The sequence below is a fragment of the Typopeltis vanoorti genome, chromosome 16 (assembly GCF_054136105.1).
Source record: "Typopeltis vanoorti isolate ZY-2024b chromosome 16, IOZ_Tvanoo_1.0, whole genome shotgun sequence".
NCBI lineage: Eukaryota > Metazoa > Arthropoda > Arachnida > Uropygi > Thelyphonidae > Typopeltis > Typopeltis vanoorti.
In genome coordinates this window covers 102,789,315-102,933,493 of record NC_143564.1, presented here as the reverse complement: position 1 = coordinate 102,933,493, position 144,179 = coordinate 102,789,315, and the positions used below count along the sequence as shown (strand labels likewise).

General features: G+C 35.4%; 1 protein-coding gene across 1 annotated transcript; it reads right to left on the bottom strand.

Moving 5' to 3' along the window:
- Positions 1-74,432: 74,432 nt before the first annotated feature.
- Positions 74,433-139,216, bottom strand: Fs (Follistatin). The gene is made up of 6 exons (XM_090406440.1): positions 139,004-139,216; positions 109,503-109,691; positions 102,479-102,697; positions 99,404-99,625; positions 80,685-80,912; positions 74,433-75,654 (listed from the first exon to the last, which is right to left on the bottom strand). The coding sequence occupies exons 1-6, from the start codon at positions 139,092-139,094 to the stop codon at positions 75,602-75,604; spliced, it is 1,002 nt and encodes a 333-aa protein (XP_090262566.1). The 5' UTR covers positions 139,095-139,216; the 3' UTR covers positions 74,433-75,601.
- Between the last annotated feature and the right edge of the window lie 4,963 nt (positions 139,217-144,179).

Genomic DNA, 144,179 nt, shown 5'->3' with positions numbered 1-144,179 from the left:
TTTGCAAGCCTTCCTCTGTTTATTTTCACTCCTGTATTTTGTATCTTACAAAATACAGGAGTGAAAATAAACAATAGAATAATAACTATGTTATGCAGATGATATAATATTAATTGCAGAAAATGAAACTCAGCTACAAATATTACTACATACATTTACTAAAGCAGCAAAATTATATAATATGAAGATATCAAAAACTAAAACAAAATGTATGACAATATCACAAGAACCACAAAGATGGAAATTAGAATTGGAAGGTACTATTATTGAACAAATAACGAATTACAACTATTTATGTATACAACTGACTGGGAAGAAAGGCCACATCTAGAAGTCAGAAAACAAGTTGCAAAAGCTGCAAAAATATCAGATGCTTGAGCGAAACAATAAACATCTTAGAGTAGAGACAAAAACCAGAATTTATAATGCAGTAATCAGGCCTATTATGACATAATGCAGAAACAAGACCAGACAAAACAAATGTTAAACACAGGTGAAATGAATATATTTAGAAAAATAATAAATAAAACTAGATTAAATAAAATTAAAAAATACAGATGTAAGAAAACAGTGTGAAATACAAGCAATAAACAATTAGGTAGCAACCCGAAGAATAAAATCGATCGAACACGCAGAAAGAAGTGAAGATAGAATAATAAAACAAGTCTACAGTTGGAAACCAAAGAATAAGATAAGAACAGGAAGACCTAGAAAAAGATACTATTAAAAAAGATGAAGTCTTGGTCGCAACAGATACTACATCTAATGCGTGAAGAAGAATATCATCACACACAATATTTCATTATGACCAGTTTTATTTCTAGTGGTTTGATGAAAGCATTTTCAGATGCAGCTGTAAGGCGTGTGTTACGTTGATTAAAAATAAAATTTTGGTTGCAGCTTTTTTTTTTATTTTTTAAGTAAAATAAAACAAATGCAATGGATTTTATTCATTGCATTTTTTTCAAACATCCAATTTTACCTTTTACGTTGTGAAATTTCATAAGTAATTTGCAAGTAAACTTGGCACTCTGGTTGTTGTTGTAACGAAGTTAAACCTCTGGTCTGGCGCCAGTAGGGTTCCCTCATTGTTTTTTATTTTATTTTTTTTTTATTTTGACTGTTTTTTTGGCAGTAGTCCAATTTATATGCAATAGACGGCCAGTCTGCACTGACTTTGCCAGATGGTCTGTTAGTCACGCCGCCGTCTCAAACCTTTCGGTGTAAATAAAAAAAAATAAAAAAAAATTGCATCTTTCACTGTTACCTTGGTTGTTTAATCCAATGTGTGGCAAACTTCTTAATTACAATTTTACGTTCAAGTTTTATATCTTTTACAGTCGTTTAACTTTTCCCATTATGCATGCCGTGCGGCCATACCTTGTGCTGTGTAGGAATGCTCTTGTGAACAGGATTACTCTACATTGTCACGATTGTGTATTCACTTTTTTCTTCCTGTATACTTTTCAAACATTTCTTATATTTCAGTGTTTAATAAATTCACTTTAGAAAATCTCGAATTGTAAACATGAAATAATTGAGCGAAGTAACTTGATTTAGTGAGTTGATGCTGGCCAGACATTTTGAAACAAAAGCTTAACAGTTTTGATAATTTTAGATACATTGTTTAATTTGATCTGCAATGCATTGGTTTACAACAGTTTATTGTAATAATTTGTATTTAAAATTTATTCCAATATTCATTCGCTTTTCCTGTCATTTTGACGATTTTGTTTTGCTCCTTGATTTAATTTTTGCTTTCGTCAAGTGACCTCATTTCATTACCATTGTGAGATCGCTACTTTGTGTGTAGTCTGGTAAACTTTATTATCCCTTTCTTCTATTCCCCCACCCTCTCTCTCTAGTATATTGTTGCAGAAGTCAACGGTCATTTTCAAAAAAAGAAAAAAAAAAGCTAGGTTGATTCATAGATCTCAAATGCAATGTATATATTTATTCCAGAATGAGATTTTTGTTCGGATAGGAATAAAGGACTAGAAAAACAAATTAGACTAAAATGGATGAATTATACCTGGAATATACAATAAAGAACAACATATATAACTATCTAAGCGTTTTAGGCCTAATAATGTAGCTTACGATATTGATAAAACTACGAAAACTTGTGCAGAGAGGAGAAATTAAATGAAAAAAGCATAGTCCATGTGCTACTATGGCCATTGTCCCTAATACTTCGTTTTACAAAAGGATTGTTACCAGAAGAAGATGGAGACAAGTTACATATTGGAAAATGTTGAACGACACTGATACAACAGTTACGGAATACAGCAAATTAAAATTGGCAAATCCTAGGAGTTAATGACATTTCACGAGAGAGTTTCATAGATGGTAACATAACCGTCTTTCAATTTTAGTCATTATTAGATGGTGAATAAGGAAGCGAAGTTTGTAAGAACAGGTCAAAATCCATGTAGCAGACAAGACTTAATTTTAATATCAGTGGTGGAAGCTTCAGAAGTGAAGTTCGAGGCAGTTATTGTGATCCTATTAGGTCTGCTACAGTTGTCCGAGTAGTTAATGTACCTGCTCTCTAACCATCAAGCTTAGACATAGATGTTCGCGATTGTCTTTAGAGATTAATTTCATCGACCACAACTCCACTTATAAGTGGTTTGATCAAGTCCTATGTTTGGGCTCTAGAGCAGGATTTCCGCACTGTGTAAAAAATACACAAATGAAATTATAATCTGATGTCCTATAGGTTGACCACCTTTCTTGGGTAGGAGACGCATAAAAAGGGAACTGCTTCGATGAATTAAAATACTTTTGCAAACGTTTAATATATTTTAATCGGTTATTATTGAAACGGCATGCTTTCAGAATAGAATAAAAAAGCATGTTGGCTAAAGAACAAGGTTAGGTGTAAAAGAGAGAAGGCGAATGTTTAGAAGATACCAAAATAGCATGGAATTCCGTCCAAATGGTAAAATACTGTGATTTAAAAATAGGGACGATTTTATTTTTTCTTTGATGTTTTCTTATGTATTTTGTTTTCCAGTTTTCGTATCAAATGTGTCAAGGAAATCATTTAATGAGATTGAAGATGTTTTGAAAATTAGATTAATTTAAGAAGATATCATTACAACATTACAAAAATAAGCTTTAATATCCCTTATTTTGAACATCTTAATATCGCTTTCCTTAATAATATATTTCATATCGATTATAAATAAGAGCAGATAATGTGCAAAACCCTACCTTATATCAGTTTAACTTCGAGCTTCTTGTTTGCTGCTTTACAACTTACAGATCGAGTGCTTTTCGAAATAAGCGAAACTTAAATTGAGATCCTCATTTGTATTCTCATGATTTTTTGATATTTGACTTGAAGTAAAAATCTGTTTCTAGTAGCTTTTCGCCTACACTGAGATATCGCTCTTCACTAATTTTCCCTTCAGAGATTTTTCTTAGGTTTGTCAAATACTCTTGCATAAATCTTTCCTGGACTACTAGTAGAGGGGAAATTCACATCCAGTTTAATTTCTCTTTTCTATAAATGTTAACTACGGGAACTTTTCACACATCACCTGGGGTTTAAACTTTGGAATATATGGTTTTCCTTATTTCGTCGATACAGGAAGCCAAATGCTTTTCAAAACTTTGTTATTGTCATATCTTCAATTATTAGGGATTTTTTTAAAAATTTTAACCCCTCTTAATCGCCTTCCGAATTAGTTTGAGGCAACTGATTAGATCAACCACTAATCATAATTAGTAAGAGATTTCAAGTTGATCTAACCATAATGGACCAATGGGATACCAACAGTAATGTCCTGTGTAAAAGCTGCACTCAGGTTTTTCTTTTTTTTTGGAAAATTTCAAATTTTAATGTGGCCATGAATCATAAAGTAGGTTTGCTAAACTGTCATAGGTAGTAGAATATTTAAACACCTTAAAGTACTAACTAAAGAGTTGATGGACCTATTCTTTAAAACAGATTGCTACAAGAATACATTCCCTAGTGGTATCATATGCATGATGTAATTAATGCCGTGTATATTGAAGACTGATGAATGCACGCACAAGTTCATTATTGTAATGAATGAAGTAAAATGTTGATATCGCTGAATCTGTTATGTACGATTGCAAAGAAAGGTTGTCTGACTGCGTTAATACTACACGAAGTAGGTGTGACTTGTCTGTGATCGGCGACCTTGAAGGAGCCGAAGACCTTGCAAAGTAGTTGGCCGATAGCTGGATTTGTGAAATGAATTTTAACAATAAATGCGGTCCTTGACCGAAGTTCAAAGGAAAACTTGAAGACGTGGAAAGTTAAGTTTACCCGAGAGGTATGCAGGTCGTTGGAGGGAATGGAATTCGAATGCTTTGAATCATTAAGTGGTCTGGTTGCTATGAGGAAGGGCTACTTTTGTAATAGCAGTGCTCTTAGATGGTACTACAACACTATAGGAGGCGTGGTAAAAGCGTAAAGAATTATGTGTTTTTAAAGTACAGTATCCTAACACAATGTGGAATCCATGAATGGTTATTTAAAGTGCAAACTTAGTAGCCGGTTACAACAGAATGTATTTACTACGGAATTTCTCTAGAATGTGCCGAACTACTACACACTTCATTTTTATGAATTTGCAATAAGTGTTTAGTAGGGTGTGCATACAAATGATAATTTAGAATAAAAAAAAGTCCAATTTTTTATTTTAATAACTTAAATTCAGGTTCAGAATCCATTAATATAGATAAGTGGGAAAATGGAGTGACCCTACTGAGCATTTTACTATCCATTTTTGATCTATTCATTCATGCTATCAGAAATAGATGTTGGAATTGGACAATTTAGCAGTCTGCGTCATAATAACTGTTTCATGTACATTGATTGGATATGTGAATCCCTTCTAAAACCTCGTTGCATTTAAGTAGTATGTATTCCGTGATAATTTGATAAAAAAAAAATTCGTTTATCATGGGATCCCTCCTTAGCAAACGTTTCTCAGTGTATTGCTAAACCCTTATTACGAAAAGTGTTTGCTCAGCGCTGGAAACAGTTCCATTTTACGGACAAGTTCATACGTTGTGATATACGTGTTGTTCTTTATTCATCTACATAATTAAGAAGTTCTTGGAGAGATGATCTTGAGAGTTACATGTGGCGTTGACTAATTCCTAGTTGTACCGCTTACGTAACCAGGAATTGTAAAGTCCAAAAAAAAAAAAAATAATAATAATTATGCAGCCACTTCCCATCAACTCTCAGAGGACCGACTATCAAGCATGTACCGTTCTCGTGACTGTTTCGTCATACCAGATCAGCTCTCGGTAGCGAGTTTTCTAAGCGAAAAACTACCGATTAGATTTGAGCCGACATAGATGAATCAATCAATAAATGTTCTCACACCCATATATTGATTATAGGTTGTGATCGTGTCGATGAACTGAATAAACAACAGCAGAACAAATTAGAATATTTTAAAATGTCCCCACAAGCACGTAAATATTTTTCGTATAACGAGATCAGAAAAAGCAAATAAGCATTGTAAATAAGGCAAGCAATGGATGATGCTTATGTTTTTCAAGTGAAAACTCGACTTAGAGACCAAATCATGAAATGGAATTTAGCGGAATAAACATATACTATGATTACATCATATAATTGAACATAGTTTACTTTGGCCTCATGCATTGCAATACGCTGCAACTTTTTCTGATTTCCCACAAGAAAGAGCTCAGAAAAAGGCCAGCTTTGTTACCATAAACGTTTGCTATTTCCTCTGTCATTATACTGTTGCCGCTAGAGGGATTCGTAGTGTGTAGTGTTCGTGAAAGCTCCCGATAAGATAAGTATTATTTTCAGTTATCGTTGATAAATTTATTTAATATTGCGTAGTTTTGTTTGCCTTGCGTCTCTTAGTGCATCTTTTTGTGTGTTTTTGGTGTGTTATAATTTGATAAAATACTTTGCAAGTAAATATGGCTCCAGTACGAAGGAAAATGGCGGCTAGTAATGATGGTTCGCCATCTTTATCAAAGAACGGTAGTATAAAAGAGATGATTCAGTGTACTAGCTGCGAAATGTACGATCTGCGGAGTGTGGTTAGATGATAATAAAGGAGTGAATGTGTGTAGAAAATGTAGGGAGAATGAGAAATTGAAGAGTATTTCGGATCGTGAGTGTAATATTTTTGTCAAACTTCAGAATGAAGAAAATAGGAATATGACAAGAAACGGCGAGGTTGTACCAGAGAATTGTGAGAGTGTGAATGATAGTATTAATGGTTTTACTGAGAATAAAAAAGATGAGATAGACGCAATGAGTGAGATCGCGTTGTTGAATGGTGCGATACAAAGGGCAAAACAGCAGCTAGAGCGTATGAGCAAAAGTCGACTGAAAGAACCAGCCAATAATAAAAAGTATGACAGGAAAAATAGACGTATGAGTGTGAACATGAACAAAATGGAGGATAGAGTGCTGTATGGAGACTCGTTAGTATGAGGTGTGGTAGTAGAGGATTTGACAAAATCGTACCAACCTGGTGCGACCATAAAGGATGTAACTGAGTCTATTAGAGAGCAAAAGGAAAGGGTTAAAGAAATGATTGTTGTGGCAGGTAGGAATGATTTGAAAGGAGACAAAATGGAAATGATAGAAGACCTGAATGAATTGTTTGAGGTAGCAAAAGAAAAGAGTGAGAGAGTTAGAATGATTAGTCTTTTGTCACGGTATGACAGTGAAATGTTTAAAAGGAGGGCCATACTTGCGAATGACTTTATGCGTGGGTTATGTATGACGAGTGGTGTGGAATTTGTGGACGTGTGGAGTGAGTTCGATGGGCGAAAGGATCTATATAAGATGGATGGCTTGCATTTGAATGGTTACGGTGTAAGAAGACTTGAGAAAGTGTTGCTGAATGTGGTGGATATGCAAATTCAGGGAAACTAGATTTATTAAGGGGGGAGGGAGTAGATATACAGTCCTTAGGGAGGCAGTTGAAGGTAAGAATGAATATAATATGCCCGAGCAAATAAGGACAATAAATCAGAGTGGGATAGTTAATATAAGGCATCAAGGTAGGGTTGGGGGTCTTAAATTCATGTACACTAATACTAGGAGTATTAGGAACAAGAAGGAAGAGTTTTTGGCCATGGTTAACACTTCCAGACCACAGGTTATTGGTATTAGTGAAATATAGCTGACTGTAGATGATATAGCTAGTGGGATTGAATGTGATGGGTATAGTGTGTTCAGGAATGACAGGGAGAATAAAATGGGGGGAGGAGTATTGTTGATGATAGCTGATGAGCTGCAGCTAAGGAGAATTGAAATTGAATTGCAGGATAGAGAAAAGAGCACATTTGAGGCCATTTGGTGTGAGATTGTGGCTAGCAGAACTAAATATACAATTGGGTGCTGCTATAGACCAGGTGATGGAAAAGATGGTGGTGATAGTATGCACAAGCAAATATAAGAAATGAGTGGAAGGAGGGTGATTATTATTGGAGGTTTCAACTATGGTCGCATTGATTGGAGTGAGGAGAGGACACACGGGAGGAAGGATTGGATTTTATGCGGTTATTAAGGGATAACTATCTGCGACAGCATGTAATGGAAAATACTAGGGATCAGAGAGTGCTTGACCTAGTAATTACATCTGAGGATTTGGCTGTAACAAATATGACCACATTCTCACCAATCGGTGAGAGTTATCATAGGGTCTTGACTTGGGAGGTGGCTAAAGGTGCAGAATTTTCAATTAAGACAGGGTACGTGTGGAATTATCGGGCTGGAAAGTATGACAAGCTTAGGAGTTTGATTGGTTCAGTGCCATGGCATTTACAATTGCAAGGACTAGAAGTCGATAGTGCATGGGAGGTAGTTAAGAAGTGTTTGCATGAAGCAATGGCCGACTGTATACCTAGAGTCCGAATAATAAATCAACTAGGGGTTAAATGGATGAATAACACCATTAAGCTTGAGCTGCAAAAAAAGACACAACTATGGAGAGAATTTAAGGAGAAAGGTGACCGGCAGGCACACGAACGGTATAAAGCGCAGGCCAAAAGGGTAACGAGTGTGGTAAGAAAAGCAAAAAAGGATTACGAAAGAACATTGGCCATGCAGGCTAAAGTGAATCCTCAACAGTTTTTTAGATATGTAGCAAGTAAAAGGAAAAATGTACATGGCAGAATGATTTTAAAGAATGCCGATGGTAGGGAAGTAACTGAATCAGTTGATATACTTGAGTTACTGAGTGAGCACTTTGCAAGAATATATCATCCAGGTGGTGACATTGCAGAAACGAATGTACCAGTAGATTATACGGGAATTGTGGTGAATGAAGTAGAGGTGAGTAGTCTATTGCATAACCTCAATGTCAATACATCTGTGGGATTGGATGGTATACCAGCTCGTGTTGTACGAGAAGCAGCTAAAGAATTGTCAGTACCCTTGACCATTTTTGTTTAATTTGATTCTCGGGTCTGGGTTAGTCCCGAGAGGTTGGAAAGAGGGGGAAAATAGTTCCACTGCATAAAGGTGGTTCCAAGACTGCTGTTGTAAATTACCGACCGATTAGCATATCAGGAATCATTGTCAAGGTCTTAGAGAAATTAGTCAAGAAAAGAATACAGGATTGGATAGATGAAAATGGGATATTGTATTGGGGACAACATGGTTTTGTGAAGGGTAGATGATGCCTCAGTAACTTGCTCAGGTTTTATAACACAGTGACGGCTGAACTGGATAGGGGTAATGGGTTTACAGTGATACTACTGGACCTTGCCAAGGCTTTTGATAGGATACCACATGGAATTCTAATCAGTAAACTGGAGCAGATGGGGATAGATATACGGTTGGTGAGATGGATAGGAGGGTGGTTGAAGGAGAGATACCAGAGAGTGGTTTATTCAGGAATGGAGTCTAAAAGACGGCTTGTGACTAGTGTAGTGCCACAAGGCTCTGTTCTTGGACCACTGCTTTTCAATTTGTTCATCAATGATATAGGAAAGGATTTGAGAAGAAGTGTTCACTTGTTTGCTGATGATGCAAAGAGGGATAGAGCAATTATGAGTGCACAGGATGATTTGGGTAGTTTGGAGGACTGGGCTAGGAAAAATGGATGTCAATTTAATGTGCCAAAGTGTAAGGTTATGCACTTTGGGGTGAAACGAATAGCATCAGTATATCACATTGGTGGAACCATACTCCAGGAGATTGATGAGGCCAGGGATTTGGGAGTGTTGGTGGTTAGGGAATTGAAGTTTAGGGGGCACATTGCAAAAGTGACTAAAACAGCTCACCAAATCACTTGGCTTCTGAAAAATACTTTAACATGCAGAGACAAAGAAGTTGTTGTTCCTCTGTATCGAGCCTTGATAAGAACCCATCTGGACTACTGTGCCCAGTTATAGGCACCAGGGTTTCTTCGTGATGGGGAGGAAGTGGAGAGGATCCAGATACGAGTGACCAAGATGATAGCAGGTCTGTGGAATGAACCTTATGAGAACAGGTTGAAGATTTGTGGGTTGCAGAAATTGGTCGATAGGCGAAGGAAGGGTAATATGATTGAGACATTCAAATTACTGAAGGGTTTCTATAAGATTGATCCAGAAGATATTTTTGAAAATATGACTGGTGGTGGGAGGACTAAGGGCCATGAATGGAAGCTGGGCAAGAGCGTGGTTGGCAAGGGTGTTAGAGCTAGGTTTTTTACTTGGAGAGTAGTGAATGAGTGGAATAAGCTGACAGTCTGTTGTGGGTGCTACGACCGTGAATGAGTTCAAGGCAAGGTATGATAGATACTGTGTGAATGTCGAATAGTTGTTCTTGACATGATGTTAGGGCCTCCCTCGATGAGTCTGTCGACTCCTTGGAGTTGCCCGGAACAATAATAATAATAATAATACTCATAATTTTCAGCCCACCAAGTTATCCCCATCTGTTTATTTTTGTATATTACTATTTCGTATCCTACCTCCAACAAGAGTTGGGTCACATCTATCCGATCATTCCAGTATAAAGCGAAAATAAAAGTATGTTGAGCTGTTCTTAAACCACCTTCAACAGGTAATTATTTTTTCTTGATGCTTATAGGCGCAGCCTCCATGAACTAATCGATTTTCAATTGGATCTCTTCGTTTTGGATCTATAGATCTTCTTTAACTGCTTCGTCTGTCTTTGGACCTATGCCACTGAAAGGATTCAAGCCGTTAAATCATTATTTCAACATTTCCTCGGCATTCCATTAGGTCGGTGAAGACGCTTTCTCAGAAAATATTCGTCTTACGGTATCTCTTATCATTTACTACAATGATTGGATGATTCCTTTATTCAGACTTTTGTATTCAGCTATACCCTTGACTGTTCCCCCCCCTCCTTAACCAACTTTTCCTCGTTTACTTCAAATCTTGTTAAACTTTCTCTAGAAAGGAAATCCCCCCCCCCTCATCTATCGTTCTCTCTGTAATACTCACTCAGGAGTGATCGGATAACTTCTTGTGCCAACGTCTGCATTTTTTTTTAATCGTCTTTCTCGAAAATTTGATGGCATCTTCCATTTTAGGCGTTATTTATTTTATCTTCCTTTCTTTTTCTTTGAACAAATACCCAATCAACTCTACCTTTTAGCATATTGTTCTTACATTCATAAATAAGCACCAAAACATAAGAGGCGGCTGGTGTCAACATTCACTTGATTCTCATTTTTCATCCCTCTACCGTCATTAAAGAACGCCTACATTTGTCAGTTTTTTATTATTTTTAAATCTCGCACATATTGAAAAAGAATATTATGTTATTTCCTCTATTGTGTTTCCACACTCAAACCGACATACGACACTTTTGTATTCTGTTCGTTAGAACTATGGATGAGGCAACTAAAGTTATGAGGCCGTATTACGTCTGATAATTGTGTGTTCAGGCTAATGTGTGCGCTCGTATAATGTTTGTTATAAACATATACAGTATAGTTTAATGCGACGCCCACTCACTAAAAGTTAGATGATCTGAGAACCTTGCCCTCGAGACCAAACATAATATTATTTTAGGCCACTTTAAACCTCCAGTAGGTAGGATGATAATCTCATACTGCGCGACAAAAAACGATTACTACATAAAGACACGCAAGCATCTATGCCACAGCGGGATTCGAATTCACAGCCTGTTATAGAGAGAGCTGACACACTATCCACTTTTCAACTCGGAACATAAAATGTTATTTTCTAATCGGTTTCAATCAATACAATGTTATTTAAATCAGACCAAACCTGTCTGCAATAAGACCCCCCCCCCACCATAGCAATATTGTAATTGATTTTAATGAATATATTGCTCCCGGGATTTCTAAACTACGGTCCGAGAGATTTGTAAGTGTGCGTGTTTGGATTTGGAGGTGAGGGGCAATCCCAATTGTAGATTGTACAACAGTATTTTCTTATACGCTTTCATTTTTAATATAAAGTTGAGAGAACAAAGAGTTGGTGCTAGGCAATTTGTGTTCTTACAAATGGAAGTCCTTGTTATTAGCATTTTTCTTACGCGAATCGCAATATTTTTACCAATTAAAACAATAGGCTGTTATGTAAAAGGACGATATATGACTGATTTTGAAGAGAAAGCAGTAATATACAAGGGAATCATTCTAGAATACAAGTCTTCAAATGTTATGCTGGTTAAAACTTCATGAATTGCACATTGATGATGGAAGGCTTTTATTTATTAATGCGAAGAGTTTTTTTTTTTAAAGCGTTGCTTTCCATGAAACTGCTTGATATATTTTACATACAACTTATCTCTACATTCTTTCTGAAATTATAAAAATACGAAGGGATGTTCTATGCATAGACTATCCTATTAAAAATAGTGAGCGACGTGTAAGATAGAAACAAAACATATCTTTATTGATAGAAATTAGTAACTGTTCCATCTTTCTCACTATTATAATGGACCATTCTTTCTCCTATTCATAAATGTCCTTTCACTAACTTGACTAAAATCCCATCCATCATAGTTTTGCCGAAAAAAAATCATTGATTTCGTCAGCTTTGAAGTATTCAAAATCAGCTAGAAGATCTGCAAATGTCTTAAATTTTAAATAGTAGTCTCTATGCCATACATCAGTGGAGTGAGAATAATTTGGTCAACTTCAGTCAGGGCCAAATTTAAAATTGTTGTGGCACCTAAGCTAAAACTTTTAAGAGGCCGCGCTACTAAATAAGTTTTAAATAACCTATACTTGAGGTGAGGTTGTAAGCTGTAGCTTGTCTAGTTTATGCGTAAATCCCTCCCTGGTTTCAATGCTGCCAAACTACAGAGCTGCCTTTATTCACATTAAGAAAGATCGCTCTTCACCTTACATCATCTCATCTTTGATGGTACCCACATTTCTAAAAAATCAGATCTCTTTTAGCCTGTCTTCTTACGCATAAAAAATATCATCTACATGTCTGCAAGCAAAAGACTAAGTGTCTCTCATTCCTCTCAGAACACTACTACTTACTTGTGGATGTAGCACTTATAAACTCTAAATACCTTTAGTAGAAGATTGTTCATACATTTGGAAAGATGTACCAAAACCGCATTAATTAAAATGCTTGATACTGTCCAGAAGAGGGAAGTCCAGTAAACTGTTTACTCTTCTTCTACTTAACTTTCTCATAGGTGTTCTGTTTCGGCCTTATTCTTCTTACATTTTCAAGAGCGCTGTTCCGACCAAAATGGCTACCACATTTCTCCACTTTTTCTCAAGCCTGCAAAAAAAAATTAGCATCTGCTTTTACTGTGCTGTTCCAAATCTACTTAAACAGCCAGTTTCTCTTTCTCCTCTTTCATTCCATCCACCTGTTCTCTTGAAGTCTTTCCTATCGTTCTACAAGATTTTCAAAGATAGGATAGCCAGTCGTATATGGAAGTGGAAGTACCTTACGTTTTGAATAGTAGTAAGATTTAATTCGCGTGCCCAGTTGTGTCAACTTTTTGGAAAGAAACCATAATTTTCATTTTTTTTTGTTTCATTTGCTCATGTTTCATGTTAACTTGTTTTATTCTGTATGCATGACTGAATACTGTCTAGAGCAAGTTGCTGTAGCCTCTCTGCTTTGTGATGATTGCTCAAATGTTTGTGAATTTTGCTTATAATCTTGTCTTTGCAAAAATGATTGCATGGATAGTTTGTCTACCTTAGTTTAAAATAAAACCGGAATCTGTAAGGGGAGAAGTTACATAATACAATTAATATTTTTCACATATATTACGTTATGATTTTTAATAGGCATTTAAGGAAAAACCAGTTGCCTAGTTTATATCTAATACCCGAAAAATTAATTAGCTTTTTTTTTTTCCATTTTATTAATGGGACACAGTTCTTTGTTCATCTTTTCTGAAGCTATAGATATTTACATGTTAGGGAGTGGGGGGAAGGGGAGGAAATTACCATTTTAAAATTTAATTTAAAGAAATTTTAGAAATTTAAAGAAATTTTGTATTAGAAAAAAAGTATCCGATCAAGCTGACAGTTGGAAAAAAGTAAGCGATCGTTGAGGAAAGAAATGTCATTTCTCAATATGCAAATCTACAATCGTCTGTGCACACACACAAAGAAAACGTTTATAAGGAGCAGAATCGGGATAGCAAAATCTGAATTCTATCTACCTTCACAGGAGAGCTCCTGTGAAGGAACCTTCGAGCAAGTTAAAAAATAATGACTGAATATCTGAAAGATGGAATGTCTCAAAGACAAGTAGCTAGATTATTAAAATGTGTTCCAAGTACTGTATGTGATATTTGGAAAAAAATATGGTTCGACTAATAGTGTAAAGAGCATGTCTCGAAGTAGATGTCCACCTGCCACCTCATGCAGCCAGCACAGAAAACTGGCTGAACTTATGAAGTCCATTCGACGTTCAACATCCCAACAATTTAATGTACATGGTCGAACTACAGAGTGAAGGTAAGTGACCGCACAGTACGAAATCGGCTGAATGGTGAAGGATTTCGCTTTTTCAAAGCTAAAACGAAACCGTTTTTTGATAAAGCAACACAAAAAAGCGCGTTTCCAATGGTGTAAAAATCATGTAAATTGGGAATTTGATGACTGGAAAAAAGTGACGAATCTCGAATTTGCCTTGGAACCGGTGATGATAATCGTACCTTTTGTATAGAGAATAGTTGGTGAAAAGTTCTTCGATGAGTGCATTAATACCAAGGCTTAATTTTCACCCTCTACTGTTCGGGATTGCATGACATCACAAGGTGTTGGAAAACTATGCAGCGTGTTACGTACAGTAAAAACTCTGAGAAGAAATTTTAGAGCATTTTTTGGTTCCTAGTACCGAAAAATGGTTCCAGGATTCCAATGACTTCATTTTTCAAGATGATAATGCATCTTGTCACCGCAGCAGACGAATCAAGATCTATCTGCGAAACAATGTTAACACTCCAATTAAAACTATGACTTGGCCTTCGAATAGCCTGCACGATCCGATCGAAAATGTTTGGAATATTTTAAAGCAAAACATCGACACCAAAAGTCCCACAAATGTAAAAATAAATGTCAAGCAGTCACGCTGAAGTGAAATTCTGCCAACTGACTGAAAAGCCTATTGAGCCCATGCCACGAAGGATGAAAGCCGTCATTTGGGAAAAAGGAGAAATAACAAAATACTGAGTTCGGTGATCGGATATATATTTCTCGATCAAAGAAGCATCGCATACTCTTTTTCTTCAATGTTTGATTTCCATTCACCTAATTTCTGGTTTACATAACTATAAAATATTTTTTGTAATAGATTTTATTTCTTTGTTAATCGTATTTATATTCATAATTGTTCAATTCGAACAAAATTTATATATTGAGGAAAAAATAAATCATAATATATATATACAATGTTAGTTGTTGATCGATACTTTTTGCCAGGGGTTGTTTATTCTCTTTTCTTCGCTTTCATAAATGTTGCGCAATGTTAACGCATTTTTCAACCAATCGTTTTTGGCCGGATACACTGAATTGTCTTGCTTTTCTTTAGTTATGAAATAGTCTCAGGGCAGTCCAAAAAATAGTTTTTCACGTTCTTTAATGATTGCTGATAATCACTGTCATTTTCGTTTATTTCGTAATTTAATTTTGCATTTTCTTGCTGAGTTACTTTTTTTGCCATTTGCTCTTGACTTTTGCAGACAGTCGCATTTTCCTGATGTTGTCTTGTGCTCTCAGAATAACTGCCGACTGGTTTGTTTTGTAGCTGGAAGGAATGTTAGCAGTGGGCTGAATGCAATTAGATATTTCAGATCCATCAGATTGACTTATACTGCTTTCTTGAATTCCAGATGAGCCTTTACGGTGGGTTGTTTCCAGTTCTGGAATTGTCAAATAGCGAGAAGTTGATCTGAATTATGAATGAAATCCAGATGCGGGTATTTTGACTGAATCTGTTTTCACCCACGAACGTTTCTTCCTCCAATTACGTTTAGTTTGTTTATTTTCTGTTGTTGAATTATCCTTCCATAAGAAGTCGAATAAGGTAAGTGTTTAGTTGACTTCCCGTAGTTATATTTTCTGATCGATTTCCTATTAACTGGTAAAAGTAAAGAAACAAGTTTTATATTGAAAATACACGAGGGAATCGGAGATTACTCCGAATAACGTTGATTGAATAGAACACTTTTTTTTTAGATTATTTTAGAGATGAACCAAAATTAGCAATGGTTATGTATGCAAAGAAGCCATTCCGTTTCGATTCTGAACCATGGGGAAAACCTACAGTTTTTAGGAAAATAAATTAAAAATAGTTATAAACTATTCAGTTATATTTCCATATTCAGATTTCCGTAACTGTTGTATGCATCCCGAATAATCAATAAAATGATCTTAACAGAGAATACGCTAGCGTATGTGTAAGAAGCTGATTGAGCATCCTCCTTTATGTTTGGTTAATATTAAAACAAGAGCTGTATAGGAATTGAAAAATCTTACTGGGTCAGAAAAGAAAAACGAACTTTGCCAAATTTAATTAATTTCGTTTCTGTACACTTGTGATAAATATAAACATTCAGATTAGTTCAAGTAAACTTGACGATACGTTATAAATTTATAAAGTGAATTGTCTGTCGACAAATTTTTGTTAATCGCGCAACTTATCGAAGTATTGTTTATTCACTATTTGATTGGACAATTCCAGCTAATTAAATTGCTTCTTATCTTCCTCTGTTCCGATTGTAATCAGTATGAAATGAATCTAGATAGGCTTTTACGCAAATATACAAGTAGGGGGGGGGGGTCCTCCGGGTGGCACTTTTAACCCTTTTGAACTTTTGCAGTTAATTCTAAAATACAGTCTCGAGAACTCATTTCCAAATATTGTAAAACTAATGCGAATTTTCCTCACAATTGCTGTAACCGTTGCTAGTTGTGAGAGGAGTTTTTCTAAATAAAATTGATTAAGAATTACCTACATTACTATTTACTTCGAAATAGACTTCGCCAATGTCATCGACGATTTTGCTAACAGAAAAGCAAGAAAAATAACATTTTAGAATGTTTAAGTTAAAGTTTTACTTCAAAAATAAACATAATGTTTTAATTTATTTCCTTATGTCATTTTGACTTTTTGTAGTATTTTTGGTGTGTATTGAGAGGGGCGGCAAATTCAGGGATTGCCCCGGGCCTCAAAATCTCTAGCTACACCACTGACAAGTAGGAAAAACTGATTAACGTTAAGAATGCAGTCGCAAGGTCAGCGAGTTATAAATATTCGTATCATGTATTCAAAAGGGAAAACCGTCCACAAATAATAAATAAATACGTAAATAAATAATCTTCACTTAAATGTAATATTTGTTATTCCCAGTTTAATATTATGACTTGCGATCACAAGTTATTTAATTATATACTATATTTGACATGTAGATACATTTCAAGCATTTTATTCTTTGGCTAACTATGGCGTGAATAGCGTGATAGAACGTCAGGATGCAGGTTCAAATCCGCGCTGCAGGTTCAAATCACATCTATAACTCGAGGAATCTTTATATCGACTGTTTCATCCAAAAGTGAGACTTAATACAGAGATGACTGTAATTTCTTTCCAGAACTCGGGTTTGCACTCCCACAAATGCTTATGTAATTCTAATACGTGATATACTCAAATCAGAATATTAGTTTACCCGCTTCTTTGACCGACGTGATAATGTTTCCGTTTTTCCAGTGTACAGGCTTGCAAGTTCAAATACAACTGCAGTAGATATTTGTATATATCTTTAGGCTGTAGATGATTTCATCTCTTGGTGTGAGACCACAACATTAGTATTGGAGTCGATTGAGTAGACTAGTCTTGGACTTGATGTTTAATAACAATCCAACCTACGAACTGTTGGAAATGTATACTGCAGTATATTAGCACTGTGTAAGTGAGATGACAAAAACCAGGAAGCGTGATCTAGAGGCCGAACATTGTCTTTTTAATGGCAGTGCAGGTCTGGTAAGCAAGGATAGCGATGCTATCACATCGCACCGGTTAATCTAAATCATCTGCCACCACTTAAGCAAATCGGTTTGTTTGACGCAAGCTTTCTCACTGGCAAACAGTACCTTCAATTATATGATGGGTTGGGTTATTTATTTGATACCATTGAATTAACGCGTTATTCGCGTCAGTCCAAACTAGACTGAGGAGAATCTTCTTATTTGGTAAACCTACAATGAGTAGGGAAAACTGTTTGCTTCCTACATTTCCATCCAGTGTTGAGAACAAAGACGCAATGATTTGTCGTGGACTTGTTCGCCGTTCACCCTAACACTAAAGAGAAACAGATTGTAGTAGTTGCATCAAAAAATCGTCAATAATTTAAGATCTTTGCATTTCGATGACGCAGTAAATTACTACAAGGAAATTGAATTATGCGATCCTGTAATTTATAGCAGAGAATCTGCGAACTTCCCAGGATTCTTTTATGACAAGAAAATATATTACTGACTCTTCAACAATCCGTTTTTGTGTAAGACCCCGCACTGTTTTTAATAATTCCTTCATTAATTTTATTAGCATTCCGGAATTGTTAACTTCAGTTGGCATACGCAGCAATTTATCTAGAATGGTGAATATATTGTACTTGGGTAATAAAACGTCTGATTCATTTGATTCCTTCATTATTTATGCATACATTTAATTTCGAATTGCTATTTATGCTTATGCATGAACAGCAAATCGAAACAGTGATTGACTACTTCGTCAGATACTTGGTTTCAGTTTCATCTCCTATTTTACTCTCACCAAATATTTGGTTTTTCTGGTGGCATTAGAACTTGTCTTGTAGTCATAACTCTGCTAATCTTCGCCTCAGGTGGAGGATGACACGAAGAGGGATGACAATTGTCTCTTAAATTAGGATTCACATCTTTGTGTTGTCTAATATCCCGTGTTTTGTTGATTTTCTTTTCTATGGTTACTCAGCGTAGTAAAGTGTAGTTTGATTTGTTATTGATGGGAAATGAATTCAACTCCAAAACACATTTCGCAAATGAATGTAGGGGAAGTAAAAAAAAAATATTTTTGCCCTCTGAATTGTCTGTTCCCTTCTAACTTAACGTTAGAAGACGAACTGTTTTGTAAAAAAAGTTTCAGATTTATATCAGCGACTTAATAAGTTATAAACTCCTATTGCTGTGTATAATGCTGTTTATGTTGAAATAAAAATATATCGCGATCCGAACCAACTTAGAAATGAAGTAAGTGTATAAAATTAACTCCCACTTCAGATGGGAATGATAGTAAGTGTTATCTCCATTTTTTTTGATAAGGATCAATTAGATAAGTTTCCTTAGAAAGTTATTTTTGGATTCTAGTAGTTCCACTTATCGAAATTCTGTATTTCCAATGTACGCAAATATTTCGAAGCATCTTCTCAATTGGATCATTTGCATGGACGCAAAGAGGTAAAACGTGCAAAAGTTAAATATTGCAATAACTATTTACTGGTTGTGTGCGATTTAATGAAATCTAGAGTAAAATTTTATTTCAGCTTTGGTTTTATTCAAATATTTTTTTATAGTAACAGGATAGGTAAATATGTCCGCAGTACTAAGCCAAAAGCAACTGGTATAAGTTATATAAAAACCACGATCTAGTGCAGCGTTTCCCAGATTTTTCCTACGACGGAACACTTTACAAATCCTGAAAATTTCACGGAACACCTTGGTTATTTTGTAATGTATTAATTATTAAATAAATAGTTATTAATACAATACAATATTAATAATTCATTATAGCATAATCATAAAGAGTATTAGTACACTTGTATACGGTGTGACATGTTGCCAAATATAAAATTACATTTAAATTAGTTATCAATCACTGGACTAAGGAAATCTTATAGCATATTGTAGACCAACATCATTAAATTAATTTGTGCTGAATTTCATTGACATATCCCATTCTGATCACCAAAAGTCCTTATAATATTATAAGTACTTACGAGTGCATGCAGACTTTTTCTCCTGTGTGCTGGCACTTTTCCCCTCCTTTTGTACATCCTGGAGATCGCTTTGTAGGCTTGAAGTGGATGAACCACTATCTTTTGCGTCACAAACACCTTCAATAAGATATTTCTTAACACCAAAATTAAACAAAGCCCCATGTCTTATTCATATTAAAATTTAAATCTGTAGGCCTATTACTTTTAAAAAATCACGGCACTACGGTTTCGAAACAAGCACTTTCACCCTACAATACAAAATTGCGAAGAAAGTATTTACTAGATTTGAGAACCAGATACAATTTCAGTGGAAAAATTTTCTTTATACTTAATTGATGATTGGTCACTGAATTTGCAACACAGATGTTATTTCGTTCAGTTTTGAGAACAGAGGATACGCCGCCCATTGTTGTAATTGGCTTGCAGGCAATTTTTATGACGGTCGTAAACAGCGGTATTCTCTTTCCCGAATTACTTCCATATTTAAAAATATACGGCTTGGTCACTGACATCACGGAACACTTATTCACTTCCCGCGGAACACAATTTGGGAAACCCTGATCTAGTGTTTGACATACGCATCCGACTTAAGCAATCACTCCTCGACAGGCCACTTCTATGACAAGCGAATTTATTAGTGTTCAATTTCAAACTGTATTGTATGTAAACAATTATACGAGCCTGCTAACGGGATGTGTGCAGAGGTTTCTGAACGATACCATCTCCCCCATCCCCGTTTTATAATAGGGCTGCTTTTATTCGCTTTCCCCTCATCGAATGATAATGCTTGGATACAATCTTCCTGGATGGAATTGACATTTAGTATTTAGGATCTCTATTAAAATTTATTGAGTTATTTAGGACCATTTTAATAGCAAAATTAGGCAAAAAAATAGTATACAGTATAGTTGAGGCGATAATGAATAGTATCGCTCTACAAGAATATGATTGCAAAACGCGTCATTTTGGGATTGTTTAAAATTTTTTCTTAGTTGTTTTGGAGCGGAGGTGCATGGATGCTGAATTAGTATGAAAGATTATGATGACGGTTCAGAACGAGCGATACTTTTTAAGCACCAGTTTGGGTACAATTCGTGGGATACTTCTAAGATCAGAAAATTTGTTGGTTGGTATTCAATATTCTCCTGATGTATTTATTGTCGAAAATTTAGAGGGTCAATGCTGTGAATTGTTCTTTCTAGTAATGAAAAGTGATTTGTCTTGGTAATCTGTGCAGGAGTCGAAGAAGAGTGATGCTAGGAGGTTTGGTTTACGTTTAAAATGATGTTACAATGATATTATCTTCGTGTGAGAGAAGTGGAAGCACTGAAAGGCAAGAGGTGGGCCTTTGCCAAGAAGGCTAAACTGCTGCATAAGGAGGAGGCAAGTTTCATGTGAAATCAAATTTGAATCAGTTTTGCTTTTACAGCTGTCGTGAGATGAAGTGCATGTTGCGTATGAAGTCGCCGTTTATTGCGAGTCACTTGTGGTGTGCTGAATTTTTTGGTTGGTACTTGCTGAGTTGGCACACTATGGGGAACTTTATTCGAGCAGGAATTCAGTTATTCAAGCCAGAGCAGTTGCTGGTAACCAGAGAGTAGTAAAAATAATCAAAGCAATGAAATGTACATAGAACAAACACATCCGATTTAGCACCGTTACAATGCTTATTGTTATTATCATCTGAGACCTTCAAGGAGCCAAGGACTCATCGAGGGAGGCTATAAAAAATCGCCCAAACCAGCTGTCATACCTTCCCTTAAATTCATTCACACTAGATGCACTCACTACCCACAAAGGCCAACTATTCCACTCGCTCACTGCTATCTGGGAGAAAAACCTAGCTCTTACCCCTCTCTTGACTGTGAACAAACTTAACTTAAATGGATGCCCCCCGTGTTCTCTTCCCACCTTCCATATAACGAAAAATTTCATCAGACAATATCCTATAACACTCCTTCAAACGTTTATAGACCTCTATCATATCATCCCTCTTTCTCCTGTTAATCAGAGTCTGTAATCCACATTCTCGCAATCTGTCCTCATAATCTAAATCTCATAATCTGGATATAATCTTTGTGACTCTTCTTTGCACTCTTTCCATAGCTTCTTTATTCCCTTGTAATTGGGGGAGACCAAATCTTACCACAACTTTTATGGTAAGAGTTGTCAAAAGATGCGCTGACATCTTTAGAATATCGAGAAGGAAAGTGGTTAGGAAACGTTTGGATGTGTGGAGGATCGCGAGACTCACCTGTTGTTCAGGCGGGAAGGAAATTGGTATTATGTGTTAACAGAAAATACCTCAATGTTAGTGCCTTCGTATCACATTCCATTGGAAGGATTTGGTTCGAATCTTGCATAGGCCAGGATGAACTGTAATATATTATGGTACGTCATAGCCTTAGATGATTCGCAGTAATTTCGGCAAACTCAACCCTTCGCATTACTGCAAGATGGAGTATTGAAGTCCTCGAAAGTTTTAATGATTAGCATATTTCGTATATCTAGCCGCTAACATAAGTGATAATGATTAGTTTCCTTTAATCCATACGCATAGTAGGGGCAGCTATGTTACTATACTAGGGAAGTGACTATGAGCAAGGTGGTTTCCCGTTGCCTTCCTTGCCCCTAACATAAGTAAAATGTTAAATTCTGAATGTTAAAAACTAAACTTCTACATTCTCAAATGGAATACAATTCTTGTAGAAAGGCTTACACGTTGGCTGTACATGATTATTGAATTCCTTAAGGAATTCACAACGTAAACTGGTATATAAATTAAAATAAACTTTAATACATACTTCCTGTATTTCGGAAACGTCACGTTGCCATCTTCATGGAAACTTAAGATTAAGACACGTGCACGCAGGCACTAGAACAGCAAATGAGGTCGAAGAAAGGAGACTACTGTTATTCCTAAATTCCTGATGATGCCCCTAGCGGGCTATATTAGGTATTCTTGGCCGTTCGGCTGAAGTTCTCATGATGTACGTTTCCCAAATTTGAAGCATTCTCGTGCATCCAAATTTGTTGAGGTTGGGCACGTTTTTTAGGGCTGAGGCCGATTCTATGAATAGTCTTTCAAATTTATACTTGCTGCAGTGTATTAGTGTGGCTTTCTTCCAACGTATTCTGTGGCGAGTATCCAGAGCATGGTCTGCAAGCCCAGAATGGCTGTAATGGTGAAACCGGATGTAGTCCTTGTGTTCCGAAATTCTGATATTCGTTGTCCTGCCTGTTTGGCCAAAGTAGGACAGTTTACAGCTGCAAGGGACCTGGTAAACACCAGGTAGGTCTAGGAGAAGCGGTTGGTCTTTTGTGGAGAGGATAAGGGATGCCAATTTTCTATATGGTTTGTAACAAGAGGTCAAGTCATATTTTTTTAGGATTATGGTTATTTTTTCATAGGTGCCCCGGATGTAGGGGATAGTGATTGATTTAGAGTAATTTTTATTGTGTAGGGGGTACTGGTTTTAGTATTTTTTGGGGGGTTGTAGCCGTTGGCTGAGAACGTATTAAGGATGTGATTTAGTTCAGTGGTTAGGGCCTTGTCATTCGAACAGATTAGTTTAGCCCTGTTATGTGGTGTCTTAATAAAACCATATTGTTATGAGGGGGGGGTTGTTGGTGAATATATCTGCCTGTATGGGTGGGTTTTTATAAACTGAGAAAACCAAGGTTCCATCAGGCTGGTGGGTGATTAGTGTGTCTAGGATATGGAGACTTTTGAAGAGAAAGCCTTCAACTCTGCCCCACAAAAACCTACCATATGGCTTCGCTATGTTGATGATGTGTTCGCTATTTGGCCACATGGCTCAGATACACTCCTCTCCTTCTTAACCCACTTAAACAACCAACACCCCAGAATCAAGTGCACTCTGGAAAAAGGGGAAAACAACAGCCTCCCTTTCCTAGCGCCACACTAGTCACCTGCCAGCCTGATGGAAAAACAAATGTAGAAAACCAAGGTTTTCTCAGTTTGTAGAAAACCCACCCATACAGGCAGATATATTCTCCAACAATTCCCCCTCCCCTCACAACAATATAGTGTTACTAAGACACCACATAACAGGGCTAAACTAATCTGTTCGAATGACAAGGCCCTAACCACTGAACTAAATCACATCCTTAATGCCTTCTCAACCCCCCAAAAATACTAAAACCAGTAACCCCTCCTACACAATAAAAATTACTCTAAATCAATCATTATTCCCTACATCCGGAGCACCTCTGAAAAAATAACCAAAATTCTAAAAAAAAATATGACCTGACCTCTTGTTACAAACCATATAGAAAATTGGCATCCCTTATCCGCTCCACAAAAGACCAACCACTTCCCCTAGACCTACCTGGTGTTTACCAGGTCCCTTGCAGCTATAAACTGTCATACTTGGGCCAAACAGGGAGGACAAAGAATATCAGAATTTCGGAACACAAGAACTACATCTGTTTTCACCATTACAGCTATTCTGGACTTGCAGACCATGCTCTGGATACTTGCCACAGAATACGTTGGAAGAAAGCCACACTAATACACTGCAAGTATAAATTTGAAAGACTATTCATAGAATCAGCCTCAGCCCTAAAATACGTTCCCAACCTCAACAAATTTGGATGCACGTGACTGTCCCAAATTTGGGAAACGTACATCATGAGAACTTCAGCCGAACGGCCAAGAATACCTAATATAGCCTGCTAGTGGCACTATCAGGACTTTAGGAAAAACATTCTCCTTTCTTTGACCTCATTTGCTGTTCTAGTGCCTGCGTGCACGTGTCTTAATCTTAAGTTCCCATGAAGATGGCAACGTGATGTTGCCGAAATACAGGAAGTATATATTAAAGTTTATTTTAATATATCTCTGAATATAGTCTCTGAATTCTTTATTTTCATAACACCATGTTATTATAATTGAGATTCTTAACCGCAGAATCTCAAATCTGAAATGGATACTTAAAGGTAACTTCAAATTAGCTCCACCATATTAGCTTAGTCTCCATGTGGTGCTTGTCTATTGTCCTTTTTAAAATGATAATCCCACTGATGAAAAGTTGTACATTACCTGTACAACTTTAGTTGACGATATTATTATACTACAGTACATGAATAAGGTGGGTGGAACTTTGTTTTAGAGAACTTTACTAACTAGTTAGTATCTCAACGCCCTCTGGTTGAAAAGACGTGATTCGAATCTCTTTTAGGACTAGTAGAACCTAATTTTTTATTTGAAGGTGAATGAGTGGGTCTCATGCAGAGGTTGAATGGTTTTCTTCTCGGAAACTGTTTTTCATCTCACAAAGCTGGAAAATCGGTCAGAAAAACAAATGTACAAGGATAATGCACTAACCTCATAGCCATTTCTGAAGCTTAAAAACCTACCCAAATAATAAAAAAAAAGTTTCTTCAAGTTACTATTAGCATCCAATAAGCAGGAGGTGGCTTTATAATAGATGGACTACCACCTAATGACATAATTAATACCTAATAAATATGTCTGTGTGCGATTCGAACTCATAGTGATTGCACAAGGGGTGTTATTTCTTCCGCTAATTAGACGGACAAGTATACTCAATTCTGTTTTAAAGTACTTTGTTTATCAGTCAGTCAACTTATTTTCTTCTTCGGTGTAGTCTCAACGGAATACCTATATTTATTACTTATAACTCCTACCCCTATACACCCGCAGACAATACACCGCAGAGGATGCAGCAGAGTGATGGCATGCCGGTTGCATTTAATGCCTATAAATCCCAACGGGTGCCCAACCAGTCCTAGGATGGAAAAGATGAATCCTCACCCCCCGTCTACTTGCTATTGTTATCGAAATTGCAAATATCACGGTGTTTTCTTCTTTATATAATTATAATAATGGAAATAAAGATATCACTTTGCCCAGAAGCTTGGCTGTTGCCAACCATTCATTTCTGTTGCACCTCAAAAGAGTAACGGTTTTAGATAATTAAGAATCGCATAACTTCTATGCCGAGTAATTTAGAATTGCTGTCTTTCGACATGGGCATGTCTCCCGTCTATTTTTAAACAAAATTCGTTGGATCATACATTATTGAAATTCCATCTTTCTTATTTATTTAGGAAAATGACATTCTAGACACTGTTTTGTTCATTATAAAATACAGGTAACCCTCGTATAACGCGTTACTTATACAACGCAGTTTCGCTATAACGTCTAAAATTGTAGTAACCCTTGTTGAACGCGATACCTATACAATACGGTTCCGATAAAAACACGTAACTATTCTATAACTGGTCTACAAATTGTAGTAACCTTTATCTTTTCATATGTTTTTAACCCGCGGCTTAAAAATCAAATTGTATCTTCGTTAAATTTGTGTCTGCGTGTATCGCGCATGTAATTATAAGCAGCGAATTTATATTAGGGGAATTACCCTTTAGCACGCATGTACCTCAATTGTTTACCGTGTAAAACGTTTATTATTGAAAATTGTCCTCGTTTCTGCCAGGAAAGTGCATTAAAAATCATAAGTATGCTCATCTCAAGCTGAGCACTTTATTTTCTGGTGAGTTACATACAATATGTAATGCTTGCTTTTTATGTAAAATATTATTTTTATAGTAATGGCCACAAACTGCAACGAAAGGGAAAACCAACATTGAAAACAAATTAATTTCTCTCGAAGAAAAATATTCAAAATCTTGGATCGGTTGAAAAATGGAGAAAAACTAGGAGTTTTTGCAGGGACTTTGAATTTAAATGAATCAACAATTCGAACAATCAAACAAAATGAACATGAAATCCGAGAAAGTGTTTATTGTTGGGTCAACGATAAGTGCAAAGCGCGTTGCTCGTGTACGCGATATTCTAATAGAAAAATCTATAATGATTTCGATAGAAGATTGCACCTCAAAAGAAAATTCCTATGGATGGAAATCTTATTAAACAAAAAAACTCAAAGTTTATAAACATTCATAGTGCAGACCAGATGTTCAATGCGGATGAATCCGGGTTATATTGGAAAAAAGTGCAAAACGCACCTATATTTCGAAAAATGAAAGATCAGCTCCTGGATTCAAAGTTTCCAAAGATAGAATTACTCTACTGTTTTGTAGTAATGCACCAGGTGATTACATGACAAAACCAGTGTTTATTAGCCAATCCTCAAATCCTCGTGCTATGAAAGATTAAAACCTGCACTAGTTTATTTTGCCTAAAACCTTTATGCATTATGTGCAATGAAGTTTAAGTACAATTTCTAATTTTATACTTTTATACTATGTATTTGTTTCATAGTTTGTTTTCTTGACTTACATGAATTACCTGAAGTGAATAAAAATATATTTTTGTTGGATATGTCATTGTGTTTATATAATTAAAAAAAATAAAAACGATTTCGGAACATAACCCTACTTTTTCTATGTGATCTGAGACTCGCATAACGCAATTTATATAACACGGCATTTCTGCGGAACCTAACATCCGCGTTATACAAGGGTTACCAGTATTTATTTTGACATTTTATTCAAGTTATGTTTCTTTTAAATAAAAATAGTTTAAATGATATTTCGGTGATTACACCACATTTTTTTATTATTCAGTTATATAAAACACTGAAATAATAGTTCCCGACAAGTTTCGTAAATCGTAGGATTTACATCTTCAGGGGGTAAATAGTATAACTTAAAGTTTAAACAAGAGAATTAATAAATAAAAATCATAACCGTCTAGCTATTCATAAAACTCAAATAACGGAATGCAGATATAAAACGTTATTGACGTTGAACAATATTGAACGATGTCACGTGTTCTTATTCTCGTTCATACAGTCCGAGCTCAGATTGAGGTAGATTTTTTTATTAGAGCTGAACCACACTTGATGGAGAATCAGGTGAGGAAAATTAGGCCTTGTTTGTGTGGAATATGCGTTTGATTTTGATGAATTTCGGGATGACTTCGTTATCTCTGCATCGGATGAGGAAAATTAGACGATTAATGAAGTTGAGATGTTTAATGCGTAGTTTAACAACTTCATTAATCGTCTAATTTTCCTCATCCGATGCAGAGATAACGAAGTCATCCCGAAATTCATCAAAATCAAATGCATATTACACACAAACAAGGCCTCCAGAATTTATCATAAAATGGAACTAGCTTTTCTAAGAAAAGAATTACAGTCACTAGAGCTGAATTAGCATTAATTAGTAATAACACTTTTTCTCTTCATAATGAACTGGCCACATCTCTTCCATCCTACCTATGGAACAACATCGATAGTGTTACATTTAATAGCGATCTCAGAACAGAAGAAACATACATTAATTCATAAGTTCAACGTACTCCTTCAGAAGAAGGAAATACATAAAAAAAAAAACAACTAGATCATTCAAAAGTAGTTATTAATCTTTCTTCGAGAGTCTTAACAAAAGAGGAGAATAATCTTTTACTTAAGGGTTTTAACTTCGCCTTAACCCCACGTTTCCTTCCAAATATTGATATCATAGCACAAATAGAAAAAGGAATTAGAAATCTACCGAACAACACGGCAGATCTTATCCGTATAGAAAGTACAGCTTTACTATTAAAAAGCAGATTACCTCGTAGGAATCTATCTTACAATGAATACGTTTGCCTTAAAAAGTTAAAGGATGACAAAAATATTGTCAAAATAAAAGCGGATAAAGGCAACGTAACTGTCGTTTTAAATGCTACAGAATATGATAACAAAATGAAAAGTCTCCTGGAAGATACCAACGCCTACAAACCCATAGACAGAGACCTGACTTGGCCTACACACAAAAAAAAACAAATGATCTAATAAAAAATGCCTCTCTGGACGGAAGAACTTAAAAAATACTTACAATCAAAACATCCTTTGATACCAAGAATATATGGTGTTCCAAAGATCCATAAGGCAGATATACCTTTAAGACCAATAGTAGATGGAAGAGATTCACCGACTTCCAACTTGGCGAAATACCTCACCAACATGATCTCACAACATACAGGAAAAACATCTTCCTTCATAAAAAATAGTAAACATTTCATAGAAAAAGTGAAAGATATTCATATTGGTCCAACAAACATCTTAGCAAGTCTCGACATTATCAGCTTGTTTACAAATGTCCCGAGACAAGAAATTTTGAATCTCCTAGAAGACCTCTTCCCTCCGGTCATCTTGAATCTTTTTAAACATTGTATAAACAATACTTTTTTCACCTATAAAGATAGAATCTGGGAACAAAAAGAAGGGACTGGCCATGGGTTCATCATTATCACCGGTATTAGCAAACCTATTTATGGAAAAAATTTAAAACAATGCTCTTAAGAATTACTATAAAAAACCAAAAATACAGCTACGCTATGTGGACGATATTTTCATCATATTCAGTGGATCAACAGATGAACTTATCAATTTCAAAGATTATCTCAACAATTTGCACAACATCATAAAATTCACTTTAGAACAAGAAAAAAAATAAAAAAAAACTTCCTTTTCTGGATATTCTATTAGAAGTTAATGAAGAAAGTAAACTCTCCTTCTCAGTATATAGGAAGCCGACAAACACTGGAAGATTTCTAAATGCAACCTCACACCACCATCCTTCACAAAAAATAAGCTTAATTAAAACTCTTCGAGACTGAGCATACAATATCTCCAGCACACAAGAAAGATGTAATAAACTAAAATACTTAACACAAATCCTCCAACAGAATGGATATGAAACAAAAACCATCAAGAGAATCCTTAAAATGCCTCCAGCTAACAACACAATAAAACAGGATTACAAAAACGCAATCTCGCTTCCTTATATCAAAAATGTTACAGACAAGCTAGCCAAATTAATGAACAAACACAACATGAAAGTAGCCTTCCTTCCTATGGAAAAAATCTCAAGATTCCTACATCCACCAAAACCACCTCATCATCCTCTTAAAAAACCAGGAGTTTACAAAATCCATTGCTCTTGCGGGATTTTCTAAGTAGGACAGACAGGAAGATCTGGAGAAATACGCATGGCTGAACACCGAAAAGAGAACAAAAAAAAGGGGCTTGCTTTCCATACCACTTCCACTGGACACGATGTACTCTGGCATAAAACGACGATGTCATTTATTTAAAGAAGCTGTTAATATGCTAAAAAAACCCCAACCCAATGCAATAAAAATCAAGGTTTAATTCTCCAAGTGTGGTCAGCTCTAATCAAAAATCTAGCTCAATCTGAGCTCGGACTGTATGAACGAGAACAACAACACGTGACATCGTCCAGTATTGTTCAACGTCAATAACGTTATATATCTTCATTCTGTTATTTGAGTTTTATGAATAGCCAGACGGTTATGATTTTTATTTATTAATTCTCTTGTTTAAACTTTAAGTTATACTATTTACCCCCTGAAGATGTAAATCCTACGATTTACGAAACTTGTCGGGAACTATTATTTCAGTGTTTTATATAATTGAATAATAAAAAAAAATGTGGTGTAATCACCGAAATATATCTTTTGAACCAATTAGCTACAGAAGTCTACGCCTGCAAATAAAAATAGTTTATTTTACGATCCAGTTCATCCCTCAGATGTTTAATAGGATTGAGATCGGAGATCTGTGGAGGCCAGTGAAGTGTGGTGATGTCCACTGCAAAACATGGGTTTTGTACATTGTCTTGCTGAAGGAGACGATGGTCAGTTCCGTAGAAACGCCACAAAGTACAAAGCATTGCATTGTACAGAATATTCAGATAGCTCTCAGAGTTTAATGTTCGTGGGACCACAAGTAGAAGACCGAGGCTAAACCAGGAAAATCAGGACCATACCATCACACCACTACTCCGAATTTCATAGTTTAGGTTACGCACTCTGGTAAGACACGTTCACCTGGCATCCGCCAGACCAGTCCATCTGCTCGGTAGAGAATTTAGAGTGATTGCTCCATAACACAGCTTGTAGTTGCATGTGGTTCGGGTCATGTGGGGCTTGCATGTTGCGGTCCTACATGGAAACCCATGTTGTGAACCTCGGTTCTGAATATTTTTCTGTGGATTCGTGTTCCACTAGATGCCCGGAACTCTGCATTCAATCTGCAACATGACATCCCATCACAACGCCTCTTTCAAACTCCATCAGTTTCCTTCTCGCAACTTTTTCACCCAGACACAGTTGCACCGACCAGTAGCGCACTCAGGATTTAATCTTGGAGGTGGGGGACCGAGTTGAGTCCGTAGACGATTTGAGAATACCCACTACGCATCGCATATATGACTGAGCATTTGCAATGATCGCTAATTCATAAGTAGTATAGAAATAGAAGACACGACACAACATAAATAAAAAAAAAAAATTTTAATAAAGAAAAGATTTTTGGCATTGGAAAATTTTCTGGTGCTTTTTCTTTGGGGAGGACAGGGGCCCCTTGGCCCTGTCCTACCCCCTCTGGGTGCGCCACTGGCACTGACTTGAGAGCAGCATATTCCTCCAATTTATACCGGCTACAATGCGGCTTTACATGGCAACTTGACCCCTGGGGTGGGGGAGGGAGGGTGTCCTAAGCAGTGTATAAGCTGAGTATGTGACCCACCCATCACTTTGGTTATTAGAAACTTTTAAAGAAATATCTCAAAAGAAATGGAACAAAAATGCTGTAAAAAGCTGAATTTTATATTTTATTTTATGCTAATTTTGTTTTTTTTCCTTTTTTTTTCATGTTCAGGTTAAACTATACTAGAAAATGTGAAATAATATCATATTCAACATTGGTTTTGCTTTTACTCTTATTTTTCACAGCAGTTATTCAGCCAATATTTGTTTAATACCTCTGTTTTAATACTTCATGCGTTATTTTTCAAATTAACGAAATTTCGACACAAATATGCATCTGTCATTTCTTGATTATCGTAAGCTACGTTTCAATTGGAAGAACCAACCAACCAGTTATAGAATAGTTACGACTCAAGTAACTAGTAAGGAAATCTTTCCAGAAGCAATATTGAAGAATTTTCTCGAAGTTTTAATTTTTAAAACAAACAAGAGTACTGTTTATTATAATTTTAACGCCAATCAACCAACGAGCATATCAACAAACATTTCACTGGCGAGAATGGTATTTCGTGTGAGGGTAGGATAAAATGTTCTATTTTCCATATCGAAGGGAGTACTTTTGAAAATGACCGCTATTTGGAGGACGCAGCGCACAAAAAATCGCATAACCAAGCATATTTGAATATACGACGTTTCATATAATTAATTGTATATTTTTTCTAGACAATTTGGAAGATTTGTGGCATGAGAAGTATCTTGTAGTTCTGCACGTTGTAAGGTAACGCTTTAATGAGCCATCTGTAAAAGAAAGCGTCGGGATTTGTGCTATTAGTTTTCTTAAGAGGGAAAGTCCGCGAAAGTTGAATTATTTGTTAACCCCTTAACATATAAAGACGTCTGTGACACGTCTTTTGTTTATTGCCCCAAAATTGATTTTGAATTTTGGTTTCACATATAAATACAACCGAATATAGACAATCTTGTGCCTATTTCCTTTCAGCCGAGAAAAGTTGCCAACGGCTTGTATCTTCTATTTCGTTTGCGTTTGCACAAATTCATCATTATTTGAAAAATAATCATTTTTCAAATAATGATGATTTCCAAAAAATCATTTCAAATAATGATGATTTCCAAAAAATCATTTCAAATAATGATGAATTTGATCCAGCAAAACCACCCTCGCCCAAAAAAAAGTGGCAGATAAACGATCGCTTTCTGATTTTTAATTGGTACGTTAAGGGGTTAAGTAAATGCTGAGTTGTTTGGAATTAAAGCCGAAACAGATAAGGCTATGTAGTAATTTGTTCTTCTTGCCGGTTTGTTTATTTTGAACGATGAAATCCCGAATTTCCTGCAGGAGGGGGAGGGGGGTAAGAAACTCATCTCCGTATCAGTGAACTGTGTTAGAATATGATTTTGAATACCTTTTGTATTGCATTCAAAAAATGCAATGGCAACTTTTATGCAGTGAATCATCACATCAGTTGAACATAGAGATGCTTTATAGATTCTGCATTGTAAATAGTTTATTTTCATTGTAATGTAAAGAAAGATTTGCCTTCGCGTTTTCCCTGATAGTACTCAAAGATCACTCCCTTCTTGTACTGACTTACACCTCTAGCCTTTCCTAGCATAAACACATCTATAGCCTTCCTCCAGAAAATGTTCTTTTTCCGCTCAAGATATGACTTGCCACCTCTTAGCTGCTCACTGTATACAAATGCCAAATAGAACACTCTTCTCCCATTTGTAAAGTGCCTAAAAAGCTCTCTGAAATGCTTTCTGCTATCTAGAACACAATCCAGTTAATATAATACCTAATTGTGTTCCCAACAAACTCGTTCCATTGTCTTTCTCATAGACGTTCTGTTTATGCATGATTCCTTTTCCACTGATATTTTCATGAGCGCTGAACTGGCTTTCATAATTCCTTCACTTTCCTCTAAGACTGTAAAACACGTACAAGATCTAGTCAACATCCTTTCAAATCTAACACGCCTCTTATTCTTCCCTTTCATTCCATCATCAAATCATCTCTAAAAGATTTTTTTCCTCACATTGTTTCTTCCTTTAGGATTACAAACTTCACTAGGTTTTCTTTCTTTTGAACCATTACACACCACACACACACACACACACACACACACACACACACACAGCGATAATGCTATAGGTTTTCACTCTCAGAGCGGAGATATTGTTTTCTATCATTTGAATTCTCTTGTCACTTTTACTTTCGATTGAAGCCAGAATTGCGATATTAAAAGAATTCGAGTAATTATCTCAGATAGCAAATTTCGGTAAAATAGTTTGTATAATTTAATAGCGCGTAGCAAAGCGTCGTTGCTGCATATCTCTAAGAGGTATACAAAAGGCAGCTAAAATTACAAGCGAATCGATTCATTTCAGCAATGCTATGAAGTTTCTTACTGGTCGAATTAAAATAAATTATTTGTTCTCACAACGATATGAATAATTTCTGTTGCGAAAATAATTCGAATTTATTTCGTCTGGCAAATATTTAAAAATATAACATTGAAAAAAATCTTTATGGATTTTTTTTATTTTATAAACTGACGATTTTCGTCATAAGTAAGAGATTATCATTCTGCCAATTGGAGGGCGGAAGTGACTCGAAAGAGTTACGTGTTTGTCTCTAGAATAGTTTCTTCTGGGCCGTCAACTTCTCTGCCTACTCACGGTAGTGTATATAACGTAGGCTTACAACAGCGCCTTTTCTTGGATAGGATTCGCGTAATTATTATTATTACATAACACCTCCAGGGAGTCCAAAGACTCATCGAGGGAGGGTACCTACTCTACATCTCTCCGTGCCCACCACTCCAACTACCTTCATCTACCGCAGACCACCACTACCACCCACAGACAAACATCCATGCTCATGGCGGGATTCGAACCCGCAATTTGTCTGGAGAGCGGATACGCCAACCGCTCGGCCAACCAGACCGGCGTAGACTGTAGTAAGGGAACTACAGTAGCGAACAAAACTAATCCGAACAAGCGGAATTTTCGTCAAGAAAATTGATTTTTGAAATTTGACTGTCTCTACGAGGTTTACTAATAGGGTTGTGCGTTTCTAATAGTGCAAACAAGTTGACATTTGTAGTATTTTTATTCATTTTGTGTAGCTGTAAAATGTATACATTTCCAAGAAAGCGATCAAAAATATGTACTCTTTCTCAACACACATCCATTACTCAAAGACAAATTGACAATGAGCATGGTGTTGGCTTTGGTATTGTTAATTCGATTTTAATGGTGCTTAGGGAGACAGGTTTCCTGACAGGAAAGGAAAAACTACACTTACTCAGGATAGTTTACTAGTTAGGAAAGATAGACTTAAATAGACACTTCGCAGCTAGTGGAATTAATGTTTCTGACATTACAATCTGTCGAAGAGTGTTGGAAGCAAGGATTGCCCACAGACAAAAAAAAAAGAAAAAAGAAAACCGTTGACTAAAAGAGACTCCAGTGGGCAAAAGTGTACAAAGATTGGAATGTTAGAAGTGGAAGAAGGTCATATTCTCAGATGAGAGCCATTTCTTCGTCCAAGGAGAGCGAGTATCCTATATTCACAAATCAGCGGCTGAGAAGACTTCTCCTGCCCACCTTCAACAATCTCCTAAATACTCAGCTAAAAAAAGGTTTTCTGGGGTTGTTTTACGCTTGACTGTCCAGGATCACTTGTCTGTACGCTGATAAAAAGTGACCAATGCATAAAAATATTGGAGAAAAGAATGGTCCCACAAAACCAGAAAGACAAAGAACTCATCTTCCATCAGGATCTCGCTCCATGTCACACTTCAAAAAAAAAAAAAAAAGGTGAAAGAATTCCTCAAAAATCACAACATCCAATTGCGTCAGTGGCCAGATAACTCTCCTGACATTAATCTAGTTGAAAATTTGTTGACCATAGTGAAAAAGGCTTGGAAAATTAAATCGTAATACAAAAGAAAACTTAATACAATCGGTTATAAAAGTGCGGTTTCGAGATGCAGAAATAAGAATGTGTTCTACGTTGGTTGAATCCCTGCCTAAGCGAATTAATGACGTTATTAGGAACAGAGGAGCACATATACTTTATTAGATAAAGTTGAAGTTTAATTTTTGTACTTATTTTCTTCCGAAATTAAAATTTTTGTTTAAAATGTTCGGATTAATTTGTTCGCTACTCAATCATTTTCATGCGGCCCAGAAATAAAGGATTCCAGCGGGCAGCAGATGTTGACACTCCAGCAACTCAAAACATCACAAAAATGTTTGGAGTTACTGGAGAGCGTTGCAGTGTGTTTTATGTTATTATGAAATGAAAGTTTTGAAAAAAAAATGAAAGAAATGAACTGCTACTGTGTGGCATGCGAGTGTAATATATTTGTAATCGATACTTGAAGTCGACTTGTCTCTATAATTGCGAATAATTAATGTATACTGAAATGCACGATATAAGTGGTATTATCTTTCGAGAGAGAGAGCTAGTTCATTTCGATAATTAGGTTAATTTCCTTAGTGTTTTGTCCAGTCTATATACAGCTTGGTTGTGAATGGACAGCCGCATGACACAATACGATTCTAAGCAATAGCCACTGGATTGAAGAGCCGAGATGATATCCACTCATCCAGCCTTGATATCATTAATATTCAAGGATATGAAAGAGTTAATCTAAGATGACTTGGCCACAAAACAGAATAAAAATTTTGCAAAAAAAAAAAAAAAAAAATGTTTAAAGCACGAATGCTAGAAAAAAAAATACCAACAGGAAAAATGAAATGGATTTTAAAACATTAAAGTTTTCAGCGCTTTGCAATCCAGGAAAGTAAGTCTTGATCATATTGGCGATCCAGCAAATAATAGAACGAACCTGGAAAAATATTGCTGATAAACTTCTGATGATATATTGTGCTAGACTACTATTGTCTTGTACACCCACGGATGGTAAAAACTCACTCTCTTATATAGTTTGCGCTCTTTTCTGTTGTAATGTAAAAAACAAAATCTTCGAGTCTAATCTAATGGAGCATTTTGCTGGTGTTAGTAAGAAATTCAAGTCTGACCTTTCCATAAGTCACGGTGCTTGTGTAGGGGACTTTTTTCTGTCGGTTCTCGCTTATATCTTCAATTCATCCGCCCCTTAGAACAGATCGAGTCCATTGATTAGGAGTAACTACAAATTAATACACCGGCACATCATTCTTCTGCTACATTCCCAAAGAGCAAGTATTTGTGTCTGTAGATCTGTGTATGTGCGTGTTAACGGGGTTGATTTGCTTGTTTTTGAGGGACGAAAACCCAGAGTTTCCGTAAAACGATCTCCGTATGATATCTTATGGCTGACCATTTGATTGAAAATGCATGATAAAGGTTCCTCACGTCATTGACGAGTTTCGAACCCATGTATTTCCGACCAAAGGGTTCGTCTATACTAAGTTACGGAGGCTTTCTCGCTTGCTTGTTTACCTTAAGTATTAGGGAATGAGATGCCATGATTTTATACCACTTTTCTTTTCTTTTCTTAAACTATAAGAATAAAACGTTAAAAACTCTTTAGCGATACCTATTTAACTATGAAATTTTAAATGAATTTACTTATCTCTCGAGCTTATTAAAAAACAAACCTTGAATACATTTTCTAGTTGCATATAAATGGTGTACATGTGCAAAATGTTCATAGTGTTGTCCATTCCATAGTTCTACAAATATTCCCTATGTTCAATTGACAACTTTTAGGGCTAAATACTTTAGAAAGCGAAGTCGTGTCTTAATAATCTCGCAGAAAAAAAAAACGACGACTCTATATTCTTGACAAAAATTTTAACTGCAATACAAAACTGTGTGACAATTTTAGACAAGTTACGTGCTTCATGTTTTCGTGTATTTTCGCAAAACTTTATACCAAAGCTATTTTGTTTTTCGATCATCTTTATACTTGTATTCATATCAGAGGGATTCCGAACGCTGTCAATAAAAATGTATAAATCGTAACTTTTAAGCTATGAAAGTTTTATTCAGTTCTTGAATAAGAAAGAAATCCAGTGAAAAGCGAAGATATTTTCTGTTCTTAGGAAACTTTATCGCAGTGAGTTTATAAAATTTCTTGGTAAACATCTTTTATTATTTATTCAAAAGAACTTGTTAGCGCGTATTGTTCGGCATTCAATATATTGCCCAACACAAGTTTTAGAGCAATGATCACCGATACGACGTCATAAAGGGAGAAGGAAAAAAACTCTCTTCATAGAATACACGTTATCGTAAGAAATTGGAACCATGATTCAAGGCAGTTATTTCTTAAAAACAGCAACGATAAAAACTCGAAATTAAATGACAAGGTGGGTATGTCACACACATGATATGATGGACATTCCGGGCGTTGAGCCATCTTCAACAAAAAAATAAAAATAGTTACAGCTTTCCCTTCATAAACAAGAGAGAGAGACGACGAAAGATGAATGCCTTGTCTAGGGGAATTAACGAAGTAGAACTGCTGGGTGGGAAAGAGCATCTACTCCTTCGCTGTGTAGCCAAGGTAGCCGAGACGGAGTTGGCGTTCCATAAGCTAAAAATGTCACATCGTCTCGAACAAAACTGTTTTTAAGCCGAAGAAAAAGGCGTGAGAAGAAGCTAAGTGACAACAGTATTGGCGTTTTGCATGTTTTCGAGCGGCTGTTTTCTATCTTGAAAAACGTCATCCACTGGCTGAGGATTGGATCAAAACTGCTCCGGATTGTTGCGTGTTTATTGCCACGTTTGAAATCATGCCATGCAGTTAGGGTGACAATACGTAACTGGAGTTGAAAGACAACTTGTAATGCATTCTTCCAATGCAATAGCTTCAATTTCAAAACACTCCGTGAAAGCAGTGGCTTGTAAGCACTTGATTTATGCTCACCATGACATACTTATGAAAAGAAAAAAGCGAGAGGATTAACAAGTTTATAAATCAATACTAGTCTGATCTATGATTTGTTAAAAGTAATTTTTATAAAAAATAGTTTCAGCAGGTTAGGATTGTGTGTTATTACACTCAATAATGAAACCTTGAAATACTTTGAAGTATTAGGAAATAGAGACTCGGAATAACTTTTCTCGTCTTCTATTAACGTAATGATTCTAATGGTGGGTTACGGGAGAGTAACTTGGGTTTCATAAACTAAATATTTGTTACTATTGAAGGGATAACACACATGCACTCACTTACCCGAATTTAGGTTTCTTATTGTCATATCTCTAGACTTAATTAAAATGTAAAAATGAGAACTGGTACTTTATAATTCGTGTTATTGGAACGCGAATACTAAATATTGCTTCAAAATATTAAATATTACTTTAATTATTTTGTTCATCACTGCTTTGTTACTCTTCATTTCAAATGCTTGCAATGGGTTGAACCCAGTGGCAGATATTTAACTGGAAACTGAAATGCATGCGTGTGTAGTTTCTTTATGGGGGGATGGGGGAACTAGCTGTTAAGGTAGATTATAACGTTTAGAAATAATTATCTAAATTAATATTCATCTTCCACCTAAAGACATTCACACACATCCACGTGAACGGCAGGAATAGAATCAACAGCTTATTGGTTGGATATGCTAACCACTCTTCCAAACAAACCACAGGAATATATATCAGATCTCATCTCTTACAGAAAGAACATTCATTTTCTAGCGATTGTACAAAGTCGAATAGCAAGAGTCTCATTGGCTGAAATTAAAAGTATTACTTATGATGAAAAAGTGAATGTTGTGAAAATTCATGTTTGCAAGTGGAAGATTATATCTTCCACATGAAGAAAACTTGGAGGCATTGGGACTAAATAGTGAAAATTAATTATCCGATGAAGTAATTTCCATTTTAGCAGGACAACGGTTTTCCAGCTATTCTTACTAACACACAGGCTTCCATTGTCATGCCATATATATTCGAAGTCACAAGGTTACCACTTTTTTACTTTTTCCCACTCTTGCAATACACTTGAATACGGAAACACACGAGCGCCCATTTTATAGCCAGTGCGTGGTTGGTATCGCCAGTCATGACCTATTGGATTCTATTCAATGGGGGATGTCTCTAATAATTTAGCTACTGAGTGTATGTCACACAGCGACTACAGTCGAAATGAAGAAAATCTCTGTACTTTAACGTAACGTTTAAATTTTGCTATACTTCATGACATTGACAGACAACAAGAGCTCGAGTGCGAAAAAGTGAGTCATCGTGACTTACAAATGAGAAAGGCATTTAGGTACGCATTTACCTGCACCATATCTTTAGTGACATTCCCCAAAAGTTTAGTCCAAAACGACATTCATTTCATACTTCGAGTGCGTCACTTTCTATTTTGTTACGAAACTTCATGGAATGCCTGAGCAGATTCTCTTCAACATAAAAGGAAAATAATATTTTTTGGCCTCTTTTAGGTTAAACGTTCAATGTAGCATTTTGTATAGTGTTAGTGTTTTGCACAGCGCGCTCAATGAGTTAAGTGGTATTTATAGATAACGACATGGTTATCTATTTATTTGTATTAACTTGTATTTATTTCTCTTGTAATGAATACTAAAAACTGAAGAATGAATTATATATTTAATTCCATGCGGTTTCCTCCATTGCATTAAAATCTACGCATTTTGAAATTAATAATTTTTCAATTTTGATATTTAAGGTTTTAAATTTTTGAAATTTATTTCAGTTGAAGTTCGAATGGATCGAAATGATTTTGCGATCTTTATAAGACTGAAGATTGGGATTAATTATTATGATAACAAAAGAGCTAAATTAACTGTTGAAACATTCCTACAGGCAAACTGGATTATAACTCGGAATTACTAGCATGGTGAAGTTATTTCGATGCGTTGTAAAAATTATTAAAGCAATAAGTATCCGTTGTTTTAATAAATCTGGATAATCTTACAAAACGTGCTTTGAAAAAGCACTACAATATTGCTTAATTAATTTACCATCGCGGGTAGCAGACCAAGGCTCGCTGAACGAATTTCGATGATTATATCGTAATTTTGATTACGATATAATCAAATTTACGATATGATTTCGATTTAATTGAATTAAATCAAAATTATATCGTAATTTTGATTACAATTAAAATTATACTGATGAAATTATATCAACGTTTTATTAATTATAGAATGCTGACGTTTGTGGAGATAATTGGCCAATGAAACAACATTGGCCAATTATCTCCTCAAACTTTGCATAACAAGTTCGGCAACTATCTCAATAGATGGATAGGAAAAAGGCATCTGTAATCGAATAGGAAATAGATCCCATCCACCTCCTAAACATTAATACTCTAAGAATAACGACCTTAAAAAATCTATCTTCGTCTTATATTAAGACAAAAGATTTTTATTCATTCACATTGCTTTGGTTTAATTCCATGTCCTCTTCATGATTTAACTCCATTTTCCCAGCATATTAATGGCACTATGAGGGTTGCGATACTTTGCAAAAATGAGCAACCCAATACTGGTCAAATGATAACAATTTCTAAGGTTAATCCAGAGATAAATGATTTGTACACATTATATTCACTAGACTTCGTCACAATCTTAACAGGACTCATGCTATAATATTTTTTTTGCCCTTATAGGTCACTGTGATCTTAGGAGTGGTTTTCATCTGAGAACCGTAAATTTTTTTTTTTTTTTGTGGGAACTCATTGAGAATAAACTGGAATATTGTACTTATGAGAGTATTAATCATTTAGTTTGGCACAATGTCTAATTTCTGGATTTTATATTGTAAATATTTTTTCCTTAATAATGACAAAAATAATGGCATTTTGTCATTTCATGGTAGCTGTCTTATTAGTCGGAAGAACAAAAATGACCCTTAGTACTACATTATAATTATATCTACGAGTTAGTTGGATGGATGGCAGCGCATATGTGCTTAAGAAAATAGCATGTTTGTTTTAGCTGCGATGAATCATTGATATACTGAACTGGTTGAAGTTTATACGGTCAAGTGTAATCTTGGAAGGAGTAGCTATTGTCATGATAGATGTGTGCTTGAATGCACTGCTACTAGAGTACTCGAAATGTGATCTCTTATTTCAGGCCATCTTACTATTTCAAAGGAAGAAAACATGCGCTAGGAAAGAAAAAAAATTCAGAAAAAAAGTATTTATTTACATTAAAAGTCGACAATAAAATGCACATTGATTAACTAAAAACCGCAAAAAAAGCAAACTATGAAAGAAATAATGGATTTACTTGAGAAAATAAACCTATGCGTTTGATAGGTTTCAAAATGACTCCATATTTGAACGAAGTAATGAATAGCTCATGAGTCGTAGGGATGGTATATGCCTATTTGATAAATGTTTGGAGCTATCATTTTATCAGAATAAATTATGAAATAGCAAATACAGTTATATAAACCCCAACTGAGCATTATGTATACTCAAATGAGTAAAAAGTCTTAAAATTTTCACAGCGGAAATAAAAGATTGCCACATTCTGTTTAAATGAACTCATAGAAATCCAAAATATTTTAATTTGGTGAGTGGCAGCTGTCGACGTTTTTGTGGGTATATCTTTTGCATACCCACAAAAATCAAAGTGAACATCTAATCAATAAGACTTTCAAACACATTCCTGCAACGTGTTTCGAAACTGCGACCTGTTGGTTGGAGAGCAGGTATACTAACTGCTCGGCCAACCAGGCTGGCTTTTTGCCACTTTAGTGGTATTTATCTTTTATATTCTTACAAAAATCTTCCGATAAGTTCTGTTTAATTGCTGTTACTTATCTCTTCGTTTCTTACATTTTTATCCGTATTCTATTAGAACACAGCAGGTTTACTTGCTAGGAAATTTCGATGTGTTTGTTTTTCATGAACTCCTCTTTCTCATGGAGTGCTGATTTTTTTATCTTTTACAGACGACTTCGCCGCATGCCTCTCAAGCGGAACTAGTATTTTCTTCAGAGTTTGCCACTACTCTAAGGTGTGATTCTAATTGTTTTTAAAACTTTCTAACTCACTCTAGCTTAAAAGCCCTTGTACAGATATAGAATCCATTTGAATTCATATCTTACCAGCCGGATGACAAAGCATTTGCTGAGAGATAAGCACCGCGTCCTATTGATTACTGAAATAATGATTTTAAGGTATTCTACACATACTGAAGATGAGCAATATATGACCTCATAGTTGAAAAGAATTTTTTTTTTGTATTGAATTAGTTCATGCATGATTTCAAACTGAACTAAATTCTGATTCACATAAACAAATGAATTTATTTGCATTTGATAATAAGTCGACAACATACAACTTACCGCTCTCGCTTATATTGTTTATTATTTAGCTAAGACCGATCCTTATAAACAGTTCGCATGGTACTGTCTCTCTCATTGAAAACTTGAACTCTGAGTACAAATATCTAAAAATAAAAGAACGAAATAATTTATCAAAAATAATGACTCCAGTTAAAAAGCAGTTCAGTGCCTGAAGTCACCTTGTTAACCCTGAAACTTCCAATCATACGAGTAGCAGTAATTATAAACTTTTCTTTTTTTTTTTTAAGGAACCCTATCACTGACTGCTTTGTATAATGAATTACTGAAGTACTTCTTAAATGAGATCTAAATAAACGAGCAAATGAATGAACTATTCCAGGGAATTTTTTACACGTGATTTAGAGAAACAAATCAAAAACAACGCTCCCCAAATCTGTTGCTTATCTGTCTCCTTTCTGTAAACAAAATCAATCACAACCGAGTTAAACAAGCTAGTTAGCTAAGTGAATTATGAACTGTAATTAAAAAATCATATCATGAACAACATTTTCTTGTCTGCACGCATAGCGTGTCCACTCATCGTTTCCCCAACTCTAAACACTTTTTTTTTTTTTTGCATCAGTAAATATTGTATTACATTTTACTCTAAATTTCTTGTCTAACCGTTTCGCGCAAATATAATACTTTTTTTGCATATCCATGTTTCTTTTATTTATATCTGTTTGCAGATTTTTTCCCCAGCTATTGTATTTGCATATTCTTTGCAAAGCACAACACACATTTAATGATGGCACGAAATTATAGTTTATCAACCTTACATAAATGGACTGACATAAAAATACACTTTTCTGTGATAATGGCATCACTATGATAAGAATTTTATTTAAAGAAATGCATTTTTAATATAATTATCTGGGATGATTTCCTTATGTTTTACATAGATGTATATTAAAATGAGCAGTATGTATATTTTAGGACGATATTGCTTTTACGTATCTGAAATGTACGGTAGCTTATTACAAAAATTCATATTTAAGTTATGCACCATCTCATTGAGCCGATTTTTCATATGGGCAAATATGAATATCAAACCAAGCCATGGATTGACGTGCACAGGACTGCTGTTCTTATATGCATCGAAAGGCGAGACGTCTCTAGTTGGCCTTCCCCGTGTATACAACATGCTCAAGAACAAAACTGTTCATATATGCTGAGAGCCACTGTTCTTGAGCTGGTAGTATAACACACCTGTTGTGTTATACTACCAGCATTACTGTTATATTCTCAACTATGTCACATAATCGTAACATTCTTTAGCATCCAATATCGGTGCACAGTGCTGCCACGTTTCGGTATATAGTTTCTTGGGCCAAGGAACTATACAAGTTCGTCGAGAGAAGGCATTTATAAATATTCACGCCTTACGCAGGATTTGAACCTTCAGCTTATGCGATAGTTTTTAAAAACAAATGTTTGGTATGAGAAGCATCTGTCAATTTGCTGCACACTGCCAACAATATAAACATTTAACCTCTTTTAGTATTGTATAATTTTGTTAATCTTGTTTATTTGAAAAATTAAAGATGCCTCATAGTTAACTAGATAGTACAAATAGTATTAGACACATTCTTATATTTTCTTAACACCGAATTGTGGACTCAACGGGTAACATTTTTCAGGTTTGAGTTAAGCTGAGAACTGCAGTACTATGGGAAAATACGAGTTGAATTATAATACAGCGTTTCTGGTGTTAGGGTTCTTTACTGTACACCCTGAACTTGTCAAACAGTGTTCCAGGTCTATCTCTTCAAGCTTGGAAGACAGTTTGATAAATTGCATACAGTGGCTGCTGAAAGCCGAAAGATGTACTATCAAGAAATTATTTTCTGACAGCGGTATTGGTGGCAGATTTAAAGATGCTTTTCGACGAAAGACAAATGGAGTGTTAAATGTTATACTTCCTGACGGTCATGTAATAAAGGTCTGGCCAGAAATTTGGGTAATGTCGTGCTGAGCTTTCATTCTGTAATTCTGGCACTTGTCCAACACTAACATCGGCCAACTAGATTTAGAATGGAGTAATAGTGATCGAGGCATTCCCGGAAGTGTTATGTTGTTTAAAGAAAGTAAGCTAAGTTCATATTTGCAACTGTTATAAGTGAATGTTCATTTGAATGTCAGCAGACATATTATTGTTGCAGCTTTTTTTAATAACGAAATGAATTAAAGATTTTGTTTTCTTGTCAAAGAAAGCTCCTCCTTGTCTTTCTTTTTTTGGGCTATGTCCAATTCAAAGTGTATTATTTAATAAAGATGAAGGGAAATGTTTCTAAAGTTTATACGGTTATAATTTGTATGTATTGGATCTGTGGAGATACTAAGAGCCGAATTTTAGTTTCAGAAATGATGTATTTAGGTCCCCCCCCCAAAAAAAAAATAAAAGAAAGAAAGAAAAGGCACCTTGCGGCTGTATAAGGTTCTTTGGCAATAAAATCTTCCATTAATATATTTGGAAAATCAAAATCGTATGACATAATACATAAGCTTCATTCTAGTTTATTATTCAAGAAGGGGGGGGGGGGTTAACCGTTCGGTTTCATACTCAATACAAAGCTACAATTCAGTATCAAATTTGAAACTGCCATCCTTAGATGTCACTTTTTTTGGATCTTAAGGCTTCTTTCTGTCACAAAAACAGGTGGTGGAAGATCACAAAAATCCAGAACAGTATGTGGCGTGACAGAGCCGGAGAGAGGTATACGGAAAGATAAATTTATCTGATAATTTTAAAGGAAAAAACTATTTCTATTTTGTAGCATCTATTATTACATGCAGTATCGTCTACACTGATGCATTTACAGCCGAATGCTTTCCGATTTGCAATTGCTCAATCACGTAACTATTGAATACAATAGATTTTGTAATGTGTTTTTTTTTTAAATCGTTTTTATAATTTCCAAGATTTTAAGTATATGTTTTAGATCTGAAAATTTCAAAAGGTTTCTAAAATTCTTCAATTTCTTTAGATTTTTTTCTCTTAAATTAACATCGCTTTAGATACATTCAGGACAGTGAATCTGTAATTGTATAATAGGAAACTTGTCTCAAGTGAGATTTAGGGAAAAATTAAATTGAAAAAAGAAATGTACATATAATTTGCAAAATAAATAAAGATAAGAATATTAATTTAGAAAATTTTAATTTAAAAAGGTCATTTACAAAAGTTAACATGCGATTTATTCTGTTTGTCCTAAGTACTCCATCTCCTCTCATCTTGTACCGATCTCAAATAGCGTGACATCTTTTAAGGATGACTACTGGGCTGTCCATTTAATTATTTGAATTGCGCTCAAGGCCTGTCGTGACTTGCACTCGTACAGATGTAATATAAATACTAATCTATACGTATAGAAATATATACGATAAATCATCAAGGCTGTTGGAAGTGCCTTAGAATAAATATACTTTAGCTTAGCATGCTCTAAAAACATAATGCTTTATCAAGGCAACAGTTGAACCATATTTCATTTACGTTTCAAGTGAATTTTAGTTAATAAATTTTAATAAATTAGCAGCAGACGATACTAGATGGCAACTGAGTTATTCAAAGTACTTGTTTCTTGTTAGGAAGCCTCGCTTACACAAACACAATTAGAAACTGCTAGCAAGCGTTGGAAAATATCTTCTACGAGAATGCTTAGTTTTGTTGATTCTTTGCTACATTTTTACAGCTTGTATTTAATTATTGTAAGAACACTGCATACCTCGCCACATCAACAACTTCCATGTTTGTTCTGGAATGCCCCTTGTGCTCATTTCCTGCACTCGTGTATTATGACCTACCATCAGTCATGATACCGGCAACAGCTAATGCCACCAAGTACTTTCACGAGCACTAAGCCCGCCCTCGTTTTAATGGCTCTTCTCCAAAAATAACAAGCTGTAAAACTGGCATGTTTGGTGAGAAGCGTTGTTTATTTTGTCCTATACAGGCTGGATTAGGAGTGTTTCTCCATTTCAAAAATTTTCTCATATCTTAGCTTCTGCATCTTAATAAGAAATATTTGACAAGCATATTATTGTACTGTTTTACGCTAATAAGGTTGGTGTCGGGTAATTTGTAGGAGTTTCGCTGTAGAGAATGGATTAAAATTGTAATTCGGAATAATTAATTACCTAACAGGCTGTCGATATTCGAATAAAACGAATTTTGTGTTTAGTCTACCCTACAAATATCATTCTTCACTTTGCAGTGAATTCGAACATTTTCGAACTTGGAGTACAATTATAGTTCATACTTTAACGAAATTAACTGCACGTTAGTTTCGTACTTTGATAGAGGATGCATGACGGAAAACTCTCTTGTCCTAATCTCCTCTTTCTTTTTCAGTTTAAACAGAATATCGAAATGATTGCATTGCGAATGATTAAAATTGTCATCCCTCTCGGTTTCTATCGAAATTGAGTATTTGTTGTGCGGTTTCTCCCGTCTACCTACTCTTCTGGAAGACCAAAATGTCCTCGAATGCGATATTTCATTTTGAGGGAGCCTTCTTTTACCCAAATGATGCTTAATCGATATGAAAAGTTACATTCATTGGTCCTTATGTGAAATGTTTGGTCTCTCTAAAGGTGCCACTTACCCCCATTTTTATATTTCTTCTCGTAGAGGTTCAACTGTCAGAAAATGTAAATTAGTTATTTCTTATAATCATTTGGTCTTAATTATTTTTAGTTATTTATAAGTGACTTTAGTTTTTGCTATTTAATTCATAGTTTTTGTTAATTTTTTTTAATGATGAAAAGCCGTTAAAACATTGTTTTAATTTATGAAAATGTTTTTCAAATAGAAGAAACACCTTAGATATGACACTTAAGATTCAGACATTAGACGGATGTTTTGTCAGTAAATAACCCCAAACCCTTACCTTTCCCCACGTACTATCAGAAAATGAGTTCTATTGAGAACGGCCCTCTCCTAAGTCTAATTTTCCAATGGAGCAATCGTATAAATGGGGAGGAGGAATTTAATTACCGAATGAAAAATGAGGAAGGGGAAAAATTCTGCCATCAAAGACATAGTATTATGTTTTCTAGTTTATAAAAATAATATTTAATTAGAATTAATGGACAGTTTTTGAATGAAACTAAACTTGCTACAGTTTAAATCTCTAGGGATATATAACAAGTTGTGTACGATTCAAAAGTATATTTTCTAGTGTCGGTAAATGATATCCACGTTAAAAGTAATACCCATTAACTTATTTAATCCATTCTCCTGCATGCCTCCCCCCGAACAAGTCCCTTCAAGAATGCATTAAAATAACACTTGTGTATACGCTCCCACTTTAGAGGCCAACTCCTCTTCCATATTGCCTACGGTAAAGTGTGAAACCCTAGAATCGTAATTTGTTTTCGATATCACCAGATTTAACATACGATGGTTATTTATAACGATAATTCCCTCAATCGCTAATCCAAATTTGATATATATTCTTATTTTATCTGATCAGTGTTCATTTATATATAACATTGATATATAATTCCCTCAATCGCTAATCCAAATTTGGTATATATTCTTATTTTATCTGATCAGTGTTCATTGATCTTATTGTACCGATACCTGTAAGTCTTGAAATATGAGTGAAAACTTCAGCCAAGTGGCATATGCAGTGCAACTGACTGAAAGTATTGGAAGTATTCTCGATGAGAAGTATATTTTCATTTATCATGCTCTATAATCCTTATTTGAAAATTTACTGCACAAATATCAAATCAGAATTTTGTAATGGTTGGTCTTTTTATTTTTTGTGATAATAGAAAATGCTTAAATACTTATTTTACTTCGCTTAATATTTCATACAAATTAATCCGCACTTCTTTTGTAATAATGATATTTACATAAATTCAACAAATAAACCGCATGACCTTAATTAAAAATATTCATGTTTTTTCAAAGATAGTTTTTTTAATACTGCATTTATCAATGGAGTAAGGCATTAAGAATAAAAAAAACAGAAGGAAATAAAACACGGAAACTAAATGCACCATTGTACTTTAATCAATGACAATTATTCTTTCAACGATTGTGTACTCGAGTGTCGCAGTGGGATTTAAACTGCTTACAGGTTGCAAATGAGAAACACTATTCAGTTCTTTTCTTACGTAAAATCGTATCACTTTCTTTAATTTAGGCTGGCGCAGATCCTTAACAATCTATCTTCCTCTTCATTAGTAATGTTTCTAAAGGAGCGAGATATGAATTATATGATTGCGAATTTTAATGAACTTACCGTTGATGAAACAATCTTTTGGTTTAAGTTCAGGAATCAGCACAGAAAAGTGCACTATTATGATTACAGAAAATCTTGTGATAGGTCTAAAGCCCATTAATATATTTTTTGAAATCTAAGTTAACGGACAAGCTAAATAACTGGTTTTAGAAAAGTCTGAAATGACTACGAGACAAGATTCAAAAAATTTAGGACTGACTGCCAGGATGAGAGGGCTGCAGATAGTACGAAGTCTGTCCACTACAAGTAGACAGTAAAATCTAATAGACCCATTCCCTATTTATTGCATTATTGAGAAAAAATACTGATATACCCTTACAAAATACTACTTGAAACAACCAAGCTGGAAAAATACCATGTAATAAATACCATAAAATGTTTGCATGAAGATGACGCTGCATGTCGGTTTGGATTATACGGGGCTTCCACATTGAGGTCCTACAATGGAAATCTATCTTATGAGCCTTAGTTCCAGTGATTTCCTGGAACTCTCCGTATTGTGGTGAATCGCATTTCAGTTGACTCCTTGCGTTTCCATCTCAGTATGGTATCACAGATTTTTGACCTAGGATCGCCAGTTTTTTCAACAATTTTCCAAATAGATAGGCCTGCGCCATGCATCCTATCAGAACGCCTCTTTCAAACTCCATTAGTTACTTTCTCGCAACCGGACCCAGTTGCGCTGACTTTGGAGCATCGTATTCCTTTTATACCGGCACTAGCACGTGACTCGTTGTTTGGTACGATGTGCGCCTGACTTTTTTTTCCAAGCAGTGTGTGTGTGTGTGTGTATGTGTGTGTATATATATATATATATATATATCAAGATACGCCTTATAAATTCAAGGAGCTATACAAGCTGGTCCCGAGGAGGATTTTATAAATGTCCATACTTTACGTGGTAGGCGAGCCCACATCCATTGTGTTAAATAAGCAATAAATTTTTACCAAGGTTATCGCTTTTGACTGTATTTTTGGAAAATAGCTAATCTAGTTACATTCTGTGGATAGGTTTATCTGTTTTGCATAATCAAAATGACAGCGATAGTAATCATACGTTTATTAAAACGTATTCAAAATAATAATACGTTATTATTTTGAATACGGGATTTGAAATAACTGTAAGAGAAGAAAGTTCATGTCAACTTTTACTAGTTATTCATTAACATACATTCTATGAAAATATACCTAGAAATTTTATACTTGTCTGAGTACATTTACCAGACGCTTGCTAGTGTCACGTGCAATTTCCTTCAGTTCAATGGTTAATTGTTCTAACATGCAGTGTAACAGATAGGACGTTCTCCTTCTTTCCTCAGAAAATATTGCTGCCAGAAATTTTTTCAGGGTTAAGTTCAGCCAAAGCAAGTTCATTTTCCGTTAACTCTAAAGACAGCTTATACTGAAACTGATGCGGCTTCAAAGCCAACACCTGACCTTCAAAACTTTGGTTTCTTAATAACCAAGCAATTTGTTGCTTGTTTTGGTTGTTCAAATTTAAAATGCAAAGAAATTTGGTTTCTTTTTTGTTTGCATTCGATCAGGATGCAAGAAGAAAAAAGTTTCACATTTTCTACTGTACCACTGTTGAAATACCACAAACATTCTGTATGGATGATAAACTTTATTAAAATCTGGGGTAAATTAACTTTTAACACTAAAATAAAAGTGTTTTAAAAGCAACTATCATATCAGCCTCCCCCATCCCAAAAAAAAAAAGATTATTTTAAAACTAAAATGCAAATTACGGAAGTTGAAGACCACATCTGCACATCTTTTATCCAGCACACATTCGGGATACTGTTTCTTATTCTGTTCTTATTGAGCAATTGAAGCTTTTCTGCATCTGTTTGTATTGCCTTTGTTTTCAGAGGTCGTAGAAGCAATAGATTCTGGTGTAGGCTATGTTTTGTCGGCACTCTAGTTCGACGGAACCATCAAATCTTCAAACTTTTCATTTCCATCTGAGTATATCGATCATCGTTTTGAAATTAAACAATCCAGTCCTGTTCACTCACATTTGAAATTTGAAATCTCTATTGGAAGATGCACATAGCATGGCATGCTATGTGCATCTTCCAATAGAGAATCAAGTTAAAATAATATTTCAAACTCAGATGGACGTTGTGCAGAAATTAACATATCTAATTAACATGCTATAGTACGCAATTATCACAGTTATGGGTTCTTTTTCATTAATAGTCACTAGTTATATTCATATTAATTGCACCTTTTATATGTTTATGCAAGTAATCGATTTATGAGGCCTACAGATCAAATAAGATTCTTTGAGAAGCAGTGGAGTTTCTTAGTATGAAAAAGTAGTTGAAAAGCTAATGCTAATTGGGTAAACCAATTTTTTTGCATTTATGAAATATTTGGAATTTGAAAGTTCTATTCGGAAAAGTTAAGAGAGAATTCCAGTTTTATTAGTACGATATGTGTTTTGACAAATTATATATACACGAAGTTTACATAAACAAGGGGCAAAAGAGGAGTCTGAGGTAATATAAGAAACTCGTTTTGTAAATGTTGGGATCTCTATACAAAAATATCGATACTATATCAGCGCATACTTATTTTTAGGGAGGATAATGCTATCTAAATACAAAATATATCTATAAGAATTCTACAGTGCTATCTGGTGTTCATAAATTTCAGTACTTTTTCTAGTTTATAATTCTTCGTTCAGTATGTAGCCAGTGTATTGCATACTGAATGAAATAACCTTTTTCTTTACGAAGGGATTTTTAAATTTCCATTTCCTTATGATGTATCATAAATAATCAAGATCTATAATCCGGTTATGTAACAAAGTATATTAGTTTGTTTCTTTTATTACATTCCTATCTTGACAACGTGGAATGACGCATATGCTAACTTGCTACATTCTTCTTGCTAAAAGGCTCTAATAGTTAGGCAAAAGAAATAACGAATAACTATTTTGATTTCTCAAAAATAGTAGCCTTCGTCTGGGACATCGGCCTTAATAAACATTAATTTATTCTAAGTAATGAAGTAGTCTAGACATAATAAAACGAGTTCAGTACCTTCCTGTTGGAAAACTAGTCGCCTGTAATATTATAAAGGGGAAGTTCCGACTTGTTACTGGCAATACTTATATACTTAAAATGGTGGATAAAACAACCAAGCATGCCCTTATATGCTTCATACCTCCAAACGTAAAAAAATGCAAGTCATTGCGAGGTTAATAACTTCTCCTTATATAATTTGTCGTTAAATGACTGTCATAATTAGTAATTATAAATTAATAACTACACCTTCGCTTCCACAGATAGGTGAGGAACCTCGGAAGAACGACCGTGCTCTTTGTTGGGAAAGACCTGGATTTGGCAGAGTCTCGCACGGCAACTTAGTAAGTTAGGAAATTAGTAAATAACATAATTTTAGAAAATATTAACGTGTGTATAACAATTATGTATGAATAAGATAGATGGTGGTTGTTAAGTATGCATATAATTATACTTGTATGATACACGAGACTGTTACACATCACTTTCTCTGAAATATTGAGTTGGTGTTTTCCAAACAATCAACCAACTCTCTGGAAGGAACCCTACCCTGGAAGTGGGAGTTAATGTCCAAGTAACGATTACAGACTGTTTGCATCTCAGTGCCATGATGGTGGTTTGTATGCGTATGCTAATTTTGCATAGTCACTACTTTATTATTTTCGCAACTGATAATTTTAGATAATTTGCATAAATTTATGTCTGGCAACAATGATTTGCTTAATCACTAAATTTAGATGTATGCAGTTATTATTAGTCCTGTAAATAACGTAGTAAGTAATAGTTTCTACATATACTAACTAACGCCTTTTTATTCCCTTATAGGGTGTAAGCGAGGCCTTTTAACCCTATATAGCTTTTGGAGACTGAGTGGGCAGTTCAATCTCCACTAACAGCCAATCAGATAGCTGTCCAGTGAATATCACTAATTATAAGCCACCACCGATGAAGAGATCGGCAAACAAGTTCCACTATCTCTTGGTACCTAACCCTAATAGGATATGTTACTGTCTAATGTGGGTTCTACGGTCGATTTTCTTGAGTTTACTGGATGAAAAACCCGAGTTTCCGGGAGGAAAAAACCATCTTGAGCATGCCATATATCGACTAACTCGGGAACCGGTCGAAGATAGGCTTAGGAAAAAAGTTCCCCCAGTCGGCGACTAGACTTGAACTGAAGTCTGTCTTCGGGCTGCCTAGCAGAGGATGCAAGCGTCACTTCCGCTGTTGATATTGAATCTGAAGTGAACAACATCAGTTGTTAATTAGAAATAAAGTTAACATGGAAACCGTGTATTGGCTCGCTTCGGAATAATCTGTAATCATACTATTCACGTTCGGTAATTTTACAGTATGTTTATTTTTATTTGTTCATTCTTGGTTATTGTTTGACAGTCATTCTGTGCTATGGATTAAATTTCATTTTCTCTGCTATTTGGAGAATGATATCGTTGTTATAATGAATATTCGTTACGAAGATTTTTGTTTTTTACCAAATGTTCTAAACCTTTATAACGGAATTTTGTTGCATTTGAAATACTACGTAATATATTAGTTTTACGTATTTATACGCATATTATAAATGAACGCGTTTTGGTCGTAAAGCGTATTACTCTATTAAACTTACTTTCATGAAATTTATTATTTTTTCGTTACGAACTCACTACATTTAAGATTGGAAGTCAGTTAAGTTGTAATTTAGAAAACGTTTAGCTTATTCAGCTTATTCTTATCTAAATCAACTATCGAATTTAATATTGTCAGTGCGATATGCTTTTCATGTTTTAACCTTACGTGGTTTTATAAACCAACGTAAGGTTAGAAACGTATTGCAATTGGTGCCATAGATTGAACGGAATTGGATTCAATTTGATACTACTTTGGAGACTAAACATTGTATTTTCCATTCCAGATGATGTCGTCATTAAGTGAAATAGTGATATTACGCCAAGAAGTGAAGATTATCAGTTATTTAATATGAAATTAGCCTGCATTCATTGATAAGTTTTTCAGTGTAGGCATACACCACAGAATATACATTTAGGATAAACGTCCGTGGAGCTAAATGTCATAGAAGAATCTGTGACTTGATCTCTTATTCTCCATTTGTTATTAACAAGGACTTTTCCACACAAGCCAATGATTTATGAAGGATAAAACAGCGACATATCCTCATTCGTATAAAACTAAAATGATAGCTGTTTAGATTTAGGTGTAGATTTGAACCCCTTTTAGTTAATATTTTTGCTAAAATCAAGAGTGAGTATTGCTTCTGGTGTACGTTACTCAGCTTCCATACAGGTTTCATTCTTCACTAAAGAGGGCAATATCCCGGGCTATAAATCATGACTCAGTATTTGCTTTGGACAACAAACACAATCATCTGCTTACTTGCTATCATTTTAATTCGATGGATGCATCATAAGCACTTTACATATTCTACTGATCCTTCTTCTTCTTTCTCTTGGCAAATTTGCATCATTGGACGTCTGATAATATTTTCAGTTCAATGAAGTTTGGAGACGAAATAATAAACGAATTTCTCTCTTATATTATACAAGAAATAATGGGTGCTCTTGAAGCGAGCGGGGAAAAAAAAAACAGCTAAAGAGCTACAGGTAATTAAGCCAGTGAAACAACAAACCAAAACGAAACAAACATGTAGAATCACAATTATTGCTTGACCCCGCAGATGATTGGTGGTGATGATGGGCGCGTTACGTGTATACATTGGTATATGAATTACTAACTGATAGGCCGAGTCCTACTTGAGCCTGAAATGTCGCCCTCGTAGTTGAGTTGAAGACAAAGCTCACAAATTTTTCAAAAGTAAAGTCGTGATCAGTTGGATGTTTTTTGAAAAAAAAAAAGTCCATAATCAAATCTGTTATCGTTTGTATTATAATATAATTAGTTTATTTTGTTTTTCACTTAGATTGTGACTTCCTACTTATAGTAAATCACATAATCAAGAGCAGAATGTATGATAACTCAACAAACCTATCACATTTTTATACGATTGCGTGTTAGAGCGCTTATGTGCTCTGGCAGGTCTAGTTTAATCCATGTAAATAAAACTGTACATTAATTAAAATGCTTTAATTCTAGAATTGTTGGTAATTATTTAGTATTAGAGGAAAGTGAAAATTAAGACTAGCTGTGCAAAGCAGGGAGAATGAAAGTATGAAGGAGGTGTATAAAGAATTCAAATCTAGAAAGAGAGAAGCTCCTCTAAATATCTTAAACCAAGCAAAATTAATATAGTATTCTCGTCGTGTAATAAAAAAAAAAGTTCAGGCCGCTGTACTCCAGTATCAAGTATTTTTTGTGTGTGTGACAAAAAACGTGCCAGTAATTTAATATTGTTTGCTTACGCAATGCTCAAGTGGAATGCATTCATTTCATACTATCAAAAATACCCCACCTATAGTTTTTCAATATGTAGCATGATGAAAGATAATCTGGCATCTTTCAGCATGCTACATAGTAATGATTGACTACCTTTATTATTATAGATTAGAACCTGTACTTGTTCGGAAATCTAGCGTAAATGAACTTTTAAATAGTCCCAAAACATAAACAAATTTGGCTACGGTTGGATTTCCCACTCGTCCCGAATTTATATAGAAAACCAATCTTTTACAGTCAAAAATCAGCAGGCTTTTATTTGTTTCACACGCTTTTTTTACAGTTTTATCCTTACACAATTCAAAACGGTACTCAACTGAAAACATACCAAATTGAGACATTTGATGTCAACGACGTAAACCAACCTCAAATTTCACGAACATTGAATTTTAAATTGCTTACTACTTTACTTTTTTTTTTTTTTTTTTTGCTACAGAAAGTTTTAATATTGGAGTGACTATTGATGAAACTCATCAAGACGTAACTTTATTACATAGAGCTAATATCATTGGAGAAGTGATGTAAATTATGATTAACATTACAATTAACTACAGTAGCGTTACAATCCAGTAATCAACATACTATACTGTTTTGTAAAACATGAAGATTTAAATATTATGCATCAGATGTTTATGAATAAATCTGCGTCCGTTTGTATATCTTTTTAAGAGTACAAAAGTGTTGTTCGTGGCTCGGTACCGGTGCTTGGAGAAAACTTATCAGTCCTCAGAAAATATAAAAATTCAAATACATCGCGTGTGCTGTGTCATTAAGATGAGGATTATACATAATATGCAAGCATGTATATGTTATGGGTCGCAAAATTGTACTGAAAAAATATTTCGCAGGCAGTCAATTTGCGGAAACGTTGCCTTTAATACATTATATTTTAAATATTTTTCAATTTCGCATAAGACAGGATGTCTGTGGTTAACATCTTTAGAACCAAGTCGGTATAACTAATCGGAACCGATAAGAGGCAAATTACTGTAGTTCGTATACAATGAGAAATATATAAAAATTATCATTATATATCACTGTAAAAAATAAATTTTCATTTATTCAAAAATGAGGGATTTCTCTCCTGCGCTTTGAGACTAATGTGGTTTTCTATTGAACTACCATAGCAACCGTTATTCTGACAGGCCGTGTTAATCCTACCATTCTTTTCAGGTTGTAATTCTCACTTCAAAACCCTACTAGCATTTTCATTTAAACTAATCTATTAACCACTCTGTATGTTGATTAATGATCGCATTATTATTATTTGTAGTAGCGCTATGTGACTCGCACCCCAGACATTTTCGAATGTTTACGTACATTGCACTAAATGATACTTATCAGCTGGAATACCCTTGAGCGTCAAAAGTCGCGTCCCAGACGTTAGTAAACACTTCACTGCGAAATTTCATCTTCTACTCCCAACCTGCACAAAGCTAACCTGAGCTTTGTGCATGTTTTTTTCTCGTTTCCCCTTGTGAATATCCGCGACATTACACAATCACCTGTTTACATTTTCTCTTTCCCCAAATGCGTACTGTGTGACCTCCATTATGTTTTCTTTTACATCTTTGTTAGGAAGAGTGAAACCTTATTCTAGTGTAAGTCGAGTTAAGAATCAGTTTCTACTCGATGCTGATGTGGTGCCAAAACTTTACTTTGTTCGTCAAGAAGTTTGAAAAATATAAAAACAACTGCGCTTCAGACAATGCTTGTCTTTAGTAAACTGTTATTTCTTTTGCGTTTGTAGTGAAGCCGTTCTGTTATCTCTGATAGTGTTTTGTTGCTTTCCAGACATCAACCAGTAAAACAGATATAGTTAAAACGGGCTTCGAACTAACACAATGTTTTGTTTTCTTCTCATAGATCGCTACTGTAAAGAATTTAGTTGTGAGATCACGAAACAGAATACTTTCCTTAAGGACTCTGTCTTCTTGTTGTTGTGGAAGTGTGTTTATTATGCAGCACTGTGAAGGAACTGATGTTAGTTCAGGGGCGTTGCTACTGTTCTCTTTACACGATCAGACTTCAGACACCAGTGACTAACAAAGACAAAAAAGTTTTTCTTCACTGTATCGAACAAAGTTTCAAAACTTCTGTAATGAACTCAAACAGTTTGTATTTTTACTTCAGTCATTTGAACATCTCTGAATTGCGAGCGTGATTGGCATTTGGTCGGTCGATTGCGTTGAGTTGTACAGTTCTCTGCAGAATTCTAGCGAACTTAGCTAAAGAGTTTCACTTTTATTTCAACGTTGTTACTATCAGATGAGCTTCGATTCCTGTTATTCGAAGATAAAATGACGAGACCGTTAACGAACATGAAAATAGCGCGAGATATTTCGTTGTTACAATAAAATTTTTCTTTAAAGACATTTTTGGATATGTAGAATAGTTAATGATTTGAATGAAAGAAGTTAGCCTGTTGCAAGTTATATTATAAACGTGTACGTTTACAACACATTCTTATGTCTGACATGAAATGCATCTTATATTAGTGAAAAAAAAATGATGCATATATCTTATATTATTATGCTTTTATATGAGAAACGGGGGGGTACGACCCCCCGTGTTACGGACTGGTAGGCCGATTCTCCTTGAATTTTGATGACTCGAATTTTGAAGACTCGACACTCAGGGTAGCCCCTGAGTTTCAAAACGTGACATAAAAAGCTTATCATTTTATATACATAGGGTAGATATTCTTTAAAAAGAATCGTCAGTGTTTTACATATTGAAAATGATCTCCCGTTTCCCATCTATTGGACTATATTGTTAGCTAGATATCTACATGAAATCCTAGAGCTCATCACCAAAGTCCTATTCTATCCTATTCTCCAAGTACATATTCACTCATTCGCCATGTAAATGAAAAGTTGCTCTCCTTCGGTAACCACTCGCACTCATTTTCATATCTCTTCTATCCTTGTTTTCTCTCCTATCATGTACTAAATATCTCCTTTGTTTTCTATTCTCAACATGGATTAGCTATTTCCTATTGCGACTGTGCTCTATATTTACCTTTTGGTGGTCGAGATCTCTCTATCCTATAAAATGTTTTTTTTCCATTTTTTCCGTATTTATCGATATTTTTATTTATATTATGAATATCTAATTCTGTTCTAATTTCTTTATTTTTATATAATAAAGAAATTAGTACAAATGAAATTAAATTTGTACATTTTAATTGCTTTTAAAAATATTTATGCTGCTTGTATTTTACTTTTCCTAACTGGCCGCACTTAAGTATATAAAAGTGGAAATGACTATTGCTTTATAAAATTTAGATACGAGTTTCTCGTTTTTATTTTTAAAATTTATTATGATTTTTGCTGTTCAACTTTTTAGTTATTCCTTCGTTATTATACTTCTTACATTTTATCTAGATACTTTTAAAATAGCCAAGATTCCTAATTTTTATATCTTTGACTTCATTTTATTTGAGAAAGTAACTGCCTGCCTGGGTGTTCCAAGACATTTCTGAGGACTGTGAGCAACAGTGAACTTATCTAAACCCTCAGTCCACCAAAAAACAAAAAAACAACAAAAAAAAAACCAGTTTCATTTGTTGTCTAATCACTCATGATAATCTCAAGTGCATGAAAAGACTCACGTGAGGATGGGTGCCTTGTGATGAAATGCATTTCGATACGAGTAAAACAGCAGTTGTTTTATACAATAATGTCATAACGTCAAAAACCATTATTTTAGTGATTCAGTAACCTCATAAAACTGCAGCAGACAGGTCATGCAGATCAAGCTCTCCCACCTATCAGCTTCGGAGTATATGTACTGGTATTTATCAATAACATTGGAGCCTTATATTCATCCGATAATGATACACTGAAATATGTACAGTTAACCAAGAAGTTAACTGACAGCATCGATAGTGTCAGTAACGCACTTATAAACTGCATATACGGATCATGCGAAATATTTTTTCTTCATTGTCTGGCACATGGTTGTAATCGAAAATGTATAAACATGACAGTCCTCTTACAGTAAATAAACAATTATTTGGTAAAGATATTGGTGAACATTATTAGTAAACATATACAGCCTTCCTAGAGAAAAGTATTCAAAAATATAGCAACTGTGTGCAGCACTTTTTGGCTATCACGTGGTAATGTTGTTGTGGTCTTTCATAGCTTTCGTCGCAAACTTAGGAACAAAGCAGCATCTAAATGTTCAGTGTTTCGCTACTGAGCATTATTTTGCCGATGGTGAGAGAATGGCCAGATATGCATATTATGCGTGAAAGTTTTGAATACGAGTTTTATAAATACTTGTCAACAAAGTAAATATAGTGTTTGCTGCCGTTGTAAAAGAAAGTGGAGGAACAGTTGTGTTTTGATGCAAATATAGTCACCGAAAATAATGTGAAAATAACGCGCATGTGAGTGAATGTTCTACAAAGTTTCTCAGTGCTAGGAAGAGTAAAAAACCTTTATGAAGAAATTGTCTGTTTAAAGAATAGTTCACGAGGTTTGGTTTTTTTTTTTTATGATTGTGGAAGTCTTAGGTTAGTCACAAGTTGTGATTACCGGAATGTTAGGCACATTAATTGTGCCTGCACTTACCAATGCTTGCAAAAATGGAATTGACCTTTGTGATATGATTTTCAGGTGAATACTGCAATTTTATTGTCTGGGAATACAAAAATACACCGTTTTATTGTTTCCAGTCAGTTGAGAATAAGAAGGATGACCGTATTACAGTGAACAGCAATAAAACAGGTAACAAATTATGTTGTACTTTGTTCACAATCCTAAATCTTCATCTGAAGAAAATTTACCATTATGCAAACAATGGTTTCCAACAAAATTGATGCTACCTCATCCCCTCAATAACGCTTTCTCGAGGAAAGCAACATTTGTCGTTCGAATTGATGAATCTCCCACCGTCCAATGATTATTTGTGGGACATATTGTAAGTCATATATAAGACAGTAGTCGCTATACTCGTATAGCGACTACTGCCTTGGTGTATATGACTTACGATATGAAAGAAAACATCCGACATTTGTTGCAATAATTTCCATTCAATTCGGGGAATGTGACCAAACCCTGTCACGCATTTTAGGAAATGGTTTTGTGCATTAGTTGAGCATATTCTTCTCTTTTTTTTTTTTTTTCACAATTTTGGTCGTGGTCAACATGAGTTAAGGTTCGGTAGGGATGCTAATCCTGTCCACTCATTAGCCTGGTTGAAGGTACCATTTAATTTATATTAACTATACATCTGTATTCACGGGTGTCTGCTAGAATTAAAAACCACATGACTTTCCAACAAACCAATTCCACCGTTGCATGAAGCAAGCTAACTGACCCTGTGGTTTAAAAGGCTATATCAAGATTTTTCTCATAATGCAACTAGGAATTTCACTCATGACTTGATTTGTCAAAATACCTATTACAGTTGCGATTTTGCACAAACATCGTACTGCTTCCGTGTTACTTGATTTTATGCTCAGTGTTTCTATAGCATTATAGGTAATGATTAGAGATTGGAATTCTGGGAGGATATTTGGTCAAGTGAGGTGGGCTATTGGCTCGAGTGTGGAACTATGGGAAAATATTTGTCAATCGATTGCAGCAGACATTTTCTAAAATAATTAACTACTGGATATCAGTGGTGTCCCCCTCAAACACACTTTTTTTATACATAATTCATCCAAATATTTTGATTTGTTTAAAATTTTAAGATCTTAAAGTTCATTACTTTTTTCTAATTAAATGTTAACTTTATTACAAATTTTAAGCAGAATAACTGAGCAATAAATAAATTGTATGTGAATTAAAAAAAAAAATAGTCTTGCTTAAATTTGCAGCTCAAAAGCGCACACACAATTTCTTTCCTTTCCTTTCATGTTCACATTTTCTAAAATAATTGATTACTGGAATCTCAGTTTTACTGAGATTCCAGTAATCAATTTTTTAAGATCTCATGTTTGAGATCTTAAAAAGTTCATTACTTTTCTAATTAAATGTTAACTTTATTACAAATTTATTACATTTATTCTAAGCAGAATAGATATTCTTAAATATGGAGAACACATCAACGACACCTTATTTATGCATGGGTAAAATATTTACCAGTGCAAATGACCAAGTGGTAGGGCCCATATGTTTGCACAACAGTGTGAACTTAAAGAATATGGGCCCTACCACTTGGTCATTTGCACTCGTAAATATTTTACCCATGCATAAATAAGGTGTCGTGAGATGAGCTTTTCTTTGTGTGTGGCATTATGGGTAATGATTAGCCTAGACCTAACCCTACAGTAAACATTTCATCCATATACTTGAAAACCAGAACCGATAATCTCAATTAGAATGATGTTGGTGTCATTAGCATTACAGAGGACCACGCATAAACATCAAAAGGGAGGATGATTTTGGGGACACCACTGATATCCAATAATTAATTATTGGATATCAGTGATGTGTGTGTGTTTGAGCTGCAAATTTAAGTAAAACCACATTTTTTGAAGTCACAGTGAAGAAGCACACAATTTTTTTTCTCAGTGATTCTTCTTAGAATTTGTAATAAAATTAACATTTAATTAGAAGAAAGTAATGAACTTTAAGTTCTTAAAATTTTAGATAAATCAAAATATTCGGATGACTTATATGAGAAACAAGTGTCTGAGGGGGGAATGGGGCGAGAGGAACACCATTGATATCCAGTAGTTAATTATTTTAGAAAATGTCTACTGCAATGTATTGACAAATATTTTCCCATAATTCCAGACTCCAGCCACAATGAGCCTAGACTTGACCAAATATCCTCACAGAATTCCAATCTCTAATCATTACCAATAATGCTACACGTGAATAAAAGCTCATCTCGCATCACTGACAAAACTGCCACATTCCAGAATTCCAGGCTGTGACCATTACCTATAATTCCATGCAAGAACCAAAGACAACGTGACATCAATGACGGATGGTCCCCCCCATGGAAGTTCCAAACATTCCATACTCTAAACCTCGCCCACAATTCCACACTCGAACCAAAGACAGGACATGGCATCATTGATGGATGTGTGTCACCCAGGGAAATTCCAAGCATTACATACTTTGTTATCTCCACCCACAATTCCATACATGAACAATTACCCAGAATGCCATACGCAAACCAAAAGACACAACGTGACGTCACAGACAGATGTGTTCTCCAGCGAAATTCCAAGCATTCCATACTCATGACGTCGCTTATATAATCACACAACGTCACTGATCTTATCAGTACCCAGAATTCCATACTTGAACCTTTACCCACAATTCCACACTCGAACCAAAGACACAACGTGATGTCATTGACGGACGTGTCACCCACGGAAATTCCAAGCATTCCATACTCATGACGTCACGAATCCTTATCTTGATCTTATTGCCACCCCCACTACTAGGCCCACAAGGCAGTCTCCAGGAACATACGAAGTTTTCTTTTTGATTGGAAAAATGCGAAGATACTTTTCAACTGAAAGTGCGCTAGCTCATCTCGTAAGAAGATGAGAGAGTATTGTCTTCCCACAAAACAGATTAACTGGGAAAAGAGAGTACGTACTGAAATATACTGGCCTCGTAGCTTTAGTGGCTTTGGCCGTAATTTCAATGAATGTCTTAAAGTTGGGGGATATTTCTTGCTCCTTTTGCGCAGTGGAGAAAATCAGCTGCTTGATTGTACCATTACTCGAAACCAAATTCGATCATTTACGTGCTAACAGTGTACTGAATAATGTTGTCCTGAGACTGAAGGTAGTATTAGCCGCTTTTTTAAATGCCATATTCTATAAAGGTTTTAAATAAACACTGTTGCTTGTTTTAAATTTTGCGTATGGTACATCGGTTTAAACACTAAAATAGTCATCTGACAATGGTGGAAACGTGACAAATAATTTTAAGTTTTGGTTATTTTCCAGTGTAAAAGATGTAACATTGTAGGATACCTCTGTTATTTCCACCTTTCGCCTCTCATTTTACCGTCTTTTCAGTTGGCAGATATTTATTTCCTTAGAGAAGCATTAGAAAACAGACCTTGTAGTATTAGGTATTGTGTATGATAATTTTTATTCATGTACTATTTTATTACAATTTAATGACAAAATTAAAACATTGTTCATTAAAACCGTAATAACATGCAAACCTTATGATGAAAGCAATAGAAATTATGAAGTAGAACTGGATTTAAGTGAATCTTGATTAAATTAACGAACAGAATGACGCGAATCAACTGTCTTTATAAGAATCACTTCGTGGATTTGATAATAGGATTTTCACTTTGTTTTAAGATATACCGGTACATTTTTAATGACAAACCAATTATCTAAACTTAACAGATAAAATGGATATATTTTGTTCATATTTTTTTCACTTCCCGAGACGGTAAGAATCAAATGAATGTTACATTATCAATAAAGGAAATCATGTTGAGTAAATTCCTGTTACAAAGACCATTAGGCAAATAAATGGGATGAATAATATCCCGTATAAATTATCTAAAATGTTATTAACTGTAACCTTTCTTCGATCTCCAAGTAACATACAGTGATTGATGCTACGTGTGTTTTTAGGCCTATCCTGTTCTTAGTTATTATCTGCAGCTGTTTGTTTAGTTTATGTAACCTGGTAGCATTTTAATATGCAGTTTTTTTATATTTAGTTTGTCCTAAACCGCTCCCGCACATGAAGACTGCACATCCACAGTCATTTGTTTTGGTAAAGATATTTGGTAATTACCCGATTCAGCTTCCCTAAGAGTGTTCAACGGCAAGATGTAATTGACTGCCAGTGAGACTATTGCAGTTAATACAAAATTCCTTTCCTTGGATGTACGTACAGTAGAATCTGAGTCATTCCGCATTTTGAAGTTGTCGCTTCAGTTACCGAGAATCAGTACAATGCAAATTTAGTGTCTTTTCAATTCCACTCCATCAAAAAACGGGACTACAAAGAATAGCTTATGTGCACCAAGTCCTGTTCCAAACAGGAAAAGTTTGCCACAGAATGTTTCCATAGGTTAAAATTTAATTTTGAGAGGAAACCATGATCATAAACAGTACACAGACATTTGTTCGGTTCGTGAATTGAAATATATGCTGATTAATTATCAAACTGCGAACCCATATTTCTCTTAAGATATTCTGCTGAGCCTAAGGAAAATGTGCAGTTAAAATGAACTGTGAAAGAGGAAGTGGTCTCAATGCCTTACGCTCTTAGCTTTGTCTAGACAGGAATTCTCGACCAAAAGTTGCGTGACTCTTGTTCTGCATCCTCTTCCTCGTTCTACTTGCTCTACAGATCTTGAACCCTGTAACATTTCAAATAATATACTACATATCTCGAACTTTGCTGCAATACCGTTTCCATTCCATATTGAGGAAATCGGCCAGGCATTCTCAGTTCTCTGAGGAAAAGAAGTTAGTTTAATCAAATTAAAACCACTCTTTCATACATTTTGTTTCGTTTCATGACAGTTTCTTACTTTTCTGTCACAGAACATTAAAACTGCTCAGCACTTCACACCTTTCAATCCTTGCTACTTTCGTTCATCTAGACAGCCTTTCTCGTATCTCTGATAGTTCGTAATGAAAGGGTATCCATCCCTTACGGGTACTTAAACCTAATGTTTATGTTTTTAATTCCTATTTTTTATCTATCCCACATTCTAGATTTTGAAATTATTACGAAAAACCAAAGTCTTCTATATGATTACGGAAACAGTATTCTGAGTAACGAATAAAATAAAACCATAAAAAAGCCATTACTTCTGTTCAATAATATTAAAATAATTTTAATTAATTTTAATCACTATTAACATATAAATTTTTTTTCTAATTGTTCCCCTCTCGTAAACTCTGTCTGCCTTAGGTTTGACGTGTTAAACGCATCCTATTATCCGATTCCTATTTGATTCTTTCAGTCCTAATATTAATCCTAATGGATTGTTAATTACCCATTGGAATATTTGACATGTCGCTAAACTTTGATATGATATTAAGTCTATAAAGAAAAAAAAAACACAAACATCATTTGAAATAAGAAGTAATTTGTCTGCATGTGATAGTGAGACCCGTTTATGACGATCCTCAGAAAAAAGACATTTCACAATCTACTAATGACTATTCGCTAGACATGTAATTGTTCCCCAAGAAACGATTAAGAACTATTTTTTCATTTTACTTCTTAGAAAATGATTTGGCTGTCTGCCGTTTTTCCTTATTAGCAACTCGAAGAATATAGTTCTGGTTTTCCCCACCTATGTGCATAGACTAGCCTGTTTCTTGCGTTCATTTAACCAGAACTATGGTTAAATGAACGCACGGTTCCATTTCGTAGTGTAGGCAGTATAACTTTTTTTTTTTTTTTGATATCAAATATAGTGAGGGTTGCCGATCCTCAAATCTTAGTTTTTCAATGCCTAATTTACATTTCATGCATATTTTACTAGCACTTGTGCAGTTATTTAAATACATCTGATCATTTAGGGGTTCGACGTAGAATTAACAGATTTTTGGCTTTTAAGAACAATTATAAGAAACATCTGTAAATCACTGGAATTCAAATTTGTGATCAATTCGGTCCAGATCTTTCCTACCAAAGAGCGCTTATTCTCCTCTGATCTTATGACTGTTATATTAACCGCGCGCACACAAAAGCTCCAAAACCTATGAGCGGTGTATGTGAATAGGTAAGTGGGAAAACAAAAAAGTGACCCATTGATGTTTTATAAACAATGGTTATAGTCCTTCCGCTGTAGGAGATGTATAGAAGGTGGAAACTGACTGGCTTCTGCAAGAGGAGAAATGATAGAAACCAGTTAAAGCAGCACAGCGTCTGTACGTCATCGAGAAGAGAGACTGATTGGAATGGGTCTGCAAGAGCGGGATCACATACTAACTGGACTGTCTCAAGCTTTGAGGAAGTTTGATGTACCCAGCACAAATATGAAAAAAAAATAATCTGAGATCGAACTGATTTATAAGATTAATAATTGCTCAGGCGAGAAAGAATCTTAAAGTCTTGGAGTCATAAAGTTTTGGAGGCCACGATGTGATACCTCTGGGTGAAGAAAGGCTAAAGGTGTAAGGTTAGCGCAAGAATATAAATTTCATTTTGAGATCTGGGTATTATCAAAGATATAGGGAAATGAACTGAGTTCTTTCTTAGGAGAAATAGGACAGTACTGTGTTTTGGAAGCATTGAAGTTCGGAAGGTTAGATGGAATGTAACAAGGAAATAGATCAGTATATAACATTGACAAAGTAGGATCTGGAAGTTTCAAATTTGAGGACTACAGAGTATTTCAAATGAAATAATTATTGAGGTGAGCTGTTATCCGCAAAACTATGGATAGGATTTCAAGTTAGTGATGGAAAGTCTTGTATAGGAAGAGAAGCATCGATAAAAGTATGGGGTTCTAAGGTACTTGGGTATTGGTAAGGAAAGCTGAGGAATGATACCATTCACCATAATGCATAGCAACCGATAGGAAAGGATTTTGGCAACCTAATTAGAAAGATTGGAGAGTAGACTGATGATCCAGTAACTTGGAAATATCAGAAACTGCACAAGTCTCTTCATAACCTTTTCATTACCTGTGTGCAAAGGCGGAATCCAGCTTCGAACTAACACAACTAGCTTTTCGTTCTCCTTATTTATTCCATTTACTTCTCATTTTTGGAAGTCTTCCTCACACTGCTTATCCCAAGTGGAGAAACCAAGCTATGGAGGACGATACCAATAAATCCTTGAACCTTACCACCGTGTTAACCAGCAGCACTTTTGCATAAAGTATTCACTTTGCCTTTTTTCTCTTGGGGGGAAAAAAATCTCATGCTTTAACAATGATCGAAAATGATTTAGTTTGATATTTATGTTATTACACAAGGTTAGCTACTTCTTTATAATAAGAAAAGAAAACGAAATGTTCTTTTCTTACGTGCATTTAGACAAACACATCGGACCAGTTAGCTTCGGTTCGTCTCTCATTACTCTAATTATGGAATAAGCAATCCCTCCATCGCCCCTTCCCCCTCATTTTCATTCGAACTATTTGCAAGCGTATAATGAACAGACTTTTCGAAATTATTGCAATAATTCCGCTTTGATGGAATAAAATAAAGTGATTTACGATGTACACCGAAATGCCAGCACTTGGATAAATTCCTATTTCAATCGTCCTCATTTTTATTGGCATTCGAAATGATTTCTCTCGTGCTTGATGGTATTTAATGATATTTGAACCTAATTATGATTTTAATACTGTAATTTGATCACACAGATATGCCTTTCATGCTAAAAGCGAATTGACATCCAACTTCTATGATAATAATGGATTTCGAAACTCGACCTTTTTATGGTTGCCTGGAATTATTTTCTTACTCGTTCGTTTCGTAGTCAATCAATATATAATTATCGTATATCCTTTAAAGAAATCCATCAAAGAAGTACAATGCAAACTCTTTAATATCTTTATTAAAATTTTCGTGTGTCTAAATCATCGGCTTTTACTACATTTAGGGAGAGAATTTGTAAAATAACTTCCAAAGACACTGAGTTATTTTCCTGTTTAAATTTTGATGTTCATACGACATTAATCCATATACTAATACCCATTTTTGAATGCACGCGGAATGTATTTCATGAACATCCACCAGCTTTCATATTATTTAAATGATTAAGTTGTTTTATGTCGGATTTGAGGCTGATTTGTATCTGAAGTGAAACTGCATTTAAATTCAGATATTGAATTAACTGAGAAATGAAACTTGTTTTATGATGAAAAACAAGTTTCATTTCTCAGTTAATTGTAGGCGCTTGATTATAGAAGACAAATATACCGCTTTCCAAGGTCATCGACGGATTCAGAACCAGACGGGAAGGTGATTAGATTAGATACAGATAGAAGTTTTGTATTTTTTTTTTTTTTTTTGAATTATATGTTTTCTTTCTAGTGGAAAAGGATTTCTGACTACTCGGTAATGTGTAACATTCTCCGTTGTGCATTTGCAATGATGCTGAGTGTTAATCGTTTTCTTATGCTTATAGTACCATGAAAGAGTTGTTAGAAATTGCACTCCACATTTCTGTGATCAAGTTAGGAGAATAACTCGGTGTGATCTACTTCGTAGTAGACACGGAGGACGAAATTTCTATTGATGCATCACTTTTTTTTTCTTTTTTTTAAAGGTTCTGACTGCGGTAACAGCCCAAAGACATGGTTTGCTGATTACAAACAAGCTCAGTACCAAAGTATTTTGAAATCCACCTTAATATTTGGTGGTGGTGTTTGCGGAATTATTTTATACCAGGATATGTAGCAACTAAAGCAAAATGTGTGGCAAGTTTTATGTTTGTGATGGGGTAAACTAGATTTACAGCCTGAGACAGATGAACACATTATAACGGAGAGGGAAAAAAAGCAGATGAACCGCCATCTATGAGCCTGCCATAAATTTCACTTGACTGTGTATAGAAAGGATTTTATAATTTCACTTAGATTTTTTTCATTCATTCTCTTACTTTATTTATTATTATTTTCCCACTACCTATGTATGCACCTAAAGTATACCGACATGTTCAGCAATGACAAATTAGACAGTCTGTTTCTGCGTTGTCAATGAAATTTTGTTTGTCAGATCGATGAAATTCAAGTTGGCTTTTTCACCTGTGATGGGAACACGCAGTTATCGCATAGAATTTACTTTCCTCATTGTGTTAATTTGCATCGAGGTGATGCTACATAGTACCACCAAGCTTTCTCTTATGTGAAGAAAAAAAATCTTCATCGCATTTTGTTTTTCTACCTATTCGGACTTGTGCTAAACTGAATAAAAATGCGATACGAGATCATACAGCGTGCAAAATCTTGCAGTTATGTCTCGTAGATTAACCATTTAACATAGTTAAAGTAGAAGCATTATGGGATACTCTAGATATTGTAAAAGATAACAAGTTTGCTCTTTAAAATAGTAGGTTATTAATCACTCAAATACAGAAATAACTCATGACTCTTCCCGCTTGTCAGCGCACTGATATATGATGTTGTTTACAAGTTACTTTGTTTAAATGTTAACGATTTGAATTGCTATTCTCGACAAATCTAAACTTGCAGCGCTGTTTAAAATAGGTTAGATCTTCTAATACATACTAGGGCACAAGAGTAACGAATTTAAATACAAATATAATATTACATTGGTTTTGAAACCAGTTAATATTAGAGGAATCATTTTAGTTGAAGTTGAGTTAGCTGGTAGCGAGGTTTCTCTTCTGACAGCTTGAGTTTTTTCATCCAGTAAACAAGCATGGCGACAAGAGAACACAAAAACTTAGCAGGCATAATGTATTGGCCTCAGTCTTTGTTGCTAAAACTGTAATTCAACACGCTTACCCCTTTAGACATTAGCAGAAAAACCGTTTTATGAAGTTCATAGGATTCGTGGGTAGGAAAGACTGCTTGCATTCCATACGAAAATTGGATTTTCTTCTAGATTTGCGTGCCTAGATTTCTGAATCTGAGCATTTTCTACTTATGCTCAGGTTGTCTTAATCATTTATTTTGGATTGGGCGAGGACAGGAGATGCTATTTTATGTGACTCCCAACCACGAAATATTGCAAAGCTAAAGTATATCAGTACCGTGGATATGTTGGCTAAGGAATTTTTATAATCTTTATTAATTGTATATATTTTTAGAAATGGAGGTTTGGCATAATTTATACTCCTTGTTTCGAGAAGAAATGGATTCACTTAGTTGTGGACAAACATTCTTGTTTGACGGTGGTCCTGTTTTCTTTAATAGTTCCTTCCTCCCCCAATACTAATGTGGAGGTTCTTATAAGTATTTCATCAATGGTTGTATTTATGAAACGCTATTAAAAATCTGTATTTCCGTGCACTATCAGCCAGTTGGTGAAGCACCTCTTCAAGAGAGAGGAGAGGTATTCTTTCAAGTTAGTCATACGTGCTGAGACTTATTGTGATCAAAGCTGACGTTTCACGACACGTGCATACTTTTTTTTTTAAAGTACAGAAAATAGGTTTTAGAAAATGGCATTAAATAAACAAACATCGACTCCATGAAACCGCTAGTAAAGTTTGCTGATTTCTTGGCTGAGGAGGACTTCACCTAATCGTATGATTGTGTTGGGTGTAATTACTGTAGAATACTTACTGTATTTCAGAGCGAAGCTAGTGGGTTGTATGCACGATAAATTATGTAAAATTATACTCGCCAAAGGATATTCCCTCGTTTTCAATGATATTCCAATAATTCGATAGGAGTTAAGTAAACTGGTGCTAATTTAATATAAAAATTGTTTAAAAAGTTATTTTTTTTATTGAATAAAAAAGTTTTGTATTTTTTATCGAGTCTGCTGATACTCACCAGCTGGCAAAATTTACTCGCCATGGGCGAGCGTATTTGTCGAGCACCGTATCATGATGTTTCGTGAATAACTGAAAGTTTATAGCCTTTGGGAAAGACTTTTTACGCAAGAGACAGATGAAACGAAACAGGACTGAGTCGACTCGGTAAGTTTGGAGATGAATGGTAAATGGTTGTTCATTGGCGGCTACTCTCGATATTAAAATCTTGGAATGAAGAGGAATGATAGTCGCTATTTTTGCAGAACATTGTTCATGAGAGTACTTAAAGAAGGAAGATAAAGTGATTGGAATGAATTTGTGAGAGATGGGTCATTGATTAATCAGATCATATAACGCCATATTTCTTTGTCCAGAGACTACAGGTGAGATGGAATAAGTAGTTCATGATAAAACGAGGAGGTGCTTTGTCTTGGTAATCTGTGCAAGAATTGGGGAGAGAAGTGATGCGAGCAAATTACTTTTGTGTTTGAATGAGGTTACAGAATGTGAGAATGATGGAAACGTGGATGAAAAAATTGTTCCCAATGGTCTTTGAGATGGACAAGAGTGAAGATTTCGGTTGCTATTTGGACAAGTCACGTCTGCAGCATGTGCTCCTTTCAAAATAAGATCGAGATTTTGTTATGGTTTTATGCAATTATTGTTAGTAGCAGCTTAGGCTGTGCTGGAGGTTTGGTCTTGAACTACTTGAACTTTCATTACTTCTTTATCTTGGAGCTTGTTAAAGTATTTTCGGCTTCATTTCAGTAGGATTTCTATTATTTTCTTTGAGGTGTTTGAATCTGGAGAATGTGAATAGTAGTCGATCAGGAAATATGTCGAGGATGTCGTGCCATTTGGCATTATTATTCGTGACACCTCCAAGGAGTCCGAAGACTCATCACGGCAGGACACCCATTGTAAAACTCTCCGTCTCCACCAATCCTCTACTACCAATCATCTACATCAGCGCCATCTACTGCCCACCACTACAGCTAGTATTTTTTTGTCTGTAAATTACGTGTGTTCTGAAGGGCAGATCTGTCTGTATGCGGGATGAAAAATCTGAGTTTCCGGGAGAAAAACCCCTGCTACCACCGCATGAGATCGGCTAACTCGCCTTCGATTGAAAAAGTCCATATAAAGATTCCTCCCGTCAAGAAGAGAATCGAATTTAGGCCTTTTCCAATCGAATGGCGCTCGAATATCGATCGAATTTCCAATCGAATACTGTCGTTCTTCCAACTGCGCTACGGAGGCGCTTATGATAACAAATGACACGAAACTGAGAATGTCTGGGTGATGACTGTACCATAATGAAGAAAACTTTGTACAAACCTGTGATCTGAGTAATCAAGAGAATGACTGACATTTACAGTATATTTGGGATGAGCTTGTTCCGAAGAGGTCTAAGGTGAACATCCTAAGGAATAGTGAGGGTTGTCTGATATTCTGATATATAGACACTGTGTTAGTTGTTGCTAATGGCAAATAGCTTGGAATCCTTGCTGTGTATTTGCTTGATTGATAAGCGAAATTAGAGAAGCAACGTTGAGTTGTGGACATTGAAGTCCTCGAGAAAGAAGAACATTTAAATTCAGAGACGGAGAGTTCAAAGTATCAGAGTGATGATATCAGAATTTGGAGAGCGAAAGCGACAACAAATTAATGTAAAAGTTTGGTAAGGAGATTTTGGGCCAGATTAAATCAAACAGGTGTGTGGGGGGGGGGGAGTGGAATTCAAAGTTTTGCATTCTTTTACCTAAGATGTCACTTCTGATGAATGCACGTGAACCACCCTTATTGTGGAAGGAACTGTCTTGGAGGTAGTTTGGGAAGCTCAGAAGGAAAGTAGTCGATGAGGTCGCCAGCTGAAATTGTTTTAGGAAAAATAAGTCCAGTTTGGATGACTAAGTGGCGACACATATAGTTTATATTGCTATTTTTATACAGGTTATTTGGTGATAAGTAGTAAAGTTGTTTGGTTACTTTGACTTTCATTATTGGTTTGGTAGAAGAGTTTAAAGATCAGGGAGATGAGGAGGTAAAAAGATTTGAAGACAAATCGCTTATGCAGAAGAAACCGAGCTGCTGAATACCTGCAGGTACGACTTGGCAGAGTAAGCGTTAGTAGGAATTTTTGCAAGATAGTTGGGAAACCATCTAATCCGTTACTTTCAGATTCTTTCCCTTGTGCTATACACCAGCTGGCCTATAGAGCAATCTCCACTTCTACAGCTGTATCCTCCAATTGGCGAGGGTCTAGAGGTTCCATACAGTATGTTGTGGTATGCCGCTAAAGAATGTCACAGACACTGCAAGGATTGAGAGAGGAGGACGGAAAATGAACCCCTTATTCTGCAGACCAGACATAGTATCAGCCACTTCAGGTATAATAAGCAGGATGGTAGAGTTTCGTTGGTGATGAAGGACATTTCTTCCCTGATAGTTGCATGTCCACATGTCGTGTATGGACTTGAAATAAACAGACATTTAATAATATTTAACTGAAATTTCTTCAGAGGAAGATAGTTTATTTAAAAGGCCTTCAGTTGAAAAGCCCTTATGAAGACTCCCGTCGATGTGGATAGAATTAAGTCTCATGGGGCGTTGAAAGGTTTCTTCCACGTGGAACTTGGATTGCCATCCTACAAGCAAGCAAACTGTTTGAGAAAACACATGCAGTTAACAGACAAAAACAGTATATTAGGATCATAGCCTTAGTTTTTTTTTTTATTCGACCACCACCTACGAAAGGTTTAAACCTATAATACATCAATACCTACCAGCGCATCCAGTGAGGAAATGTTGCGATTGTGCTATGAAAGAAGAGTTGGTATTTCATTTCCTAAAGTTTTAACTAATTTTGTGTCCCATAAAACTGACTAATAAAAAAATTAGTGAAGGTAAAATTCCCTGAAGTATTTTTAATGTGCTTTAACTGTTCTGTTTTGAAATCTCTGCATAAAATGTTCCTTAAAGCATAGCTTAGTCATCATTATTATTTGAGTTAAAAATACTTCTGGAGTGGGCCCCACCGAAGAAAGTACGGCTGGTCTGCACGTGTTCTTTCAAATAATTAAATTTACTTCGCTAATGATAGTCTCCTGTGTCGAAAAAGCGTAACAGTGTCACCGACATTCTTCGTAACGGTGAGGCTGATCCCGATTTGATCTCGTTGCCTTGCTTTGTGTGTATCTGCGCTAGAAGCTGTGGAAGAAAAGACAAATTACTCTCAACGCTCGTATCTGATTTCTTGTGGTATTTGTAGATCGGAGTCGTATACATTAACACCATGTATAGACGTTTTTTAAAATATATATTTTACATAATCCGAAAACCCTGCTCTACTTTAAGCCTCGAGTAAGTGGGAAGGTGGTCTTACAACTGGCTGTGAAATTCTTCTACCTAAAGACGATCATATTTATTCATGCTTACTTCGGGAGTCACGCATTCTCTTATTAGAAAGCTGGTGTGCTAAGCCATTCAAGTTGGCACGTTCCTTATACAATAATATTCAATGAATGCACGAGAATCTCATCTTATACTTTGCAAAAAAATATATTAGTGTGGTTTCCCCTTACAGATATAAATAGAGCAACTATATTTAAATTATATCGCGCAATGGAATTTTTCATAATCTCTTTGAATATATAACCTTAGAAAGTAAAAAAAGTTGCCTTCAGCACTGCAAGCATTTTCAACTGAGACTGAACAGCCGGTTTCACACAGTTGTATGATTGTTTAGTTTCCGACAAAACAGCCCAGTACATTGCTATAAGTTGCTTGGATGTTGTCATTTGGGATCACGAGAGGTAAACATTGCTACCTCCATATGAGATCGGTAATTTACTTCGATTAATCATTTTCATGGATGTATATTGTATTGACATGAACAGTTTACATGGCATTTCACACAATCAGCATGGAGTAGAGACCTCTTTAAAACTCGATTCGTTGAAAATGTCCTTTTGTTTGTAGACATGAAGTAATAGAATTTTTTCATGACCTTGAATGGCTTCAAATACTTCTGATCTTATTACCATCTTTACCTTTGTTTAATTAAGACAAGACTTTTTATGGTAAGAAAATTTTTATTTCTTCTTAACCCGCTAGTAACATGAGACAGTAAATGCTCACTATAACATCGCCAAGAATAGTTTACTGCGAATAAGGGAAGAATCACAACGAATACAATGATTGGTTAATGCATACTTTAGTTTCTAGAAAAAAGAAGTTATCAATTCACAATGACTGGTTCTTGTAACATTCATGTAAGCACAAACTACTGTAATATGATAATAAATATTGTCACTACAAGGGTGACATTAACGACTGTTAAGGGTTGACTTGAGTGTCTATAAAAACAGACTAGCGTCCTTGAAGGTGAATTCGTCAGTAATTTCTTTTTTGTATGCTGGTTATTAGTCAATATAATTAGATGAAGGGGGGTATGCATGCAACACAAGAATGACATCATTGCCCTTCGTAAAATAAATAAGATTATGTAAAACGTAACATCTTAGTTAAGATAATAGATTAATTTCAATCTCATTTCGCATACGGTATTGTGACTGAGTCTGTACTATACTTATATGGATGACACTGAGATGTTTTAATTCTTAGTTGTTTTTCCATATTCGTTCCTTATCAGAATAACTACTATTCTACATATTTGTTAAATAAAGGTGGAGTACAATCCTGTAAATAATCGCATTACTGATGAAAATGGTGATGATGACTACGAACATTGAAGGAAGTAATTTTCCACTGTACACATCGTATTCATGAGAACCTTGAAATGCAGATGAACGAACGAGTTTTTGCTCTTCTAGAAAAGAGCGACTCTCTGTGAGCAAAATAATACAACTTGTGACGAGAACTGACATCAACTAAATAAGCGATGCTAATTATGTCTCTTACCCGTTTAACATTTGATAAATATGAGATACAACGTACGAGATAATCATGTCTCTTGTTTTAAGTGTCGGAACAAAAAGTCATGTTTTAAACCCCAAGGCAGTATTGGAGATCCATGCCTTTTTTTAATATATCAGTCAGTTTGAAACAACGGACGATATCTAACAATCTGTCGACGAAGACTTGGAACACCGTTTCAGATATGTCCACAACATCCAGAGAAAAAGAACAGATCTGTCGTTGCTGGAATGTGACGTCACTGATTATACACCACGACTTGCCTCAATACTTGTGGCAGAAATAGCTGGCAACATGTGAAGTGGAGGCAGAATTTTTTCCTAGTTTATTTTTCTTTGGGAATAGAATAGATGATGTTGGGTTGTTGAGATGGCGCCTCTGTTAAAAGAAAATAAATAAATTAAGATCCAATAGCAATTTACATACAAGATAAAAAAAATATGAACTGAAATTTAGCAATCTTTACAAAAGAAAAAAAAAACCTTTCTAAAATTTTTCTTCAGTCGTACGATACATGCAATATTATAACGTTCCAAGAAAGCAGTTTATTTAAAATTGAAAAATTAATATGTCGAAATAGTGTAATCTCAGTATAATTACGAAAATTAACAACCAGTCCTCCTGATTGGTAATTGGGAAAGGAGGGAGATCCAAAGCCCTTTTACCTCCAAAAACTACGCTATGGAATTTTTTTAATAAACCTGATACAAACTTTTTTTTTTAGATGCGTTAAACTAAAAATGAAAGCAATTAGAATGTGCAGTCGAAATAGTTAATACATAGACAAGTAATCCAATGACCCAGCAATTTGGATTATATAGCAGTTTTTTCCCCCTCTGGGTTGTACATATAAACGTTATATTCCATATTTTATCCTAGTATTAAAGAAAAAATGTTACGCTGAAGATTATAGGGTTAGGCCTTCGCTTTTATTCGTTAATCAGGTGTAAAAGTCGGAAAAAAAAAGGATAACTGAGATTGAAGTAACTGGCACATTAATGTTATAAAAATATATTATTGAAAAGAAGTTGAAATATAAAAAGAATAGGCCAAAGAATTTTATTTATTTTTGATAACATATTTTCATTTGAAACGAGAGAAAAACACAAGATTTTCACTACTGCTGCTTTTTATATTATTATAATAGGCCATATACGTATACATTACATTTCGTGTTCTAAATTGAAGCACACCATTTCCTTTTTCATATCTTATAACACACGTCAAATATACCATTGTATTCTTCAGCTGATTATACATATAAATACACTTTAAAAAGGGGTAAGATTAGCGTATTTCACTATTGCACTTGTCTCTAAGATTCCTCTAGATGTCCTTATGTGAGTGAGAGAAACTTTTTCACTCTTTCTTGATATTGTCCTATAAATATTGTAATCCCGTGAACTTGAAAATAACCTGAAACAGGCCGTCTATCATTGTCGAGTTATACCAATTCTTTGCAAGTTGAAATCACTAATAACTTACGGTGAACTTGTGGATGAAAGCGCGTTTTTGAAATGGTGTAGTCACCAGTTGTTGTAGCATAAAAATGCTTAATACAATATAAGAAAATATTTAGTATAGAAATAAACATTTTTCTGTCTGTGAGCCAGTTCACTGAACGAAAAATTTCGCGCTATTAATTACAAAACAATTCAGAGTGCAAAGATTTCTAATGCTACTTTATGAATGATTACTGGTATTATTGCGCCAATTCTGATAATTAAGCCAAGAATTTCGAATTCATGTCATTCTGATATAGTTTATAGGAAAAAAAAGTTCCTACAGCTCAAGTGTTTTGATGACTTAAGATTTCTGTTACATTCTCTTGAGGTGTAGACGGGTTTAGTACTGTTGTATCAGACCCGCCGAGATAAATGCTGTATCATGTAACGTCACTGAATGATGGAGTATGACCGTCGAAATTGTTCGCTTCTACATAATTGACATATACGAGTATACTATTTCCCCTAGTGGACTAACTTCGTATTGAAGTTTATGCCAGCACTATCACAGGTTTGAATAACCTCGAAGAAATTAGTGTCTCCGTGCAGCAAGTATACATAATCGCAGTTCCAGATGTGTGTAGCACCGATCGCATTGTAGCCGCAGGGCATCATGTACATCCATAATTCATTGCCGGTTTTTATTACTCAGTTTTAAACCTGCAACGCAGCGGTTTTCTAGCTGAAGAATATTGTTTCTCGACAGATTATGTTCTACGATATTTCATAATTGTGGAGATAGCTGGTGATACCTCTTAAAAATCTATAATTAATTATTTTACGATTGCAACCCATAGAGGATTTAATATGTTATTAGTGGCACCGGAGCTGAATATAGGACACGAAAATCAAGGGAAGGGAAATGCATAGATAGTTAAAAAAAAAAAAAAAAAAAAAAAAAAAAAAAAAACTTGATTGGAATCCAACAATTATTTTAGTCCTTTGTTTTATATTAAGTCGATTGTAAATGAAAAGTTTGAATTGGCAAATGATATTCGTGTGCATAAAACCATTAAATTCACGGCTTGTTTATTTGAAGTATTTCGTTACAAAGATGGCAGAGCATATTCAATAATTATGAAGTAAAAGAATTGTATTTACAGCAAGTTTAGAATGATTGTTAAAGTTTTTATAATGATTTAGAGTTACGTGGATAACTTGCTTTTCGCTTTCTACAGCAATCCAAGAAGTGAATGAAGAAAATTATGCAACCGGATGAATGCAAGATAAAAATTAATATGCAAATCCCAAAATGATCAGCAACGTTTTCTACAACAAGTAGTTGTATTCATTTATTTGCAGATTTTATCACATGTACCAGAGGTACAACACCACCATAACTTTTAGTTAAACTACCAGATGCAATATTGTTGCTATTGCTGTTTTTTCCCCTCCAAACTGATTGTCTGTTTTGAATAAACCTCGAGTTACAAGGAGAAAAATTAACACACCACCTTCCAGTTAAATCTTGTTCGGAAAAGGCATAAAAAAAAACACGTCTCCATATCGTAGAAATTGATTATACTTGCTGTTCGGTATAAACACAATTACAGCGGAGATTTGCAAATTTTTTTCTTTTTTCCCATTCGGCAGGAAGAGATTAGTTTTTAAATTTCAGTTTATGATAAAAATATTCTTGCCTGAAGTTTCCTTTAATATAATTTTCATTTGAAGAATTTAGCCAGTTTTATACAGGAGTACAGTTTGTCATCCCCTAAACAGGAAAACCTGCCAAAAGAACACACGCACTTAACGGACGAAATACTAGCCTCATAGACTGAGTTTTTTCGACCGTAATCCCGAATAAAACCAACTGAACTGGGTTCTGAACATGTCAATTCTTTTCGGCTGAAAGTGAGTTAGCTGGTCTCGTGTGGAGGTGGAGAAAGTTTCCTCCAGGAGCCCCAATTTTTTAATCCTCACGATAGGATTAAACACTGACCTCATATCCTTAGTTGCTTCGTCCATAATTCCAATCAAATAGTTGTTCCCATCACCACAAGCATCTTGAATGCTGAAGCAGATACAGTGATGCTGTCTGAGTAATGATCAAATGCTTATTTTTCAGCGCTATTTAGCATCCTTTTTTTTTTAAAAAAGTAAGAGTTAACGTAGCTACCCGTGCTAGTTGCCTGGTGGAAGATAGCATAATGATTTCATTCCTTCTACATTCATTAATATTCATTCTAGAGAGGAGTTGAATATCTCGTGCAAATGTGAAAATCATCTATATTCTTATACGTAGTGATACTTGACTGTTCTCTGCTCCTTCCCTCTGAGCGATGATAGGTGCCTCTTCAACAGTTAATTACTACAACCAGTGCAAAAGAATAATATAAAGATAACAAATGCTGGCTTAGATATCATTTACTGTTAAACACTTTCTCAGAAGCTACTGAAACATCGCCAACTGCACGTTATATCAACATTCCTCTGCCATTTGTCAAAATCTCACGCAAATAAGATCAATCACGAAGGCAGTCTAAGAAGCTTAGTGTTAACTTGAGGGATGACTTGCCCCCTCCATTTGAAGAAAGGGAACTAATTTAAAACGGCGTACGTACAGTCATTATTTAGAGGCAGTTCTAGAACACTACATTTCTCCAGTCACATTTAAACTGCAGAAATGAGGCTAAGTTAACATGCAAGCTCACATAACTGCTCACACCATAAAAAAAACTGCGACTCATTTTAATCCAATATCGATATCTACAAATTCAGTACAAAACATGCATCACCAGATGAACGAATACGATATCATACAATTTGGTATAGCCTTAGGTTGCTTTGGCGTAATTCAAAAACAGCGGCTTCATGAACAGGAAACGCTGACGTAGCTGTAGCACAAATGTATTAACTGTTTCTCAAGATGCTGCCTTGCAGTGATTGGTAAGAAGAAAATTTTAATAAATGTATTTATCCCATTGGTTGTTTCTAAGTTCTGTTTAATTGCATTTGTTTCCATAACTTCATAAAAAGTATACATTTTTTTCTTCAAGTAAAGAATACACACACACACACACACACAGCACCTTGATTTTCAGCCAAAAGACCGATAAGCGGTGCTTACTGAGGTAGTACAATACCAGGATAGCTCGTAGTAAAGGTGGAACAAGCTCAAAAAACTTTGTCACCTTCCAAAAACATTTTAATATCTTGGGCCTAGATATATTAAGCTGAAATATTTGATACAAATAGCTTATAAGAAAATCCGTTCTTTTACACTGTAATATTTTCTATTGTATTTCATTGAATAAAAAAGCATGTTGGTCTGAACCTGATAAACTGATTTCGCAACCCGCAGTTTGAAAAGCACTGATCTCATATGCATGAATTCCTGAAGCTTCTAGAAAATTCTTCAAGAGAAGTGAACCTCAAAGATCCGTATTGCAGTCTTTGAGTGCTACTTCTGTGAGGCTCTTTCAGAAATCTATATTGCGTGGACACTGTAAATTGACTTAACTACACTGAAAAATGAGATTAGCAATAGAAAAACATCCAACCAACATATTGGCATTCATTTTTTTTTTTTTTTAAAAAAGAAAAGATCTGCTGTTTGTGTCACTCACGCATGCGTATTTTTGTGGTTGTTTACAAGTTATCGTAATTGAGATCATGGTTAGAACTAGGCTGGCCGTTTCCAGTCGAAAATTGCATCACAGGTGTTAAGGGATTTGATTTATTGGTTGTTAAAAAAAGATTAAAGCCCTCTGTTTGTTGATAATGGAGTGGGACCAGTAGTGAAGTTGAATATTTACAGTTTAATGCGTCCCTGCAGAACAATTTCGTGTGCCTTTTAAGGCCAGAAGAAACAAAAAATACACAATTATGCTCTTTGCGGTCTCGCGTTCATTTGTTTTAACATCAAAAAGACCTTCGAATAAAATGAAATAATGTCATTACCTTTGCAAGGACCGTCGTCTTTAGCTTCTAATAGCACTCCTAATTTACACGAGTCTTTCAACATATGGCACCAACTTGAGTATGTGAAGTTGTTGCTGGCACACACGCTGTCTGTCTGGGGCCACTGGCACTGAGAAGGACATGTTACACAACGGGGTGATCCAGTAGATGGATCAATCAAGCAGCGTTTCCCACGACGACATCTCACTGTTTCGCACGTTACGCCATCTAATAAAAATTTCATTACAAAGTAGTTAAGCTATGAAAAAGGTCAGTGATAAATTGGAATTACTAAGCAATAACTGTAAATTTATTTTGCTACAACTTGGAGATAAAAAAATAATCAAAGTACAACAACTATCATGTTAATTTAGATACGGAAAAAATGACAAATAAGATTACATAACTTCTTTGTTTTTATTAATTCATAGCTAATTCCTCACGACAATGTGTTAGGCAGTGATGCAGTCTGACATTCCCACTTAGGAAGATCAAACAGAATCAAGTCAAGGTTGCAATCAGCTGGTTTTGAAGAAATAGAAAATTCATGGTAAGTCAGTCTTCTTTTTCCCCCCCCCCTCCAAACGCTGTCTTAGTTATTCTCGGGAAATGCGGATCCGAGATCTGCTTTGTAAAGAAAACTAATTCATTTGTTGGGGTAAAATAACCTGCGTACGAAATACGCAGGTTATTTTACCCCAACGTATGTAAGAAATGCATACAGCGAAATGCCATTTTCAGAGCATGCTCAGTTAAGGTTATCATTCCTGTATAATCAATGTTCCTCCCCCACGCACACACCCAATGCACATACTGATACAGTAGTCTGTTAATGCATCTCAAATTTTACAGCTGGTATTTGACAAAATTACGCGGAAAATAGTTCTCAAAACTTAATCATACAATCCGGTCTGGCAGGAGTTTTAAAAATCATGAAATGAGTTCGCGTTAATTTAAGTGACTAAGAGTAATATTTAACTGAAATTATGCTTTAACCTTTATCAGGAACTATAACAATAAATCGCTTATATTAACTACTATGACGAATTCAACATCCAGAACAGAATACGTAAATCATCACGTCATTAAATGTTCGTTCAAAAAGGACGCTACTTCCCTTTTATGCGGTGCAATTTTGTATCCAAAAATTTTAAATTGCAGTTCAGAGGAACCCGAAAACATCTACAATGAGATGCGCACAATAATATTTATTCTTCTCAATCACTTGTGATGCGTATACTGTACGGTATAACGGTTATTAGGGATCAACTCCACAGCAGTTGTGGACGGACATCCCTAATAATTCATAAGAATAAGGCACCAGAATGCCCATTTAAAGAAATGCTAAGAAGGGGAAGGGCATTTATTATTCTCGGCTAAAATATGTAGCAAATAAAGCAATTTTCCAGTCAGAATTTTTTCCATTTCTCTGAGATATCTGTAGGTTTGTATCCTGTCATTTTATTTTGGAAAATCCAAATTATTAGCGAATTATTAAAATTTGTCTTTAAAACCCGTATATGATTTGCTGAAGCGATATTTGTAACTGCAAAGGAAAAACCAAAACATTCCTAGGATTTTCAGTTTTCTAGATTTTTAGCGGCCATTATTCATCTAACTAGAATCTTCAGTTTTCGAATTTGTATTCGAAATATACAGAGGATAAGCTGGATTAAAAACTGACTTCGGCGCTAATTAGAGGAAATTCATTTGTGCAGGGTCAAAGAAATCACGTAAATCTTGAATGACTAATTCAAGAAATTTCATGTTTTACATTATAAACGTGCTTTGATGTATTATCGTAGTCGTGTCGAATGGCTAACAGATTAAACACATTTCCAATCTCCTACGTTGTATATAATCCCTCCATTTCCAAAGATTATGTAAAACAGGAATCGTAACAGAATTTTACGTAAGAAACTAAACACCTATAGGGCTTTCAACAGGATGCTAGTTTTATCTTGTTTCGATTTTAAATTTACTTGAACAGTCTTAATTGCACAACCAAAATTCGTAACTCCGATCCAGTAATTTCAGATGCATTCAAATAGTACATCAAGAAAAGATTCTTGATCCTTAAGTTCACAATCGAACTGGATTTTAATGGCGCAAAATATATGCATTCCTGATTAAAGTAATTTTCTTAGTAATACATTTTTGAACTGTGAAAGGATACTGAATGGGGTTATCCGTTCTTAATCCACTGAAATATGTACGATGCAAAATGTTATATGCACACTTCTGTTTGATATATTTGGTTTGTTGGGTGAGCTATCAGTTGTGTGAAGGTTTTGAAATGCAGCTCGTTGAAATCAACTAGTTTCATTATTTTGTTTATTTTTTTATTTCCAAACGATCTGTTTTTAATTAACACATTGCTTAAATTAATTGAGATAAGCAATTTAATAGATAACAATGTATTCGTCTCAAAGAAGTGTGGTAAAATCTATACGTGAAAATTGTTATTCCTTCCCCCTTATCCCCCCCCAACATCTGTGGAATCTACCGCTTGTTCACTTAGTGTTCCGTATCCATTTCAAAATATAAACCACACGAGAGAATATATGTGCGTGTGCGCGCGCACTTCAACGTGGTAATGAGACACTGAAACGACCTAAGTGAATATTAACAAGAGAGAGTGACAGTCGGCGCTAGACCAGACCTGTGCCGATGCAAGCGTCACGGAGACTGTCGCCTCTTGGATAAGTACATTTACAACGGTGTTCACAAAATATACAGAGAATAGTCAAAAACTAGAAATAACCAGTTAACGTTAATCTTAATGTGGGAAGTCGACGAAGGGTTATAGGAATCTTCCGGTCTAACATACGGCGTCAATCGATCAAAATGACGGAGCAATGCAGTTATTTCCAAGTAAGCAAACTGGTGTGTAAGGAGTGTTTTCCTGATGCATGTTAAGCTCTCTGATACTCGCAGACCGACCTCAGAATATCATAACCTACTTGAATGTGATTGCCATTCAAGTGCATTCCTTCGTGTTCATGCGGTAGTGGATACTTCCAAGTAGAATAATGTGCCATGCTTATAAGGCACATAGAATGGTTCCAGAAGCATGAGGTAGATTACAGGCATACTTCGTTGGTCACCTGAGTCTCGTGACCTCATCCCTGTCTCACATGAACTAATGGTTGCGATCGCGTCTGCATAAAAACGTATCTGAAGAATACTTTTGGTGCTTCGTGGAGTCCACGCTTTATATAGTTGTCTCTTCTAAATTAAAAAAGTGGTAAACAACGCGCTCTTAGGTAGGTTGTACCTAATGAACTGGCTATCCAGTGTATAATTTAATCATTTGTTTTAGTTTGGTAAATTTTCAACAATAATTAATTAGTTAACAAAAGGCTTGATCTACATTTGGTGAATTAATAATATTAAGAGACTCCGTCGCAAACAGTACTTTGGTTGCTTTTAACGTTTCAGTGATTTCCTTCTCAGGGAAACAGACAGAAACGGGTTAATATGAATGAGATATTTTCGTATTTCATCTGTTGACCGGGTGTAGGAACAAAAGAAATAAACACCGTAACTAGGATACTCCATTCGCTAACAACACCATGAATTTGTACCAAATGAAACCGCAGTACTTATTCGATATTGCACATCATTGTAATATTTTTCTTCTTCATTTTATAAAGTTTGAACTTAAGTATTTTGTAGCCATTACATAAATTGATAATTGCTAGAAAACAAAACAAATTTTCATTCCTAGAAAACCATAACTAGCTGTTCCTTTGCGAAAGTTTCATCTCGAACTTTAAATCATAAAAGAAATGATATCCCTGGATGAAATATAGACTTCTATTATGTTGCTTGCAGCTCTCGTTAAATTTTATCTTCTTGCCAATGCAAATAAGTTTCTGCGCTTAACGATAAAAAAAAAAAGAATCACCTTATGCCAATATAGTCCAAGAAAGGTTCTATGAATATGTTAGGTAAACGGCATATCTCTTATATTTTTAACCTCGAAAATTTTTATTCTTATAAGCTCAAACAAATATATCGATATTATATATTGACTACTTTTATCATTATACCAGTTAATGTTATATAAATACTTTTAATCCATCTCTAAAGTCCTAACCCATTTGCAAGAAGGGCCGTGATTTGGACACTGTCTTAGAGACTGAAAATTTTTAGAAAAAAAAAATTAACAAAGACAAATTTCAGTGCCTAACTAGATGTTAAAAAGGTATGGTTGTTCCATTATTTTGCAGTAAAATGCTTAACAACAACATGTCTAGATGAGTGATTAGTATTTCGGCTTGATGGAGGCTTGGAAGTAATACTAAGTTGTAGTTCCTTCAGCGCAACGTGATACCAATTTCGGTGAATTAATCTTAACTTTTGTTTTATTTCTCCTACAGTCTTTATTCAAGATATAAAGAAATATATTTCGACTTAATTATCATATTCAAAAAAATTGATAAATGACGTAATATATAACTCGAATTAAAATCTCAACTGATTTAGCTTTTTTCTTAAATGTAGTTTTTCAAATATCATATTTTATTAGCAAAACACTGTGTATAATATCACTTTGCATACTTTTTCAGTATTTTAAGTGTAATATTTCAAAACTAATGCCGTACGATTATGTTCCACCTGCTACTGCAGACTTCGCTGATATCCGCGAACTTACTTTAACGTTCCCAAAGTGAGTCTTCATTAGTCTTCCGAGTTCATTATACAAACTGGCATGGGTGGAAAGCGGTTTCCCTAACACATAAACACGATGGCAGAAAAACACTCGAGGTAGTATAATCCTTTTGCAGTCAGCGGAGAGAGAGAGAGAGAGAGCCACTCACTAGGCAGAATGCCAAACCCACACGTGCCACTACATACTTGGCCATACTGATAAGGCATGCCGTTTGGGTCATCCAGAACGGGGTCCTTGTCCGCAATAAACAAAATCTTTAAAACAAAAGATAAATATTCGGGACCTCCGAGAAAGGCGGAAACCACTCGCATGCCTATAGAGAGAGGCGGAAATTGCTAGCATACCTTAAGGAAGAGTCCATTCATTACATCTTTCAGTTTTACTGTTATTGCCGAGGGCGTGGTGGACAAGGAACTAGTAAACGAAAGGGTGAATGAATATAAATTAGCATCGTTAAAGAGGGACAGAAAAATAGTCAAAATATTTCATCCCATTTCAAGTAAAGGGAGTGTTTATCAATTAAGACTTGTGTCCATATTTTACGTTTTCTGGTTGTTAAACAATTAAATATTGTAGCAGTTGAAGAAATTTAAGAGGAGAGAGAGACTTTAAATTAAGAACTACTTTTTAAGAAACAAAAAGTCATTGCCCTTATCTTTGCATGCTGTTTTCATGCCTTCTCTCTTAATGATTATTTGATTACTGTCTTAGAAATTCTTTAAAAAGTAGTCGATTAAGTTTTGGTTTCATTCTGTTATGTCACATTTTCCTAAAATTAATGCACCAAATTTGCATAACAAATTCATTTTCTTATTTCGTGTAGCACTGTTCTGTTGCATTTGGTAGAAAGATGCGTTACGTACTTCGTGGACATCAAATATATCAAGGTTGTGTAATTCCTTTTGAATGCTAGTTCATCCAGACTTATTCGTTTATTTAAGTCCTCTAGCTAGGATAAAAACGTCTTGATTATGAACTACTTCTAAGAGACGAATCTCAATTATCAGACATTTTAGTCTTAATTTTTGGACTTTGGTCACTGCTTAAATCCTTAACAAAGAACTTGATATTTTCTGAGAAATAAAATGTTATTTGGAATAGCAAATCCTGAAATACTGCACCATAATTTCTTTAGTAATTGCAGAATTAAAACAGCTTCGTTTCTGGTTCTTAATGATGTTTTCGGTTTTTTCTTTAATGACAGTTGAAAACGTCCCAACATTTTCCTTAACGTCTTTCTCTCTTGGAAGTTTAATTGGCCACTATTGTAGTTAAAGAAATCTATCCATTACGGCTGTTTTTGATCACCTCTCCACATTCCCGTATTATGTTGACATTGTGCATCTTCAGAATTCTTCCATCCAACTTGTTCCTCTAGTCCTTTAAATAATGAGTGGAATTCATCAGCTTGTTTACCATCTAGAAAATTCTCACCTAATTGTGTGCGTGCTTTGTATTTGAGTTTCTGCATTGACTACTGCTTGCTTACTTTGAAAATAATAGTCAAGTGTCAGTCTGTTACGAGGTTTTTTTCGTATTTGCTAGAAAAAATGTGTATATTTTTTTTCCTCGATGGTTTTTGCCATATTATTAGAAATATGTTGCTCTACACAATTAGGTGCCTCCATAGCTCAGTCCATTTCATGGCCTTGGTTATCTTGCAGATGGTCGAATCCCGTCCGTAGACATATCGCAAAACAGACAAACTGAACCAAAGAGCACGCACAATTTACAGATTTTTTTTTTTTTAACTTCAGAAATAATGCACTGGCCTCATAGCTTTAGTTGCTTCCAAATAATTACAAGTCGATACGCAAATTAGTGGGGAACATAATTTGCGAAACAAAACAACACTTGCGTCTCTAAGTTACAAGTTATAATCTCCCTTCTTGAAATATATTTTTTGTATAAACTTCTCACACACGCAAGGTTTTTCCCCCTCTACTGCTTCAAAAATTCTTAGCTCTGTATTTGAAGAGAGCATTCAACTTGCACGAATACGTGTGGTAGACATCCATTCCAACTCTCAACTCACCCACATTTTCTTCATCTCCTTCACTGCTGTTCTTTGAAAAATATCCATTCGCATGCATTTTCACAAACCTACAACTGACAAATATTCAACCCCAATGTTAATAACTTATCATGGGAATACTTATCCCATTAGTAGTACTAATATATATATATGTCAAAGGTTCAACAACCTTGTCAGGGTTGGCTGTAAAAATTGGAAAATGTGTGGATAGATACATCCCTTAAGGGTAGACGCATTTTAACAGCTAGAGTTCTAATGCGAATACTGTTCCAATTCGTTTCGTCTAAACAGCTCTACAAGGGATTATTTATTCAATATTTCCTTCATAAAGAGTGTCATATGATACGACAAATTTCACGTGCATTCCAATTTATGAGAAGGGAAACTTGCAGATAGTGTTACACTTAGTGTAGTCGACTCGGTATTTTAGAACCAGTGCAGATATCTGTTAAAACAAATGACCTATAAAAACGGAAAGAATATGGCTTGGAAACGATCAGCCCAAAATGCTTATTTTTTTTTTTTTATTCATAGCAAAAAAGAAGTGTACATTATTTTTTATTAAGATGATTTCGTCGAAGGATATGGGAGTATATATGGAAGAAAACAAGATTTTCCTAATGAACCTGTTTGCTTTAAACAAACTAACGTCACATAAAATAGAAAAATGTAGTTGGGGGAACGATACCGAAAGAGTGCCGTAACTTGACTTCCTTGAAAATATTTAAAGTTGGAAAACTTGGGTTGCCTTATGCCAACTTCACGTTATGACATAGTTCGAGTCTCTCAGCTACTTTTATTAGTCTGAAAATGTGTCTTTTTCTTAAATTTACTTCTTTTTTTTGAAGAGATTTCTGTGAGATAATACAAATTTTGATAATTAGCAAAAGGTAGTGATTTTGGATTTGGTTAGTTAAAATCATTGTAGAGGTAAAGAAGTGTCCCTACTCATGCAAGCACATAAGATCTTAAATTAAAGATCTTATGTACTTATATACAGCAGAGCGCAGGCGCCTGTTTCATGCAATTAAAATCTTTAAATTCCATTTGAGACAGATAAAAAAGAGAGGAAATAACTTGATGAAATGATGTTTTAATAACCACCCTCCTTCAACTCATGAGAAATTCTAGTAAAACAGTCAAGTTTCACCATCTCTCTGAGTGCCGCCCGGTGTTGTTCACTCACATGCACTCTCCGGTTAACGAGACTTGGATTCGAATTCGGTTCCATGCTCCGACGAATATTTATAAGAACTTTTCGAAAAAGCGATACCCGAAATCACGGAGGGATGATATTTTCCCAGGCCGAAAACTCCCCTGATGATATGTAATTAAGAAATATGATGCACTTGTGGTTTCAGTCCAGAGATTTTTCAGCTGAGAGGATGCTTCCTCCTCGACCATTTCTGCAAATCGCGTCGTTCAAATGATTTTGTCTAAATTCGAAATGTTATCTCGAATTATTTATGCTTTTTATAGAATTTCAATTCAAGAGGGCTAAAGGTCAAACGGGTCGTAAGGAATGTGGGTCGCGTCTTTCGCAGAGACCTCAATAAGTTTAATTATTCGACAGCTTTCGAAATATAGTTTCTAACGTTGCGTATGCTCCCCTAAAAATTAGTTGTACGAGTAATCGGAATAAAATAAAGGAATTTTTGGCGTGCAGGAGCGCTTTCTACTGAGATAACTGTGCAAGCCATATCATTCAAGAATATTTGACAAACTTTAGAATGTAATTGTTTATAGATCCGTGATGTGTGTTTATTTGCAGCTTGTTAAGATTTTTTAATGTTCCATCCATGCTAAAATACCTCTGGAAGGGAGGTATTTTGGTATGGATACATTCTCCGATGCAAACGATGATGGAACAATTAAACCAAAATTCTTAAATAACTCAAAGCTATGTCAAGTATACAAGCACCTCAATTAGAAAAAAAAAAAAAACGCACGATATCGTATTTAAGATTATAGTTAAATGATGCCATATTTTAAGCGAAGTGCAGATAATATCATTTTCGAAGGAACTGCAGTCCCTGTGTATCCAACACTTGGATAGCCAATGACAAAGTATTGTGCAAATGTTACCATGATGTATTTGTTTCTATTATTGTATTTTTATGTTTCGTACTCCGATACTTCTTTATAAATCAAAAATACAAGCCTAAGCCAAATGTTCTTGAGATGGTCACTGGTTATTTTGATTCGCAGTTAAATATCATCTATCCACTATTCAAAAGAACATAACATTTTCTGTTCATTTAACATCACCTTGAAGTATTAAATCTAATCAATTTTTCGACCAAATTAGGATTAAAAACATTTTGCTATGCAAGTTTTTTTATGAGAGGAAAGCTGAGCTCTTTAACGCAGACATCACTAAAAACCATATTGTTCAACCGATTTCCATCAAAAATAGTTGCATATAATTTTTTATAACGGTGCATAAACTTAGCCAGTTCTAACAAAATGAACGAGGTTTCACAAGTTTATGTATCGGAGAGATTGTTGCATTGTTCATGAAAGTTACTTCATATGCAAAGCAACTTATGAATAGGGAACTGGCCACAGTTTATAAAAACGTATACTTGCCTGATAGTTATCCTTTGAAATTTGAAACAGTATGATAACAACTGATCAATAACTAATCAAAGAAAATTAGTCATTTATAAATTACAATTTCTTCTTTCTTGATTTTTAAATGAGCCTTTCTTATGTAAGAAAGGGGTATCAGGAAATATGTGGGCCTCACCGCTATTTGTACATAAAAGAACTGTAATCTATCCTTAATTTTTAACCTCTCAAACTCGAAAACCCAATCTAAGGCAACTTCCCTTTCTGAGTTGAAAATTATGAAAGTTAGTAGATTTTGACATAAAATTAGTTTAGGAAAATTTCTACTTGCTGGGGAAAAAGCGGATGTTTTTCCTACTGTCTCGCTCGGTGGTGATGTACAGAAAGTGCCGGATTTCTACTAGGGATATGGAAAAAATGATGACTATGCATACCGTTTTCTTACAATATTTTTATTTTATTTTTTTGGCGTCAAAAATGCGATATTTTAAACATTGAAGAAATGCTGCATACAAATGGAGTTTAACTATAAAAATTCTTGAAGTCACAAAAATTGAAACGTTTACCTAGATATTTTCACAGTAAACTTCCTTTATTAACGAGGCATTTCCATTATTTAAAATTTTGGAGAAGCCCAAAAAAGTGAAATCGTTTGCAACCGTCAAAATGAATCAATATAATTGTGGAGATAATCGAGCAGTTTGAAATTAAATTCAAATTCTTATGTTTCACAAGGCTGGCCATTCTCAAAGTTATATTCCCTGTCGGCCGAGTAGATGGCTCTTCTGCAATCCAATCGATAGAGCGCGGGTTCGAATCTCACTATAGGTTTGGATGTAATCGTCTTTAGGCTGAAGATTATGACCTTTGTCAGGTGTGAGACTGTGTTGTTCATAGTAAATAGATGAAAACGTTCAGTGATTTGTCTTTAGAGGTGGTTTTTAGGATTATGCAAACATATTGAAAATAATTCGGTAACGAGAATATTTTTTTTTTTGTAAAGACACCAAGGTTCAATTCCATCTAGGATGCAAAGAAATATTTATACAATCTTATCAAATTGAAGACGGGTTAGCCGGTCTCATATACTGAGGTGGAAACTAGTCTGGAAATTATATATCCAGTTATCGGACATAATACACTGGCTTCAGCCGTAATTTCAAATCTTAACCCATTCCGCTATCGTTAAAAAAAAAAGCTTCATACTTTGTGGCATTTCTGACCTTTGTCCCTTTCATCAAGACAATGTACTGTACCCATTAGGCTGCTGTAACTGCGTGGTTTGTAGGCATTGAACATCTGCGGGGTGAACTTGAGCGTCATTTGAAATCAAGGGACGTCCGCTCCACAACCGTCCAGGACCTCATTACATGCCTACAGGAAGAATGGTCCAAAATTCTCATTGATCACTATTGTACGCTTGTGGAAAGTATGCTTCGTAGGATTGCTGTAGTCATCACAGCGAAAGGAGGTCCTACATCTGATTAAGGTTGGCGGCATGGCTGTTTGTTCCTCACACTGGTGTTCGCTGACTTATTTCCAAGCAGTATGTCACAGATTAGCTTATTTTCATTTTATTTTGTAGTAACTCAGTGTGATCTATTCCTTAACTCGCTACTTTTAAAGTAATTTAACATGAGGTATACTTCTAGCTTCTTTTATTGGTTTCTCTCTAGTAGTTTTGCTAATTCTCTCACTTCATATAATTTGTTCTTTTTCACTACAAATGATGCACCTTTCTAGGGTCATTCTCTAGTCTAGATTGATTTTATTTTTATTTTTTACTTATTTTCACAGTTTATCTTAATCGTAACTTTTTTCTCACAGTTCTGGTTAAATCTATTAACGAACAATTTTTCAAAATTCATTACGTAATATTCATGTACGCTTCTATACTGCTATAAGTAATGGTGAAGTAGAACACCTTTCACTTATGTGAAACCATTTTTTTTTTTTTTCATATATTATCCTCTTTACAAAGAGCAGACTTCGGAATGAATTATTACAAGTTATTTAATATTCCATTTACACTATCATTTCAATATTTGGAAGAATTTTTAGTTTCCATTTCACAAAAAGAAACATTTAATAAAACTTTTCAACTAACGCTGAGTTATCCGATCTCACATGAAGACATGTTTTTTTTTTTTACTCTCACACTTTAGTCCGATTAGAGAACGTATACCTACAATAAAAGACTTCAATCAATAGGTAGTAAGTGTGTTGCACCAAGAGATGGCGCGGCATTGTCGCGACAAACGGCCAATAATCGCTAATTCATTCTAACAACGTATTAGCACTGGTTGCTGCATTTAATAATTTTGGTAATTATCGTAACTATTCAGAGTTATTTTCTGTTTCTGTATTACAATGAATAATGTAGATATATTATTTCTTAAATTTAATAAATAATATATCTACATTATTCATTGGCACCACTCCTCGCAAAACTGACAATTATCAACGGAAATTAATCGCTGTTGGTGAATATCTGACAAAAGAAAAATGACCAACCGATTGTCAGTATCACTTTTAAATTTGAAATGATACTTTTTAAAGGGTGTCCTAAATATTAATCGAACTACTTCGACATTCTATAGTGCATTGCTGCAATACTATTTTTATATATTTCTAATATAAAATTATCCGAGCCTCCGTAGCTCAGTTCGTATAGACACAGCCCTTTGGTCGGAAAGACCTGGGTTTGATTCTCGTCAGTGACGCGAGGAATCTGGTCTCTTTCGGCTAAAAGTGAGTTAACCGGTCTGATACGGAGATAGGGGATTTCTTGTCCCCTAGAACAGGCAAACCAGCCCCGTGAACACACGTCTACAGACAGACACACCGGGAGGCATAGGGCTAACCACCTTATCCTCGGAACGGATACGGTTTGGAAGGGCTAAGGACGGCTCTGTAAAAGAAGAAGAGATAAAATTATTCAGCGGGATGGATTGCTATTGGGTAAAATTACAGTGTTTGTCCTTGCTGGTGTTCAGATTGCTATAACAATTTAAATGGCTCTACAGGTTTTTTGTAAGGATTCCAAACACCTGTTTTCAATAGCTGAGTGCACATTTTGCGAAAACATCTTAAAAGGCATTCTCGAGAACATATATTCAGCGTCCAAAGGGTCCCTACCCCAAGAGACACTGACGCAGTGTGTAAGGAAGGAAAATGATAATTTAATACACGTAAAGATTTGCACTAGTTCCCCCAACAGCGGACAAATCCTCAACCCATTTCTTGATAACTGACGAATCCCAAAATACTGTTGTTGAGTTGTCTATTAATTTTTTTTTCCTATTGTAACATTCGTGAAACACTGAGATGGTTCGGCAAGTTGCTTACCATAGTGTGTATCGTGCAATTACACAAGAAATAAATATTACGAATTGTAGTATTTATTTCTTGTTATTTCGAGCCTGCCAACCATATATATATATATATATATATATATATATATATATTCAACAAGATTCTTCTTAAACTCGATCGTCAAGGCCGAGCATCTCTACTTTGCTATCAAAAGGCTGTGGGTTCGAATTCTGTTGCATAGATGTGTTTTAACCGTATTTGATCTCTAGAAGTGAGTTTCTCGATTATCAAATTCTTAGAACACTCACGGTACACAGACTATCCAAAGCTGTCACTGGGTTCCGACGTTACCTGTATCGGCAGGCCATAGTGGACGATGTGAACAGTACTGTACTAAAATTATATTAATACAGTTTTAGCATAATTAACGGAGCTTATTATTGTTTCGGTCACAGGAACCATTACAAGAAGAGCCGGTGAAGGCTACCACAATCAGCAGAGTGACGTATTATTGAGTCACTTGTTCTTTGAGTCCGAGTTTTAGCCTACGAACAGAATCCAGACGCTGTTTGATCGTTGAAGAGAGGGAGAGATCAAAATTCATGCTTATCTATAAAGATCTTGGCGCTAGTTTGGATTCCGAGAGAACGTATGGAAGACGCTGACAACACGATCTCCAAACTTAAATCTGACTAAGCATGTGCCTGGAGCAGCGCACTGCCTCAGTCACTTGGTGCGGTTATCTGTTCTGGTGGAAGAACGGCATTTGTTGCCACAGAATTGTATCGAGCATGATCCGCCGCTCTCAGGCCTGTTTATCCTTCAGCAGGAATAATAAGCTTTACTGATGGTAGGTGATCGTATTTTCCAGCATATTGTCAACTTCTATGTGTTCTTTTCTTATACCCCTCTATGTAATGCCCCTTATTACCTGTCCGATGGTTCTCCTGTCTCCTTATTATTCTATTGCACAATACCCTACCAAATTTTGTCTCTTCCTCATGTCACGAATTGCATGAGTGCACCACATACTCCTTCTCTGTACTACGTATTAGGCCTACTGGCCTGTTACAGACTTAAGCTCTTCTAAGTCATAGCCGTCCCTAGGGTAAGGTGACTAGCCCTATGCCTTCCGGTATATCCTATGTCTGTATATCGTCTGTTCACGGGACCGGTGAGCCTCCATAGCTGAGTAGTATAGACGAAGCCCTTTGGTCGGAAAGACCTGGGTTCGATTCCCGTCGGTGACGTGAGGAACCTTTATTAGGTCTCTTTCAACTAAAAGCGAGTTAGCCGATCTCATAGGGAAGTGGGGGATTTTCGTCCCTCAAAACAGGCAAACCGTCCCCGTGAACACACATGCATTACAGTCATGAATACGTCCCAGCCATATGCCGGTCCAGATCCCGGATAAAATTAGGGGGTTGGGTAAAGCAATGGTGTGAACTACCCTGTAAAAATCTCAGCAAGAATACTTTGTGGGCAATGCCTACAAAGTAATCTACGGTCGGAAACGACTGAAAAGGAAAATCAGACCGGGTCGGTTTGCCTGCTTGCGGGAGGAAAAACCCCAGATAAACTGGGGGAAACCCTGCTGTCCACGCCCAAGGAAGCCTAGCTTGGCTATGTCTGAGAAAGATCCTTAAACTCTTCATGTCGGCGACGGGAATCGAACCCAGGACACCCCTTTCTCAGGCATATGGTTGCGAAGCCCATAGTCACTAGGCTAACCGCGCGGACTGTGCACCATACGCTAAAGTGTTTTATTCATTTTGTCATCACGAGCAGGAAGGCACACTCGATACAATTTTATTTCTTGAGTATTCTAACAATGTTTTGTCTACTCAATTCAACAGGATATGTGTATCTATGTACGATTTGGACCATAATATGATCAGTAACTTCAGATTATCTGGTCCAATCAAAATTGACGCTAATCATAATAATCTTAGCGCTAGTTTGGATTCAGAATGCATTGCCTTTTCATTTGGGGACTATTTGAATTTCAGCAGAAACAGCTAAAGCTGTGAGGATCAGTGTATTATGTCTCTGTTAAATACGTGGATTTTCTGACTGATTTTTATTTGCGAGAGGGTAAAACCCTTACATTTCGTTATGAGGCTGACTAACTCGCCTTCAGCTGAAAAAAGTCCAAAAATTCATTCAACCCCCAGTTTGAACCTAGGTCTTTCCATCCGAATGGCGTCGTTGTTACCAAGCCAGTTGCTGTTATCAGTGCAAATCAGAAGTGCTGACCGTTGGTTAGGACAATTAAAACCGCCTATAGCGGCAACACTCTCCCACGGCAGAGTCTTCTAAAATTACTTCAAATCCCATCTAGGACACCAAGAACCTTTGATGGGTTTTTCATCCCACAAGAGCATCATAGCCTTACGTTGCTTGGGCCGTATATCCAAACCAACTAACCAATCTAGAATGAAACTTCCGCTATCCATCGATCCCAAGAGTCAACATATGATTGGCCCGTATAGAGGAAGAAAACTTGACTTTCTTTCTTCACATTATATAATTCCAAGAAGCTGTTATATGGTAATTACATCAAACGTCACAATTAATGATGATAACACGAAACAGGTGTCATATTTGTAATTTCAGAGCTGTCGATCGATTTACTTTAAAACAGCGTAAATTCTAATTTAATGACAGAAGCTGGTTTAGATGGAAATAGCATAGTTTCGTCAAAACCTGTAAAATTTGTGCAAAATAAATACATTTGACAAATTTCGCGGAAAAAAAAACAACAACCTATAAATGTTTCCAGTGATCATATTTATGACTTCTAACATGCGTTCCGCCTGAATTCACTCTCATTGAGATACACTGAGAGAAATTAAAAAATCTTAAGTTATCAGAGTTATTTCTTTAAATCGCATTAAAAAAAAAAATTCTTCCCGTTTTCACTTCGACCACCATGCTTGAACAAATGAAGTATTTGCCATAGGCGGTGGCCTCTCCACTGGGTTACCATACAACACTCTTGATTTTTTTAACACTCACCCTCCCTCCAAGTGTACTGCAGAAGTTACCCCCCCCTTTCTCTAATTCAGAGGATTATTTTGTGCAATTTTAATTTCCCACAGAACACCCTTTCCTCAGATTGTCATCGCAGCGACGTCGACGGAAAGGTAAAGGGATTTCGGATTATCTAACCTGATTACCGTCCAGGTGCTATGTTAAACGGTAACAATCTTTCACGAGCTAGATACTTCTGTATATCATGAAACATTTTTCGTTCTTAACGTTTTAATCAGATAAAAAATTCACGTTGTAAACCAATCGAATGTTGGCATTAAGAATCTGCTTTTCCAAAACAGGACGCATAATTTCTGTTTTAATAATTTTATGCTCCAGTCAAAGGTGTAGTTACTATACGTAAGTTCAACGAGAAGGCCGAACTTTCGAGATGTCTTTTGACCTCTCAAAATAAGGTTCTTATCTTATTATAAAATAAGATGTTTCAGAAACCAATTGTATGCACCATATAATTAATCAGTAAGGATAATAATCGCAGTCATAAAAAGTGCTTCGCATCATAGCTGAGGTGTTGTAGGTTCTTTATTGAAATTTGTAGCATACAAATTACGTATTATTTCGGTGATTCGATAAAATATTTGATATTCCAAATACAAAATTAATTGAAGTTTATATAGTCTATCAGTACAGTTTTTAGCAAATTTGAAATTGTGAGGCTGTGGATTTCTTATTGCCTGACTCACTCTAGGGGATGTGTGGTAGTCGAAATCCTCAGAGAGGAGATGCGCAACCTGTTATCGACTTTAGAAACAAATGTATTTTTATTTTCCTAACATTGTTCATTACAAGTAATGCTTTCCCATATTAGAGTAATAAATTATGTCGAATATTTTCACTTTTGCACCCGTTTCAAATTATAGGACATGTATTGTATACCTTTTGACAACAGAGCGGATCTTCTAAGCAAAATCGTGAAAATAAACGTAATAAGGTACAGACTTTATTTCGATTATAGCGTACAGTTACATTTTTTATTTCAATCCTGCCTACAAAAGTTTGTAAACCTATCATACGACAATATCGTGGGTGAGATAAAAGTTCGATAATATCCGAACCTCCTCGAGAGAACAAACGTGGAGTTTTTTTTTCCCACAGAACTCGCGCCTTCAATAAAAAAAAAAAAAAGCAGTCTCGAGTCAGGCAATGAAAATCATCACCCACATTAATAGATTCACATACAGAGTGGGATTCGACCCACTGCCCTCTTGATAAGAAAACGGAAGAACTTATAAAGTTGACAAAAAAAAAAAAAGTCAGTTTCGTTTGTTAAGTTAAAATTGGCGCCTGTTGCAAAGACACTGATATTAACCGTTTTTCCAATAATAACAAAAAGCATTTTATTGCCTATATTACTATACAGGTACCACTTGCAATACCTTAGTTTGTTAACTGCGTTGTTTGCCTAAATTTGGTAATTTTATTTTGAGGCGAGAATAATTCCGGAACTCTACGGCTGGCGTTCGACGAGTTAATTGAAGTTCACTGTTTCTATCACTGAACAAATATCTTGCCAAAACTATTTGAACTTAGGAAATAAATTAGGAAGGCTTTTATAAGGACCAACAATTGTTGATAATTCCCTTAAAGTTAGCGCTGATTGATAATAAAAATTAACGTCGGTGGGTTAACACTTCAATGCTTTGTATTTAGACAGAAATGACACGATTATAGCAGGTTCTAATCACATGCCAAAATCGCGAAATCTTTTTGTTGAACACTGAGGGGAGAAAACAAAATCAACATTTCAGAGGCATCAAGGAGAAAGTGCTGTACTGATTGGGAAGCACGAAATCAAATGTCATAAGGAAAGAGCAGATTTTTCCGCTACATCGAATTCGTTACCGAGAAAGCCACAAGATATAACGCTAATTAGCGAACAGAGCTTCGGTCCACAGTAGCGTGCTCGCTCGCAGAGTCGAAGGAGCCGTGTTCGATTCCAGCCAAAGGTTCTTTAAAAAATATGTATATAATAAAACGTATCGATTTATTCTGATCTGTGCTGAGTTAGTCGGTCTCAGGCTGAGGACGTGAGGATTTTAGCCGGGTACTCAGGTTTCCCCTCACCACCAGACAAACCGACCATAGAATATAGTCACATTCAACTACACTCGCGTTTCTTGAAAATCTTGGGCTTCCAAGACGTTCCTAAGGGCCTATCCTACCTCGGGAAGGGTAACCCCCTAATGCATTTGGTTGAATCAATATATTTCTTATCCTATACGCTAAGAAACAATGATGTATCTACCTTTCACGTAGAGTGCATCATAAAAAGTTACCAATGAAGTAATAGCGAACCGGAGGAGGATCTAAATTTAATCTGAACATGTTGCTAATGGTCGAGGTGGTAATTAAAGAATATGTTAATATCTGCGTAATTTAAAATCCTGTTTTTATGCTTTTATTATATTAATAATACTCTTGGAAGAAAATACCAAAATTCAATTTTTTTTTATAACTAAGCAAGTGAAGTCTTGCAAATGAGAATAGCGGTACATTCCAGTTTATTGACTTTGGATACCTTTATGGCTTCTAAAAAAATTCATAAATGAATGAAAAATATTGGCCAACACCGAACAACTTTTACTCGGTGTAATATTTCGTAAATTCATACTGTAATGGTTAAGATTGCATTGTTTGTTGTCAACAACGAAAACATAATGCAAAATACGTTCTCTTGGTTTCTTTTTTTGAATATAAAGCTAATAAGATCTATAATTGGCTATGCAGGATAGGAATCAGAAGAGTTCTATTACTCCTTGAGTGCACTGGGGGATAACAGTAGAAAAAATTGCAGTATGTGTGCTCTTAAGGGAATGTCACGACACTATAAATCAAAGAAATCTTTAAGACTCATGGACAACGTTACAGACAAATTCAATTCATAATCTTATATTACAATTAAATGAAGTGGAAAGTTAATGCACTAACTGTGCAACTCGTGCATTTTATAAACATAGCAGTATCCACATAATATAGATATTATCCATGACTAAGTTAAGATTAATGATATAAGTTACTTTATTATAAGAATGACTTGGAATTTGTCGGCATAAAATTATGGAATACCTCTGCATTTTCCTTTGTATGCTTCTTGAATCGCTCGACCTTTGATGCAAGCTGCTTGTCGTATGTGACAGTAGCTGGGATAGGTAATGTTATCAGCACCGCATAAATGATTTCCTGTTAGGGTCGGACTGCACTGCTGTTTGCATCGTATGCAGTGTGGGCGAAGGTTCTGATCTAAGAGGCAGGTCTTCCTTCCTGGACATCGAACCGTATCACAAGTTTCTAAAATGCAAAGCAGTTTGTTAAATCTTCTGAATCATCAATTTCGTCAACAGAATATTCACCTATTTATTAAAAAAAAAAAGCAGTTATATATGCTAACATGTAATAACTGCGCTAAACACGGGGTGCAGATCCTTAATTAGTTTGATAACCTAATGTTAGCAAAAATTGTTCATTCAATTTAATTTCTATCAAAACTTGGTCATCTATGGCCTACGTGCTGATCTGAACCCCCCCCCCCCACAATAACCGGACTATAAGGCACATACCCCCACTTGTGGTATGTGCCTTATAGTCCAGTTTATTACCCGTCCTATGGTATAAAGTTCAAAAATTATTTCCTAAATAGCAAAACAAGACTTATAACGAACTTCGAGCATTTAAAATAATTCCGATTAAGCGTAGGTCTATGGGTTTTAATGTTCGTAATCGAACGTTCTGATCTTTACCTAGCATTGTTTTATTTCTTCCCGGCATCCTATTCGATGACTACGCTTATCGTTTGCACAGATCTGATCCGATATTGTAATTTAACACATGAAAATAAGAGATCTCCGCGATTCTTATTAATTAAATATATCGCTTTCTTTTAAAAGCATCAGGCTCATAGTTTCTAATATTTGAATGCGATATTATGAAAGTAAATATTAGATTTCTTTTGACAAATTCTGTAATCTAAGTTGAAATTTTTACGCTCGGTCCTTCTTATCAGGTCTCCAACCAATCAGATCTCCAATCCCCAATCCCACAGTTATTTGCCTTTCTCGTTGAATAAGATGAAACAAATATCTGTGTGCATGTGGAAATGAAAATCATTTTCTTTAATGTTCACATATAATTTGTATTTCTTTATTATATAAGGCTTGTTCAAAAAAAGACCGAACTTTTTAAATAGCGCGCTGCGGCTAGTGAGCCCATCTAGCGGCAAGTTCTGACAATAAACTGCAATTTGCCTCGTTCTGATAAGAGCATTAATCGTCAAGTTACATCCGCTGAAGTGAGCACGTGCACAAACTGTTCGTCGGAAATAGTAACAATGAAAGAACTTGATGAACAACGTGTGTGTGAAATTTTGCTGCAAACTTGATAAAAATTGAAACGTGGTTTCAATTTTATCAAGTAAGGATGAGTCGGTCAAAGATCAAGGTGATGTTGGTTATGTTTTTTGATTGGAAAGGCATTGCCCATTATGAATTTGTACCACGTGGTCAGATGGTAAACAAAGAGAGGTACTAGGAAGTTTTTGTGCCTTTGAGGGATGCTGTGCATAGGAAGGGACTTGAATTGTGGGGAATCGGACTTGGACGTTGCACCACGACAATGCGCCGGCTCACGCGTCGCTCCTCATCCTCAGTACATCCACCCTATTTTCCGGACTTAGTCTCAGCAGACGTTTTCTTCTTTCCCAAACTTAAAACCACCTTGAAAGGACATCGTTTCCAAACCATAGAGGAGATTCAGGAAAATGCGATAAGAGAACTGCGCGCTATTACCGAAATTGCGTTCCAGGAAGCATTCCAACAATGGAAGAAACGTTGGGAACGGGGTATCGCTAGTAGAGGGGACAGTGCTTAAAATGTTGTAGAATGAACAATAAAGTCTTTATTGCAAAAGTTCTGTCTTTTTTTGAACACGCCTTGTATATATACACAGCGTGCCCGTTAATAACGAGACAAAATTTGTATAAAAATAAAGCAATTGCAAGAAATGAATCGCTCATTTTTAATATAATCTCCCGTTAAACTCGATACAAATTTCTGAAACACCTTTGGTAAGAGCCTAAAGCTATATTTTACTCAGCCGTCACACACTCTTCCGGATGACCTCCACTGAATCAAACTGACATTTTCCCTTCCGAATTCGAAGAACTCCAGCGAATATGAGGGGGGGGGGGTGTTTGAGAACACATCGACTTTGGATTGAAAAGTAGAGAACTTTAATGGGAGTTTAAATTCTAGGACTGGAACTTCAATGATGCATTTACGAAGTCGATCACAACCATGCACGTTTCGCTTATCCTCCTATCATACTTATTCTTTCATTTCACTTCGTAATTTTCCACAAAAGATGCGACACATTAATAAGAGTAGTTACCATTAATGGCGTTTACTACTGCAAAAAAAAACAACCTCTAATGAGATTGGTGAATCAGAAATAAAAGTTACCCGTTTATCAGAAACTAGTTGTAAAGGCGAGTTTCGTATTCAATCTTCAAAATTCTCACCAGAAAAAAACAACTGGTTGGGTTAAGAAACGGATGTTCTTCCTCATTGAAAAATAGATCAGAAAAGGCTTCGTTCTGGAAGATTTTGCTCAATTTAGAGCAAAATCTTCATGACAGAGCTAATTATTTCAAGGTAAAACATGAATATTTAAGAAACCTGACATAGTGGGATCAGGTGTAATACAAAAAATTGGTTTTAAACATGCAGTTTATTCATCGTAATCCCTACTAACATTTTCTATAACTGAAGAATGATTAATTCATGTATATTATGAAAATACCACAGGACAAAGAGTGGATGATAATTTATGTAATTCTCAAAAGATTAACTTTATACGGACCTCATATGACTTGAGATTTTTCAAATCATCTCTGTCCAAAAAATGAAATCAAGGTATAATTTGACAACGATGCAGTGTTTCATTTGTTGATTGATCCCACTCTGAAGGCTGAAATCACAAAGTGATCTGGGAGATTACCTCAATAAAAAGTCGAAACTGGTCTAGTAGTGCTTCCCATAGCATTATTACGTTATAACATATATAATCACATTTTAAAATGTGTTCATTGTTATTATTAGAAATGGGTATATGAAAAAGTAAACTTGATAAAATGAGAAGTTCTCTTACTTTGACACTGTCCTATGTAGGCTACTCCGAGGTGTTTGTTTTTCCTGCATTGTCTTTTGAGCAGCCTGCAGATGTGCCGATACGTCCTCCCATCTGTGCCACACACTTCTCCAAGTTTCCGTTTCTTTTTAGAACATTTCGGAGCACACACACAAGTTGGCTTTTGGCGTTTTATAACACACCGCATACCTTTGTCACATTCAACGCCTTCACAGGAATCTTTTGAATAGGAAAAAAAAAATGGTAATAAAGAATGCATAATATGTGAATTCTACTAGAGCACACGTGTACTGCGAGACTGAGCAAAATTGACTTTTTCAATTTGGAACGCAATTTAAATCGCATTTTAACGATTGTGAAAAGTAAATTGATGTAATAGCATTTCCAGGAAACATGGGAATGTCAACTGAATTAAAATAAGTTGGTTCCGTTCAGATCATAACATCGAACCGGAACATATCAGTCAGTTGTTTGCAGACCAACATGAACTCAATTTTTTTTTTTTTATCTAAAATCAACGATGCAAATAACTTATCGTCCATTTTAGATGATTTCGTTCCACCTTGATAATTAATCATTCTCGGCAATAATTGAGAAAGTCAAGACAATTCAAATAAACATTATCGTATAAATAACATTGGGCATGTACTGATCACTACACTACATGTAATATTAAGGTACTTAATTCGAAATTGTAACGGAATATTCGGCTAAAAATGTAATCAGTCTCGCAGTTTCTTTCATATTCATGTATTTAATAATAAATTTACAAACACGTACTATGTAAGCATTTACAATAGTAAAATAGTCAAGAATACGTACAATTATTATTAGTCAAAATAAAAAATGGCTATTTTTCTGACTAAAATAAGTACTATTGTACTTATTTTAGTCAGCAAAATAGCCATTTTGCTGGCTAAAATAAACAAACACATGTCAAGTCTACATAATAGAATAATATCCGCATTTCTTTTTATATAAAATTCGTGTTGTAAGGTCAATGTCTAGATTGAATTTCATGTGAGTTAGCCAGCTTCAGTGTACTTCGCATAGTTTCAGAAAAATGTATTTGATTGAACGAGTGTTAGCGTATCAGCTCTCCGAGTAACACGCTGCAGGTTCAAATCCCGAAGTGGGTGATGGATCTCATTTAGGAGACTTGAAGTGACTTCTAGACAAGGTTCCGGATTATATAAAAAATAAGTTTATTAATCATTTTTGAGTGTCACATAAAATTATCTGAGATAAGCTATTGCAAAATGCTTTATGAAGTTTCACTGACCTGGAAGTTATTTGTGAATGCCAGTTCTCCTCACAGACTAATCATGCAATCATTAACATGTAAATTTTGAGTCGTTTGTCTAATTTATGATTAAATCAAACCTCATAAATTGAGAATACAAATTTCATTGAAGTCGGTCATTCTAAAAGCGAGTTATTGCTTTTTGCATCATTTCTAAATTTTCCTCTGCAGTGACTGTCACGAAAGTGCTTCGAGGACACACATCCTAATTTTTATTAGTTCATTATGCTTGTTGCATTTTTCAAATCACACTTGAATGGAATCTACATTAATTTTAATAACACATAAGTAACGAAATTATTTTTTTGAAAGGGTTTGGAGTGATACTTGGCCTACTTTTTCCAGCTCCCAAAGTAAGCGTTGCCTTTTGAAATGGCGCCCATAATAATACGACAGTCACACTGGTTTCAAACACAATCTACAATTTTTCCATTTTTTTGTTGAAATTCGGTATTTGGGATCTTAATTATGGAATCATTTAAATTTTAAATCGGACCATTTTAATAAAAATTAAGCATACCGATTTGAAACGATATAATTCTGTATGCTATTAGCGATAAAATTAATTTCCATTGCAGTTGGATAACACTGACGTCACCGAATGCTACCACTAAATATCAAAGGTTCAAAAAGTTATTTGCTCGTGGTGTGTGAATGTAATAAAATAGTTTCAGTTTATAAACAAAAAAGTTTACCATTTTAATGTAAAGTTACAATTGACCAGTTTAGCAGTTGAGACATCTAAAACATTCAGTACATACACTTAAGATTCTTCGCATTGCCGACAGACATCCCATAAAACACACGCTAACCAGAAAAACAATCCCAAATTACCAAGCATAATATACTGGTTATATATAAATTAAGTAGATATTAAATCCAACATCATTTCAAAGACGAATACAGAAACTATCAAAGTTTCGTGCGAAAATTGACCAGAGAGCTTGACCAGAATATTGAAAATTGACCAAAATACACTTGCCGCCATAATGCGAGTTGCCCTAGCAGAACGCTCAAAGCTCCCGTATATTCGCCTCCTATTGGTCAATTTTGATAAGGTTTCACTGATCTGACAGCTGTTTCAAAGTCATTGGTTTTTCGTCAGAGAGACCAGGCAGAAACCTATTCCCGCAAGCTCTGTGGGTAATTTTCGCACGAAACTTTTAAAGTTTCTGTATTCGTCTTTGAAATAATGTTGGATTTAATATCCACTTATAAATCAGCCGCCGATGAGATATGGGAAGAGAACCAATGTATTTGAGTTTCTTTTCACAATGCTTTGCTTAAATTTTGATCTCAAAAAGATAAGTAGAGATATTTAGACTAAGTGATTGGAAACGCACTAGGATAGTTGCACAGCGAATGACGAGTGTTTCAACACGTCTGACCCTTGGGCTTTAATTCCTTACTTTATGAACAGGTCGATGACGTGTTCATTGCATAAGCAAACAAACAGTCAGTCTGTCTGAAAAGTTTTCTTTTTCTGATATTAGACGTTCATTTCCTGTTACAGAAATGGGAGTTAAAATCCATTAAAGGAGTAATAAACTTCCTTTAAATGCCTCTCCTCTGAATTCCACTTGGTTATAATTATCGCAACAACTAATTACCTCCGAAACATGTCTGTCGTCCACTGAATATGTAATTACAGTAGAAATAGTTCGGATATTCGCACTTCAACAACTAACTCTAGTCAATGGCCTATGTTCACATTTTAAGGTTTCAAGTTGGTAATTTAACTAACGAGAGCTCTTTTCCTTGCTTCTAAAGTATGAAGCAAACATATGTTTAGGGTTGCTGGCGTTGATTTCTGTGCGTTGCCGTGGTACTGTGGACTACACATAGGTTCTGATATTCGCCTTTGTGAAAAAAAACTAAGTTGTTAGTTTGGCTCCAGTTTTTTCTTCAGTAGGATGCATCCTGAACATCTTGAGCAATTTCTGGATTCTATAAAAACATATCTCTATCTTTTATTATTCAGGCCTCCCTGGAGTCAAGAGACTCATCGCCGGGAGGTCCTATCCAAAATGTTTACACCATTCGATGGATGCTCACAGGAAAATATATAGAAGAAACCTGCAAAGAATATGTAACTAAAAATTATCGTAACATTATAGTTCCCTAATCAAAAGGAATTAAGTAGTCTGAGAAAACCAACATGGATTCTGCTAGAACAACAAGCATAAATATCCCAATTTAAAAACTAGAAGAAAAATAGTAACAGTTAACATTTCTAGTGAAAAAATATTTGAAAATGTTTCAACAATGGAAAGCGTGCATTCGCTGTTATGCTGGTTCGTGGGTTGCCTAGATGCAAGTGTGGCGTGATGGCTTAAGGAAGACCAGACTTCACGCAAAATCAACTTTTTTTTTTGTTACACTGTAGATTGTAGAGGATCCTTTATCATTTCAGCTGATTCTTTGAAAGCTCTTGAGTAAAACCAATAATCAATGTGGAGCATTTCAGTTTGTTGCCATTCTACTTGATGTTTTGTGTGTGTTTGTGCTTTCCTCTACTCATCTGAAACCGCCATTTAAAAAAAACAAAACTAGGTGTCTATAAGATCACTTGTGGGTTGCACTACATAGAGCAGATCAGGCGAGATACGTCGATCGAAGCCGGCATAACAGCGAATGCACGTTTTCAAATATTTTTCACCAGAAATGTTAATTGTTATAACTTTCTTTCTATTTTTTTTTTTAATTTATTCGTGCTATTTTCTGATGAAGCGAAACTAGTAGAATTAAAACAGTTTCTATTTGACATGTGTGGTTTAATACCAGAAATAATTAGTTAATAATTTAATTTATTTTGAAAGGCATATTTTTGGAGAAATAATAATTTCGTTAGAGATAAGTTTTGAAAGTAACTAAATATTATATCATGCATTTTATTTTAGATGTAAATTCATGTTAACTCAAGGGAAGCATCTAGTGTATTAACTGCACAAAATCTCAGCTGATAATTTTTTTTTAATGGTGCAGACGGTAACAGACATGACATTAAGATAATTTGCATTGATTATAGTACTAGAAAGGAAAGAAAGAAAAAGATACCTTAGGAAACGTGTATTTTCATAGAGATGCAAAAACAAGGGAAACGAAGGCAATCATGATTACTGCTAATGGTATAACAACAGGAACAGTTGAGGAAGATTCCTATTGAGCTGTTTTAATTTTTTCCATATCATTCACTGTCTTCACATTAGTTACTTCGTAACAGAAACTAATGTAAAGACAGAACTTAGTTGATAAGTGCTATATAGCGAGAGAGGAAATAATTAAAACTTCCTAAAGGAAAAGGAAGTTGAAAAAATTAATGGTTACACTATACATTAACTGAATGAAAGAATGATACAAAACTGGTAAAACAGTTCGGGACCAGTATTTCAAGAAAGCATGTTCATGAGAATTCAATGGCCCTGTAGGCTATTTAAATAGCTCAGTTTGAGATGTACTTGTTGGTCAAACTATAAACAGATGAAGCTGGTGAGATAAAAAGTTCTATAGTAACAATGTTCAAAGTCGCTTGAATCTGATATGAGGAACTTGGGATGGTGTTTACCCTTCTGTATAGTCTAAATTATCAAAATTAGTTGGTTGATAATACAAAGCCTATTGAACAATAGCCAAGCAACAGTTTTCTTTTTTCATTCCAGTATTTATCCTGCTTTATGTGATGTACCTAATTAATTCGTTAATCAACCATACTTGTGGTAGAAACGTCGAATAACCATACGTTAAAATATAGTTAAGCCTTTTTTTTTTTCCCTTCTTCGAAGTACAAGTTTCATGACAGACTGGTGTGAAGTACTTTACTATGCAGCGAGTAATGTATACCCTTTTTCAGAGTTGAAAATAATGCGCAAAAATTTTAATCGCTACAGAAAGTAATAATTACAAAGGCTCTGAAAAATAACCGTCTCTCAAATCATCGCCAGACAGCCTCGCCTGAGAAAAAGACACGTGTCATATTATCAGTCTTGTTTCATGAAGCATACATTTCTCACATTAACTACACTTAGGCGGATTTCTTTTATCTCCTTAGACCTAGGGTTTCTAGACAATTATGTCTTGCTTTTTAAGGCAATCTCGTCCACGACGAAAAGTTGAGTAGAATTGTGTGGGTCAAGATTTAAGTATTTTATGAACGTATTCTGAATTTTTTAAATTCCAGTTTGTTCAAGATGGTATTGCAGCAAACGACCTAAACACTCACAAATGTTTATACCACAGCCGAATTCGAATGAGTAGATAACGACTAAGTTAAGATGGGAAATTAAATATGAAACTATTTTCATGTTTAATGTTCCATATCTATCTGTTTATACAATAGATAATCAAAGCTGGTATGGGAAGGTCAAATTCATATCGAATAAGAAAGAAGTCAGTCAAAATAGTAAACTAACCATACAGGATAGTGTTAAAAGCAATATTAAATTACGGATCTGAGAGGTTAAAAAATAAAACTTGATCAAAGACAACAGATGGCAGAATCATTAAAAGTTAGGATATTGGAAGCCAGTTTGACATTGTTAGCATTCAGGAATATGTGAGTAGACATAATTTAAGATGTTATGGTCACTTAAACAGAATGAAGAGGAAAGGTTAAAAAAAATAAGTGTTTATAGCTAGGATGGTTAGCAAAAGATACGGAGGATGACACACTTATAAGTGCCTAAGACATACACACGAGATATTGAAGTCCTGAAAGATAAGTCTAATTTGGTGGAAATTTAGCACTGAACTATTCATATAGTATTATCTTAATGTGATGTACGTCCCCCAAGATACACATCACGAATTTGATAATAAAGTAAACGCAGAATTGGGTTCAGGAATCGATTGTCACACTTTTTGTCTTACGGCTATTGTAACTATTTCTCATCAAGGAGTATTCCTTTCCACAGACAGACGTGAATTGTGTCAGAATTGTTGGTAGTTGGTCTTACCATGAACAACTTTGTTCCACACATTCTAAATAAGCTCAGTCAGATTGACTGCCGACTGAGGAGCGGGCCTAATAGTTTAGGGTGCTATCATTTTACTGTTCCTATGAGATAGATTTAATCTTGTTTCAAGTGTCATAAAATGCAGGATAACTAGTCAGCATAAATGATTACAGTCTGTTGGCGACGATGTTGTGTGGTAGGCTGTACAATTCAATCCTGATTCTATAAGTATTATGGGATCTCTGAAGATCCAGACATATCCGGATCATTACTTCAAGTATGAAAAGTGCGTGGCTTTGAGTTGATATCGCTAGAACAGCGTCCTGATTACATGACAGAAACTTGAGATCATCACTCCAGGCACCATTTCCTCTGATGTTTCTACCTTGGAGCCGTAGTTTCTTGTTTTCTACTTAATAGTAGAATTATGCCCACTTCGGAAGTGTCCAACGCATGCAGTGCTCATAATAATCCCTGACTGTACCGCTCAGTCATTTGACCATCGTCTTTTGGACTTAATCTTGCAGTCTTTATCGTCATCTGAAATGTTTCCAATGTGACTGACATTGACCTGATCTGTTGTGTTTTTATCATAGTTCTCGGTATTGTCAAGATACTACGGCAGTGGTTTCCGAGTTGACCAACCATATATTTATGTTATTACATTTAACTGCAGAAAAACGAAGACAACTTTATACTCACTTTAATGCGAATCATTAAAATACTGAGTAATTAAACAGTAAAATAAAACTATGAACTGCATCCTTACTTTTGCATGGTTTACAGTGCACACCACCTCCGAACATCCGCCAAAAAAATAACTCTCCAGAACGTAGATTTTCTGTGCTCCAAGCTGTCGTAGCACTCCCATCACTGCAGCAGTCTTCTCTTGATATGTTCGTTTTCAGAATCTCCGTGCAGCGTCCATTCTTTCCAATAAGGCTCCAGCAATGTCCCGCTAATAAGAAAATTGTTAGGATAAACATAAACAGAATATTTATGTATTGGCTTACTAATTAGCATGCGTTTACTCCTCTTAATCTAAAATGTATTTCCATTTCCCTAAACTTAAATGCCCCCCAACTCTCTGCTCTTGTGGAACTGAAAGGGAAAAAATTTATTAACTTTAAATGAAATATGTCTAAAACGATCCTCATTCAAAAAGCAATCAGTTAGAGTGTGTGTGTGTATATATATATATATATATATATATATATATATATACACACACACACACACATACATACTTAACCGGCTTTATGATATACAATTATGCATCGTATTAATAACATCAATGGTGGGTTGAAGCAGTATAGATTGCTAAGCTTGCCGGAACTTATTTTCAAACAGTTCCTTTAAACCTCTAATTACAAAAAATGCAGATTTTTTTCCCCATTGTTATTTAAAAATACTGTATCTGCAAACTTGAGAATATGCACATCAGGTGAAGCGAATCTATTTTTTTTTTTTTGTATGGAAACGTAAAAGGAAATGAATATTAACTTGGTGCTGAATTAATCTGATTTATTTTCTTCATCAAAGAAACTACGAATCAGAATATTGTATTGCATTATGATATTTAGTAAATGCAAACTATTTCGCAAATCAATTAAAAGTAACCAAGATCATCTTCCGTGAGGGCGCTTTCGTCGTTTGTCTAAAATCAGAGAGCTGTGAAAAATAGCGCAAACGAAAGTTGTATTTTTCTAGAAGACACAATATTGCTAATGATATATTTTATTTTTTTGTAGTCCATCAAAACCAAAAATACAATATAAATGATTATTAGTATTTAGACAATACTTCTTTTTCTAATTAATTCTCTAGCAAATAGTCGATAACTCCGGGGGATGATACGGATTTCAGTGAATGTTTCATTTTTGCATACAATCCCTTAAAGCTACGGGACATTTATAGAATCCTTGTTTTCATCGAACACTAAATATGAAATTGTATTTTGATATTCCACTTTTCGAAGCTTCCAGTTCATTATTATTATCGTAGTCATTTTATGCTTCTCGCTGCATTATATTTTGGTTTTTGATGTGTCTTTCCTTAAATTAACGATTTTGTACTTGTTTCTGAATTTGAAAGAATCCTATTGGATTTTAATAGCTTATATATTGTCTATGGTTGCATTTCTTTTACAACTCTCTACTAGTCTTAATATTTACAAATAGCTGAAACTTTGATTACCATCTTACAAAATAACTTAAAGAAACTGGCAGCTAGCAGAATACTTCCTTTCAGTTTTCTATGAATAAATATGTTCATGATATTTTTATGCACACAGACAAAATGAATCAAATATAATAACCCGTTCTGATCCAGAAGACTTTCATTACAATTTTAAGGTCTGGTATCTTTTACCAAAATTTGTCAGCTATCTAAATTTTGGTGCCAATAAGTCAATTTTAGTAGCAGAAATTTGAACGAATCAAAACTATGTTATAAATCACGGTAAATAGTTTTCACTGCATAGTCCAAGTAAGGAAAGATTATTGGAAACAGTTATAAAAAAAGGTGCATATATATATATTTGTCATCGTAGATAAATCAAGATTGTGTCAGACAGACTATTTGTTGTCATTTGTATATCAGTTTTACAAATTCTGTCAGTAGAATGGTCAAAACTAAATTTTAGTGGACATTCTAAGTGCAAAATAAATTTCATAACTTCAGTCCAACTGAGTTGAGTTGCTAACAAATAAGTACTTTTCCTGCAAATGGCCAGGTTGAGATGGCTTGATGAATTACTTTACGCATGTGTCGTTAATCTTTTATAAAAATTGATATCCATCTTGATTCCACGGGATACTTAATTGATTGAAATGAAAGAAAAAAATGTTTGTTTTTTTTTCCTGGCAATTCGTCAGAAGAATCAAACATTTTATACATCAATGTTGTGAGAGAGAATTTTTATAACCATATAATAAATCTGTAGCTTACATTTTTACATCGTATTAACTGGCTGCATTTGAAAATAAATACACATCAGATGGGTTTTGCAGATTATTTCACGGTAGTCAGACAGTGCGGTACATTAATTTTAGTGCAATCTCCCTATCATGGCAGCGCAATGCCAAATGATCTGACGAAAGGCGAGCAACCATATGTGGGATGATTTACGACTCTTAGTTGTGTTTTCTTTGAAGATCTATTTTTATATGTCGCTCAGCTAATGTTAACCAGTTTTTTTAAGAAGCAGTTTTGGAACATCTAATTTTAGAATCTTAATGTCCGTTTGTCTTATATCTGATTGTCTGACGCGCTTCGGCTACAATTCGCGGAGTTTAAGGTCTGCCCTTCACTGGTTGCTGGCAGCGTGCATACGCTGCGTATCCAAACTGGTTTTTAATGCAAGCATACCCAAAATAGTCTAATAATACCACCCTTGCTTTTCGCGACATAAAACGGTTTCCTAACATCCTTTTCTCCCTTAAAAACTACACCTTCCTTTTTTTATATTTTCTCTCTAAAAATACTTATATCAAAATAACGCAATTCTCTAGCCAATTCTCTCAGTGATGGAATTTAATGGAGTCTTGACTTTGAAAAATGCCATTTGAGAAGGTGTAGCGTCAATTAAGAAAATTTTCTCCGGCTCTGGTTTATTTGATTTCAACAGTGCAGATTGCAGACGGACTTATAATACATTATCTTCTGAAGATGTATGATAAGATTATTTCGAGAGCAACACGCTATTTGAGGCTTTCTCAACAGATTCGTTTCCTGTTCTAATCACTCAACAGTTTGCACTCATCCTTCGGGATGATTTCATATATTTATACAAGGCAGCATGAGCTTATGTCTCAACATCTCATGTATAGATTTTTCTTCCTTATTCTTTACTTGAATATTAAATATCAGCTTCTAACATTACATTTATTGCTACGCTCCTTAGTTTTATTCTTTTCATCTGCACACTGCCTGAACAAATCTTTCAACTACAGGTGAAAATTGTTGAGCCAAAGTTACTCCGTTGAACTTTTGTATGTGATAGTTTATGGCCAAATACGCTGAATTTTGATTTAAAAGTAACTTATTGTCTTTTCACCAGGAAGCTTGAATCTATCCAGGGGAGGCAATGGCATAATTCTACGAATTGCCGAGTGTTCACCTTTTTTTTTGGGGGGGGGGGGGGATTATAATAGTCATGTGTACTAACATTTTCGCATCAGAATTCTGTTCATATTTATTTCTGATGTTGATGCTACGTAATCTTTTAAATTCATGCAGATTCGATTCAGAAATTTGAAATAAAAGCTCTAATATACGTGAATAGATTCACGGTGGCCATCGGGCGATTAGTCGAAATAAAAATCGGTCATTAATAGACTAAAGTTTAGAATATACTTTTATTCAATACATTAAAAGCAAGTTAATAGTCATGGAACAAATAATGTCGAACTACTGTTGTTACAAAATGGGCTTTCAAGAAGCGTTAAGTGGGATAAATAATATAATTTATGTCGCATTTGGAACTTATCAAGGACTTTGGGAAAAAAAGAAAAATCAGCAAGTAAATTTTCTTAAGAACATTTGTAAAATGTTATGATAGCATTAGATTACAGTGAGATGTATAAATGTTAAATCAACACAGTTTTAAACACATAACGTAAAGGATCATTCTTTAAGTATACGATGCTTTTCATTGTATACTTCATCACACAAAAACAGTTTTGCCTTTTGAAATTTCTGCTCTTGTTACAAGAGTAGAAATTTTCACAATAATAAAATATTACAGCGCCATATTTTTTCTGTTAAAGTGTTATTTAAACAATGTCGTGTGCGAAACTGGAATTTGGAGAAAAATGCTTCGCCTTAATAATATGACGTGTTATACACACACCTCTGTGCTACGAAAAGACTAACAAAGATATTTGCGTATTTCCGAACTGTAAAGTGCAGTTTCCTGTCGGCCTGCATCAGTTGAAAATACGTGTCATCTACTGAGTACCAAAAACTATTCGACGACAATTATCCTGATTTTTTTTTAATACTTTTTAACACGTATGTAACGTTCCTTGTTCTGGACAAGGAACGTTACATACGTGTGACATCTCTAACTTAATAGCTGTTCAGCGAGTTAATTTCGTTGACAAGTTAACTCCCTGTCCTCAGTAAGATCCCCATGTTCGCATTGTTTAGTGGTGAAAGTCAAAAAATGTAGCCACAGGCTATGAATGAAAAATTTTTGTTAGTTCTGAGAAGCAGTCCAGTGGTCTTTACGTTATACAATCAAATTAAAAGAAGCGAAGTTCCGGGTATAAAATATGGTAGACTCACTCGCCATAAAGAGGTCAGTAGGCAGACTGGCAGTTGCAAAACCTGTCACGTGTTCGGCGATAAAGCGAAAGAGTTTAGAGGAAGTTTTCAGAGCACGTGCAAGAATACAGAGGGGAAAGGAAGGAAGGGGGAGAAATAGTCAGCAAAGCCAGCGGGCCTACAGTATTCTCGCTATCCGACCAGGAACTGATAAAAACACGGCCGAGAGCAAGCCTATACGGGGATTGCAGACAGCTTGGCGACTCGCCACGTAGGAACACAGGTCTTTACTAGACCTTGAGAGTTGCTTTTTTTTTCTTGACACAAGGTCGTGAGGGAACATTCTTGTACCCGCATGAAGTGACGACGTAAGATGACAAGTTTAGGAAGCAACCGTGCTCTCCTTAACAACTTACACCTGCAGCGACAACACACACTCCTTCATGGTGACCTTAATTTCATCCAGACGGCTGCCTCTTGAGGTGTATATATTATACGCGCAGCACACACTCGGTGTGTAAACATAAACGCTTCTTTCATTATGAGATCATCTCGAGCCTGACAAAGCTAACGAAGTAATTGCCTTTATGGCAAGAAAAAGTTACTATGAAAAACCTTAAAATGCAATCATCTTTTTAATTAATTATTCCCAAAGCTCGCATTTTACGTCAGTAAAGAACAGCAACCTTTCAATGTGTATATGCATCCAGAATTTTTAAATACTCGACATTATCTCACTGTGCGTTGAGATAATGTTCCGGATCATTGCAGTAATACTTATATTATTTTATTTTAAGACTCCTGTTTTGATAGCATGAGTCATATCCGTCTCGAAATATCAAACTTTGTTTCTTTGCGTTGTGCTCTTCAAAGATATAGATCTAAAATGTGGACTTTGGGAAAGAAAGAAAGAAAAAAAAATTGAATTATGCTAGTAAACTAGTTTTGACATTGATTTACTTGCGATCTTTTTTTTTTTTTGCCTTGTTGACGAATCACTTCTCAATGCACTTATTTAAAGCCTTGTATGGATTGAAAACATACAGCGTTTGATCAGAGCGTGGGACCCGGATTATCTAATCCTCAGCTAGCTCACGTTAAGTTTATAACCTTCTGTGTGTGAATTATTATCATCGTAAAATGAAATCATTCAGATAAAATTTTGTATATTGGGATAATACATGAAGAATTACACTTTTCAAATCTAATACAAATGAGATGTTTCTGATTAGATATCTTTTGAGATGATCATCCTCGGCTTGGAAAGCTACAACTGCCTATCATATAGCATAAGAATTGTAATTCTCAAGAGCTGTATTTTGAGTTACATTACATGCAAAAAAGTGTAAAACATCCACCGAATGAAGTCACTGTTAATTTTCTTTGTAGTCCCAATGCCTTTTTTTTTTCTACTGAAACAAAATTCTGTGTTGGCCTCTATTTGGAAAGGAATACAAAGGACTTTTGTTTCAACATGTTGTATAAGAGAGGTTATACTGTAGCAACCTTGGAGCATTTCGTTGTCAAAAATTCGTTTCCGCAAGACAAACTATTTTACGCCTTTCAGGAAGTGACTTAGTTGAACATGCGGGTTCCTATATAGGGCAAAATAAAATTATTTGCAAGGCAGGCATATCTTAGAGTATCATGCCTAAGTTCTCTAGTGTTATTTTCATATTTCCACAAATGTATTTTGTGTAAAAAACATTAAAATTATTTCCATAAATTTAAGCGGTAGTGATATGAATTTAATTTTATTAAAAAAAAAACAACTCAACATTCTTTTCCAAGTAAGTTAAGGATATGCGTGTGTACTTTGTGTATAATTTTATGTCTGCATTTTAAATGAAGATGTATGGTCGAGCGAGTAGATCACGACAACAGGCAGTCGATTCGAATCCCACTGTGGGGGCAGACGCTAAATATTTGTCTGGTGTGAGGCCACCACAAAGCGGAATGAAAGAACTCGATTTTTGGTTTGTAGATTAAGGTTTCGCAATCCAACATTACCTTTACGATAAACGTATCACGTGGTTATGTAACGAATATAAATAAACTGGCAATGCTGAGAAATTTGAAATCCTACGCAGCATTATTTCAAATAATTCTGCGTAGTTACCAAAGCACAACCCACATTTTAGATAATGTAGCAAACACCATTTTAAAGCTCTTAGATATTAATTAGCGGTTTTTTGATCGTCATAATAAGAAATAGTCCTTTTAATCACAGAGACAGCCTTGGGTTGTTTGATTGTGGTCGTATTTCAACATCCTAAAAGCGGTAGACGACAGAGGGCTGGAAATCCGTTACAAGAAAGTTATGTTCCTTGTGCTTAAGAACTATACAACCTTCGCATATATTTAAGAGCAACACCCAACTTAAATACTAGGTGTGAGTGCTTCGAGTTGTAGTTTATAATATTTAAACGCAAGGCAGTGACGATAGCCTTTCTACAGCATTAGAGTGTTTATTTTTGTTGCTAATTACTGACGAAAACTTACCAGCTGCATAGCATGCAAATTATCATTCGTAGGAAGATGCTAGTACGTATTACTTCATTCCTGATATAAGTGGAACAAAGTACACTAAGGAATAGAAGTAGTCCGGCAGTAAGCAAATTAGTTTTATTTTGCGAATACTTCAGATTCATTGCATTTCGAATACCAGTGTAGAACTATACGAATGAGTGGATTAACTTCGTCAAATTTCGAGATATTTATAGGATTAGTTTACTTTTTAGAGAAATACTAGAAAGTCGAGGAAGAGGATCAAGCTAATGTAGAAAACCTACATGGGAATACCCATACACCCTCTGTCCAAGAAGAAACCGAATTTTCAAACATAGAAGTTGTATCTTTTGTTGTCGAAAGTGGCAACCTTCGTTTATTGTTGTGTCAACTGTTTATGACGTTTGTTTCATTAGAAGCCGAGTTACAGTGCCAAGAGTGACAGTGCGTTTTGACGAACGGTCGGAAAATGAATTTCAAACAGAGCTGCGATTGACTTTTGTGTTAAACTTGGAAAAAGTTTTGCCGAAACGCATCAGATACTTCAAAAAGCATACAGTGATGAATGCTTATCCAGTACTCAAGTTTACGCGATTTCAAAGTGGTCGTGAGACGCTTGAGGACGACGAAAAGCCGGGCTGTCCAAAAACTGGACTAAGCGAAGTTAACATCCAAAAAGTGCGTGATTTCATCAAAGAAAACCCGAAATCGTCCGTAAGATTAATTGAAGATGCATTCCAAAGTGGCCGAGAGTTTAGGCCTTCGTAAATTGAATTCGCGATTTGTTCCCCACAATTTGACTGACAACCAAAAAATGTATCGAATTGAACACTGCAAGGACCTCATTAAAACCGTTCATAAGAACTCAAATATCATTGAAATGATCGTTACTGGTGACGAAACGTGTTGTTTTGAGTATGAGCCCGAAACAAAGCGCCAGAGTGCTGAGCGGACCACCAGAAGAGGGGACATCCAAAAAAAAAAAAAAGTCGCTTGGAGAAGTCAAAAGTAAAGACAATAATTTGTTTTCACGATTCTAAGGGCATTATCCACAAAGAATTCGTTCCGCCTGGTCAAACGGTCAATGGTAAGTTTTGAAGCGATTGATAGCGAGTATGGCATGAATATCGTGACGACCGACCGTTCGTCGAAACCCACTGTCACTCGGCTTCTAATGAAACAAATGTCATAAACTTGACGCAACACTAATGAAGGTTACCGCTTTCGACAACAAAAAGATACAACAAGTGGCGCCACTAGTTTATTCTATTTTCGAAAAGTTCGTTTCTCTTTGGACAGAGGGTGTACAATCGCACTGTCCTGTACTTTTATATCTCAGAGCAGCTATATAAAGATGGTTAGTAATTGGGATGTTCAAAACCACAGTTAAACATATACCTGCGGTCAGAAGTAATTATTTAACTCAAAAACTTTACAGAACAAAACTGGATCACTTTAGTAGTGTATGATTTTTCTCAGGATAAAGTGAAGATCCCATTCGTAAGAACCAAAGAAAGTCGAAAAAGTAATTCCATGTAGAAACTTCAGAGATCATTGACAAATGCTGTTAGAGCGGGACAATACTTGCAGCAGTGTTCGGGTAACAAATGCAGGGAAATTACCGAACTATAACACATTTTAAATTCGAGTGTATAAAATTTTATCATACAACTAATCAGATAAATAAAAATATAGCGAATCTGTGTTTATCATTAAACAAAAGTGACCACAAAAACTGGAGAAATAAAATTTCTACGACAGACAGCAGGTTACTCTCTCTCTCTCTGGAATTTAAAAAAAAAAAAAAGCAACAGCGCAGAAATGAACTAAAATGGAGTCGGCATTAGACAAAATATACGACGAACGAAGTGAATTGAACATATTGAAAGAATGGACATTTCAAGACTACCCAAAAAGTTACTTCGATACCATCCAGTTAGGAACGAACAAGGAACAGATGGATTGAGACCAGACAGCTACGAGGCTTAAATTCCTGAAAGGATCATGGTTAGGAAATACAGTAATTATAGACGAAGTAGAGATAGAACAACAGTAAAATTATAGACGAAGTAGACTCGCGTTCCTGATTAACGTTCACGTGTAGACCCACACTTCAACGTGCAGGCATTCAAAAGAATTCCTTTTGAATGCAGGCATTCAAAAGGAATAAGGATTGACCGAATAGTCGGTCAATCCTTATTCCAACAAAGTCGCATACACAAAAAAAAATTCAATGTCTGATCCCTACTCGAGTAGGTTTATAGCATTTGTATGATGAGCGAGTCAAAGGTTGGCCCCGAACTCCAGCTTATGATGTTGCGTTCTCTTGAATTGTGAAAACCACTAATGATTAACGTAAACATAACATTTCATAATTTTCTTTGCATGCCATCACTTCAGTTAATTGGAATAAATTTGTCGAACGTTTTACAAACCTCAATCAAATCCGCAGACGACATTTTCGATGCTTTTTGAAATCTCGTTGGAATGAGTGTAAACCTCTGTTCTCGGTATTGTAGGATTGAATCAGTGCAAGTTATTTGGATGGAGCATAAGTTGAAATGCCGACGACCACTTTAAACGCTGTGTCTAATCTGATAAGCTGTGCATTCAAGAACGAAACAATTGGCATCATTAAGGTCGCTATCCCCCCCCCCCCAAGTCCTGCTATGCTGCCTCGCCATGGCGGGGGAGGGTGGCCCTAAGCGGGATGGGCGAAGCACGTTGGAAATATTATTACTCCTGGTAGGACTACTCAAGGCGTGAAGGCCATCCCACTATGCCCAGCTAAATACCAGCAGGTGAAGACAGAAGAGGAAATGGGCTCCATCTGTCTTAATCTACCGCCCACTAGACATTCGTGGCGAAGGATTTAACACAGCATACTATGCCGACTCGGACGTCGTCCGGTTCAACAAGTTCCGCGTTGCCATTTGGTAGTAGCTCCAGGAATGGCAATGAGAAGTTAGCCACTACCATTATCACTGGCAAAAATAACGGAAAAATTGGTCCGAGAGTTCGCAACCATCTAATGATTGGAACCTGGAATATTAGGACCCTACTACAATCAGGTCAGCTTAAACTACTACAGCATGAACGGACTGTTATGGGACTTTGTGAAATTCGATGGCCCAAAACCGGAGAGTGAAAATGAAGGACATCTGCTTCTTTACTCTAGATGTGACTGCAGTAGAAAAGAAAATACAGGTCTATGTCCCAACCACAGGCCACGAGGACTCCAAAGTATAGGAGTTTTATGGTCAACTTAATGCAGCAATCACAGAAGTAAACAGAAATGACCTTCTGCTTGTACAGGGCGATTGGAATGCCAAAATTGGAACAGACATCGGTAAAGATTTTCTCCCATTTGTTGGACCGTATGGTTATGGAGAAACAAACGAAAGATGTTTTGAATTGATCAATTTTGCCTCACAAAACGAACTCACTATTTCTAACACTATTTCCCCATAAACCTTCCAGAAGGTGGACAGGGACCTTCCCAGATGGTAAAACACACGACCAAATCGACTTTATCCTTGTAAGCACAAAATTTAAAAACATCAACCCCACAAGAACCAGATCATTTCCTGGAGCGGACATTGACAGCGACCACAACATGGTCATCACAACTGTAAATATGAAAATGAGGAAATATTAAAAGATTCCCAAACACATACATTATTAAAACATAAGTTTCAAGAAATATAACAATATTGAATCTAAAACTAAATACTTCTCACAAAAGATACTTGAAACAGCTGAAGAAATTCTTGGATACAAAAGGAAAGTTAATAAACAATGGATAACCAAACACATCCTGGACCTTTGTGATGAAAGAAGAAATTTGAAATTTCATATTAATAGTGGTGTGACAACAGAGAACAGTATAAAATATTACTAAGATTATTTTTAAAAAAAGTTAAAGGCTAGGAACCTGTGGTTATCAAGTTAATGCGAAAACATAGAGGACGTAAAGTGCTTTTCAAATTATCAATAAGTTAACCAAACCTTTTACCGCAATTAATTGGAGTATAGAAGATGGAACCTTTATCACAGATAGTCATAAAATAGTTGGTAGATGGAAATTTTACGCAACCGCAACCAAGCTTTTTCAAAAGGATCCCCCCCCCCCTCCCGAACTGACTGACGATATTTTAAACGGAATTTTGCCAGGAGGGTCGGAGGAAGTAGATTATCCGATATTAAAAGAAGTCATTCCAGCAGTTAACTCCTCAAAAATAGAAAACTCACCGGGATTCGACGGTGTTACAATGGAACTGATACGCGAAGGAGGTGACATCATCATAAGACACCTTGCTAAATTTATTTTAAGATGTGTGGAACACAGAGACTTGTCCTTCTGATTGGCGGACTTTTGTCCTCGTACCTGTTCTTAAAAAAAGGGATGCAGCAACTATAGAATAATAAGCCTTATTAGCCATCCAAGTAAAATCCTGTTAAAAATATTGTCAAGAATCGAAAAGAAAATAGACTATCAGATGAACAAGCAGACTTCCAGAAGTACAATCGACCATATTTTTACAATACACATAGTAGGCGAAAAATACAAAAATACACAAAATAATTTGCCATAACTTTTTAGACCTTCAAAAAGCTTTTTACTCAATGAGGCATTATGGAAAATTTTGGCATAGAAAATAAAATTATTAAATCTCTTTATTCCTCATCTGATATGAGAATTGAAATTAAAAATTACAGCAGTGAACCGTTTTCGGACAGAATGGGGAGTAAGACAGGGATGCATCTTGCCACCTCTTCTTTTTAATTGTTTTCTGGAATATGTCATAAATGAAGCTCTTTATGAATGCGATAATGGAATCGCAGTTGGTGGACTAAGAATAAATAACTTACGTTTTGCAGATGATATCGATCTCCTGGCAGAAAGTGGAGAATTACAAGAGATAACAGCCGTGTTTTCGGAACATTAAAAAAATATGGATTATACATAAACCTGCAAAAAACAAAAACAATGATAACCTCAAAATTCAACCCTTAAAGATACAAATTGAGAATGTAAACAAGTTCTCTGACCTAGGAAGCACACTGAGCCAAGATGGTCGCTCAAAAACCGACATTAAATATCGAATTTTATATCGAATAGCAATCACAATCAGACTAAGACTAATCGACATTTTGGTGAATTCTATCCTCTTGTATGGTTGTGAACCCTGGACTTTATTGAGGGAAGATGAGACTTCTGTCTTTTGAAATGAAAACTTACAGAAGACTTTTGAGAATTCCCTATACCGCTCACGAAACCAATGAAAATGTCCGAAAACTGATTGATTCAATAGACGGTAAAAAAGGGAAAACATCCTGACAGTTATCAGAAGAAGACAGATGAAATGGTTCGACATGTGGAAAGAGCTAATGGCATCCCAAAGCAAGCACTAGAAGGAATTGTTCCGGGATCAAGGATGAGGGACTGACCCCGATTAAAATGGACTGATAACATCAAAAAAATGGACAAGTTCCTTCCTTTCTCAACTGACATCATGGAAAAGAGAGCGAGATGATTGAAGGAGGATAACAAAAATCATCTACCAGCCATGAGTGACCGAACAGCCCATTTAGGACTTCGGGAAAAGAAGGAGGTCGATACAAATAAAGTAGTATGACGATTAAAAGAAATAAAATGCTATTCCGGCAATATATCATTCTTCTGATAAAGAAACAAACACGTGAATACGAATTTCTGGAAACCGTAAAAGCATAGAACACTACCTGGTTATCACAGCGTCTGGACTCGGATTTTAATGACACGTATAAAGGGGTGGAGGAAGGACGGCATCATCAGTATGCCTGGTTTTACTATGCGAAACGAATTGTATTCTGGAGATAAGAGAACGTGATGCAAATAAGAAAACAATACGAAGTTTCAAAAAACAAATAACAGCAAAAATGCCACATATACGGTACAAAAGACAAGAATAATAGAAACGCGTTTATTAGTGGTGGAATGTTTATTTTAATCCGTTTTTATTTTTCAAGAGATATGTTATGCTGCATTTTTCTTAGTACGTTGATTTTCACAGAACTTTAAAACATCCAAGTTTGCAGGTGTGTGGATGTCGATGGTATTTCTTCATTTTGAGGGTTTCCTTTGGTTCTCTTGAAGTGTTCGATTCGTTAGTTATTTCCTTATAAGTGGATATGATGTTGTTTTACGGTTTTTTAAGCTCCATGTTTTCTAATTACACTGTTACATCATTAACAAACTTCTAGTGGTGTAAGTGACAGCCTTCTTAGTTACCGGAAACCAGTTCTCCCAAACTTCTGATATGACTTCCATTCTTAGACTGACTAAAGCAGCGCATTTATAAGCGAGCAGTAACTCCTCTTATGATTGGACAGACCTGGATTCAAATCCCTCTAGAACACCAAGAAACTATTTTTTTTTCATATGAAAGATGAATTACATTTGCAGGTGTAGGGGTTGTTAATCCAGCAAACCAAAGAGAAGAACAACGCAAGTAACATAATACACTGGCTTACTTGCTTGGCCCTTAATTTAAAAGAAGAAATAACAAGATTACTTTAAGAGCCGCACTGCGGAGGATTCTTTAAAAAAAATCCTCCATTCAAATTCTGGAACTTTCATCTATCACTCACATAAAAGATAACTTCATACATGAAGAGACGATGTAGTACGCCGTTTAAAGTGATACATGCTAATTGAGTAGTTGTGGAAACGGCAGTTCGCTCCCCTCACTTGCAATGACAATTGAATTAAAAATAAAGAACTTTTTTTTCCCTCCACAGAATGAAGAGAATCCTCTTTATGAAGAGAGGGGCGGGTCTTTTTTAAGATGTTAGTTATAAGTTTTTTTTTACGCAATTAAAAGTACCGAATCTTGTACAAATAAAAGGGAGAGTTAATTTGAAACATAAGATTATTTGTTATACATACGCAGTATACAACATTTCAATAGTATTACAACGGCTGCCATCCTCGTTATGAACAGTCAATGTAACAGTGCAGCAGAAGAATTCATTTTAATAAAGAGATAATTAACGAAAAACTGTCGTAGTTTTAAACTTTTAAAAAAAAATGAAGAAAATCCGCTTCAGTAACATGTACTTGGAAATGAACAAAAAACAAGAGTTAATGTTACACAGTACACGAAGATTGTTCTGTGGGAGTATTCACTGCATCATTTTTATTTGTCGAAGTACATAGGACATTTCTGAAAATAGCCTTAATGGCCGAAAGAATTTGTTTTATTTACAGCAAATGTATCTTCATTAATCAATACATAATGACGAAGGGGGGAGTGAATCAAGGTACGCAGAAGTTTGGAAATAGGTCGAGGACCGACTAAAATTTTTAATGTCATCTAAATTTAATTTAAACAAATTGTTAAGCCTTAGTTCAGAAACAGTAAATCAATAATCAACATCATAGATTAAATTAAACAATATTAATTTGAATAAACACATTCGTTTTTTTTTTTTTGTGGCATGTTGCCAACTATTTCGTGTGTATGTACGCGCGTGCAGAGAGGAGAAGCTTTAATATTCGTTCACTTAAGATAAATGACCCATTGTAAAGAGGATTCAGAAGTTCTGCTGTTCATGACCTAACTTAAAGGGAAAAAAAAAAGCAATTAAGAGAACAATAGAAGAATTAATCAAGCCTCTGGAATCAGTGGATGTATTTTTTTTTCTTCGAGTAACAAGAGTCAAGGTTTAAGTTGCTCAATTTGCTGAGAAATTTTAGTATGTCCAAATATAACACACTTCACCTTCGATTTGCAAGAATAAAATAAAAATTCTGTCGGAGTGTGAAGATTTTGGGATGAAATCAGCATCATAATATTGACGCACGAAAGGTCGTAAAACTTCATCACGTCACTATTGGAGGACCCTGTTTTAACCGAAACATGGTACTTTTGCAAGCAAGGTGGGAGTTTTATATCTTGTAAGATTTACATCTGCGTTAATTACTTCTTCGTGTAAAATATGGTGAGATATCTGTTGAATTTGTCAAGGTAGTAGTTGGCGTAAAAGGAGCAAGTCCTATAGGTTTATATTTTAATAGATGGAGGTGAACAGAAGGGACTGAGGCGAGATGATTGCTGTTTAGAATACATATTCCGTTTTTGGATTTTCCAAATAGCCAATTGAATTTTTAGGAACATGTGTAAGCAGAAAAAGGAACTCAGAATTCTGATACAAATCAGCTTTGGCAAGAATGAAACACGTCATAAGCCTCCTCGGTCTCTGCTTGTCAGAACAGTAAAATTAAAACACTCTAAGCTATGGAAAGATTAGAATAATTCCTTTTCTTAGTATGATGCTACTGATGCGGTTGGGCATGACTGGATTGTATGTAGTAGTCAAATGCTTTTACTGAGATAAAGAGCCAGTAGGCTTCACTTCGGCGAAGTAAATTTATTCAAATTAAGTGGATATTGAATCCAACATTATTTCTTAGCCAGCTCAAAGTTAGAAAATCTAAGAGTTTCATGCGAATATAGAAAACTATAAAAGTTCGGCGAGTCCAAGTGTAAGCCAACAGGTGGTACCAGCATGCACCACCTGTTGGCTTACGCTTGAACTCGCCGAACTTTTATAGTTTTCTATATTCGGCATGAAACTATTAGATTTTCTATCTTTGAGTTTCTTATTCGGCTAAGAAATAATGTTAGATTCAATATCCACTTAATTTGAATAATGTTAAATGCTTTATTTTTGTTAACACAAGAAAGATAGTCATATGATTTCTGGGAGACGCAGCGTTTTAAAGCGGAAACAAAAATGTTATATGTATAGCGGCAATACTCTTGTGCTATCAGAAAGAGTGTGCATCTGAATACTGACACAACTGCATAATTCCGGAAAGTTCAACCTAAAGATGCTTTTATTTACTCTTTCAAGAAACTTGGCATAATTCTTTAAGAACAGTAACCTGTTTAGAAGGTTGGTAGCTGACGAATATAAAAAAAAAAAAAAAAAAACACCACCCCTATACTTTTTGCTTTAAATGGCAATTAAAACCGTCACCTATTTTGAATTTTATTTCCTAAATTTAAAAGTCAACCAGGACTTTATTTTTTCCTCCACAAATAGTGACGCGCCCATGAAATAGCTCGATCGTAGTTTTAAAGGTAGAATACACTTTGTATGTAATAGGAGTTAATATCTCACCCGGAGTTCAAAGGATTTTCCTCCTACAAGTATGTGGCGATGTATATTTCGGAGGACCCTGTAACCTCTAGAGAGTGCGTCCCCTGGGTGGCGGACAGGTAGGAACCCACCAGATATGGTGGGGCTGTCTGAATATAAGGACTCGTGGGCCAATCATCTTGATTGTAAGGGAATTGGCACTCCCATGGTCCCCTAGCTGGATCTATCCTCTACTTTGAAGAAGATCCACTCACTTTAATCTTTCCTATAAAGCCTTATCAGCCAACTCTTCTTATTTTATGACCTTTATGCTATTATAGTACTCGAGAACTATAGGGTCTTTCCATTTTTGGCCTATATAGCTATCTACTCCTTCAAATCAATACACCCTGTTCCTCCTATGGGTTTAAATTTGGAAGAAGGCTAGTTCAGAAGCCTTAAGGTAGCAGCCCTACCACTGGACTATCCATCGCTAGGCTAGTAACCTGACATGGAGAACATTATTCTACTTCTAAGGTAATGAGAACGACAGAATAGATATAGAATTAAATCCGAATATTAAATGAAAGAAATTAAAAAGGAACCATGAGAACTGAAAATTTTAATGTAATATATAGTGGAGTCGACAGAGACCAAGGAGGTGTTGTGATTTGGATTCACAATTCCTTTTCAAAACAGTTAATTATGGAATGAACGAATAATAGAAGATAGAATAAAAACAGATTATTTAACAATTGATTTATATGTTCGGAAGAGATGATAATATAGACTTTTATAATCAATTAAATAAAAATTAGCTGGAGGCTTAAATGCAAGAATTGGAAACCCAAAAATTAATAGGAGAATATACAGGAATGGTAAAAAATGGACTTTGTAGAATATAACCTTCAAATAATGAATTTTTTCTATACATATATACTTGAGCAGCAAGAGGATGGAAATCAATATTAGATTATCACCTATGTACAGTATATAAAAAGGCAATGCAGATTTTGTTCACGTAAGCCCGTAGTTTCAAAGATATTGTTAGCGCATGTAAAACCCTTGAGAATTCCGGAACAGACTTTCAGCCAGATTTTTTTTCCCCAGAAGTTTTCATTAACAAAAATTAAATTATTCTGCCCTTTAAATATTTAAAGGGCACGAACGTCCATAATGATGGTAAAAGACGGGTTATCGACTTCCAGTCCTTCAGGAGTAGCGAAGACGAAATATGCAAAGTTCATCTCATGTGGTGACGAACTCATTCTTCCTTACCTGAACGAGTCGCAGGAAGTGAAATAAAAGTACGGCGGGGAGGAATGATTAGGTGTCAAGGATTAGTTCTAAGTAATACAGCCAGAAGGGATAATAATAAATGCCGCTATCTGTTTAAACAATATTTTACGAAGTCGCACCGCCCGCTGCTTCAGCCTCCAATAAGCAGCGCGGCTATTTTAAAACGATATTTCTACGAGTGGGGTTGAGGAATTTGATGGTGAAATCATCCCTTACCAATAAGAGATTGAATTTTTTTTTTTTTTTTTTTTTTTTTTTTACGGTCACCTCGCCTACTAAATTGTTATTTGTCACGGATTTTTATTAAAGTAATTTAATTTGTAATTTCCAGTAGTACTCAAATATGATTTCGTCAAATCCTAGTCGAAAGTTTACAAAGAGCACTCTTTGAAAAGTTCAAACGGAAGTCATCACACATGAGCTTCAGAGAATACGGGGAATGTGATGTTGAGATCGTTCATCACATGATCTATCGACTGCATGTATACAGGAGCTCGCTGCAAATCAACCATCACACGAAGGTGAAATCAAACAGGAGAAATGTATATATCAAGCTTTAAATGATCAGCTTCTGTTTCATGCTGATGACAAATATATAGTTTATCTTTTAACAAATCCATATCACCGACCTTCCTTACCTTTAGGAGTCATGTTTTAGTTTATGCCTCGACGTTTTTTTTTTCTTTCACCTTTGTCATAGATACTTTAATGATTAAAGAATCATTGGCTTAATAATCGAAGACATCTTCACTTGGATAAAAACATTCGCTACACGCAAGACAAATAATATATTGTATTCAAATCTTAATTGTTGGGCTAAAAGCTCATGATAGTCTTCCGCATTTTAGATGGTATGAAACAGCTCGGTTTATTTAGGTTAGGGGAGTGTTGTACGCTATCTATTATTCCAAAAGTCAGTATAATAAATCTGATTTTCTTCTCGTACCGATAATCACAATCAGTGACTTGGTATCCTTCTCTGAGCTGCTGTAGATACGGACGTATTTTGTATGCTCATCCAGTCTGGAAGAAGTAGAAGAAATTGAAAGAGAAGCCAGAATAACGTAAGAGACGGAGAGGACCTGGAATCAGGAGGATCTTATACTCCTGATGAGAGTCCTACATCGGCTTAGATGAACAAAGAATTTCATCTAGTACGATTCTACGGCCGCTGATAGGTTGGACCAATGTACAGATTTAGGGTATCGTATTCGGATCAACTCGCAATTACTTCATTATACGGATATAAATCTTAGTTGTAAAACTATGAAAGATTGAAACAGACCTATTTAAATTGCAAACACAAACTACAAAAAATCTGGGAAATGATTATTATGAGATCTTCTTGTAGTGCCATAAAGGGCACTAGTTTAAGACTAATTTAATATTCAGTCTGTTTCCTTTCTCTCCTTCGTTATGCTTGTGAAGATGACTTGGAGACCAGAAGTGAAATTCCAAATTTAATAAAAGAAACTTGGATTGTTTCCTCCGATTATCACTTAAGTATCCACACCAGGTTATTTAGCGCGTGCTCGCGTTTGTGTATTTATAATACGGAAAATTCTCCTGATGAGTGATCATGAGAGGATCATTCCCACACTGATCAGTCCAGTGTGGGAGGATCACCACAAAATAATTGCATGCTGGGGTGGATGCGGTTTCCTGCGGAAGTGAAACAGACGAGGGAAAGCTCCTCAAAAGTACGCAACTTACATACCTGTTAAGTTTGTTTTTTTTTTTCCTCATTCAACATGTACACTAATCAGTCTTCTCCTGATTAGCAAGCAAGTTTGAATACTTCCCTGTTTACGAGTTTTGCCATTATCATTCCACTGTTGGACGAAAATCTCCTACGCAGACAATTTCTCTAGTTTCGTGAAGGAAGTTTGTTTTGCACTCATTAATCACAAAACATTGAATTTGGCAGATGGATTAGTTGGAAACAAAACATGAAAAGTTGATTCCATACATGATGGCTGAGACAAATTTCCTAATGTAAAGTTAGATTGATCATGCATTGAAATTGTTAGTCAAAAAATATGAAGGGTACAATTAGGATGCACCAGCTGTAGTCCTAATTTTCCTTTTAAACAGTCTTGAACACTGACTGTTCTAAGTTTTATTTTATGAACATCGTTTAGAAGCTCAGTGAAAAGGAAGCCATTAGTATATACGTTTTCCTAGGCGGTGGTATGAGGTTGCATTCAACCTATGCTCCTATTATATTGTTAACTTCTGTTACCGAAAACGCATTTCCTCATATTGTACAACTTTAGAAGACTGTATAATTCTCACAACACATGTTATGAATTGCTTCTGTCGTAGAAGGAAATAGGGGTATCCCCGTTTGCAGTGCAATTGATTAGTAATTTACCCACCCAGGGCTATGCCCACGTTTTCATTCTACCAGTATATTTTATAAAAGTCAGCGATATCAAAAGGCTTGAAATTTTAGCTTAATCATTGCGGTGTGAGCAAAAACTTAAGCCTAGAAAATTAGATTTCTAAGGCACTTCTCAATGATATGATCAAACACCAGTTTTGCTTGCTTCCTCTGCCATTCTGTTCGAGCGACCATTCCACCTTAATTTAGCTCTGCTCACGCATTCTTGAATCTTATGCCATCTTTCTTTCCTAGCATCTTCAGTTTTAATGATTTCCTAATGTAAAGATCTGTCAATGATACCATTTATTCTCAGAACTCTTTATTTCTAACTTAACTCTTAGGTCCACAAGTTGTTTGAACACCGTTTTGTATGCTACAAGTTTAAACGATATTCCTGATTATTTTCATATTTTTTTTATTGCCGACTTATAGCTCAAATATATATATGGGACAGTATTGCTCCATTTACACTATGCACCCAAAGTTCTAAGTATTCTTGCATTAATTCACTTGGAGCACCTTAGTAAAGAAACTCCTGTATCTTTCTCTTTTCTATAGATGGGCAATATCAGTGCTCCCATGTATTTCAAAGCTAGTCGGAATTCCACATAACTAATCCTTTGTTGCCAGAATTAGCTTTTCTTGGGGAATGCTGCAGATTCCTTCAGATATCTTTATGTTCGCGAGAATCCACGTGGAAAGAACATCTGTTAAGTACTGATAATTCGAGAATATCATTTTCAAATTTGAGCTTTCCTCTTCTTGCAGTAATCAATAGTTTTAGTAGAGTAACATAACATTTATAATTAGCATATGGAAAGTTTTCTTAGTAAGCAAGCAGTGCGAACTTTATTATAACTGATGCTATGAGAACTTGCGTGTCAAGCATGTTCTCCATTACTGAAATTCCTAGCGCGCGCATGTACTGTGCAATTTGCATAATGGCAAGTACTTCCTGCTTTTATCCAGGAGTGCTACTCAACAAGTGAAGTCGTGAATTCTATTTAATGCTTCCTTTCTGGAATTGCTTTCGTTAACAAAAAATTACAACTCTGACGTTAAGCCTCTTCCCAACATCTTGTAAAATATGACTTGTATAGGTCAGCATAATTGATATCCATCCAAATATTTGTCAGTAATGACTGCAATGGACATTCAACGTTTTTTTTTCTAGTTAATTTACAGCCACTGTTTTCCAAGAAATCCGATGACTTCTACATATTGAAATTGATGCTGTTGCTCCCTTACTTTCTTATTGACTACCTTCCCTATGTTTTTGTTCCCCTCCCCGATAGGGTCTCAACAGACAACAATGACCTGGAACAGTTGCAAATGTCTTAATAATTTTAATATATATATATATAGAGAGAGAGAGAGAAAATCTACTAGAGGATTTTTTTAATATTTCATAAGTAAACTCCAAAATTCAGTTAATATTTGAGTTATGAAACCTCCACCCCGAAGTATACATGAGTATTTCTTACCATCTGAGATAATACAGTTTGTAGTCGAGTTACTATTATTTTTTAAAATTTTTGCACCCCGAAATTTACGTTCATTGGTTTCCTTACTAAGCAAATAACATGGAGATTTATTTCTATGACAGACATTTGCACGTATTAACTACCTTTACGTCTGGACCTATAATCACGAGTTGAAACTCTGGCAAAAAGGCTGTGTTACTATAATTTACATTTTATCTCATCGTACACAACAGTCATAGGGAAGATTAACATCGACAGTAACAAAAACACTGTCAATAAAGTCAGGACTGCAGGAAAATTGCACGCAGTTACGCCCAATCTACAAACATTTTCAGAAAATAAAATCCTCCTTTGTAGAATTCTATTTGTCCATTACAGAGACGCTCACGCATTAGTGCTTAAAGAAATGATCTGATACACGAAAACTAGTTACTCCCTGTTGGTTTTTTATACAACACATTTCAATAGTTGCTCTGATGTAAGAGATCAATTCCACCCACCTACGTTTTAGTTATGTAGATCGAAGTAACGAAAAAATAGAGCCCTCTAAAAAGAAGATCGGAACTAAAATGAATTCGAAACGTTTTACGAAATAATGATAATACAGACTGTCAGGTTGGTTGGTCAATGCTTAATGAATCCCAAAGAGGCTTCGTTCATTCATCCTTAATATGGAGCTACTAGGGTCACAGCCCGTAGTGAAATTGACCACGCTGAAAGGAACACACTAACTTTGCATGGCGTCGAACCCACCAACCGCTTTCAGAGTAATGCCCTCCGACTCGGTAACAATATTTTAATGTAAATTATAAATAGACTTCCATAAGTTTCTACTGAATTTTTTGTATATATATTTACGAGTTTAAAGGTGTTTGTACAAAATCTCCGAAATAAATCACTATTAACTTATTCATGAGTTAATGATTTGTAAATTATGCGTTCTATAATACTTCCCTCTTTAGAGATTCAGAGAATGGAGAATACACCTTTTGAAAATTTTCAAGAAATTAAAAATAGATATGCCTTCTACACAAATGGTTCCAAAGAACCATCCACAACACCCTTTAGTTGAGGGAAGAGTATTCACATTCAAAGTTTTAAGCTAATCTGAAGCAATATCTTAATACCCAAGATGAAAGTTCTGGTGCAACGATGGTAAAACAAAAAAAGAGTATTCAAAGGGCAACAGCTCATTCGTGCTGTTTCAATGTGATCATTAACTTTTTAATTGTTCATCTGTCTCACCAGTTAAAAGCATTACAGCGAAAGCAAAACAACTTTCCAATGGGGAAACTATCTGCCATCTGACTATATGCGCAACTCGTACGTGCAGTCTGAAGAGCTTTCTTTTAGCCACTTTCTCTGGAATGTTTACAGTGCATGACGCTTAGCGTGCATTAAGTAATCTGTAACCCATTCAGCGGTTTGATGATCACCTATAGGACATCGGAATCATCGATGAGGTTAACTGTCTACTAGGGCATGCAACCTCCAGCAGACCGTGTTTCCTTATAGTTCCTCTCTAGATTAAGCACGCAAAGCTCGATCTGAGTGTTCCTGCTCGCTTGTGAACAACTCAGCTTAATTTTTTTTTTTTTTAAAGCGAAAAAGGAACTCGGATAGGTGAACATTAAATGTCTAAAGGAAATCTCTTATTTCATGTTTCTTAAGTAATGGTTTATTACAGTTTGTTGATAAGAGTATGTCCGAACTGGCAAGCTAAAGTAACATTTATTTAAAAAAAACCTACGAAATAGTCGATAAGTTATCAGATTCCAAAGGCTACATATTTCCAATTATTGACAGCCTTCAGTAAAGTTAGGAACTCACAGTTGGCCATTAAAGTATAGTTTTAATTCTTTTGTTTGCAATGTTTCCTTGCATAATGAATTGAACTCCGTGAAATTGATGCATAGCCTATCTGCAGTGTATGTAGGATCCCACGTAACTTCTTAGCAAGGGAATCGAAACTTTATGCGACTGCTTATCTAAACCCTAATAGTGTTGTAAACATGCACTGACCTACAATCTCTGGTCTAAAACCAATGAAAGAAGAGATCAACTAACCCAAACTATCCTTTATATTTTATTATACAATCCCAACCCTCCAAAAGCTTAAATCCATTATATAATACGATCATATCGTGGGTTAGTTAAGAGTTAGACAATCCAGTAAAGCTGCTTCAGCCATCCATTTTACAGTGGGATTCAAGTCGGCCCTTAGGCATATATGTATACTGCTTTAATCTTGAGCATATTAGAAAATCTCTGGGGATTCCTACTAGTTTAAAACTGCTGAGACGTTAGCAGAGTTTTCTCATACACTACTGGTATGGAGAAATTCTTTAAAGACAACTCTCAGAAAGCAAAAAAATGATTTGAGGCCCACAGTGGCGGGATTTGACATCTCTGGTGCAGACCCCAAAATGTTCAACTAGTATAATTAAGAAATTTTTTTAGTCCTTGGACTAAAAAAAAATTCTTCAGAAGCGCAGTTAAGTTGAAGAAAAAAAAATGTTATCTCCCACTCAAGACATTTTAATTAATCCACAAAGCGCATAATTAGAAATTTTCGAGTCATTGAGTAACGATGTAAATCTTAAATTATTCTGTTGTGAATCTTCTATCGGACAGTAGCATTAGGGGAAGAAGGAGATTCCACTAAAGAACTAAGTACTCAATTTTCAGGACTGTCTGACGACTCCAACTTGTGTAACATTTACCTTCAATTTCTAGAAACTTACTCATTGCCAGAGGCAAACTAGCTTCTGGAAATCTTAGACAACGGATGTGTTACTAAGATGGAAGAATTTCAAACATAAGAAACCTCCTAAGACTTGGCCATTCCTCGAAATGTTACACAATGATTTTCCAGTAATTCAAATTTAAGTGGTCCATGAAAATATCTTCAAGAAGTATAAAATTAATTGATCCTGTCTTGCTTATGACTGCATCATACAATAAAATGTATAAATATGAAGAGGTGAATGCATCCACCAAGGAATGTTATTGCTTATAGGATGCAATCGTGTTAACTCAAGAAGAGAAAATCAGTAGCCACCGACTTTTCTCCTACTAAGTTTTTCATGCAGAATAAGTAGGACAGTGGGCTAAGATATTCTAGCGTCTAGCAAGATACTTTCATTCATCTGTCATGCGTGACCAACCGCTCAGTTTTGTTAGTAATGTTCGTAGTTGTTGCATGACAAGTCGTCCAGATCGAGGGTCATCCTCAATTGATTCTCTTCTCCACTTCAATTGTTTTGTAAGATTTAAAGGAGAAAGCCACTCCCCCCCCCCCACATTCTGGAATATGTTATTCTTAGGAATGAATTGCTTTGGAGTTTCTTTTTTTGACACTTAATTATTACTGGGGTGAATCAACGTTACTTATTATAATGAGAGTTCTGCTGACAAATAAGTCATCAAAAATATGATATACAAAACCCAATTCTGGATTTATTTGAGGAGGATATAAGACATTTTATGCGATTTTGATTTCAGAAAACGATTTTTAACTAAATACTTTTTTTTTGTCAAATTTTATGCGAACGAAACTCCTAACAAATCAACTCTCCTTGATATTGATTTAGTTTTGGCAGTTTCATGGAAGCCAACAGCACGTCCTCCACTGATTTTTTTTTTTTTTTTTTTTTTTTAAATAACACAAAACAGTTGGAGCCACTTAATGCAAGTGAAAGCCATGTGTATACTGGCTCATAACTCTCTGTAAATTGTGTTTATTTCATCACTCATTTTATGTTTTTACTTAATGAAAAAAATTAACTCACATTAAAGTATGAGGGATACGGTCCCCCATGCAGATTTTATTTTTATTTTTGGTACAGTGGGTCCGAATATTTTTGTATCTTTTATTTTCTTATCTCAGAGGTGAAATTACGCAAGTTCACTTCATGGCACTTGGTTGTGAATGATTTTCACCACACCCAGTAATGTTTCCGATGTGGCTACCTATAACACGTCTGATTCTCTGCAATTGCTTTGATTCCTTCTGAAGTGGATTTTTTTTTTCTTTTCTAAAAACAGTGTGAATTTTAGTTCAGCTAGCCGAAATGTTTCTCCCTTCTCCTCTTAAGACTTTTGTTTCGTTTTGCCCTTACTTTGTAACTAAGAATATAAATAGCTTGCTTTTCTCGGCGCTTGTTGAATTGCATGTACAAGATTACAAAAATGACAACTTGTAAATCAATTTCTGCGAGAAAAGAAGTATTCAATTAAAGTAATTGGGACTGACTACCGAAAGGATAATCTCAATTCCCCCATAATCTCTTTATGGGGGGAAAAAAAAAGTTAAGGTGCATGCTGAATATTACGAAATTCTGGATGTGATAAGAGAAAGGAAGTTTAAGAATTAAAAGAAGACGTTCACAAGTAGAATAGCACGTGATTAATTCTTGAATGCTGAAGTAAGTTATTTTTGAAAATATGATGAAAGTCATGATATTATAAGTGTTCTTAAGTAGGTCAAAGCTCGGTTGCAGATTTATCTATGAAACCTCACGTAACCAAATCCACGCAGAAATTTTTTAGTGGGATTATTTCCTACAAAAAATGGTTCACTACATTCAGTAATTGGAGAATGCTTTTTTGCGGTTCTTAATTTGGAACCATCTCCTCCTGCATTAGCATGAAGAGATAGAAACCTATCTCTGTAGTTGCGGTTGACCAGTCTCTAAACGCGTCAGCTGGCAGAAGATCTTCAAAAAACTACAACCGGCAACTTTTAAATGCACGTCGCCTAAATTATATTCAACTTTAATATGATTTCGTCCTTATCTTCAAGTAATTCAAACTACATACAGTATATTCGATTTTTTCTTAGACTCAAAATAAATATATTTGGGCGCTTTCTTAGCTATCGTCAAACTCTGGAAGGATGTTTTTTTTTTTTTTTTTTAGATGTCTTTTGTAAATTGAATCTTGGCATTAACGTCCTTATAAGACACTTATGTCAATATTCACTGCCGTTGTGATCAACTTTTTTTTTTTTCCTCTAATTCTAGCTGCAATGAAATCTCGTAACTTAAGTTAGGAATTGATCCAGTTATTCGTTTCCTGGAAACAATGGAAAAAATGTGGATTTTTATCTTGGAATTGAAATTCAAGGGAAGTTGGACATCATATTTTACTGCCAGTTTTTGCGACTCTTCCTGCAAGCTCAAGCCGGAAATGTCCCTGGAGTGTCTCTTCACGCCAAGGTTTCATAACTGTCACTACGCGCGTTTATTTTAGTCTCTTTCTTAGCTCAGTAGGAAAGCTATAAACGCATCAGCTGATCCTGAAACATTAACTGCTTGGGCATTAAGTACAAAAACATTAGCGAAGATGACATTACAGTTTGCAATGATAATTAAAAGGCATTCTTAGTAAAACAGAATTCCTTATGTAGATAAGAAATATACTAACACAGCGAGATTATTTTTAGCTCCAAGTGTTTACTGAATATTAAAAAGTTAGTGACTTCTCCAAAGAACATTAATTGATATATATTTTTAAAAAATGCATTTTTTTAATGGGAGAATGCCATGCTGATAAGACCACTATCGGAAATTAAGGATTTCATGTGATGTCCAATGTGCATTAATATGCTGCGCGTGTATCCTTGTTCCTTCAAGGATACACGCGCAGCATATCTTTCCTCTGACTTAATATAAGAGACGATTTTTCTTTTATTTGCTCAAGATGATTGATCCATACAATAGTTTCCGCTCTTAGATGTACGCTAGCACTTCCAAACGTTCCAGTCCACCATGCGCCACAAAAATTGGGAAAAAAATAAAAACTTCCATTCTGTTATTTCAGGTGGAAATAAATACAACTAAAACATGGAATCTTTGCAGAAATGCTTGCAGTTCAGTATTACATTTAGTCAAGTTACACATACGTAAAGAAAAACGCTATCATTATTTAGCAGACCCCAATCGATAGTTAACATTCTACAAACAGGATCTTAATGATTATCGGTAAAATACTGTTAGTGAAGAAAGTAAAGATACGACCAAGATATAAGTATAATGTCCTTCCCTGTTTAATTGTACAATAAACAGGGAAGGACATCATATGTACTTACTCATCTTCGATTCACATTCTTAATGGGTATTTACAAGTGATTGTGATCTTGGAAATATGACATTCCCCTTCCCCCAGATCATCATTTATATTCTGAAGACTATCCTGTTGATCAAACGATGTGTATTCGCATTCAGGCCATTGCTAGTTCCTTCGATGGATGCACATGTTTTGAGAGTAGGTCAAAACCTGTGCGTCGTATACACACGCAATGCAGTTCTTTGGTACGATACACGTTCGGTATACATTATTATAATACTGGATGCAAATTCATACTTTTGTGAATCCCAAAAGTATTTCACACAACACACACACGAGAGAGAAACGCATGCTGCTCGGCATTACTCTTTCCGGCGTCTAGGTGAACTTGGATTGCGCGCGCGACATTACAAGTAGTCGAACGTTGAACTCATGCAGCCAACGCTCATGACCCGAGGCATGAAGATAGCATGATTAAAGACCCTATTTTTGAAAGTAAACGGCGAAAACACGCTTTTAGCAATAAAGTAAGTATTAACCTCCTCCTCCTCGTAAATGTTCCGAAAATGGCTATAAGAAAAAAAAAAAGGGGGGGGGGGGAAAGACCGATCTAAACTTAACGCTGTGACGTCGAACAAACACAAGTTGGTATTTCAGGGAACAGAGGCGCAGCAGTCGACAGCTGTCTTCTCGCTCTACTAGCATGCAGAAAATACGTAAACACGTGCTTTAATCATGTACAGCACGCAGCCTGTTACGCAACTTGTTTTCAATGTACGTTATGATTAAGTAATAACCTTCACGCTCACCGATTCCTAGTGGTAACCTTATTACACCTTGACAACAAATCAGTACAACTTTATTTAGGCTAAACTTAGTGCACTGGATTGTTATGCGCGGATTTTAACTAATGCTTAGCTTCGGATCCTTGTTTTAATACGTTTAGTATGCGCGTTTGTAGATTATAAAATATCAAAGATTTGGAGGTCTTTCCATTTAAAAAATTCAAGGAATTTTTCCTAAGGAATTGAAATTTTTAAGGATTTCTATTCCCGAGAGAACTTTGCAGATCTAAAAACTCCTTAAGGATTATTTCTGGGCTTTAATTTTTTTTTTTTTTTGCCTTCCAATTTCTGAGAAACTAATTTCTCAGGAATTGAAATTTTTACGATTTGTTTTCTGAGGAATTGAAATCGTAAGAATTTCGGAGAGCTTTGCAGATCGAAAAATTCTTTAAGGATCGTTTATTTATAAATCTTCCTACTATAAACAATTACTTCATTTACGTCGGAAATAAGTTTTGTTTCCGTAAAAATTTGCAAGGATTTCGGAAGAAAAACCAAATTTTATTGGCGATTCAAACGTAACCTTGACAAACAAAAAGTAAAAGTAGCTGACCCAATTTGTGTTAATAAGCATTGGTTTCTCCGAGGTTATAAATGGTTAGAGGTAAACCTTCAACGTTCGAGACAAGGGTAGATGTTGCAGACAGTTTTACAAGCCGCCCGTCGGCCACGTCAGGAAGCCCCTCCTAGCTTCTTCATGCAACATTCCAGATGAAGCTGCGTGGCAGCCGGAAAGCAGGCAGCATGAAAAGTGCTCTTCCAAACGCTTACGAAGAAGACTGGCGTTGAGTATGTTAGTCAGTTGGAGCAGCAAACAGTCCTTGACACTTTTCTGATTCGGCGATAGATAGAAAGAAGAAAACAGCTGCACTACGATGTAGAACTATTCTAAGTCATCCTAAAAAAAAATTCTTAGCGTTACGGAGAGGCTAAAATGCATTAAAAAAACGTACGAAGTAAATAAAACTGAAACCGATGTTTGAACACACAGCACGTGTTGATCCTTAGCGAGCTCATGTGTAGCGACAAGTTATCGTATTCTCGAGGTAATCTTTAAGCGGATGTCTCTGAAGGAGCATACATAAAAAATAAACAAGTTCTTTAAAAAAAAATTCTCTCTCATAAGATGCTAGGATTCGTAATAAGTTTTCCAGAATTAAAAAAAAAAAAAAAATCATTAAACCGTGCATCTGATACTTTGCGCCGCATTTAACCTTGAACTAGGTGAAGCGCCAATTTTTCGAACCCTGACCTCGCTTAGCTAGACAGGAAATTACCTTACCTTCACTTTCTTTAGCCAATAGAAGAAACATGCCGACTAGCAACGCCAGCAACAACGACGAAAAGGACAGATGTGCAAGCGGTGAGAGCATAATGCAGAACACGCAGCCGACGTGACTTGTTGGGCTCCAAGAAGACTTTTCTTGAGACGGGCCTCACGTTCAGCTATATGTACCGGCGGCGGACGGTCGTACCAAAAAATCTTGCGCGCGTGCTTCAGATTTACCAACCGAAGCTCTCTAGCTGCAGGTAGATGAAAGGCTCCGGTGATAGTAGCCTCAGTAGTAAGCCGTGGCTGCGCAGTCAACCTCAACATAGGTCTGTTTAGACACGTGACTTTAAAGGGGCGGGGTAATTTTGACTACGCTCATTCAGGGACCTTGCCTTCTACCCATTCACGTGAAAGGATAAAAAGTTAGAGCGGGATCTCAGACGGTGGAATATACATGTGGCTGCCAGTTGCTAAGGGAATGTAAGAAATATCGCTACAAATGCCGTCTCATCCCTTTGTCGCATTAAGGGAAGCTTGTCGGATTGCGAGCAGTTAAGCTCCTGAATAGGCTATTCTGTATTAGCCCAACAGAAGCTACTGTGAATCCCTCCCATAATTACATACCACGGACCGTTTTAATCGAAACTTATAACGCAACAGGTTCCTCTGTCTCTAAGAGCAGCACTGGGCTGTTGGCACGAATATCTATAGCTGCATGAAACACTGCGTGATTTTTATCTCAGACTTTGACGAAGGAAATAATACAAAACTATCTAACAGCTTAAAATGAGCCATGTGGAACAGACCTTTGATTTGACATGTAAATCTGCAGTAATTTCAGAGCGTACTGTAAAAGGTAATTGTCTTTTTTGGAGAAGGTTAGGAAACAGAAATTGCCAAAGTTCGTACGAAGAATTTCGCGATGGATAACTGAGCTCGTGCAGTTTATGATCAAAGCATTTCAGTTTAGAGGCAACCAAGAATTGATCAATTCCCCTGCAAAAATTGTGCAACACAATCGAGTGCAGTTTTGTAAAAAGGTTTTCAATGCAAAAAAATTTCAGAACTACACTAGAGATTTTTATTTTTGAAAAGTCTATATTCACAAAGTAGTAGCATCTCTTCGTGCTCTGCTGTTATAATAGATCGTTTAAGAGTTGCATTTTTGTAATTAATAAATAAGTTTTGACATATACAACATTCTTTGAAATCGCCATCCTTCAAGTTCTCAGAGCTACAACTATAGTTCTTAAAATATATCAGTAAGTTCCTTTTATGTAAACTGCACTACTTGTTATAACGTAGTTTATGAAATCTCTCGTGTGAAATTAAATTACTGCAGATTTACGTGTCAAATCAAAGGCATGTTCCACATGTTTCATTGTACGTTTGCTGGTGTACAATACAGGCCTCTATCAATGTTTATTCATCTATGATAAAAGCCTGTATTGTATACCAGCAAACGTTGCTAGAGACACAACTTGACTGACCAACTACAATGAAATTCCAGCAAACCATAAAGGATCAAAATGAACATTTTTGCGGGGGCGGGAGGATTGTTCGAATCATGTTATACTATATTGATCCCCTGCCACTTAATTGTCTATGTTCTTTGGCTGGTTTATGTTTCTCAAGGTTTTAAAAAAAAAAAAAATCTTGTCTCGGTATGTGGTCAGCTAACTCACTTTTTGATGAAAACAAAAGTGATGTCTTACATCCTAGATGGAATTTGAACACAAGTCTTTTGGGATGAAGGGAGAACAATGCCGCGTGCGGAGGCGATTGCTTAGAGGGATAGCTTGTCATGAAATGAATTCTTATTTGTCACTATCGTGCGGTTGGAAGAAAATTAGAACCATAAAGAAATGTGAATATTGGTGTTGTTACCTTCATAAGCTCATCTTATGGGTAATTTATATAATTCACTCTTTAACTCAAAGCAAAACCCAAGAAAAGATCGATACACAGTAAAAAAATAAGCACCTCTTATGAAAGAGGTCTAAAGTTGTCTTTAAATTATGTAAATAAATCGGAAATTCTATTAGTAGTAGTCTGTAGGGTTAAATATATATATCTAAAAAACTCTTACATGGTTTTAGTACAAGAATCGATTACAATAAAGAATAATATAGGGAATGGCCTTCCTAGCTTTGGAACACGAAAGTCATGAACTGAACAGAAATATTTTCTGGATTTTCAACCGACAACTTTTTATTATAAGGAAGTACTTGACCTTCATTTTAATTCAATGATGTTCTTGTAAACATTTTTGCGAATTTAAATTATCTCCAGTTTGGCATTTGCGAGAACGTTCCAATCTCAGCAAAAATGAATCTAATCAAGAATAAATAATATTTTGAACAGAACAAGTGCCTTCGCAATATTACGTATTCGTACGTCACCCACAATGATAACGTCTCCTGGCCATTTTTTAAATAATATTCTAAAGTTATTTTTTTGAACAACTTTAATTCTGACACAATATTCAATTCCTGGTAACGTGATCTAACCGTGCACTGTTGACTATTTTTGCAAGTGTGGATTTCAGTTTGATGTTTGGATAGCGTTATCATCACACGATGCTTCACTGTAACACAACAGCTTTCATTGCACGTTATAACTATTTCAGTTGCTTAATCGGGTCTCTAGTTTCGCTGTCGCTACAAATCATGTCATTTAAATTCCGTACGTCATATTTCTCTGCTGGAGGTTGGCCGTATTAGATAATTTCCTGTTTTGCTGTATTTCGCAATTTTCATTTGAAAGTAAATAAAACCACGTGACTGAAGTGTATAGTTTTCAAACGCATGAAGGTCAACTTTTATAGCATTCTACACTTGTATTCCAAAGTACATTCTCGCCAGCTTGTCGACCAGTACACCGAATGCGTTTTAAAGTCAGTTTCCGTAACTAAATACGTATAGAAAACATTGTAATCTAACCACATTTAGTGCTTCAGCATTATCAAAAAGTGCAGCTTTTCCCAGTGGAGAATTTGTTTCTTGATAGAAGAATACGATTATATTATTTGTGTCTGTGCACAAGAGTACAACAGCACCCAAACTATGCTTCAGAAGACCAATAGATCAACACGGTATTTCCAGTTTATCGTCAGGGCCGTCACAAACACTAGTTTGTTATCGATCCGTTTGCCCGGCTTCGTTGACGTGAGTCTTATTGGCATCATTAGTGGCGGCCCTGGGATTTTCCACATTGACGAGAAGATCAAAGATAAAATCTGTGCAGCCTCACTGATCTACAGAAAACTCCTATGGTGTTTCTTCCCCCTACTTCTCCCTCATCCGCAGACTATCAACAGCAGTTCACGTCAATTGTTATCAAAGCTCAGTAACAGACTTGCAACACAAATTGCACTGTTGGCGTACAGATTTTCAATGTTTTTAAACCCCAATTTCTTGATGCAATGTTGCGTTTATTTTCCTCTCATTCCTACGCTAAAACTAATTCTCGTTCTTCTGTGTTACCCTCCAAAAAACAAAATTATTTAAAATCCTGGGAATCAGCCATTTTTCTTCTTTGAAAGATACTTTACAAGTCTGGACGTTGAAGGCATTTACTCTTTTGTGCATACTTTAAGTACGTAAATTTTTATATTGTTTCTTGCAATTAAGTCTCATGTTTAGTTGGCTTATGGCTAGACTGAGCAATTACGTCAATTGCTTCCGGAATAATCGATGGCTAATTACTAATTACACATGGCGTATCTGAAAAGTAATCTTTGGTGATCTATGCAGCTTTAGTTTTGTTACTTACAGCAATTTTTACGCCAGTTTAGAAAACAAAGACTTCAGCATTAACATAGCTTAAGGAAAAATTATTCAAAATGCCCATTCATTGGGTCTGTATTTGGTAGGGAAAAGATGAGACAACTCATGCTCCTCTTTTCCTGAAGAAGGGATACTGTAATGTTTTAAAATGTAAGCTTGTATAAATCAGAAAGCCTTAAATTGCATGCTATAGTCACTGTCATTGCATATCCAGGATGAAGTCTCAGTTTTGAGCTAACTTGCTAGTAATAATGCAATTTAATATTAAACTTACATCAGTTTAATTTTCGAACGTTTCAATTCAGACAGTGAAATTATTGTGTTTAACAGAAAAAAAAAGAAAATATGTAATCTGAAATTGAGAAATGAAGTGAACTATTACTACTTAAAAATCCATCAAGTTGAAATCGGAATTTAATACCTAAAGAATTATCATAACAACTCCATAAAATTGATTTACTATTCTAGATGTTGTCCAAATAATAAAAGTTGCTTTAAAGCAAATAACAGAAATGTGAATCAAAATAATATACTCGCACATCTTATTTATCATTCAAGTGGGGGATATTTTCATCGCGCGATGTGGACCACCAGTACCTGAAAAATTACTTTATTTAGCTCGTCTATTGAATTGATTTTTCCTATATTTGATATTCAATAAGTTATTGCTGTTATGTCAGATTAAGATCGTTTCCAAGGTGGCTATCTTTCTTATTACAATACAGTACTGGACATCAATCTCCGAATAAATTTTGGAAATTTCATACGTCCAACAAATTTGCTGCTAGGACATTACTTCGAAGAATGTATCCACACCTACAAAATGAAACTCAAGCAATAAGAAACAGGCTGGTACTTTTACTGTCCTTTGGCAAACATCTTATTAAATGTTAATATGGTAGTTTAAACTTGTTTACATTTTACTGCTCAAAATATATAAGACATTTCTTTAAACGTATTATCTTTGATCATTTTTGGATACCCTGAGTTAAACCATCCTATTCAGAATTGCTTTTAATGCGCCATTTCTCATCTCTGCAGGGGATGGAGTGGAAGTATTCTTGTAAGATGTTCTAAGAAAATGAGTGTTATGACTGCACTGTTTAATGTTGATGTTTACGTACCAATGCCGACGTGTAAAAACAGGAAATGTATGATCACGAGACCTGAAATTATCGAGTGGAATTTCGTACAGGACGTCGACATATTTTGGAGGTAATAAGAATGAAGACAGTTTTGCCATCAGGCAAATTTTTCTTGCAGTCAGTTTAAATGAGCTGATATTTTTGCATTTGTGTTGGTCGCTGTCAGGCAACATTGCAGTAACAATGCTGCTCGAGAACTCACGTTCTTCGAAATGAACAAAAAACTTGCGACACTTCAACTATTAGGGGGAA

Excerpts from the sequence above, each read along its gene's own strand:
- Fs (XM_090406440.1), bottom strand. The coding sequence starts at position 139,094 with ATGCTCTCACCGCTTGCACATCTGTCCTTTTCGTCGTTGTTGCTGGCG. Across the intron at positions 109,692-139,003 it reads ATTGGCTAAAGAAAGTGAAG|CGGGACATTGCTGGAGCCTT; the intron begins GTAAGGTAATTT and ends TTTTCTTATTAG. Across the intron at positions 75,655-80,684 it reads AGACGACGGTCCTTGCAAAG|AGGCGCCATCTCAACAACCC; the intron begins GTAATGACATTA and ends TTCTTTTAACAG.